This window comes from Ruditapes philippinarum, unplaced genomic scaffold (genome assembly GCF_026571515.1).
Source record: "Ruditapes philippinarum isolate M1 unplaced genomic scaffold, ASM2657151v2 ctg4729_1_1_1_1, whole genome shotgun sequence".
Classification (NCBI taxonomy): Eukaryota; Metazoa; Mollusca; class Bivalvia; order Venerida; family Veneridae; genus Ruditapes; species Ruditapes philippinarum.
The window spans coordinates 1-131,888 of NW_026864036.1; the positions used below are offsets into that span (position 1 = coordinate 1).

General features: G+C 32.6%; 4 protein-coding genes and 1 long non-coding RNA gene across 7 annotated transcripts; 3 read left to right on the plus strand and 2 right to left on the minus strand.

Annotated features, from left to right (window-relative positions):
• Positions 1–18,369: 18,369 nt before the first annotated feature.
• LOC132724220 (toll-like receptor 2) lies at positions 18,370–40,488 on the minus strand. The gene is made up of 2 exons (XM_060709044.1): positions 39,328–40,488; positions 18,370–20,044 (listed from the first exon to the last, which is right to left on the minus strand). Exons 1-2 carry the CDS (start codon positions 40,486–40,488, stop codon positions 18,428–18,430), a joined length of 2,778 nt encoding a protein of 925 aa, XP_060565027.1. The 3' UTR covers positions 18,370–18,427.
• Positions 40,489–47,394: 6,906 nt separating this feature from the next.
• LOC132724225 (uncharacterized) lies at positions 47,395–50,228 on the plus strand. Its single transcript, XM_060709049.1, has 4 exons — positions 47,395–47,478; positions 48,495–48,582; positions 49,016–49,137; positions 49,870–50,228. The coding sequence occupies exons 2-4, from the start codon at positions 48,572–48,574 to the stop codon at positions 50,139–50,141; spliced, it is 405 nt and encodes a 134-aa protein (XP_060565032.1). The 5' UTR covers positions 47,395–47,478; positions 48,495–48,571; the 3' UTR covers positions 50,142–50,228.
• Positions 50,229–51,779: 1,551 nt separating this feature from the next.
• On the minus strand, positions 51,780–63,381 carry LOC132724221 (mucin-2-like). The gene is made up of 15 exons (XM_060709045.1): positions 63,351–63,381; positions 61,497–61,988; positions 60,700–61,055; positions 59,388–59,490; positions 58,831–59,108; positions 58,052–58,559; positions 57,467–57,681; positions 56,471–56,635; positions 56,053–56,200; positions 54,893–55,047; positions 54,314–54,441; positions 53,771–53,895; positions 53,262–53,399; positions 52,687–52,752; positions 51,780–52,184 (listed from the first exon to the last, which is right to left on the minus strand). The coding sequence occupies exons 1-15, from the start codon at positions 63,379–63,381 to the stop codon at positions 51,994–51,996; spliced, it is 3,099 nt and encodes a 1,032-aa protein (XP_060565028.1). The 3' UTR covers positions 51,780–51,993.
• Positions 63,382–70,199: 6,818 nt separating this feature from the next.
• LOC132724224 (uncharacterized) lies at positions 70,200–71,845 on the plus strand. Its single transcript, XR_009624875.1, has 3 exons — positions 70,200–70,324; positions 70,726–70,884; positions 71,802–71,845. It is a non-coding gene; the product is annotated as an uncharacterized LOC132724224 (long non-coding RNA).
• A 12,853-nt stretch (positions 71,846–84,698) lies between these two features.
• On the plus strand, positions 84,699–95,561 carry LOC132724222 (protein gustavus-like). Of its 3 annotated transcripts, none has more exons than XM_060709047.1 (6): positions 84,699–84,885; positions 86,776–86,934; positions 87,358–87,586; positions 88,353–88,516; positions 89,209–89,304; positions 95,422–95,561. In XM_060709047.1, the coding sequence occupies exons 1-6, from the start codon at positions 84,714–84,716 to the stop codon at positions 95,475–95,477; spliced, it is 876 nt and encodes a 291-aa protein (XP_060565030.1). In that variant the 5' UTR covers positions 84,699–84,713; the 3' UTR covers positions 95,478–95,561. The 3 variants fall into 3 exon arrangements, with proteins under 3 accessions (XP_060565030.1, XP_060565029.1, XP_060565031.1); XM_060709046.1 differs by lacking the exon at positions 95,422–95,561 and adding an exon at positions 90,937–91,955; XM_060709048.1 differs by lacking the exons at positions 84,699–84,885; positions 95,422–95,561 and adding exons at positions 85,635–85,783; positions 90,937–91,955.
• Positions 95,562–131,888: the final 36,327 nt, after the last annotated feature.

Consider the following 131,888-nt stretch of genomic DNA (forward strand, 5'->3'; position numbering starts at 1 on the left):
TAAATATCTGAAATGTCAGTAAAATCAAAGAATCTAAATTATGTGATAATGTTTTCATCAGTGATATTTCGTGTAATACAAAATGAATAATTAACTAATTGAAATTTAAATGATAATTTAAAAATAATATTTTGTCAATCTCTTTGATCTTTACCTCAACCCTGAATGGATTAATGGATGATTTTTGACAAATTAACAGAAATTAGAAGTGCAAAACCTCTAAGTCGGTTCGTATTGTTCTCAATATTGAAGAAGCGTGACAATACGTTTACAACAAAAGCAAGGATTTTTGAAAAAGGCAGATATACTCAGCATATTTTCTATATTTATAGCTCACTAATCGAACATATAGAATCATTTAAATTGACCTTGGAATTACTCTCTTTAAAAATAGAAATTGGTTTAGAACGCAGAACAGAATATCTCAACATACCACAATCGCTTTGCATAACATGTTTTAAGTATTTAAAAATGTATAGCTTTTGACTAATCAGAAATGTTAATTGTTTGATTTTCTAGTCGAGCCCATTTTGAATATTAATTTGGAGGTTTTGGAAATGCACGATGCTAAAAATACAAAATTAATACATACTAATCTTTTGTGCAAAGTCTTATGGGCAAAAAGAAATATTAACTTGTCAGCGCTTTATGGTGAGCTTAGTTGTTATTCGTTACATACTACTAAAAAACTTAACATGATACAATATTGGTAAAATATACTTAATCTTAATCATCCTTTATACACCAAGCGTTTATTTTTATTAAGGTACGTTATTTCAGTCATTTCTGACTTATTAGACACCTTTTGCTTGCATACAATGTACCACTCAACTCCTACCACTATGCCAGGCGGATAGAAATCGGTAACAATTCATTTTCACTACTTCGCGGCTCACGAAGCGGCCATTTCGGAACGAGTCCTTTCATTCTTCAATTAACGATACCAGTGGGGCTCTAAAATTCGACTTCCCGATACGAAAGCGCACGCCTTAACCACTATGCTAACGGTACCGGTCTGATAGAATATGAAAAGCCATCCTTAAAACAGAATAACGATACATTTTACTTCTAAGGGAGACAACTCCACAAATCATATCAAAGCTGTTTACTGTTTAATGTACTGAAGATTTGTCCTCCCCAGGTACATACATGTTTTAATATAACCATTTTCGTTCCTTAAACAGTTATTGTTATATTCTAAAAACATAACATCCATATATTCACACTATTTCATGTTTTTCTTGTAAAAGCCTACATTGTTGTAAGAAAAAGGATACAATGAATAAAACAATACTTGAAAGTTTTAAGTAGCTTGCTTCTTTCCAACCGAAATTTGACAACATCTCAGATCTTGATGAATGTTGGTTTGCATACATGTAAATATGTAGAATTTACTTCCGCAATATTATTTTGTAAAAGAAACTGTTGGTATGACGTCAAAGCCCCTCCATTTTTATCGATAAAACGGCCCGTTTTATTTTAATTTTCATGAGATGTTCTAAATCTAAATTTAATAATGTTCAGTAGACGTATGCCTTTACATTGATGTCTTTCTTTTATCTTTGCCGAATATACTGTGATTCTACGGCTAATTTCCCACTTTTTTTGCGTACAAATCCGTTGAAAAATATCGCACATCATCGCAATAACAATTGTGAAATAAAAAAATCAAAACGGTAATTTTTGCTATAATATTTTAACATGTTGTGATGTAGAGATTGAAAGTATTTATGCAATAAAATCATAGGGTCAAATTGTAAGATATTTTGCTATTACTTTTTAAAACACATTTACATTAATTTCTTGTATTTCTTTGAAAATAATACTTTTAAACATTACGATGATATACTTTCTTTTCTCCACTCTATCACAAAGAACACAAATGCAAATAATAATCAAAGCACAGAAGGCGCTGAATTTGTTTGGGTCTCAGAATTGCAGGTTGTGAGATTATATGTTTAGTGCCACCAATGCTTTCCAGCGTTTTAATTGAAGTAAATTGGCTATTAGACTAATTGCAACACTGATATTCAATCCAATGTTTATTTGACTTTAACAATTTAAAAAAATGAGTAACCTTTACTGGGATTTGAACTCCAGACCTCTCGCTTCCTAAGCGAGCCCGAAAACCCTTCAGCCACGGTGAATTTATATGTGAACGGCCTGAAGAAAACCATATTATTCTAAATTAGGGCTTGTAACGACTTTAACTGTTGTTTAACACAGATGTAAATAATCCTGGAGCTTACTATAAGCATGTATATTTATAAAGAATCAAACGGCTGCAAGTTCTGTGGTATTTTCTGATCTTTGCAATCTAAATCGTACTGTATATCTCATAATCTGTATGCATTTTCCTGTATAAGTTTATTTTTATGTATTATAATTCCTTTTGTAAGGCACCAGAGTTTGATACATACGGAATTCTGCATAACTAGAGTTGCATCAAAAATCATTTATGTTCTTTTTTTACGACAGCCACACTTTATCTTTGTATATCATGGCTACTTCCTTAACAAAAACACTTAAAAAAAAGAATTTAACAAAAAATAATTTTCCTCGTCTGGGATTCGAACTCGAGACCTCTCACTCACGAGGCGAGCGCGTTACCACTGTACCACGGAGAAGTTATATACATTGTGTCTGAATAATATCAAGTCATTCTAAATTTCGAACTTCCATTGCAGTTCGGGTTTGTAATCCTTATTAATTTCGTGGTATTTTGTTCAGGGTAAACCTGTTGTTTATAATTGAAGTAAATATTTTAGCAAAAATCCTCTCGCCCAAACGGTCCGGCATGTAGAATCTATATATTCCACTACTCGGTTTGTGTAGTATTCGGGAATCAACATGGCTAAAAATAGTATTTTCATTGATAAAATCATATTCATCCGCGTAATTTGTGATTGTGCATTTATTGACCAATCTATAAGCCAACGCTATTGTTTAACTTTAAATGCGTTGTAATTTGTTGGATACTTGTAACAAAATAAAATATTTCTTTCTTTTAAATCACTAGTTTTTAGCTGTTTTGAGAACTACTTGTTGTTAGGTTTGTAGTAAACTTCTGTGTCAGAGATTGAATGTCCGCTTTGTATTTAGTTATTTTCGATCAGAAAATACAATAAAACAATATTAGAAATTTTGACCATTCGGGAATTACTTTGCTTGAAAATTGATGCGCCTGTCTTTGACCATCTTAACGCAGTGATCTCCCCTGAATTTTTCGGCTTAAGTTTACATACAAAAGGGAAGTAACCGCTCCAAAAAAGTGGACTACTTTCGGCATTTGCAATTAACAACATTAGACTCTGAAATTTCGCTACCATTATTTGTTTGGTCTGACGACCCAAACAAATAAAAATGAATTCGGGATATTATTTGAACTAAAGGTACCTAGTTCTTAAAGATATACTAAGGGCAAATTTGATGTTACTAACAATTAGATAATTGCTACGCAGTCTCTTTGTTTATATAAAATAACATGTTTTGACTTCACACAAAGAAGATATGTTATGTTTTAAACTCTACACACTTAAGGTGGTCACAATATAAATATACATGTAGTGTCAATAGAAATACTGGCATTTTTTAAATTTGAAAGGCAAAATGATTGCATAGCTAAATAAAAGAGTATCAGATTTGTTATCCAGAGTTGTCTGGTATGATCCTTTTCCTCAGTGGTAATTGATCCCAGACAGTGGGTGTAGTGGTCATTTGTCTCTCCCTACTGATTCAGACATAATGATGGATAAGTAGTCTGTAACTTGTGGAAGAAATCGTTAATTTGTTGTTAGTTACCAGGAGAACTTTATATATGGAGCAGAGGACAAAACAATATGAAAAAATCCGGGCAAAATCAGGAAAAACCCAAAAGAAAACAAAAACAAACACACATGTCATGAAAACCAATTGCAAAACTTTTGGAATAAATAATCTTAATATAAGTCAATGCTTAAACATTTTAGAACTTTCTTAACTCCACTATATCACAAAACACACGAATACAAATGATAAATGGATTGAGGTATTATTTGAATTAAAGATACGTAGATATACTTTTCTCAAATTTGAAGTTAGAACATTTTGGGGAATTTTAGGTTTTAATGAACGCAACTTCCAATATACAGTTTATTCATTCTGTTATTCAATTAGGCATATACAGTAAGAATTTTATTGATTTCAATAAATTTACGTGATAAAGATAGCATATCTTTAACTAATTTCTATATATTCGTCGTAATTTATGTAGAATTTGTTTGCAAAAATAAATAATAATGAAAACATCACACGTAAAAATAAATGATAGAAAAATTAAAATTAAAATTAATTTTATATTTCAATTATCAGTGACTTAACCAAAGTAACTTATTCTCAAACTTGAAATATTCAGACACCGCAGGTAGCTATGTTATACGGTTGAAGACACTAGTTTGCAACGCGAACATTGGTCCTCATATCATAAGGTCTAAAACTGATTTACAAACATTTTCCCATGTTGTTTTCATTTTGTATTCACCGTTTTCAAATGTCCACACAATCCTTCTTCCCTTTGGGTTACCTTTTCTCATTGTTGGGGGGCATCATTTTGTTCCACTTGTTTAATAAACCAAAAAATTGGTTTTCCCTTTTATAACCCCTTGCTCAACTCACTCTACAATAAAACTTTTCAAAGTTTTTCCCCATCCAATTAAAAAAAGACCTTTGCAAGCGTCTAACGTTTCATTTTGAAATGAAAAATCGAAATGTCCCTCACCTGTACAAAATAATTCCTTTCAACTCTTCATCAACCCGGGAAAATTTTATTCAAATGAAAAGTAAAAATATGCGTTTCAAATCCCCCATCTTCTTGTAAAGGCAAGAAAAAAAACCCCAAAATTCCCATATTTAAACCATCCCCCTGACGAAAAAAAATTTTAATTAAAATTTGCTCTTTTTTGAAACCCTTTTCCCTATGCTTTTTCGAAAAATAAAATATCAGAAGTGAAATTACAAGAATTAGTGAAACACATCCCGCCAAAATGCTTGTTGCAGTAATAATAACCTGCCTTCGACAAATCAACTTGACTTTCTTGACAGTCTCTTGTGTTATTATTTCTGCTTCATCCTTATCATTGTAACAAATCAGTTGCTGTGAATGAAGATCAACAAGATTCGTTGATGTCAGCCAAACGAGAAATGATAGTTCTTTGCATTCTGAACACGAAATGGGATTTGCTTTTAAAATAACCATGTTTTTACGGATGTCGGAAGCATATCCAAATGAAATGCTATTCAAGTTATTAATAGACAGTTGGTCTAAGACATGAATATTGTTTCCATATAGATTAAGCACAGATAGTCTAGACAATTCAGTCAAAGTAATGTGAACTTGATCTAATATGTTACCCGATAAATCGATAATTTCGATATTCCTGTTATTCTCGAATATTTCATCGGAAGTTTATTTGAACTATTTTTTGACATGTTAATGTTTTTTAAATTTCTGAGACCTGAAAATAACGTTTCAAACAACCCTAAACTCCCTCGGGACATTTTCACCAGCTCATTGCTTGACAAGTCTAATGTCTCCAGATTTGGAAAGCATGACAAAAAGTTTGGATGTAAAAACTGCATACCATTTTCAGATAAATCCATGCGCCTGAATGATGAAAATTTGAAATTCTCGCAAATGACATTTACATCAAGCCACCTTAAATTGTTTTGCCTCATGATCAATTCTTTTGTGAAGGTAGAAGGATTTACGTCTACGGTAAAATTGGCACTTTTGATCCAAATTGACGAAACGTGAGGAAAAATACCGCTCGCATTTAAAATTTCAGGAGTTAAAAATAGTTTGACGCCTTCCTGATTAGAAAGTTTAGAAAAACTAGTATTTGTATTCTCTATCACAAGTCTGCCTGGTGGAATATGAAATACCTTCCTCGGAAGATTTACGAAACTCAAATCAAGAAATTTAATGCGTTTCATGTCGCCTTGCTCTAAATAAGTAGATATGGAGAAAGTAAAAGTACTATATGATGCATCAATGACCTCCAAGAAGGCTAATCGTTTAAAAACGGCAGTCAAATTTATTGTTTTTATATCAGTACTACTCACATCTAAATAATAAATTTTCTTTGACTGAAGTACCTCCATGAGTTGGTCATCAATAGACAACGGTTGTGAATCACGAGAACAGTTTGATAATATCAATTTATTTAATTCCGGCAACTTATCAGATCCATTCAGAGCAGGAATTAAATAATTCAATGTAAATCTAACACTCCTGCTTAAATCCAGAACGCCTACGTCTTTAACGCTAAGAAAAGTGTTCGGATTCATATAGAATGTGCCTTCCATATGCAATCTTAATTCTTTCAATTCGTCCAGACCATTAAAACAGTTATCTTGTAAAACCAATTGACCTACTCTAGATGGTAAGTCAACATTGATCTCTAGAAGTTTTACTTTATTCCAAGAAAAGTCAATGAACGTAGACTTGTTCAGATACATGTTACCCACCAGGCTCAAACTCAAATGCACTGTCGTAACTCCAACTGGGAGAGTCTTCGGTATAAAGTTACAAGTGAATGTTTCATTGTTATCTTCAACACATTTGGTCTTCGTCAAATCTAATTGAGAAAATCCGTTAGTGTATGCCATTAATTCCATTAACACTAAAATGTAGGAAACATATTTAATAGTCATCATTTTTATGCCTTTTGTTGTTTTGTTGTTGTATCTTTTTACTTAGTGTATACCATATCAAAGCTCTCTTTGTAAATACTGCTTGAATTATCCAAGTAAGGTTTTAAATACATTGCGATTTTAACTTCATGAAACCCAATCCACGGAAAAACCCCACATTTTTGCACTTATGGTCACATCTCATCGTCATCTATAGAGCTTCACCTATAGCTATAAATATCATCGTGTACAATCTCTCAGAATTTAAACTAATGGTGGTCAAGTGTTAAAAACAAAATATTACCTCGATCAATATATCATATTATTACCCTTCAGATTTTTTTCCGCCTTTTTGATTGGATATTGATTACCCAAAATAAATTGATATTTCGAGCCAGACGGGTAATATACACACTAAATTTCCCCGTTTGGCACCCCACGTTGTAAACAACATGTGTTGTTGCGATGCGCGTACGGTTCTATTTTACGCAGCGTAAATTCCGATTTACAAGCACTTTTAAATTGTAAAATAATAAATATTAACCAAAATAGAGCAATGATACATATTCTCACCAGTATTGAAAACAAATATGACCTCGTGAAAGCTTGATATTAATTACAAAAAGTGCGTTCAACAGACGACTCCATTTTTCTTGTTTACATTTGTTAGGCACGATCACAGGAAATTGACATTATATAAGCGAATAATAAAATCAAAGCACAGAAGGCGCTGAATTTGTTTGGGTCTCAGAATGTAATAAAGGTACAGGTTGTGAGATTATATGTATAGTGCCACCAATGCTTTCCAGCGTTTTAATTGTAGTAAATTGGCTATAAGACTAATTGCAACACTGATATTCAATCCAATGTTTATTTGACTTAAACAATTTGAAATAGAAATGAGTTGTCTTTACTTGGATTTGAACTCCAGACCTCTCGCTTCCTAAGCGAGCGCGAAAACCCTTCAGCCACGGTGAATTTATATGTGAACGGCCTGAAGTAAACCATATTATTCTAAATTAGGGCATGTAACGACTTTAACTGTTGTTTAACACAGATGTAAATAATTCTGCGTTTAGGATAATCATTTAGTGACGCGGTGGTCAAGTCCACATTAACGGTGTAAAACAGTTATCATATTGTGTTTAATATCTTAAGTCAAGCAGGCTTGCCATATAAATTAAAATATCGACAAATCTACCAACTGTCGGCGTAACGCAGTAGGTAAAGTTGTGTGGTAAATTTTTAGTTACATATCAATGCAAGACAGCCAGGTTCGGTCCCAATTTCTTTTGTATAATTATCAATGGATTAAGAATTTCTTTTTTTCTTGTAAAGATTATTAGCGCTGTGTTATTTTCTATTAACTTCTCATTTCACTTTTGTTTTTAAATGTTACTATATCTAGCAAGTTGGTGCAACCTGATACGGAATACATACATGTACATAAATTGTTTCAACTATAGTTAAGTTGACAATGGTTTGACAACTTGTGCGGCTCAAACTCATGATAAAATTTAATTTGTATGGCATCCTAGTGACTTAACCAACTTTGCCATCGAGACTTTTCAAATTTATTTCTGATTTTGAATCATATTCACTTCTAAATACCCTGTTTTACCTATTCAAACAAAGATTGAAAACTTTTGTGTACACAAAAAATGCAACGTCACTCTCACATTATCATAGCGGCACAGTACTATAAGCATATTTTATAAAGAATCAAAGGGCTGCAAGTTCTGTGGTATTTTCTGATCTTTTCAATCTAAATCGTACTGAAAATCTGTATGTATTTTCCTGTATAAATTTATTTTTATGTATTATAATTCATTTTGCAAGGCACCAAAGTTTGATACATACGGAATTCTGCATAACTATAGTTGCATCAAAATATCATTTATGTTCATTTTTTACGACAGCTACACTTTATCCTTGCATATCATGGCTACTTCCTTAACAAAGTCACTTAAAAAAGAATTAAAAAAAATGTTTCCTCGACTGGGACTTGAACTCCAGACCTCTCACTCACTAAGCGAGCGCGTTACCCATGCACCACGGAGAAGTTATACAAACAATGTCTGAATAACATCAAGTGATTCTAAATTTCATTCCATTGCATTTCGGGTTTGTAATCGTTATTAATTTCGAGATATTTTTTTCAGGATAAACCTGTTGTTTAAAATTGAAGTTAATAATTTAGCGAAAATCTTCTCGCCCAAACAGTCCGACATGTAGAATCTATATATTTCACTACTCGGTTTGGGTAGTATCATAGGAACTCGAGAACGGGACCGCAGATTGCGGCGTATATTTTCAATCGTGTAACGGTTTTGAAAAACGTTTCTGCTACATCTAAATATCTTTATTTAGTATTATCCGAGTGTATGGACTCAAAAAATATATTATCAATTGAACCCAATCCGTCTCTTTTAAAACTGGTCAAATTTTACGGTATATTCAATATACCGTAAATTTGACTGATTTTTAAATTAGAAGATTATAATAAATTGAGATTAGATAATTAAAGACCACCCGCTCGCATAATATGAAAAGATATTCAAAGGTCGGACAAACTTTATGTAAAGCCGGTAAGGATTCGGATTTATGCACCGCAATATGCAGTCCTGTTCCAGAGTTCCTATGGACAGTATTTGGTAATCGACATCGCTAAAAATAGTATTTTCATTGATAAAATCATATTCGTCCGCGTAATTTGTGATTGTGCATTTATTGGCAATTCTATAAGCCAACGCTATTTTCAAACTTTGAATGTGTTGTAATTAGTTGGATACTTGTAACAAAATAAAAATATTTCTTTCTTTTAAATCGCTAGTTTTAAGCTGTTCTGAGAACTACTTGTTGTTAGGTTTGTCGTAAACTTCTGTGTCAGAGATTGAATGTCCGCTTTGTATTTACTTATTTTCGATCAGAAAAAACAATAAAACAATATTTGAAATCTTCGACCATTCGGGAATTATTTTGCTTGAAAATTAATGTGCCTGTCTTTGACCATCTTTACGCAGTGATCTCCCCTGAATTATTCAGCGTTAGTGAACATATAAAGGGAAGTCACCGCTTCAAAAAAGTGGACTACTTTCGGCATTTGCAATTAACAACATTAGACTCTGAAATTTCGCTACCATTACTTGACGACCCAAACAAATAAAAGACAGCAAATAAACCCATCTATACTATAAATAAACACAAGGAATGCAACGCCTTTTGCCAATTATACACGTGGAAAATCAATGTCAACAAACTAGTTTAGCTACTTCGTTACACAGTACAAAATTAATACTTTTACAATCGCTGATATCTTAAATCAAAGCATTGTATAATAATGAATTGGCAATATTTACTCAAATGTCAACAAATAATTTTGTCTGGCACTCCATGCGCTGACGTCAGTGACTATACAGCCACATACTGAAGATAATTATTTATTTTTTTCCCCTAAAAATCTATTTTCTATAGCATAAGATTTTAAATAAATTCTAAATAACTAAGGTGTCAAATGTTTCACATATTTTTGTTGTTTTTATTAAATAGAAACAAAAAGAAACTCCCCAAAACCAATTGGGAAACATAACTCTAGCATAAAATTATAAGGGAAGTAACTTGGGCTTCTCATCAGAAAATTTTCATGATATTTCATAGTGTGCGTAAATTTCTGTTGTATAAACGGTTTCATTTGGTGATTTAAATATAAAGAATGGCCTTTCAACTAAACTCATGCTATGGGAAATAGATTATTAGGAAAAAAATATATAGTTTATATTCAGACCGGATCAGTGTAGTCAATGACGTCAGCGCATGGAGTCCCAGACAAAATTTTTTGTTGACATTTGAGTAAATATTGCCAATTTATTATTATACAATGCTTTGATTTTAAAAAATCAGCGATTGTAAAAGGACTAATTTTGTATTGTGTATCGAAATTTGTTAAACTAGTTTATTGACATTGATTTTCCACGTGTACATGTATAATTAGATAAAATGTGTATCGAGTGTGCAAAAGGGGTTGCATTCCTTGTGTTTATTTATAGTATAGAGGTTATATTTTAATTATTTGCTAATAAAATGTCAATTTCATGTGGTACGATATAAAATAGGTCATGTAATGATGTGACGTCATGTTGCGGTGAAGGGCCAAGATAAAATATCTCCCCAGCCGATAGGCTAGACAGGTAATATATCCTCGTATATCAATTCAAAATCAAAATAACATATACTATTTTTTTTAATATGCATTTATTTTTAAATTTATTTATTTAGTTGCTTGGTTTTGTCGATGGTATGTGGTTATGGTCGAATGTTTTGTCACTAAAAATGATATAACATTAATACATTGGTTGGAGTCGATGTGCTGTATATGCATCAGACTAAAAGAAACAACAACTTTCAGTTGTGTTTTGTAATGGTTGCAGAAGATTCGAATGAAATTTTTACATTTTTATATAAGAATTATCGACGCTACTGTATATCAATATTGATTTAAACAGATAGTTAAAGAAGTAGTGAATTTAAGCTATATAGTATATTAATCGAGGTCATATTCCGTTTAAAACTGACTGATAACCTGTTTTAATTGTTTTGAAAAGTATTTGTTCTTTTGATAATTCAAACTGACTGACTCACAAACTTTTGGCGGAATTGCAAAGATTGCATATAGCCATGAGTATGAATGTGATGGTTCGATGTGCATTTACTTGCCTAAAGTAACAATTATATTTAAATCTAATTTCTATATATCAATCATTATTTACACAGAGGGTTTTGATATAACAAAAATGAAGAATAAAATGAAATGGTATCTATTAAATATGTTTGTTATGTTTATTTGTTAAAGGGACTCCATTTGATGAAGATCGAACCCATAACTTGTGTTCATTCGCCAATTCCGTTTTTTCTGGTCTTTCTTAATTAAAGCAGGGAATAAAATAAACACTGAATAAGTTCAGGTCTTAATGGATCGGACCATTGTAAAAATTGAATTAATTAATATTTTGGATCGTGCAATTGCAAAGGCGTCGGATTCGAGCCGCGTCATGTACACACCAAGAAATTTGCGCTATATTGCTTTACATCACACAGACGTAAATGGGTGTCTAGCTTCAGTGACGCCAGGAAGGTCGATAGATAGATTTTAACAATTTATGACCAAGGGTTATGCTGCTAAGTTAGCATGTAACTTAGAATGTAACTTAGAATATTAAATGCAATAACTTAATAAAAACATCACATCTAATTCCTTAAATATCGGTCAATAAATAAATTCAAGATGAAAAAACAAAACAACAAAAAACATGATCTTTGCTCACATAAATATATTTCAAATGGGGTTTATAGATCTGAATACAATCAAGGATAAAAAACTTTGTCTAAAACAGAAGGTATGCAACACTTAATTTTCAGAACCAAAGTTGGTGATTTTAGACCAAGTTAATCGGCTTATATGCTTTTGTAACGGTAAATCCGATTGGCCACTTGGAACAGCCGATTTTCTTTTCATTTTGGTTTTGGAAAAATTCCGGCAATCGAACTGCGTTATGAAGCCCCCTGTGGTGTTATTTAATTTGTTAGAGTTCAAGTGACACAGCTGTTACTTTAGGTGCGACAAAAGACTATTAAAAGTACATAAAATGGAGTTTCAGGAACCTTTTCATTTTTAAACAATAAACAAATAACAAAAAAAAATATTACTTCTTTTGGCATTTTGTCATCATTTACTTGAAAATTGAAAAAAAAACATATCGTACTTTTAAAGCAGAAAATTGACAAAGACAAGGGTTTCAGTAAATTCAAGTTATACATAAATTCCTACAAAAATATTTTTATTATATCTGTATGAAAGAAAGAAATTCATAGTGGAAAATATATAAAGAAAAAACCAGCTCAGTATGCCAAACACTATACCACATTCTAGTTAAATCTTGACAATAGTTAATCTTCATGTCTTCGCAAATTGGGCTTGAGTTCGAGTCTAACACAAGTCAAGCTTACAACAATATAACAGGGTCTTTCAAGTTCTATTTGAAAGACCTTGAATATAGCAACAATAATACAATATAGTTTATTCAACAACAAACATTTTACAATGTTCTAAGTATACAAGGTGTACAGATGCAAAACATCAGTATCAATACCTGAAGATAATTAAATTTTATTAAAAGAAGAATGATCAATCATTTAAATATGAATTAAATAACCATAAATCAAGCTACATAAGTTTTTTTTTATACATGCCGCACATAAAGTGTGACTCTCATGTCCTTGTTTGTTATATATTATAAACAGATCGAAACAAGAGCTTTCACAGAATGTGACAAATGCCCATGACGGATTCTAGTTATAAACTACCTATTACATGTATAGTGTGGTGGTAAAAAATGACAAAGTTCGAACCCCAGCAGTGACCATTAAGTAAGACAAAAAAACCTGGGTCTTGTTCACAACACATTGTCCATCTATGGTGACTTTATATTTTGAAATGAAAATTGAAACTTTCATGTATATGGAAGTTACAGTGCGGACACAACAATCATCATTTATATGTATATAACATAAATATTGAAAAAAGTTTAAACCCCAGCAGTGACCTTGAACTAAGGCGTAGGAACGCGGGTCTTAAGGGCAACACATGATACATTTATGATTATTTCATATGTGAAATAAAAAATATAATCCTTTCATGCATGTTAGTTTCAGAGCAGGCACGACTACTTCTGTCTATATGTATGTTAACATTAAAATTGAAAAAGTTTGAATTGAATTCCCACAGTGACAAGAAAATGGTACATTGTGAAAGAAAAATTACAATACTTCCATGCATACTGAAGTTTCTGAGCGGACACGACCACCGCCGTCTATATTTATATCACATAAAAATGAGAGTTTGAACCCCAACAGTGACCTTGTCAAATCACGATAAAAAGGACAAAGAAAATGGTGTCCCAATTTGATTCATATTACATAACTACACAACCTCTTTTTTAATATTGTTACATCTTCCTGTTTCAATATTTAAGCTATCTGATTCGATACTTCTTTTCATGAATGATATTATGGTATTTTTCAAGTTAAATTTAGCGCACGAATGAAGTCGATTCGAAATATTTTCTTCCTCATACCAATGTTACACGTATGAGTCATAAGTCATTTTTTAAATTTCATCAAACAAAATACCGATTTCAAATTGGTGTCCACATACATGGCTAAATCCATGGCTATCTAGTATATTCTTGATTTGGTACGCCCAATTATTTCTTTTGTAATGTCTATTAAAAACAGTGTCATGTTTAAATATCTGAAATGTCAGTAAAATCAAAGAATCTAAATTCTGTGATAATGTTTTCATCAGTGATATTTCGTGTAATACAACATGAATAATTAGCTAATTGAAATTTTAATGATAATTTAAAAATAATATTTTCATAATCTCTTTGATCTTTACCTCAACCCTGAATGGATGAATGGATGATTTTTGACAGATTAACATAAATTAGAAGTGCAAACCTACAAGTCGGTTCGTATTGTTCTCAATATTGAAGAAGCATGACAATACGTTTACAACAAAAGCAAGGATTTTTGAAAAATGCAGATATACTCAGCATATTTTTTTATTTATAGCTCACCAATCGAACATATAGAATCATTTAAATACCTTGGAATTACTCTCCTTAAAAAAAAAATCAAAACAGAATAGCTGAACATGCCACATTCGCTTTGCATAACATGTTTTAAGTATTTAAAAATGTATAGCTTTTCATAGCTAATCAGAAATGTAAATTGATTGATTTTCTAGTCGAGCCCATTTTGAATATTAATTTGGAGGTTTTGGAAATGCACGATGCTAAAAATACAAAATTAATGCATACTAATCTTTTGTGCAAAGTCTTATGGGCAAAAAGAAATATTAACTTGTCAGCGCTTTATGGTGAGCTTAGATGTTATTCGTTACATATTACTAAAAAACTTAACATGATACAATATTGGTAAAATATGCTTAAACTTAATCACCCTTTGTAAACCAAGCGTTTATTTTTATTTAAGGTACGTTATTTCAGTCATTTCTGACTTATTAGACACCTTTTGCTTGCATACAATGTACCACTCAACTCCTACCACTATGCCAGGCGGATAGAAATCGGTAACAATTCATTTTCACTACTTCGCGGCTCACGAAGCGGCCATTTCGGAACGAGTCCTTTCATTCTTCAAATAAGGATACCAGTGGGGCTCTAACCTTCGACTTCCCGATACAAAATCGCACGCCTTAACCACTATGCTAACGGTACCGGTTTGATAGAATATGAAAAGCCATCCTTAAAACAGAATTACGATACATTTTACTTCTAAGGGAGACAACTCCACAAACCATATCACAGCTGTTTACTGTTTAATGTACTGAAGATTTGTCTTCCCCAGATACACACATGTTTTAATATAACCATTTTCGTTCGTTATATTCTAAAAACATAACATCCATATATTCACACTATTTCATGTTTTTCTTTTAAAAGTCTATATTGTAGTATAAAATGGGACACAATGAATAAAACAGTACTTGAAAGTTTTAAGTAGCTTGCTTCTTTCCAACCGAAATTTGACAACATCTCAGATCTTGATGAATGTTGGTATGCATACATGTAAATATGTAGAATTTACTTCCGCAGCATTATTTTGTAAAAGAAACTGTTGGTATGACGTCAAAGCCCCTCCATTTTTATCGATAAAACGGCCCGTTTTATTTTAATTTTCATTAGATGTTCTAAATCTAAATTTAATAATGTTCAGTAGACGTATGCCTTTACATTGATGTCTTTCTTTTATCTTTGCCGAATATACTGTGATTCTACGGCTAATTTCCCACTTTTTTTTGCGTACAAATCTGTTGAAAATATCGCACATCATCGCAATAACAATTGTGAAATAAAAAAATCAAAACGGTAATTTTTGCTATAATATTTTAACATGTTGTGATGTAGAGATTGAAAGTATTTATGCAATAAAATCATAGGATCAAATCGTAAGATATTTTGCTATTACTTTTTAAAACACATTTACATTAATTTCTTGTATTTCTTTGAAAATAATACTATTAAACATTACGATGATATACTTTCTTTACTCCACTCTATCACAAAGAACATAAATGCAAATAATAAAAATGAATTCAGGACATTATTTGAATTAAAGGTACCTAGTTCTTAACCCATTACTTCATATACACGCCTTTTAACGCCTTTATCACCCCCCCCCCCCCTTTTTGTTGTCTCAAATGATGAAAAAATGCCTTATTTAGGCCCCAAACACTTGTTTTTGTTTGAGAAATGTTGTTAAAAAAAGTGACCTCTTTTTCGGCGCGGCCCCCCAACCAAAAGATACATCAGGGGGTCGCCAAGAAAATTTTGGACTTGTGAGAGGCTGTAAATGACCCCAGATTGATCATAAGGTAACGTGTAACCAACGCTGAAAAGCATTTGACTCTATCTCAATCCATTGAAAAGTTACAGCACTTTGAAATCAATTTTGATGGAAAAAATCAACGCAAAATAGTGATTTTTGGCAATTTTGAGATGTCCCCTCGTTGCCATGGTAACAGAAAATTTAAGCCTGAGCATGTTGTTGCAAAGGCAATGGTCCAGTCAACATTTGTGCCTAGTTTGATTAGTGTCGAAGCAGTTTTTATAGTATTATAGCAATTTGAACTTGTAACGGGAGACTTTTCAATGAAAACAGCCATTTTTCACAAAATGCTCATGAAGTAATGGGTTAACGAAAAAAAAAAATAAAAAAATCAACAAAACAACAATTTTTCTTCAAATTTATATAACAGGCCTTGTTCAAAAACATGAAAAAACGCGATTTAGGGTAATTTCAAGTATTTTCATCATTTTCTGTTAACCCATTACTTCATATACACGCCTTTTAACGCCTTTATCACCCCCCCCTTTCTTTTTGTTGTCTCAAATGATGAAAAAATGCCTTATTTAGGCCCCAAACACTTGTTTTTGTTTGAGAAATGTTGTTAAAAAAAGTGACCTCTTTTTCGGCGCGGCCCCCCAACCAAAAGATACATCAGGGGGTTGCCAGAAGGGGGATGTGCCCCCTTCTGTTTGGGGGGTTTGAAGGGGGGCGGAGTCCCCCTCATCGCCAAGAAAATTTTGGACTTGTGAGAGGCTGTAAATGACCCCAGATTGATCATAAGGTAACGTGTAACCAACGCTGAAAAGCATTTGACTATCTCAATCCATTGAAAAGTTACAGCACTTTGAAATCAATTTTGATGGAAAAAATCAACGCAAAATAGTGATTTTTGGCAATTTTGAGATGTCCCCTCGTTGCCATGGTAACAGAAAATTTAAGCCTGAGCATGTTGTTGCAAGGGCAATGGTCCAGTCAACATTTGTGCCAAGTTTGATTAGTGTCGAAGCAGTTTTTATAGTATTATAGCAATTTGAACTTGTAACGGGAGACTTTTCAATGAAAACAGCCATTTTTCACAAAATGCTCATGAAGTAATGGGTTAAAGATATACTTAGGGCAAATATGATGCTACTAAAAGTTAGATAATTGCTACGCAGTCTCTTTGTTTATATTAAATAACATGTTTTGACTTCACGCAAAGAAGATATGTTATGTTTTAAACTCTATACGCTTAAGGTGGTCACAATATAAATATACATGTAGTGTCAATAGAAATACTGGCATTTTTTTAAATTTGAAATACAAAATGATTGCTTAGCTAAATAAAAGAGGTATCCAAAGGATTTGTTAAAACCAAAGGTGTCTGGGGAATGACCCTTTTTTTCCCCCGTGGTTTAATTGACCCAGAAAGTAGGGTGTTTGTGGTCATTTGGTTTCTCCCTTTAATGATTCAATAAAGAAGGTAAATTTGGCTGTAACTTGTGGAAAAATCGTTAAATTTTTTTGTTTTTGTTACCACAAAAAAATTTATAAGGGACCCCCGGAAAAAAAACACTTATGAAACCAAAAGCAAAATAGAAGGGGAAAAAACAAAAAGAAAACAAAAAAAACACCATGTAAAAAAAAAAACTAATTGGCAAATTTTGGGAAAACAATCTTTTTAACAAATTTTAAATATTTTTTTAAAAATTTTTGTTTTTTACTTTTTAATCCAAAATTTTATTAACAGAGAACTTTTTAAAATTGATTTTAAAAGGGGAAAGGGGAATTTTTATTTGCATTTTAAAGATACCCTTGTTCTTAAAATATACTTTTCTCAAATTTGAAGTTAGAACATCTTGGGAATTTTAGGTTTTAATGAACGCAAATTTCCAATACACAGGTTTAATCATTCTTTTATTCATTAAGGCATATACAGTATAGATTTTTATAGATTTCATTTAAATTTTACGTGATAAAGATAGTTTACGCAAGGATGAGCATAGCATATCTTTAACATTGTTTGTTTATATTCGTCGTTATTTATGTAGCATTTGTCTGCAAAAAATAAATAATAATATGATAACATCGTACGTAAAAATAAAAAAAGGAAAGTAAAAATCAAAGTTAATTTTCTATTTTCAAGTATCAGTGACTTGACTAAAGTAACTTATTCTCAAACTGGAAAGTATTCGAGGTATCGCAGATAGCCATGTTATACAGCTATTTCAACACGAACAATGGTCTTCATATCATAAGGTCTAAAACTGATTTACAAAACATTTTCCCAGGTTGTTTTCATTTTGTATTCACCGCTTTCAAATGTCCACACAATCCTTACATTCCTTTGTTATACCTCTCTCATAGTTGGTGTCATCAGTTCTTGTTCCACTTGTTCAATAAACATCAAAATGATTGGTTTCCCTTCCATGAATGCTTGCTCAAGCTCACCTCTACAATAAACACTTTGACAAAAGTTTTCCGTAGCTACTACAATTAAAACAGACGCTGTCGCCAAGCGCCTGCACGTTTCATTTTGAACATAGAAACCAGGTCGAAAATGTCGGTCACCTGTACAAACTAGTTCTCTATCAACTCCTGTCATCAACTGAAGATTTTCATTCAACTGATGTAGAATATGCGTATTGACAAAGTCCTCATCTTCATTGCTGAAGGCAAGAAAAACCGCAAATTCATAGTAACCATTGCCCTGGCGTAACAAATTAATAACATTTGCTCTATTTTGTAACCTTTTTCTATGCTTTCTTCGGATATAAAATATCAGAAGTGAAATTATTAGAATAAGTGAAATACATCCCGCCAAAATGCTTGTTGCAGTAATAATAACCTTCCTTCGACAAATCATCTTGACTTTCTTGACAGTCTCTTGCGTTATTATTTCTTCTTCATCCTTATCATTGTAACAAATCAGTTGCTGTGAATCAAGATCAACAAGATTCGTTGATGTCAGCCAAACGAGAAATGATAGTTCTTTGCATTCTGAACACGAAATGGGATTTGCTTTTAAAATAACAATGTTTTTCCCAATGTCAGTAGCAATACCGTTTGAAATGCTATTCAAGTTATGAATAGACATTTGGTCTAAGACATGAATTTTGTTTCCATATAGATTTAACACGGATAGTCTCGACAATTTAGCCAAAGTAATGTGAACTTGATCTAATAAGTTACCCGATAAATCGATAATTTCAATATTCCTATTATTCTCGAATATTTTCATCGGAAGTTTATTTAAACTATTTCTTGACATGTTAATGTTTTTTAAATATCTGAGACCTGAACATAATGATTCAAACAGCCCTATGTTCTCCTGGGACATTTTCACTAACTGATTGCTTGACAAGTCTAATTTCTGCAGATTTGGAAAGCATGACAATAAGTTTGGATGTAAAAACTGCATACCATTTTCAGATAAATCCATGCGACTGAATGATGAAAATTTAAAATTCTTACATATGACATTCATGTCAAGCCACCTTAAATTATTTTGCCTCATTATTAATTCTTTTGTGAATGTCAAAGGATTTAAATCTACGGTAAAATTGACGCTTTTTATCCAAATTGACGAAACATGTGGAATGATTCCGCTCACATTTATAATTTCAGGAGTTAAAAGTAGTTTGAAGTCTTCAACATGAGGAAGACTAGATAAACTAGTATTTATATTCTCCACCTTAAGTCTACCTGGTGGAAGATGAAATACTTTCTTCGGAAGATTCGCGAAGCTCAAATCAACAAATTTTATGCGTTTCAGGTCGCCTTGCTCTAAATACATGTGTTTGAAGAAACCAATATTACAGTACGATGCGTCCACGACCTCCAAGTAGGCTAATCGTTTGAATACGGCAGTCAAATTTATTCCTTTTAGATCAGTTTTACTCACATCCACATACTTAATTTTCTTTGACTGAAGGACCTCCATAAATTTGTCATCAATAGATAACGGCTGTGAATAACGGGAACATTTTGATAATATCAATTTATTCAATTCCGGCAACTTATCAGATCCATTTAGAGCTGAAATGAGATTATTTAATGTAAATTTTACACTCCTGCTAAAATCCAGAACTTCTACTTTTTTAACGCCAATGAAAGTGTTGGGATTCATATAGAATGAGCATTCCATTCTCCATTCTACATTATCCAATACAAGAGAATATGATACTTGCATTCAAGACTTGGATAGGTGTAGACGGGCCTGTCTACACCTATCCAAGTCTTGAATGCAAGTATCATATTCTCTTGTATTGGATAGTGTAGACACCCTACTTGAATGAGTTTTAAAAAGAAATTATGTGACATTCAAGAAGATAATTCCTTGCAAGAAAGTTAGAACACGTTCTATATTTCTACAAGTTTTTGGTTGTCAAGACACTGATAACACCGGTTTGACACAAAACATGTGCCCCGAAGGTGTGATAGTGCTGTTTTTTTTATTATTTTCTGACCTTTTTTGTTACTGATTCAGTGTTCATGATCTTTAAATTTTAGTAAATGTATAAATATCTTGGTCAGAGAAACAGATCAATACACTGATACACAGAAGAGCAAAACAAAAATTTTAGTTTTCAAATACCGGTTTTGTCAAATTTGGGTTTTTAAAGATGAAAAACCATCAAATAAACAATTTTCATCAATTTTTTCAGCTCAAAAAAATTTTTCTCACATGTTCCCCTTTTTTTAAAAGAAAATTTCACATTTTAATTTCATTGACTTTCCAAATTTTTTTTAAAACTAAAATTTTCAAAACATTTTTCCCCCTTTTTTATTCACAATTTTTCAAAAAAAGATAGTATTCGAAGACAAAGGGATAATTCCCGGGGAAACTTAATTAACATTTCCGTAAAAAATGTGCCTGATTAAAAATTGAAAGGGGGTTTATTTAGCTTTCTAAATTGACAAAGTTAGAAACTTTTAAAAGGGGTAAACAAAGGGCCCTTAAATTGTAAAAAAATTCATTTTTTTTCTTCATTTTTTGGTATTTTTTTGTTTTGTTTGTCTGGGGTTTTTTTAGAGGTTGGGGTCGCCCCGGTGTCTTGTTTCGTATAAAAGACGTATACGTGAAAAGATATTTCATATAAGTGGCTGATAAATGATGTGTGTTTGTTTTGGGTGTAAATAATGATCAGAGTTCTTTGTTTTGGGGTGTAAATAATAATCAGAGTTTGTTGTTTACATGTATATATTGATTTGAGATAGAAAAAGATAAAAATACCTTAAAAAAAACAGTGTTAACTAAACAATTACATGCTTGTTTTCCAATTGAGAATATTTCAATTTTATTTCAGGCGGTGCTGCCCAGCCCCCATATCTTGGAAATTGGTTCGAGTATTTATTACTGAATCTTTCCTTAGATTAAATAACATCAAGGCAGACATTTCTCCTGACAATTTGGGGGCTCCTCCGGGATGTTCTATTTAAGTTGGAATCTTTCCTGGCTAAATATTGTTTGTTTAAACTTTGATAAAATTTTTGTTAAACCTTAAATCATTTTCGATCTGTTGGTAAAATGTAGCAGTGTTAAAATGCTGTTAGGCGAAAAATCTATAAATCTGTTGTAGTGTTATACAAGTAAACTTTCTGTGCCAATAGAGTTTAAAACAGAGGTTTATATGTATAGAAGCGGTGACTTTAAACTGTGTTTTAAAAGTTTATGTTATACTGAAGAATTTATTGCGTTTTAGCAGGAGAGCCCCCTTTGTTGAAAAACTGTTTATACGGTGATAGAATAAAGTGGTTTTGGGGAGACATTTGTTTTGATAGTTTGAATCTTGTGTTAATAAGTTTATATCGATGATAAAGATAAAACTTATAATTTGTTGAAGTTATAAACATCAGTAACTGATAGAAGTTTTTATAACGGGTGTCCAGTGGGTGGATTATTCATAAAAGTTATGTAATAATTGAATAGATGTTTTTTTTGCCAAAGCCGGTGCTTTGTTGGTTTTTTTTTCTTAAAGATTTACATAGTTGTTAAAACACTACAGGAAGATTATTATCAGTTTCCCTGTTTTTTTAATTTAATACAAGTTCAATTGGCCGTTCCCGTAGGTGCCATGCTATATAGAGAAGATTTTGGAAAAACAATTGTCGGTGCTTACAGAGGGTACCACCATTTTGTTGAATAATAAGTGTTTACTTTACGGGTTTCGTAAAAGTTTATTATTTCTTTAATAGTAATCCATTATTTAAGCAATTATGGATTATTGATAAATGGGGGGTATCATTGGGAGAGAGGCCTTGGGTTTTGAAGGACGGGGATTTACGTGACTTATGTTCAAAGAAAGAATCAGAATATCTTGATAGAGAAGAAAGAAAATATTAGACGTGAAGAAAATAAACGGCGATTTGAGGCCGAGCGTAAAGCAAAAGAAGCTGAACGTGAGGAAGAGCGACGGCGTTTCGAGGCCGAGTGTCTAGAAAAAGAAGCCGAACGTGAGGAAAAGAAACGTTTATTTCGAGCTGAAGTAGAGATGAAAATGAAAGAGCAAGAAATAGAATTGATGAAGTTAAAAATCGAGGCTGGGGATCGCCCTTGATACCCCACCTAGCACCGGTTTGAAGCCAAGATTGCCTAAATTTGAAGAGTCAAAAGATGACATAGATGCTTATATAGAGCGTTTTGAAAGGTTCTCCATTAGTCAAGGATGGAAAGAAGATACATGGGCAATAAGCTTAAGTTCGTTATTAACTGGGAAAGGACTTGAAGTTTAACTAGTATGCCTCCTGAGCAAGCATCAGACTATCAAGAATTAAAAAACAGCAGTTTTAAAAAGGTACCAATTAACAGAAGACGGTTTCAGAAATAAATTTAGAGAGAGTAAGCCGGAACAAGGGGAGACTGTAAACCAATTTATGGCTCGCTTAGATAGGTACTTTAGCAGATGGACAGAAATGGCTGACGCTGCGGAATACAGTAGATAAATTGAAAGATCTTATTATTAGAGAGCAATTTGTCAAAGTTTGTTCAACGGAGTTAGCTCTTTTTCTTAAGGAACGAAAGCCAAAGGATCGTAGAGATGTCATCTCTTTGGCTGAACAATACTTAGAAGCTCATGGCGGTACAATTACAAAAAGTAAAAGCTCAAAAGTTGCCAATTTTTCAAATAAATCACCAATACGCCTTAATCAAGGTAATCTAATACAGAACTATCATAGGGAAAACAGAAAAGTTTACATGCTTCATATGTAATAGAGAGGGTCATGTGGCAAGAGATTGTCGAGATCAGACTAAGAAAAGATATGGGGCTGCTGCGATGTCATATGGAGAGCAAAATAGAAATTACCTTAAAACAAATCGGGATTCTTCACCAAGGGAACTGGCGTAGTAGGCCTGGAGAATTTAGACGTGAATGGGTAGATCGGATGATAAGAAAGTAATCGGGGTTATGTAATGTTCAATTTCTCCAACAAGTTCTTATGATGGTTGTATGAAGAGGGGAAACTTAAAAATTAGCCAATGGCAATTCTGTGCCTGTTCGTTACAAGCAGCTTACAATTGAATCATTAGAAGGTGAACGTCAATTGGATCTGAAACTAAAAAGGATATGTTGGTAATCAAGAGTGAAAAGTTCTTAGAGACACTGGTTTGCGAGTTAGCAGTAGTTAGAAAGAAGTTAGTGAGAGAAAGAATCAAATGCTGAATAAAAATTGTGTCATGATATCAATAAGATTGTCGGGCCAGGTTGGTACCTCATGGAAAATAGACATTAATAACACCCTTATTATAAGGGGTAAAATAGAAGCTATGGTTTTTAGAGTCAGAATTGTGACTTAGTCCTGGGAATATTCAGGGTGTACTTGATAATATGATAAACAGATCACAAAGGAAGGGGCGTTCAATGAACGCAATGAGCCAAATGAGAAAGTGGGTTAGCCGAGAAGTAACAAACATAGCTGCTGTTGTTACTAGAGCACAAGCAGAAAAAGAGAAAGAAAAGGCAATGAAACCTCTTAAGGTTCCAAAAAAGGTCGAAGATAATGAAATACGGTAGAATGTTCTTAAGAAAGAACAATCAAATGACAATACGTTACAGCGTTTGTGGCAGTATGCTAGGGAAAATAAGATCATGAAAACAAAAAGCGGTAACAAATTTAGATATGAAGTAGAAAAAGATGTGTTGTATAGAATATTTGAGACGGTGAAAGGTGATTTAAAGTCTGAAACAAGACAAATAGTTGTTCCTAGTAAATATCACAAAAGAGTTATGTCATTAGCTCATGAATCTATAGTGGGCGGGCATTTGTCTGTACGCAAGACTTTAGCAGGATACAGTCTAGTTTTCACTGGCCAGGTATTTTCTAGTGATATCACTAGATTTTGTCGTTCCTGTGACATTTGTCAGAAGACGGTGCCCAGGGATAGACTTCAGAAAGCTCCTTTAGGTGAAATGCCTATTATTGACACTACGTTCCAGAGAATTGCGGTTTGATTTGATAGGGCCAATAACGCCTGTATCGGAAAGGGAAATAGGTACATATTAACTGTAGTTGATTATGCTACACGTTACCCAGAAAAGCTATTGCTTTACCAAGAATTGAGACTGAAAATATAGCTGAAGCATTGTTAGATATTTTTGCAAGAGTAGGTTTCCCATCGGAAATACTTAGTGATAGGGGTAGTCCCAGTTCACATCCCAACTTATGGAAGAAGTTTGTAGACTTGTATCACTGAAACAGTTGTTTACTACCCCTTACAATCCAAAATGTAATGGTCTTTGTGAGAGAATGAATGGTATTTTAAAAAGCATGTTGAAGGAAAATGTGCCAAGAAAGACCTAAGGATTGGGACAGATATTTGACTGCGGTTCTCTTTGCATACAGAGAAGTCCTCAGTCAAGTACAGGGTCTCACCATTCGAGCTTTTTAATGGCAAGAACTGTTAGAGGTCCCATGGCAAGCACTAAAAAGAATTATGGACAGAGACAGAAGTACCAGAGACACGTAATACGTATGAGTACGTCCTAGATTTGAGAAATAGATTAGAACAAACATGCAAGATTGCTAGAGAGAATCTCAGCAACTCACAAGAAGAGTACAAACAATCATTATGATAAGAAAACACGACCAAGAAGTCTTAAGAAAGGAGACAAAGTTTTATTGCTCCTGCCTTCAACACACAATAAACTGAGCTACAATGGAAAGGTCCATTTGTTGTATGTGAAGCAGTTAACAAGTTTGACTACAAAGTTAAAGTAGGTGATAGAATTGGGATGTACCACATAAATCTTCTGAAGAAATACTTAAAGAAAGAGAAGATAGAATTTGTGCGAGTGTAGCTGTAATAGAGGCCGAAAATAATAATGAAACTGGGGTAGTTGATGATGAAAATATTTTAACTAGTAGACACACAGGGTGAAGAGACGTACAGAGATGTTAATGCTAATGATCAATCAACACTTGAACAAAAATCAGAAGTAAATGCGTTGCTTCAAAGAATTTGAGGATATTTTTACTGATATTCCCGGAACTACAGATCTTGAATCACACAAGATTGAGTTTGACTGACAAACACCAATTCGTGTTAGACAATATACGATACCATATGCAAAAAGGACAGCGGTAGAGGATGAAATTAAAATCAAAAAATGCTTGAATGTGGTATCATTGAACCAGCAAATTCTGAATTATAATTCTCCCAATTGTTTTGGTGAAGAAAAGGGATAATACAAACCGCTTTTGTATTGACTTAAGACGACTCAACTCTGTAACAAAGTTTGATACAGAACCAATGGTAATGTTGAGGATGTGATGGCAAAGCTAAAAGAAGATAAGTACTTCACAAAAATTGATTTGACCAAAGGTTTTTGGCAAATACCAATTGAAGCAAATCAAGACATCTAACAGCATTTTCTACAACAGAAGGTAGTTACCAATTCAGAAAGATTGCCATTTTTGAAAAGGGGTTTTTGGTTCAACATTTTAATTTAAAAGATGCGGGGAAATTGCTTTTCCCGGAAATGAATGAAAATAATTTAAATATGTTTACGATGGCTTTGGGCATACGGGTTTCAGGAGAACATATTTAAAAAATTTTAAACAGTTTTTTGAAAGAAAAAAACGAAAGCAAAGATTTACAGTTAAACCTTCTAAAGTATTTGGATTTTAAAGTATAACATTTTCCGTCATGTTGTTGGGGAAAAAGGGCAAAAGCCCAAAGGGAAAATGACAAAATTTTTCAAAATTTGAGAACCCAAAGCACCAGAACAAAAAAGCAATAAGGGTCGTTTTTTAGGGCTAAGGATACTAAAACCCAAAATTCATTGTTCCCTTTGCAGAAAATTTCTTTACCATTACAATTTCGAAAAAAAGGACAGCCAAAAAAATATTTAAAACCCGGGAAAAGAAAAACCTTTTTCAAAATTTGGGAAATTTCTGAACCAAAACACCAAAACACGCTTCCCCGACTTTTTAAATTTATTTTTTTTGCAAATTAAAGCTTCAATACCGGAAATTGGGCTGCACTTCTTTTAACAGTTTGATATGTTCTCTTTTCCAAATAGCTTACCGAGTAAGAAATTGCTAAAAGAGAAGAAACCCACTTTTGCTATCGAAAGGGAAAAGTCTTCAATTGGGATTTTGGAAAAAAAAAAAATTTAACAAAATTGTAAAGGGAAAGAATTTTACTGCAACAGACCCTGCCCCCTTTTAAATTATATTAGAAAAGTAAAGTTGAAAGTGGGGGCCCCATAAGAGATGGGGTTTTTTTACAGAACTATAATTTTGAATAGTACCCTTTAAAGGGGAAAAGGGTAAACGTATGTGCAGATTAACTAAGTGAACTTTGAAATTGAATAGAGACATTTTAGATTATTCATTTTGTTTTAAAAACATTTGGGGTTTTTCGGGAGGGGGTGTCAGGGAAAAAAATCAAGTTTCACTGAGATATTTTTTTTCAACGAGTCAGCTAAACAACCCGAAAATTATCAGATTTCAATTACAGACCTGACTGGAGTATAAAAATATACTACAAAGGGTTTTGCATCAGAAACGTTTTAAAACTAGCAAATCGCGTTTTTGAGAAAAATTTTTACACAGTTTTTGGGGAGACACGTGATAGTGTTGTAGCGGGGGGTTTTTTTTTTTGGAAGGAATTTTTTGATGTTTTGGTTTGGGTTTAAGTGTTTAAAATAATTTTTTATCTTAATTGATCGGGGGTTTAATTGGGTTTTATTATTGTTTTGATTTTGATTATATCTGTTTTTGAAATAAATTTTGGTTAATTGGGTTTAATGTTTGGTATTGTCAAAGATTATATTAGTTGCTGCTTTTGTTTTGGAAGTATGTGTAAATATTTTGGGTGCTTTAGTTTAAGTTGTTTTCTAATGCTGATTAGATTGTGCGAAAGTTAATATTGTTGGATGAAAAATGTTTTGTTGGTTTATACTGTATCTTAAGAGTTTGTAAAAAATATTCATTTTGTTTCTTATTTTGTGGTTATTTTTTTTGTTTGTTTTGAATCATAAAAGTTGTTTATGAAGCTTGGGCCCTCGCCAAGGTGTCTTGTTTCGTATAAAAGACGTATACGTGAAAAGATATTTCATAATAAGTGGCTGAAAATGATGTGTGTTTTGTTTTTGGGTGTAAATAATGATCAAGAGTTTCTTTGTTTTGGGTGTAAATAATAATCAGAAGTTTGTTGTTTACAATTATATATTGATTGAGATATGAAAAAAGAATAAAAAATACCTTTAAAAAAACAGTGTTAACTAAACAATTACATGCTTAGCCTAGTTTTCCAACTATGAATATTTCAATTTTATGTCAGGCGGTGCTGCCCAGCCCCCATATCTTGGAAATTGGTTCCAGTATTTATTACTGAATCTTTCCTTAGATTAAATAACATCAATGCAGACATTTCTCCTGACAGTATGAATGTAAGGGTTTGAAATGCATTTACTTGCCTTAAGTAACGATTATATCTAAAACTGATTTGGATATATCAATACGTATTTACACATAGGGTTTTGATATGACAAACATGGAAATGGTATCTATGAAATGTGTTTGTTTCCTATGTTTAGTTGTTAAAGGGACACTGATGTTGCCTGACACGATAGGACTTGATTAATGTCCTATTTTATGAACTTTTGTTCATTCGCCAATTCTGTTTTTTCCAAAATAATTTTTCTTATTGTGAAAAATAAGCGTTGCAACGATTTTCATTCCAATAGGGCTAAAATAGCGCATAAAACATTACTTTCATTTCTTTTTACATTTCCTAATTTTTTGCATATTATGATGTTTAAGTTGCCCCTATTGATTATTGTAAGAAACAAATTTTTCTTCAGTTTTATTTTTACCTTTGTGGAGTTTCTTTAATAGTTTTAATGATATATACTAACGGGTTTTCTCAATATGATTCGACGAAGAACAAAATTTTGAAGACAACAATGAAACATTGACTTGTAACATTATACCGAAGTATTTCCAGTTGGAGTCACGAAAGTACATTTACATTTGAGTCTAGTGGGCGACGCGTATGTTAACAATTTCAGTTTATTGACTAATCTTGGTTCCAGGTAAAACTTCTTGAGACAGTGGCCCAGTTGTTCAAAACTTTTGTTAAATATTTAACAATGACTTCATAGTTAAATTAACAACAAATTGTTAAATTCTGTGTTAAATTTTGTTGTTAAGCAATTCTGTTGTTCAAAAATTGTTAACGTTAAAGTTCTGTTAAATTAACAAAGTGTTGTTAATTTTTTTGTTAAATATCTTTGTTAAAAAAATCAGTTGTTCAGAAAAAAAAATAGCGTTATCTTTTTGTTAAAAAACATCGGCTTTAACAAAAGATTTAACAAGAAAACTAATTCACCACCATAGGTGAATTAAAATTTTAATTGTTAGTGGCACAGAAAGTTGCTTGTTCCCTTATTTTACCCCTGTCAACTCCAAAACAGTCACTTTTTAACATTTTAACCCGCCATTGGGACATCATTCTTAATTATAAAAAGATTCTAAACAATTTACACAGGAATTTTAAGGAAAGTCCCATTTTTACTATCAATAGCCTCAATGTTGGTATAAAAACAAATTAATTTTCATGAAATGTCTGAATCTGTTCAATTATCATACTAATAAAACAAGTTTTAAAGTAATATATTAATCAGTATTAAGATCATCTTTTTAAATTCCAGCATAAACAAACATAAATTTATTCCTGTCTGTGATTTAATTAACAAATGTAGTTACCTCATTCTACCTTATTTTGGATCATTAGAGTAAACAAGCTGACAAAATATTGTACTGCTAGTGTAAAACCATATATATGATTGATTACCAAAATCTGACACCACTGGTTCAATACTGCTTTGTTAAAAAAAACCTCTACTTGGTTGGTTAACTATTGCCAGTTTTTGTTTGTTTTGTCAGTTTAAATCTTCACTTTAAATATCTTTATTAAAATCATTCAATAACAAGAAAAAAGATCAACAAGGCAAGGACCATTGTCTCATATGGTTATTTGTATGTTTTTTTGTCTGATGTCAGTTTCGTGCCAAATAATAAATTGTCAAATGTGGTATTACAGTGTGATAATTTGTAGTTACTATAATTATATAGTTATAAACTGCCACGATCATCTGGAAACCAGAAAATATGTTTGTAATGCAATGGTTTCAATAATTATAACTAACTGGATTTACACTCAAGACCAATGCTCACATTTAAGTTACTTTAAAAAAGATTATTGTATATGTGTACAATACTGTTATCTTATACTGTTGTTTTGGGTATATTTTTATGACAGAACATTATCATATCATTTAGATGGTATATGATATAGTTTCCTAAATTCATATTGGGATTCAATACATTAATATTTTAATAACATAAAAGGACAAGTCTTGAGAACTGAATACCATGAAGTTGTCCTTTCTAAATTTCTATAGAAACAACAACTGATCAATATCAATAATGTTGAAAAGTGTTTTAACGTCCCTATTATTTTTTACAATAGTCTGTCTCATCAAACTTTAATCATTATTTTCATTTTTTTACCAAATGTGAGAGTTGATTAAGTCATCTATATAAATGTTATGTAAGCCATGGATTCAAATATGAAGTAAATATAAAGCTCCATGATTCACCATTTCATTATTTTCAATAAGGCCAAAATGAATAAAAATATGTCTCCCCTTTCCAACTCAAACAAAATAGGGTTGGCATTTTATGTAGGAAACTTCTTCTAATTTTCTTTTTTATATGAGTGCATTAAAAGCAAGTTTTATATTTCAAATTTAAAGACATTGGACTTTAATTATATATTATTCAATGATATTAATGTTGACAGTAACAGTCATCATGTATTATGTGTAAAGAATGGAGTAATTTGATAATTTTGAGATCTTATTTGTACATATCATAATTTTGAGGAATAATATTTTGGAAAGAGGCAAATTTCACTTTGTATTGTAAAGGTGGGAAGAGAAAAACAAAACACATTTTCTAATTTATGCAAGTCAATAGTGATTCTTATAAAATGTTAAAACTATAGTGCTGGTTTGGGTCAAAATCTCTATCATATAAATAAATGTAAATGATGTCCAGATTAAGTTTTTTAAAAAGTTTCATCTACATAATTGTAAAATAACCATGGCAAACCTGTCAAAACAATAAGAACATCTTTAGGAACTCAACAGTTATGATCTCAATACTTGTGTGTGGTAAAAAATTGAGCACTAGGCATTATATAGATAATTAAATTAAAATTGTATAAACTGGCTTAATATTGCTGAAATTTTGAGAGTAAATGTGTGTATTTTGAAACCTAATGCTATGTTATTCTTGCTTTCACTTTTATCAATAGCTGTGCATTAATTATAGTATACTGCAATTTATACTATTTTGTTAAATATACTTCATATCATAATTGTTTGATAAATATACAAAAACACTTAACATTTTCTTCTTCAGACATTTTAAGACATATATCTATTGAAATGAGGAAATAAGATAGCCTATTGATATTTGCATGCACAAACCAGTCAGACTCAAATATACAAATTGTTTGTTAGTACAATGTCAATTTAAATAACTTTATTAATAAGATAAGAAAATGTTTAAGTTGAAGGTGTCTTTTGATTTAAGACAAGATATACCATCACTCATGAGCTTTTGTAATTTTGTGAACAAGCTTTTATTTAATTCTGTTCAAATGGGCATTTTTCAGTTAAAATCCATGTCACGGTTATGGGTCTTTGTAAGGAATTTTAATTTCAAGACATGAAATTAAGTTTTGTTTCATTTAATACACAATTTTTAACCATACATTGTTGTATGTTGAAAATGATCATAAATAAGTCAAAATCCATGCAATGATTGTGGACCTTAATTAGAGAACTTCATGCATAACCATTAAGAAAAAAAAAGTTCACAAACTTTTAAAAAAGGGCCATTATTTAGTAAAATCGATGATAAAATTATAAGCCTAGTCTTTGACAGTGACCTCCAACACATGCTTATAACATAAGCATATGGAAGTAAAAACAATAGGGTAGTCTGACCCGTAATTGACTCATCATTTACCACAATGCACCAGCTAAAAAAATAAAAATGGCTTCTAGTGTAAGTTGTTTACTGTCAACAGCTACAATTATAAGTGTTAAAAAGTGTTTTAAAAATGGAATTGATCATTCAGACTTGGCTAACATGTTTCCTAACACCCAGTTTTGATATTTCACAAATGGATTTAACAAACATTATCACATGATTATAGAATAAACACTGATAAAGATGCAAAAAACGAGGAAAATATACATGTGGGAAAAGTGTAAACGCGGGCACATTTTAAAAAAGATGAATGGCAAGCACTGTTTGTTTTATATGCAGGCTGGCTGGTTAATATTTATCAGACCAGAATGCATATTTAATGTATGGTGCATTGTCAAATGCTTCACAAGATACTTGGAAATAGGATCAAATTAGGATCAAGTCTGGTGGAGTCTGCTCTAGGCCTACATGTAATATGCACAGAAATCACAAAGTAATCAGGATATATACAGTACTGGCATTACACAAAGAATATGATTGAAGGTAAAACAACTTTAAATATGTTTTCCTATGTATAAACTGTACACTGTGAAATAAATCACTCTCAATTCAAGTCAGCTATTCATAGTTTCATGTAGATATGACATACTGGGGTTCTGGTTACAACTTACAGTATGTTTATGACCAAACAGCCAAAAAAAACTTATCATATTATATGAGTTTTTATGTTTTATTAGTCTATGACTCAGCTGTATTTTGCAGACAATGTACATCAGCTGATTTTCTAAGTATTTCTTATTGAAGTGGACAGTTATCGGCCATTTTGTTTTTTTGTGGAGGAATGAAAAATACTGCATTGTGGGATTAATTTTTCTTGTTAATTAGTTAACAAAATGTTAAGCACTTTAACGCCTTGTTAACTAACACAAAATTTAACACAGCTCTGAACAACTCAAATTTTGGCATTTTGTTAGCTAACGAAAATATTAAAATTTAACAACTGTTTAGTTAATTTGTTGTTAAAGTTAACAAAAGTTTTGAACAACTGGGCCAGTATGTTAAATACTTATTTATATAAATCCTAACACTTTCTTAGGCATTAATGACATGGTCTTTCTGAATTAAAGCAGGGAATAAAATTAACACTGAATGATTTAATTATAGGTCTTAATGGATCGGACAATTGTGAGAATTGAATTAATTGATGTTTTGGGATCGCGCAATTGCAAAAGGCATCGGATTCGAGCCGCGTCATGTACACTGCCAATTTCCTCGACCAAGAAATTTACTCTATATTGCTTTACGTCACACAGACGTAAATGGGTTACTAACTTCAGTGACGCCAGGAAGGTCGATAGGTGGAGTTTAACAATTTATGACCAAGGGTTATGCTTCGCTCACTTTAAAATATTCCAATTGGGGGTTTAAAGAGACATACAAGAATTGCTATGAATGCTTTCAAGGATCAGAAAACTTTGTCCGAAACAGAAGGTATACAACGCTAATTTATTAGAACCAAGTGAATCAGTTACGTTAAATCTGATTGACCACTTGGACCAGCCCAGAAAAGTATAACAACACTGAAGTGAAGTACGGGGCAACTTTTTACAGCTGCCACACAGCACTTGACACCTGCTGTTGTGAAGTATAAAAATCTGGAAACAAAGTGATCACTCGGAAGCATTAATCACAAGAGAATTGCAGACTCGGTTTGATTGAGTCTGTACATGAGTCTGTACCTCCCGCGCAAAAATGTGCCTCTCGTGTGCTTGTATGTTAAACATTATAAACAGATCGAAAAACCATAACAACAATATAGTAGAACTTATCAAAAACTGAACACACTCTATCAACTATTAATTACGCATCGATACTTTATTTGCATAGAATATAAATTTAGCTATTTTTAATCCAAAGTAATGATAAAATAACCTTCAAATTTCTTAATATTAGGCAAGTGACAAAGGAAAAGCTGAAAATAATATTTTCCTTAAATCACAATAAAAAGGACAATGGAAATGTTATTCCGATTCGATTTGATTCATATTACATAACTACACAACCTATCTTCCTTTTGAATATTGTTATATCTTCCTGTTTCAATATTTAAGCTATCTGACGAAGTTTTTAATTCGATACTTGTTTCGTAAATGATATTTTTAAAGGGATATTCAGGCAAAAATAATGACAAAAAATATTAAAATGATCTTTTGTACTCAACTCGCCCCTAAAATGACATTTCTAAAAAGTTTCAAGCATGAATTCTTGTTTTAAATTCTATATGTTTTTGGATTTGAAGCATAAATACATCTATATGTGTTTGAACAAAATTTAGACGCCAAAGGAAAAACCGGGAAAAGTTTTTAAAACAAAGGTTTAAAGGGGACGTGAACCCAAAACCTTTTAAATTAAAACTAAAAAGATTTCTGTGGGGTATTGGGAAAGATTTTAAACCCAAATCAAAAAACATTTTATCTTTAAATGCTTTTTTTAACGTTTCCCGAGTTCCCCTTTTTAAAAACTAAATTTTGAAATCCCAGCGCTTTTTAAAACCCGGGCCACCAAAGCGGGGTCAAGGGGTTTGGGGAAAACCCCCATTTTTTTTTCTTTATTTTTGGGGGAAAAAGTTTTGTTTTCCCTTTTTTTTTGTTCCCAATAATATTTTTTTTTTGGGGCAATTTTAAAAGGGGAAAAAGGGGAAAGGAAAAAACCCCAAAAATTTTAAAGGGAATGAAAAAAATTTGGGCCCGGGGGGTCTCCCTTTTTAAAGGTATTACTTTAAAACCAGAATTTTTTTGTTTAAATTTTGCGCCCGAATTTTAAATTTGATTCGGGAAAAAAATTTTTTTCCCCCTACCATGTTTTTAAAAAATAGGGCAATTTTATCATTTTTACTTCATTTTTTAAAAATTTCCCCTCAAATGGAAAAGTCCCTTTTTTAAAAATTGGTTTTTCAAATACATAAGCTAAAAACATGGGCTTTTTGTTGTCCTTTTATTTTGGGATGCCCATTTATTTTTTTTTGTAAGATCTATTTTAAAATTTAAATTTCATGTTTAAACCATCCTTTAAAGCTGTTAAAAAAAAAAAATCTTTAAAATTTTTGGGAAAACAGTTAACATTTTCTTTATACAAAATGAATAATTAAACCTTTTAAATTTTTGGGGGCGTTATTGTTTTTAATATTGAAGGAAACGTGAAAAAATTTAAAGTGAAAGATAAGTTTGTTGGGTATTTGTAAAAGGTTTTTTAAATTTTTTTTTTTTGGGGGGCCCTGGGGGGGGTTTTTACATTTCCCCCTTTTTTTTTGCCTTTATTCTTTTTTTGTTGGGAAATTTTTAATCTTAAGGGGGAAAATTGGGAAAATTATTTTTTAAACATCTGGTTTGAAGGGTACCTCTTATAAAAAACCCAAATATTTTTTAAAAAAAAGGGAGATTTTACTTAAACCTAAATTTTTCCCATATTTATAGCTTTACCAATCGAACATTTTAGAATCATTTTTAAATACCTTGGATTTACCTCCTTTTAAAAAAAGCAATTTTTGGGTTTTGAAATTTAAAAAAAGAAAAACTTTAACATGCCAAAAATTTTGTTTTGCATAAAAATGGGTTTTTTTTGTACATCAAATATATGGTTTAAATTGGTTTTTCCCCTTTTTGGGGAAATTTAATTTGGAAAATTTGGAAAAGCACGGGCTAAAAAATTTCAGAATTTAAAACCCTACAAAATTTTTCGGAATTTTTATGAGTAAAAAAAACTGGTTAAAAAATTTGGGGCAGCAAATTTATGGGGAGTTTTGGGTTTTTTTCCGTTACACCTTTAAAGAAAGAAAATTGATTTAAAAACCCCAAGGGGATTCTGCTTTTTTTAAGTCAGACCAAAAAATCGGTCGAACTTTTAACGGGAAAAATTTTTTGTTTTTTTTATTTTAAATTTTAAAACACGTTATCAAGTCCTTTTTTTTTATATTTGGGGGCAAAAATTAAATTTTAATGGATATGTAATATAATTTTCTGTTAAAACCCAAAATTTACAACCCCTTTTTTCAAAATTTGGGAGGGATCTATTTAAAAATTCAAACAAGATTTTCAGACCCCTTTAAATTTCATAAATTTTAAAATTTTATTTTCTAAATTTCAAACATAAAATATATAAAAAACATTACAAGGGGACGTTAACTTTCCCTTTCTTCTAAAAGGGGAAAAACTCCACAAAAACAAAATCAAACTGGTTTTTCTGTTTAATGTAAGAAGGGTTTTTCCTCCCCCGGTTTCATACATGTTTTAATATTTAAAAATTTTCGTTTCCCTTTAAAAAGTTATTGTTTATTCCCAAAAAAAACAAACCATAATTTTAAAACTATTTCATGGGTTTTTTTTGAAAAAACCTAAAATTTTGTAAGGGAAAAAAAATTTCAATGAATTAAAAAAAATTTTAAATGTTTAAATGCCCTACATCATTTTAAAAGTAAACAGGAAAAAGACTTTTTATATCATTTACAGGGGGAAAGTATGTCATTTGTTTAAAATTTCTTCCTTTAAAATGTTACCAAATCAAAAAATTTAAACAGGGGTTAAAAAACTTTTAATATATTTGGGATAGGGGCATTTTTACTTTATTTACTCAAATATCCCCGACTGTTTACGAAAAAAAGGGGGTTTTTTACCCCTATTTGATATCGTAAATTTAAAATGTAAAAGTTATTTTTGTGAAGAGACCAGTCTTAGTGGGATAATTTAAAAAAAAATTTTTCTTTAAAAACTTCATTCCAGTAAAAAAAAATTTTTTTTTGTTTTTTTTTATAAAAAGGCCAAATTTTTTTTTAAATAAAAACCATAAAAAGGGGGCATTTTTGTATTTTTTTTTTTTTTACAGGAAAAAATTTCCCCTTTTTGTTAAATTTGTTTCCCAAATTTAAAAATTGAATTTTAAGGGGTTTTTTTAGTAGCAAAAATAAAAATATGCAAAAAAAAAACCCCGTGTGTTTATTTTTTTAGAAAGTTTCAAACGGTTTTTGAAGTTTATAAAGCTTTTCTTCATCAAGATAATTTTTATTTTTTAAGTTGGGCATTGATGAACCCGAAAAAGCCCCAGAAAGGGGGTTAACATTTTACGAAAAACCCAAAAAACAACAAAGGAAAAAATTTTTAAAAAATTTTTTTGTATGTAAAATTTCGCCTTTTGTTATGTTTCACCCCTGTTTTTAGGGTCATAGAAAACTGTTAAATTTTTTACATTTCCTGTAAGTGAAAATTTCATGACGTAGAATTAAAGGGAAAAGCTTTTAATTTTAATTTTTTGTAATTTGGGGGGGGGGGGGGGGGGGGAGCAAATTTTTTTCATTCGATTTCACGTATTTGCGTTTTTAAAAAACCCATTCCCCTCTATAGAAAAATAACAAATGAATGTTTAAAAATACCCTATACCAGTTTATTGCCAAAGGAAGGGGGGACTAGAAAGGTGTTTTAAAATTTAAATTTGGGAAAAACCCTTTGGGGTATTATCGGAAAAATTTTAAAAACGAAAAATGGGTGTTTCCTTTGAAATAAAATAATAAACAAAAGGGGTACTTTTTAAAAAAAACATAGTTTGCCCTTTTGGGCGCATTTGAGCAAAAATTTTTGTGCCCCAAAAATGGGCAAATTTAAAGGGTTAAAAAAAATGCCCGCAATCTTACCAGTGTAAGCAATGGGCGGTTGCATTTTAATTTTTCCTACATTTTTTTATTTCCCAAATAAGAAAATTTTTAAAGCGTTCTTTTGGGAAAAAAAGTGCTCTAAATCAACTTTTATTAAACACCCAAAGTTTTGAAATTTATTTTTTTCCCCCAATTTTCAACCCTTTCCGGGTTTTATGTTTTAAAATTTCCCTTTTTACGTTTAAAAAACCCACTTTGAATATTGAAAAAAAATTATAAAATTGACCAAAGATTTTTTAAAAGGGTTTCTTTGCCCTTGGGGGTCAAAATGACAAAAGGAATGTCTTTTTTTATTTTTGAAAATTTGTTTCTTTAATAAGGGGGCCCTTAACCCACGGGGGTTTTGGGTTTTTTAAATGTTTAAAAAATTTTCAGTATAAATTTTTTAACAGTCTTTCTGTGAAATTTTTTGACATCCCCAAAGCCCCTGAAAAAAAAAATAGAGAAATTTTAAAAAGATTCCCGTAAAAAAAACGTTTCCAAAAAAGTCGGAAAATTTAAAAATGGGGGTAAACACGGCAGGGCTTTAAATTTCCGAGGGATCTTTTTTTTCCCAATTTATCTCAAAAATTTGGGCACAGGAAAATGACTGGGATGCCCAAAAAAAAAGGTAAACAGATTTGTTTTTCCAAAGGTGTCTGGTTTTTGATCCTCGGGCCAAGCAAAAATTTTTTCCGTGGTAAATTTATCTTTAGAAAAGTAGGGTTGCAATTTATTTTTCTTCTCACCACTGGGTTTTAACATAATGATAAAAAAAAGGAAAACCTGTAACCCAATTTTTTTTGTTTAGTACCCGTTTAAAAACCCATAGAAAAAAAGTCTCATATACACAAACACAGAAAAAAACTAACAGATCGAAAATAATTTTAAAAACGTTGGAACAAACAACTTAAAAAAAAACTACACTAAAAATGCTTAAACTTTTTTAAATTTTACAAGCTCAAGATAAATTGTTATAACACATTACAGTTTGTTTAAAAAAAACCCCTACATTGATGTACTTTTTCTTACTAAAATCACATAATAAAGCAAATAATAAAAATGAATTGGGGACATTATTTGAATTAAAATAACCTATTCTAAAAATATACTAACCCAGATTTGTGTTACAGTGGGTGTAGTGGTCACAGTGGGTGTAGTGGTAATTTGTCTCTCAACTACTAATTCAGACATAAATGATGGATAGAAGTAGTCTGTAACTTGTGGAAGAAAATCGTTAATTTTGTTGTTAGTTACCAGGAGAACTTTATATATGGAGCGACGGACAAAAACATATGAAAAATTCCAGACAAAAATCAGAAAAACCCGAAAGAAAACAAAAAAACACACATGTCATGAAAACTAATTGCAAAACTTTTGGAATAAACAATCTTTATATAAGTCAATGCTTAAATATTTTAGAACTTTATGTTTATTACTTTCTTAACTACACTATATCACAAACAACATGGATACAAATGATAAAAGAATTTGGGATATTATTTGCATTAAAGATACCTTGTTCTTAAAGATATACTTTTCTCAAATTTGAAGTTAGAACATCTTGGGGAATTTTAGGTTTTAATGAACGCAATTTCCAATACACAGTTTATTCATTCTTTTATTCAAATTAGGCATATACAGTAAGAATATTTATAGATTTCAATAAATTTACGTGATAAAGATAGTTTACGCAAGGATGAGCATAGCATATCTTTAACATTGTTCGTTTATATTCGTCGTTATTTATGTAGCATTTGTCTGCAAAAAATAAATAATAATAATGATAACATCGTACGTAAAAATAAAAAAGGAAAGTAAAAATCAAAGTTAATTTTCTATTTCAAGTTTCAGTGACTTGACTAAAGTAACTTATTCTCAAACTGGAAAGTGTTCGAGGTATCGCAGATAGCCATGTTATACAGCTATTTCAACACGAACATTGGTCTTCATATCATAAGGTCTAAAACTGATTTACAAACATTTTCCCATGTTGTTTTCATTTTGTATTCACCGTTTTCAAATGTCCACACAATCCTTACATTCCTTTGGTATACCTCTCTCATAGTTGGTGGCATCAGTTCTTGTTCCACTTGTTCAATAAACATCAAAATGATTGGTTTCCCTTCCATGAGCGCATGCTCAAGCTCACCTCTACAATAAACACTTTGACAAAAGTTTTCCGAAGCTACTACAATTAAAACAGACGCTGTCGCCAAGAGTCTCCACGTCTCATTTAGAACATAGAAACCAGGTCGAAAATGTCGGTCACCTGTACAAACTAGTTCTCTATCAACTCCTGTCATCAACTGAAGATTTTCATTCAACTGATGTAGAATATGCGTATTGACAAAGTCCTCATCTTCATTGCTGAAGGCAAGAAAAACCGCAAATTCATAGTAACCATTGCCCTGGCGTAACAAATTAATTACATTTGCTCTATTTTGTAACCTTTTTCTATGCTTTCTTCGGATATAAAATATCAGAAGTGCAATTATTAGAATAAGTGAAATACATCCCGCCAAAATGCTTGTTGCAATAATAATAACCTGCATTCGACAAATCAACTTGACTTTCTTGACAGTCTCTTGTGTTATTATTTCTGTTTCATCCTTTTCATTGTAACAAACCAGTTGCTGTGAATCAAAATCAACAAGATTGTTGACGTCAGCCAAACGAGAAATGATAGTTCTTTGCATTCTGAACACGAAATGGGATTTTTTTTTTAAAATAACAATGTTTTTCCCAATGTCAGTAGCATTACCGTGTGAAATGCTATTCAAGTTATGAATAGATATTTGGTCTAAGACATGAATTTTGTTTCCATGCAGATTTAACACGGTTAATCTCGACAATTCAACCAAAGTGATGTAAACTTGATCTAATAAGTTACCCGATAAATCGATAATTTCGATATTCCTATTATTCTCGAATATTTTCTTAGGAAGTTTATTTAAACTATTCTTTGACATGTTAACTTTTTTTAAATATCTGAGACCAGAAAATAAAGTTTCAAACAACCCTATGTTCTCTTTGGACATTTTCACTAACTGATTGCTTGACGCGTCTAATTTTTGCAGATTTGGAGAGCATGACAATAAGTTTGGATGTAAAAACTGCATACCATTCTGAGATAAATCCATGCGACTGAATGATGAAAATTTAAATTTCTTACATATGACATTCATGTCAAGCCACCTTAAATTATTTTGCCTCATTATTAATTCTTTTGTGAATGTCAAAGGATTTAAATCTATTGTAAAATTGACACTTTTTATCCAAATTGACGAAACATGTGGAATGATTCCGCTCACATTTATAATTTCAGGAATAAAAAGCCGTTTGAAGTCTTCAACATGAGGAAGACTAGATAAACTAGTATTTATATTCTCCCAATTTAAGTCTACCTGGTGGAAGATGAAATACTTTCTTCGGAAGATTCGCGAAGCTCAAATCAACAAATTTTAATGCGTTTCAGGTCGCCTTGCTCTAAATAACATGTGTTTGAAGAAACCAATATTACTGTACGATGCGTTCACGACCTCCAAGTAGGCTAATCGTTTGAATACGGCAGTCAAATTTATTCCTTTTAGATCAGTTTTACTCACATCCACATACTTAATTTTCTTTGGCTGAAGTACTTTTATGAATTGGTCATCTATAGACAACGGTTGTATATAACGAGCACATTTTGATAATATTAATTTATTCAATTCCGGCAACTTATTAGATCCATTAAGAGCTGGAATTAAATCATCCAATGTTAATTTTACACTCCTGCTTAAATCCAGAACGTGTAAGTTATTAATGCCAAGGAAAGTGTTAGGATTCATATCGAATGGGCATTCGACATGCAGCCTCAATTCTTTCAATTCTTTCAGACCAATAAAACAGTAATCTTGTAAAATCAAGTGACCTGCTTGTGAGGCATTGATCTCCATAAGTTTTACTTTATTCCAAGAATATTCAATGAACGTAGACTTGTTCAGATACATGTTACCCACCAGGCTCAAATTCAAATGCACTGTCGTGACTCCAACTGGAAGAGACTTCGGTATAAAGTTACAAGTCAATGTTTCATTGTTGTCTTCAACACATTTGGTCTTCGTCGAATCATATTGAGAAAATCCGTTAGTGTATGCCATTAAAACCATTAACAATAAAATGTAGGAAACATATTTAATAGTCATCATTTTTGTATGTTTTTTAGTGTTTGTTTATATTAAAACCCTCTTTGTAAATACTGCTCGATATATCCAAATTATATTTAGATTCAATTGTTATTTCAATTTCACGAAAATTAATCCACGGAAAGCCCTCATATATATGCTCTTATGGTCGCATGTAATCTTTGGAAAGCTACCCTTCGGTTATAAATATCAGATGTACAAAACATATTCTCAAAATAATTTAAACTGATGGCGGTTAAGGTCGTCAGTTTAAAACGAACAATGATCTCGATCAATGTATTAAACTACTATTGAAGTATGTTAGGTCGATTGTATGTGGTTAATGTCGTATAATGACCAGTCACAATAATTAGTGCGTGAAAATCAAATTAAAAAGAAATTTTGGAACACTTCACTTAATATCGTATTTCGGTATACACCGAAGAAAGCGCTTGAATTATTAAATATTAAGTCGAATTGTACGTTTAGACGTTTATTTAATCACTTCAAACCGATTTATAAATAATAATGAATGAAAAATGTCGGCGAGAAAAGCAATAATTTTCTAGTTTGTGATCATTTCTACAAGCGTACTGCTCCAAATCTGGACATGTAGTGAGTTAAATCCTCATAATTAAACAAGATGCTTTCTTGTTGTTCCTCTTTTGTAGAAAAAAATATAACATATTTCTTTATAAAGATGCTTCCACCTGAAATTTGAAGGATCATAAATGCCTTTATTTTAGTATTTGTGACAAGACAAAATGTTATAATTTAAACATTGATCTCAGACTTGTTGTAAATGCATGCTTAATAGAAGTTGTGTTTTTTTTTTTCGTAAATGGTACTCTTTTTTATCTTACATTGATGTTTCTAAATTCCAAATTTTACCATTTTATGTTAAATTTTGAATTCTGTTTAAGCCGGTTCTTGGGAGGGGGGAGCGTGGAAGGTAACTTGCACCTTCAAGCACCGCCCATGAACAGCCTCAATGAACACAGTTATGGCAAAATATCAAGTTAGTTTTAGTTCTTTACCTGTACACTTACTTGTACACTTGGATTGACATCAAAGTACTTTATTATTAGTCTACAACACGTGTATGTATCAAAATGTGTGTGTGTGTGTGTGTTTAAACTGTTAAGTTGTTGTTTGGAATGGGTTTGTTTTAGCATGTTTATCATCAGTTGAACCAAAATTATCTATTATTTTCTGGTTAGAACAAGTATAGCAAAATTTGTTGAATGCTGAGAATGTATATCAAACATGCTTTGTTAACGACAAGATTATTTAAATGATTTGTGGAAGAAATATCAAATATATTTGAGGAGAGCAATATCAGTAACGTGTTTTTGTTTCTATTAAAAATGCGATGCTTCAACTTTTGAATCATTTTGCTTAACTTGAGAACCGCTCAAGTCGATACTAGGGGACTTGAGGAATATTGCATTTTTTCATTATCTCTCATGTACAGACTCAATCAAACCGAATCTTGCAATTTTCATGTAATTTTGCTGTTTTTAATGCTTCCCAGTGATCACCTTTTTCTGGGTATTTGTTTATAATTATTTGCTCTGTATGTCATTTTTGTCACAAACATATTTAAATATTTTTATATTGGTTATACCGATGTGCCTTGCATCAGACTGAGAAAAAATCTGTTCTGTCCTTTTCTGTTCTGCTATTAAGTAGTAGGTACTGAGTTGATATAAATGAGTGTGATAAATAGTGTACTTTTATATAAGAATTATTTACACTATCTATATTAATATTGATTTAAACTGATAATGAAAAGAAAAGCGAATTTAAATAACATATCTTGATTGAGGTCATATTTCGTTGTAAACTGTCTTTCATAACATTTATCCCTTTAAATTGTTTTGAGAAGTAGATTATGTTCTTTTGATATTTGTAACTGAAGCGATTTGTAACTGAAGCATGCGGCCATTATGGCATTAAAGTGAGGGTAACATGTGCATTTAGTAACTATCAAATTTAAACCTTAATTTGATATATCAATCAGTATTTACAAAGAGAGTTTTAAGATGATAAAAGTAAAGTAGTACATAAAAATGGTGACTATTAACGTGTTTCTTACGTTTTGTTGTTAATGGTACACATTAACGGATTTACGTACGATTCGGATTCGACGAAGACAACAAAACATTGACTTGCAACTTTATATACCGAAACCTCTTCCAGTATGAGTCTGGAAGAAGAAACCTATCTTAATTTTCCATTCATCGAATATTCTTAAGACAGAGCAAAACCTCTGTATGTCATTTGATTTTTACAACTGTTCGAATATACTGGAATAATTGAAAAAATTGAGACTGCATGTCAAATGCTCAATTGACAAAAACACTAACACTTTCCTAGGCATAGTCGTTCTAGATTGAAGCAGGAGTGTAACATTTTCATTATATAATTTACAGAGTATGTCACTTGGTTTTACTAGATTACTGTTTAATGGTCTGAAAGAATTGAGGCTGAATGCCCATTCGATATGTATCCTAACACTTTCTCCCTGGCATAAATTACGTACACGTTCTGGATTTAAGCAGGAGTGTAAAATTTACATTAAATAACCAAATTTCAGCTCTTAATGAATCTGATAGGTTGCCAGATTAATAAATTGATATTATCAAAATGTTCCCGTTATACACAGCCGTTGTCTATTGATGACCAATTCATGCAATGGGGGTGCATGGAGATAACACAACGCAATTACTTTATAATACATTTACCATCACATCGACTAATACATTTATATCGGTGATGTATGAAGTTGAAAAAGAAACGTGACTTTCGACACCTTAACTTTAAAAATTGTTGTAATTGGGGTTTATAGAGATGGTCATAGGATAAGAATGCTAGCTTACTTAGTGTAACCACTTTAGATAATGATCTGGTGTTTTGTAAGTCACGAAAACCCAAGTCGATTCAGCATTATGATGCAACTAACCATTGATGATCATATGAGCCATGTCATGACAAAACCAACATAATGGGTTTGCGATCCGCATGGATCCAGACCAGTCTGCACATCCTCGCAGTCTGATCAGGATCCATGCTGTTCGCTATCAGTTTATCTACTTGTAATAGGGTTTGTAAGCGAACAGCATGGATCCTGATCAGACTGCGCCGATGCGCAGGCTGGTCTGGATCCATGCTGGTCGCAAACGCATTATGTTGGTTTTGTCATGACACGGCTCATACCAGTCGACTCAGTTCAGTTATAAATAAAGGAAAAAGTATTTACTTGGAAGCAAAACATCACGTACATCTGTCCAAATGTCATCATTTGTTATATTGGGGTCAATCATCAACAAGATGATCTGGATCAGTAATAACCATAATTGCAGATAACTCGAAAACGAGCTAAAAGAATCGCTAAATTATTTTCGATTTCATTGCAACAATCAAAGATCCTGTAAAGTTTTAAAATCTATTTTGTTGTTTTCATTCCGCTCCATATCTACTGGTATATGTTAATCTAATGTTTACGCCTCCAGTACGACAGCAATAATATTTATTATGATAACAATAGCAATGAAAGTCTATACATTGTCATAAAATTAAAAGATATATTACGATTTAATTGTTATGATAATAATAAGGAATGTGTAGAATCAGTTTGATAATTTTTTTTTTTTGATAATTAGGAACGGAATACGACAACGATAATTGCCATTCAGTTTAAACAACACAATGAGAGGACTTGTCCATTGCCGATAGTATATCAAAATTGAACTTTTTATCATCAATTATTTTGCAATATTCGAATGTTATCTTGGTACTTGATAAAGGTCTAGTTAAGTCTAAGGGATGACCCATGTATTTTTACCCATATATAATATCGGGGGCCCTTTTTTTTTGGGTTTTTGGGGATTAATTAAAATACTTAATTTTTATGTCGAAAAAAGGGAAATTTTAACAAATGATAAGATTGCCCCCCATAAAAATTTGACCGGCCTTTTTGACTTTTAAAACCTGGAGTGTGGCATGCGGCCCAAAATTTTAGGGGCAAAAGAGAATTATAATTTAAAATGATAATTATTTTTAATTTTTTCTTTTGGTTTTAAAAATGAAAAATTTATTTTTTTAAAAAAAGAAGTAAAAAAAACACCTGACAAAAATTTTTTGGGGGCTGCTTTTTAACGATTTTTTATACTTAAAAAATTTATTTTTAAATAAATATCCAAGTTTTTGGCTTGAAAAAAAAGTGATAAGGGTTTTTTAAATGTGTTTTTTTTTAGCTTGTTGTTGTTGTTGTTATAGAGAACTTTATATCACAGTCATGAAATTCTTGATTTATAAAAGGTGATATAGAAACTTCACCACTAGAATCAACATCATAAACTTTGTCACTAAATATTTACTCTTTCTGATTTTTAAGACATTGAACCGCAAAACTGGTACACATTTATTTCTATCGAGAACATATTTTTTTTTTGAAATACAGATTTATTTTCCATACACAACCTGGACGTGAAATTTATCAGACCTCGCTTATCTTAGTAAGATATTTTGTATTCTATTTAATCATAAAAGTGTTTTGTATAAAAAGGTTTTTTCAAAGTAAAATTTTATAAAATAAAGCATGGGGTTTTAAAATATACGGGGAAAAATTTTGAACACCCGGGTTTAAAATTACTCTTATTTCCCCGAATTTAGCTTTTGAAATTGGCGTTCCCCCCGGGGCCCACAAGGGGTTAAAAACACCACAAATTAATCCGCCCAAACCCCAAAAAACTAGCTAAATCATGTACAAATACTCACTTCAAAAAATTCACCTCGAACTGGCCCAAACTGTTTCATTCATTTTGATACTGAAGTCGTGTTAGGGCCTCCTCGTGGCCTCTGGGACATATGATAAGATATCCATGTACATGTATAGTATGCCGACGAAACGAGGGCATCATAATTATTCCGCCTAAGCACATTGAACTGTCGAAAGTGTGGTCAAAATGTTTGTTACTTGTAACAGGTAAGTTTTTAAGTATTTATTTTTATTATTGTTACCTATCAAATATATATATATATATATATATGTATGTTTTAATATATACATGTATATAAACTTTTCTGAACTTTTCTGAAGATGTTATTTTGGTGAATTCAAAAGTACCTAACTGTCGTGAGGGTAAACTACCCAACATCACTTTTCTGAGGAAATTTCTAAGTTTATTTTGAACGCTTTTTAATGTCCTTCAAGTATTAAGACATTTTGATGCTATGGAAAAAAAAAAACTGGACCAGAATGAGTAAATTGAATCTCGAGTCAATACATTCGATCCTATGAGATCTTATTTTCATTTAAAACTTATTAGAACCATTCAGTGCAATCAAAATTAAAAATTAGGGTGAATTTTCGTGAATTCCGCATGTGTAAAAAAAAAGTTAAACATAAAAAAACCTTTACAAATTTTGGAAAAATAATACAAATATGGAAAACCAAAAAATGATAAGGTAAAAGTTTAAAATTTCGAATGTTAATTTGTTGAAAGCGTTCCTTTTGAAAAAGTCCGGAATATTAACCCGGGGTTTAAAAATTTCTTTCCCTTTTCATATCAATTGTAAAATCAGCTTTGAATTTTTTAAATTAAATTTTTCAATGAGGGACACCCAATTTGAGAAAGATTTTTCACTGTTTATCATTCATCGTCGCATAAAAAACAAAAACAAGAAAAACAAACAAACAAAAAAAACAACCAAAAAAAACAACAACTTTAAAACAATTAAAAACAAAGAAAGATAGAAAGTGAAATAAGCATAAGATGACGTAACATGTGAAAGTTAGTGTCAAATCTAAAAAAGTGAGAATTCTAACTTATGGGTATCGTACATTCGACTTTAAATTGTGATCGAGCTTTTTTTGTGCACGGAATAGGACTCGTCAAGTTGGAAAAAAAACACATTTTGCTTTGTTTTGTTTAATCTTTATTTTTTTATCTTATCTAACATGTTATTCGTTTTCAGCTGCCCTTCTTGTGTTCGGCACAGATGCCCTATTGTTCCCACTTAACAACGGAAATGGTAAGTGCATTTAATTCTGAATAACCGATTGTTTCATGAAAGATCACTTTACTAACGTGCAGTATTATAATTTGAGATAAATATAAATATATATAATTTATAAGAGGAGTTTTGAAGAATAAGATCAAGGGGATAAACGTACTCTCTTTAAAACAGCAATATTAGAAGGTTTCGATAAAAATGTCTTATCTTTCACATACTGATATTTAATGGTACCGGAAACTATTACTCCTATTATTTAAGCTTTATCAAAGTTCTAAATATGTAAAGATGCTGTTTAAATAAAAACGTGTGCTCAATTTATGGCCATATATTGCAAGTATTATTCGCCAGTTTGAGATGGTCGAGTTGAAATACGATGACATTGGGTGTACGAATTATCATTATGTTAGACATAAAAGCAAGAGTGATATTAATTTTGTTATGTATTAAAGTTTATGGTTCTTAATTTCAAAATGATTGTAGATGAAACTTTTATAAAGCATAGGTTTTTACTTTTTGCATCAAATTACTGGTAAACCACGTGACAGTTTAAACACCAAAGTAAATAAAATAAACGCATCTTATACCTTTTTGATAGGTCATTTGAAAGTATCAGTCAAAGACAAGCTTTCTATCAAGGAATAACTTTCAATTTTCATTGATAGAATCCTGCTGATTAGATTCTATTTAATTGTTAACAAAAAATAAGAGATGAGGACGCTAACTTGTACATGAAAGAGAACCTTAAGTCTTTCTTTACCAGTCAAGCATGACCTTAAGATAGTGTGACTTAAAACAATTAAAATGCTGCGTTCCCCTTTTTAAAACAGTTTAAAACCCGTAGTAATTGCCCCCTCTTTAAAAAAGGAGCCCTGTCAAAAAGGGGCCCCACTTCAAAAAACCCTTTATTTTTTTATATAAAATAGTTACCCCAAAAAAAAGACGACTTGTCTCTAAAGGTCATACCCGGTCTCACCTTAGTGTAGCCTTTATTCTCGGGTTTAACTGTATATAATTTCCATTTCTATTTTTAGAGCCAGAACCAGAGCTGATCTTCGCATGTCCTCCACCTGTTGTTCCACAGTTCGGCAGTCTCAGATGTGATTATGGCATGTTTGAAATGTAAGTATAGATATTTTATGCTAAAAAGGCTTTCGTGTCAAATTTGCCAGAGACAGATTTGATATGACACTTTGACTGGAAATCATGAAATGAAAGATTCGACTATTTTAATACCATTAAAGAGAAACTGTCGGTGATTGTTTTCAATAGTTTTTCGTTTTCTTTGTTTTATATGTTTTTCATTCTTATAGAGTCATTATCATTTAAAACATGAAACTTCCGTTATTTTAAAGCCTTTCCAAATTCTGTTCACCTTGTCTGAAATAATTATACTTATAATCGTATTTCGAAACATAGTTTTTATCATAGGCAGATGTTTATATGATGTGATATATGTATGTCAATGAAATGTGTATGATGATGATCTGTAACTGGTCAAATCAATTAAAATGTATTGTTGTTTTGCTGATATTACCGTATTTTCACTTATTAGGAACTGTTCGGCCATGTGTAATAATGGTTTCCAGTTTGAGGATGGCTCACACACTGCCACTGTTAAATGTGATTTATTTGAAGGAAAATCTACACCCGACATTCAGAAATGTGTCAGAATAGGTAAATTGTCTTATTTTCTTATTTCCTTAGTAAAGATATGTATTGAAAAAAATCATATAATATCTTATATCAGATATGAGTTTGTAATACCTCAAATGCCAATAAAATTAATTAAAAAGTTGTTTGAAATAATGATAATTATGATATTATATTTAACAATTATCAAGTCAAATTTTTGAAATTTTAAACATGAATTTAAAAAGTATGTCATAAAGATGATAAATTCTGCTTATAAAAGATGTTAAATACAATGTATTATTTCACTCTTTTTTAACATTTTTCGGACTTTTTACATCAGTAACCATAGTGATCAATCTTACAGTCTCTATAAACATAGATGAGTAAATTCCAGATCATATTAGACCCTTATTGACAACACATGATGTAAAAGGCGTGGCCGAGTGGTTAACGCGTCGGACTAGTAATCTAATGATCTCTAGCCGCATGGGTACAAACCTCTTCAGCGGCAGGTCGTTGTTTCCTTGAGCAAGAAACTTTACACTCATTGCTCATTACTGGTTGGTTCCAGGAACGGATTCGAAAGTATGTCTATAAGCGTATAGTTTCCTACACAATCGAACTAAAATAAATTCTGTATAAACCAAAAGGTATGATATTAGTCCATTTAATAAAAAGAAAGAAATTCTATGCCTCAGTAAAACAGAGATTGAAATATTCTTTTTTTTTATTGCTGACCCTTTTTTCAAAATGTTTTATTTTTCTCATTTCTAGGAGGAGTTGTTACCGACGCCCCAGTTGTAACTGATATCCCAATTGGCTCGATCACTGGTGTTCCATCAACTGCCAAAAACTGTGTTCGATCCCTGAATGACTGTTTCAGTGTGCCAGCCGGTGATTATGCTTATTGTGAAAATTGTCGTATGTTTGCCACGTGCGCCGGAAGTGGATTTTACGTTCGTAACTGCCCGGGAATTTCCGTATTTAATGCAGCACTGGACCGATGCCAGGACAATAGCCCAACATCATGTAGACTCATTGTCTAAGATTATTTACATGGTTATTTTCATGTTTAGTCATTTTGATTTAGTAAGACTCTTAAACATTTCATGTGAGACATTCATAAATAAATAGATAAAATGATAAAGTGTCCTCTATTACTCTTTACCTGCCGGATTTAACAGCCATTGAATAAGAAAAGAATAAAGGGGTTCTTTTTGTTAAATTGTATACTCGTGCATTTTTTCTTGGCAATAGTAAGTAAGAAGTGTACTGCTTAAATACATTAATTACATTTATTTTTGGCAAAGTACTTCAGAGTTTATGAATAGCCAAAACTGAAATGGTATACATTTTAATTATAACACTTTTTTCCAACAACCTTTACATATCTACTATGCCATATTTCACCAAAGTTTGTGAAGAAATCGACGATGCCATAAGACTTCAAATTACACTATATTATCTACGATGCCATATTTCAGCACGTAGTTATTTCTGATCTGTTAGATTTTTTATAAAAATTTGAAGTAATAATGAATTCACTGATATTTCTCTTTGCGCACACGCTCTTTACCACACTAAAAAAACTTATGGATGTGTCCTATGTTAAATCTGGAAAATATTTATCATAAATTGATTTTAAAAAAAAAGAAAGGAAAAAGTACTGACTGACTAGCGAACAGAGTAGACCATGATTTTGATATGCTCTAGTTGCATGAGAATGCAATTTAAAGTTAACTACTGCCCAATCACGGGTTAAAGGCCCATTATTCGGCAGAAATGCTTTTTTTAGTTGCATGAGAATGCAATTTAAAGTTAACTACTGCCCAATCACGGGTTAAAGGCCCATTATTCGGCAGAAATGCTTTTTTTATAACTTTGATGTCATGTTAGATCTATTTTTCAAAAAGTTACTCATTGGCCAATTACCTGAACCATCATCAGCTTCTGTTGCTTTTTGGATTTAGTAGTTTGTATGGAAGTCAAAATACTACTTTAATTACATTTAGTTTTTACATATAATCAGCGCCGAGTGTTGATTTTATTACATAAATGACAATATTAGTCTATGATGACCTCAAATATGGCTTTTAAAAATAAAGGAAATGAATATCTACAAGAACATTGTTTTCTATCACAAATGTGATATACGTTATCTATTAATGCCACCGGACACTCAAAAGAGCGTCTCAACTCTCAATCCAGAAGACTGATGGTACTGTCATCTTCATTTCTGGCGGATAGTGACAACTGAAACAAAATTTCTAAAATGTAAAATACCTCTCCTCTAAGTTGACTAAAACTTTAAATTAGGCGTTGGAAAAAAACAAGTCCCATGAAAAAAAGAATACATATAATTGTTTCCAATAATCCAGATGTAAATAACTTGCAGATAATATGTGCAAGTATAATTTGGCTAAGTTTGACCCTCCTTACACAATATGACGATGGTATTTTTGTTTGCGAAGCCATGCTTTTTACATGTACACACATGATGATGTTTGATTCACTCAAAAGTATAATATATAACGCTAAATTTGACTTATCTAATACTGTGAGACAACTAAACTTTTAATCATCTGTCCATCGTTTACGAAGTCAAATTTTTTACATGTACACAGACGATTACTAGTATGTTTGATTAAAATAAAATGTCAAGAAGAAAGAACATATTCTCGGGAAAAAGTTCGGCGCATTTATTTAATATAAATATATCAAATGCACAAACAAACAGTGATAACGAACACAATAATAAGAATGCAAGTGCACGTGTATTTCTGCAGCATATGAAATACTCAAATGTTCATGGAAGAAAAAAACAAAAAAACAATTCTTCTTCGGCGGGTCAATAACAACAAAAACATTTTAAGTCACAGTGCACGTAAATGACTTGATCTAAGGTCCGCTGCACGTGGATGACCGGAACTGACAGCTCTTCACATTGTCGTCCCATTTCAAGTTGAGAGGACAAGGTCTTGGCCACAATCCACTGGCAGCGCACGTGACATAGTGACTACACCCTTTGCAACCTTGGTAGTCGCCTTCTGGTTTATTGAAACAGTCATTTATGTTGCTCACACATCCACCTGGGGAATAAAAAAATTCATAACATAAGAGCGAAAGAAGTTCATAGTTCAAACTATAAACCGATTTACCCATTTAGCTTTATCACGTCTAATTCTAAGTCACTTTTGATATCGCCCTACATAATTGTATGTTACAGAGATGTTAAAGAAAGGGTGATAATGCAAAGCGCACGTGGCATGAAAAGATACCCGTATAAAAAATTATATTGTTACAGCACTTAGATGTTTAAGTATTCTTTACTGCGTTTGATAATCATATGGTAAAACCTCTGTTGAGCAACACCCTTTGGGAGATAAATATTTTGGTAATTAAGAGGTAATTGCTTTACAAAGGGTCACTATGCAGGGGTTATACTGTATTTGAATAGATATTGAATAAGTAATTCCTATATTTTTGTAATTAGAGTTTAAAGTTCAGATAAGTCTGACACTAATCGAGAAATTTCGTTAATTGGAGAGGAGATCTTGTCGTAAAATAAGGAAGAGAATAAATCCAACATACCAACAAATATATTGCCATTTGTGCTCACTACAGGTACACCAGGACGAGTTGGCAGCGCAATATGTACTGAAATAAATGAATTAATATACTAACACTGTCAGTGATTTGTTTTCATGGCTATTTATTTATAAAGCTAAACGTATGTTTTTATCTTCTTATGGAAGTTAAACATATGAGTTTTTCTTATGAAAGTGAAACATAGCCATTTTGACTTATGGAAGCTTAACCTCGAATATTGGCTTATAAAAGGTAAATCTATGATTTTTAACTCATGAAAACAAAACTTAGTAGTAAATTTTGACCTATCAAACTAAATCTAAAAATTTTGATTTATTAACCTATGAATTGTTAGTTATATTTCTAGAATTAAAATACAATTTATTCAATGAATGAATAGTAAAATCCAATTTCATTATTAGGAAGAAGTCCTATTGAAAAAAAACGCTTTCTTGAATCTTAAGATATCATAATAATGCGAAAAAAGTTCCTTCACAATTTTATCATTTATGATACCGCTGTAGAGAAGAATCATCAATTCATTTATGTTAATATATATGTCTTAATAAAAGAAGTACCTGTTGGTGGTGGTTTGGGTGTTGTTGTTGATTGTGACATTGTTGACGTCTGCATTTTGGTCGTAGGAACAAACGCTGCTGTAGGCGGGGTTTTCGGATTGATGACTAATGATGGCGTGTTAACTGGCGGTTTCCAATCTGATACATAAACAAAACAAACATATGAGGCAAAAAACAAGGCACATTTTTATTGTACAATGTACAATATACATTATGTCTAACAAATATAGAGGAGGAATGACATTTAATATATTTTAAATCATATCACCACGAAGAAACATGTGTCATATCTAGGATTCGAACTCACTATTCCGCGGTACCTATGTATGCATACCTATGACTTAAGAATTATATTGCGTCTATCGAGAAAGGGACAAAAACAGATGATGTAAACATTTATGACAGTAGGACATTTTTGAACTTCCAAATCTTCCGGTGAAATTAACAAAAAATAGTTGAAAGTATGAACAATCTACCCCCGGATTCATATGGAACGTATATACACTTACATTTATCTTTCTCACATATGAAATTTCGTTTTAAATCACAGTTGTCATCATTCAGTTCTCTATTCCAGAAATCCCCGCAATGTTCACCATATCCGCCGTTGTCTGGCTGGCCCTTTTTCCATGGTCTGAAAGAAAAAAAGTCCCTCTTAACATGTTAGGTATTCCGTCTATATGTATATACCTTTCACAAAGCAGTCAAACTCGTTCTCATCCCTTTCTCTTAAATATTTTTAACTTACATTGAACTTTATTTCATATGGGTATTTACATTTCAAGCAATAGACAATGTACTTGAATAAGATTGTCAAATATTTTGCATAAAATACGAGTTTCATTTCTCTACTGATAACATAAGAATAGAAGTTTCCAAGGAAACATACGTTTCTTTTACCGTCCTTTATGTCTTCTACCAAGTGTTTGGAGGAGAATGAACGCGTATCATTAACCCAAAACTACGACATTGATGTCTAAATAAGCACCAAATGAGCAAGATTTGTCCGAGAAGGCTAAACCCTAACTTAAAATATTCACGTAATTACTTACAATATTTTCGTATCAAGAGCTTTTCCGTCCGTCCATTTATAATCTTTGGTGTCCTTCCTGGGGACATTACTTAACCCAATCCACCATAAACTAACAGGACTTGCACTGATCTTCTTCAATATAAAGTCCTGCAACATACCAAACTCTCTAGTGTAAGACCTTGTCATTGTATTGACCAGGGGGGAGGGTGCTCACGTGACATTAGTGTAATGCTAATAGTGTAAATTACCATTATATCTTTGATAAGGTCATGATTGATCTTTTAATGTAATGGAGATTTGATATTACAATACATATTGAATGATTTATTTTGGCGACATTTCTCAAATTACATTAAAGACTTTTCAATGCCTAGTTAATATATTTCAAAGTATTCGGCAATCTTTTTCCATTCCAAAATATTCCTGTAAATCACTAGTACATTAAAGATTCCTACAAGACGATCGTAACTTATTTATTAGATGCATGTAATAAATGTCTAGTTTTCGAAGCTGGGTATCGACCTCACGCTCCCCGGATATGACGTCAGGCAGACTATCCCGAAAAGTAGACAATCCAAACATGTGACATAAATCTTACCCGTTCCGGAATAGATTCAATATCTACAAGATGTCCATGGTTCAATAAACATATTCGGTTGGAGTCCTTCCACGAAAGAGTTTTGTTGGAGAAAAGATAGCATGTGTTTGTTCCGGGTAACTCCACCCAGCCCGGGTCACATTTGCCAAGGTCAGCTGATATAGAAATATATTTCATGATTAAGTCAGGATTACAGAATAAATCAGAAGTAGGAACAATAAAAGAAATTTTGTGACGAGATGATTTTTTCCCGCCAAATGTAACATTTGGAACACCTTACCGACTCCAAATACTAAGTAACATGCTTCCGTTGTTTGGTGAAAAGGGCCGAAAAGTTGTGATTGCTTTCGTAAATAATTAGTGATTCACAAGTTAACATACTCATTTCATCAACATTTTTTTTAAAAAAAAGGATGAATCAAAATAGCATGACTCCAGATTCTGGCAATTTTAATTCATTAAAATGTAAACTATTGTCAACCGAACAAAGAAAGTAATTTAGAAATTGCAAATGGCACTTTAGATAAAAAATAACGAAAACTAGGTCATTTGTAAAAATAGCACTTACTCCGTTAGTCACGCAGTAGAAATATGGTCATAACTGCAAAATCAGTCATTAATTGCAAATAACATGTGAAATATTTATTGAATTATGAATGCCTTTACTTTTCTTAAAATAATAGTACATTTTTCTCAAGGTTTATGTTTTAAAAGCATGCCGCTTAAAAGTTTCTGACGCATTTCCTACTTGCAATTTCCTACCACTATAAAAAACCCAACTTTTTCACTAACATTTTCCGTTTTTCAATAATCTGTATAACATTATACAAATAAATTGAAGCCGATGGACAAAGAAATTTGCTACCTTGTCCTTTGAATTAGCTCTTCTATGTCCCTTTGTGCAATAAATATTTAAATTTTGAAATTCTTAGATGAACTTATTTCGATATTTATGCCACTAAATCCTTTTCTTTCATTTACATGTACATGTATATTATTTCGTGCATATCCTATATCGCACATACTGGATAACAAATGCATTAATATTTGAACGGCATTCCGATACTTAGATATACATGTACTTATTTAATTTGAAAAATCGACTTATTTAAAAATCCTTTTTGCAAACTCACGTGCTCAATGTCAAAGGTCAAACTTACTGGTGATGGCCTGGCAGCCGATGGCATCAAACCTCAGAGCAATTTGATTATGCCAAGACTGTGGTTGAATCCTCAAAAATCTTGCTATAAACGGGCAGTCAAACATGTGGGTCACTAAGGAATCTTCATCTATATTTCCCTTGAATAACTGTCAAATAAAATGCCACCTTATGTTTTATTATATGTTATGATGTAAAAAAAGCACAGAGCAGATTGTGAAGGTTAAAATTAGCTGTGTAAGCCCTTCAAAGGAAGCCTGGCATGGTGTCTGTTTTATGCAAGAAAATTAATGAACACGATTACTTTTCTGCATGTTTTTCTTTCAGTTTGTTATTTTATTTCATTTGAAGTAGATCTAAGTTTATTATTAGACATGCATTTAAAAATACTTTATGCCAAAAATAATTTCAAGTTTTACCATATCTTTTCCACTTGCGTCCTTGACAGTGTCCCAGTTTCTCCCGTCGTTGCTATAGGATACCTTGTACTCGGTGACCCTTTGTACACAACACAAGGTCAATGGGTTCAAGTGGCGTCCTTGTGTAACCACGCCGCGAACGAGACTTGGGCGCATAAATTCAACCTGAAATTATTTTTGTGTAAAATAACATTTTAAGGAAGTGGATGGGGACGTTAAAGGGAAAGATAATTAGAAATCTATATTAAGTCAAAACAGAAGACTTTTGATTAAGTCCACAATTATATCTCTAATGTCGACATTCAATGATTTTTTGTTTACACCATTGCTTGTCTGTAGAGGATCTTTCAATGAACGACAATTTGGTAGGTAGTTGGTAGTTGGATATTCGAAAATACAACTACCTACTATAGCTGTTAGTAAGTTATTCGTATTTCCCAACTATTTAACAGCAGGTAACTGGTTATTCAATCCATTATTACCAGCATGAAATGTTTGAACGTATCATACATTATTAAACACAGAATAAAGGAGGGGGACCTAGTTAGTTATTCGCGCGAATCCCCAACTACATACCAGAACGTAGTTGGCAATTCGAACCCTCAAAACAGATAGTAGGTTTATTAGGAGCTTTGAGAGCGAATCAAAGCACCGAAAGCACTAATGTCCGGTAGCTGAAATCGACACGTGTTTCGACTGACACGATTGTGTTGTACACATAGAAATGAAATTAGCTTTTATGGTTTATTGTAGAATTGTATGTATTATTCTGCCTTTAATTTATTCGATCATTTTATTTGAGGCGTATGCTTCCTTAAATTCAGTCAGAATAAATAATAAATCTTATCATCATCTTAATTTGACATCGTACTTTGAAATGTAAGTTGAAACTATATTTATAGTTGAAAGATGTTTAAAAAGTATCGACATCTAGACTTAATAAAGCTGATTCTAGGTTACACTGGATCATAAAGTTTACCCAATGGCAACACCAACCTGGATGTATTGGTTTTTGTCTGGAACGCCTGCTGTCCAAGCACCTCTATAAAAAGTTCCATTCCCGTAATCATAAGCTGTAGTAAACAAACGGGACCTGTCTGGTCCGTTGTTGTCATTTGGAAGATGTGAACTCCACGAACTTGTTGCTGTCAAGTGACTGTCTGGAACGCCGTGCTGTCCGGAAACAAGATACTCGTGACACGCTTGTGCCCCTGCATAAAAAACAATTATGTTTTATGCAACCTGTTGATTAGCCTTCTTTTTTATTTAACCTATTAATTTGCTTTCTTTTTTCTTAAAATCCGTTAATGTGTCTTCCTTTTTTTAAAAAAACCCGTACATTTGCCTTCCTTTTTCATGTAACCTGTTAATCATCCTTATTTTAACTCGAGTATTCATGTTATCTTAACAAAGTTGTTGGCATTTAAGTGCATAAACACATGTGTTTATTTACAATGATAATAGGTAAACAAAAATACTTCTTACAACAATAAATATATAAATGAAAAATGAATAAGCAACTAAATAAATCCCCTAAAATATAAAAAAGGTGTTTGTAAAATATCAAAACTGTTAAATAACCTTGAGGAGCGTTAGCGAGTACGTGGAATGGTATATACGGAGGTAATGTTGTCATCTGAGTCGTTGGGCGTGTAGTGGTCGTAGTCATTGTTGTGGATGTTGTCGTGGGTGTGGTTGTGCTTGTTGATGTTGAAGTTGAAGTGGTCGTGGGCGTGGTCGTAGTTGTTGATGTCGTGGTGGGTGTGGTTGTAGTAGTTGATGTTGTGGTGGGCGTTGTCGTGGTTGTTGTCGGAGTAGTTGATGTTGTAGTAGGTGTGGTAGTTGTCGTAGATGTTGTTGTGGGCGTAGTAGTTGTAGTTGATGTTGTTGTGGGCGTGGTAGTTGTAGTTGATGTAGTGGTGGGTGTGGTCGTTGTAGTTGATGTTGAAGTCGATGTTGACGTTGAAGTTGATGTTGTTGTAGGCGTGGTTGATGTTGTCGATGGTGTTGTAGAACTTGTTGTTTGCGTTGAAGTAGAGGCTGTAGTAGGTGTTGTAGGCGGAGATAAAGGTAAACAATAGTATGTAACCTATGGAATGGATGAAAAAGCGCAATAAAAAACAAATCATAAAATAATCAAATTTAAGAAGAAAAAATGTAAATTTCAAAATATCATTAAGCCTCCAAAATGATAATAATAATAATTATAATGATAAAATTGAATAAAATGACATTTTACCCACAGATAAATATTTTACATACATTGTACTCCATTTTCCCGTCTTAAAAAATAATTAGGTAATCAGATAGTGAACATGTCAAGAAAGACAAAGTATGTTAAACTTGAAAAAAACGAATACCTGTAGATATTTAGCGATCCCCGGACATGGGTCTTTCACCTGGAGCCATGAGGTGGATGAAGTAATTATACAGGAACTCTGGTGATCGCAATAATTGTGAACTGTCTTATTGCTATTTGGACCGCCCACACAATGGAAGCTGCCGGACGGCAGATTGCTTGGATTGCATGACTGTGGATTGGTCCGCCCATAAAATACAGTGTTAATTAAAATTTCAAATCCCGGTGGGCATCGCAGAAAAGCTTTCTTTGGTGGACACACAAGCGAAGATTTTGCTCCTGTTTGAAATTGATAAATGTGGATAAAGTTACAGGAATGAACATTGAGGAACTGTTTTGTGTTTCAATTTAAGACAAATAATTAAATAATAAATTTAATATCATTTAATAATTGTAATACTTTCTTACTTATAATTGACTTTAGATATGTATATACAATAGACTTTAGATATGTATATACAATAATTATTTCCACTAGACAGGAATTAAATAATCGATATAATATAGAAATTGCGCTTAAATGCACCCGGCAAAAATACATTTTATGAGATTCTTTACCAGGTGGAAGTGTTGTTTGTGGCATTGTGGGAGGAGCAGTTGTCATTGTGGGTGTGCTCGTAGCTGTGGAAGGCGTCGTCGTTTTTGTTGTAGGCGTGGTTTTCTGTAAAACAACAAAGACATTAATAATATATATCGAAAGATTTACACAGATATAACTTGTATGTAAAAATGACCGAAATGTATGAATATAATTTCGAATAATGGACAGTAACGTAACACATATAAAGTAGTGCTTTGATGTAAATTATGGAATTATTTTTTAAAAAAGGAACAAGTTTTACGACACGCCAGGGTCTTTCAACTAGAATGGTCTGGATTCGCACCAATTTTACGAAAAAAAGATGTCTTGGCCGAGTCACGTGATTAGGCTGTCCATCGACCGTGATCTGGCACGGTACATCACCGCTCAAAAATTAAATTATAAAATAATGTGTTGTTAAATCGATCAAAAATTACTGAGAACAAATCCTGCCTACAATTCATTAACAGTTTTTACTTTGTATAGATTTGCATTGAAATTAGAATGTTTCGTTCCCGGTGTAAAGGTAAAAATCTACCGCTCATATTTGAAAATAGGTCCTAGTTTTATAAGCTTTTTTAAATTTATGCATTGTTCAATCACAAAATAAAGATTCATTTTACAAAGAAAAAATGTTATTTCATCCTATCATGTAAAGATTTTATAATATTTCACGGTCATATTTAGACCCTGGACACGCCTACACAACGCAACACTTCAAACCATTGGTTCGATTTTCGATATTCCAAGTTAGCGGAGAAAAAATGTTTGTATTCGGGACGTCTCAATCTCAAACCAAAAGTCTTGCATCTTTATCACACGGAACCTCAATAAATCGGCTATTTTTCCCCCCGCACTGTACGTATGTAAATTTGTATGAATCGCACGTAACTTGTTTAAATTGGAATTGTCACACTTAACATGTATAAATTTGAATATGTGCAATTGTTACACTGATACTGTTTAAACACGCATTTGCCATTGTTACTCGGTACTAACACAAATAACGACATTGTACCTCAAAGCATGTACGGAAACATATTTGTTACTCGGAACAAGTGTATTAATTATTAACGCGAAAATGATACACTAAGTAATAAATACGCGATTTACCTACGAAAAAAATACGCCTTATTGACAAGAAACCGTCTTGGCAGTATCAATTTTTATGAATGTTTTATAATAGTTATAAAAAAAAAATCGGCGGGGAAATTATACTCTATATAGAAAACACATAATATTCCAAGTCTACATCAGTTAGACCGACATTATTATTGTGAAGACGAATACCGTTGTTGGAGTAGAAGTTGTTTGGGTTGGAGTTGTCTTCGACAGAGTTGTCGTCGGAATGTCGCATGTGTAGCTAACTTGCAGGTATTTTGGAATTCCGGTACAAGGATCCGGACCTAGTTTTGTCCAATCGTTGGCGACTTTGCAGGATGGCTTACCGTTGCAAAGACCTTCGACGTATTTTGACGCGGCAGGTCCACCTTTGCAGTTTGCCCCGGTTACTACGGTGCCGAAGGGGTTGCACAATGTTGGTGGCGAAGGTGGTAATCGGCCCCATAGCACGTGGGTAATCCAGACAACTTTACCGGCGGGACAGGTGAAGGTGTGGTCTTTGGTCTCACATATAGTAATCTGAGCTGGGAAAATAAAAAGAAATATCACCGTTCACAAGATTTCTACGATAATCTTTACAAAACGTCAGCAAGGTCTAAATTTGACTTGCAAGACGTAACAAATAATCAAATACGTAAAAAGTAGATTCATTCTGATCAAAGTACTGAGTACTGAAATACAGATTAACTGGCTTTCTGTTAGCATTTTGTTTTAAAATAACAGACTAATTATGAAATGCTTATTTTCTATATGTATTTTTTGGTTATTTGAAGAAAAAAGCAACATTTTCATGGTGCTTGCTTACTTTCTTAAAAATCCAAAACGAGAAACAATTTCTGTTCTTTACTCGATATTTAGCAGTTTCATAATTCTGAAATTACTCGTTTCCGTCAAATCACGTGATAACATTTTACTCATTTTCAAATGAAAGTTTTTACATAATTGGTTATAATTACTTCACTCACTCTGTCTTGGCGATAAGGTTGTAGTCTTGTATGTTACTGCATTTGATGGCGTTGTCGTTTTTAGTGTTGTCGTCTGCTGTTTTGGTGACGTCACAACAGGTGTTGTTTTTGTTGTTGTTTGAGGAGAATTAGGGGGAGCAATTGTCGGGACAATACATCGATAGTCTACTTTCAGAAATTTAGGTTCACCAGGGCAGGGATCGCCAAGAAGTAAATACGAGTTTGTTAGGATACACTTTGACTTTGCCGCGCATTGTTTGTTAACGTAGTTATCAGCCTGTGTACCGCCGATACAATTATAGTTGGCGATGTTTTTGTTGTACGGGTTGCATGTTCTGTCCGGTAAAGCTCGAGTCCTTCCGTATAATATCGTAACAATATTGATTTCTTTTCCGAGAGGACATGTGATGGTTCCCGGCCCAAGCGTCTCACAGACGGTTATCGTCTGCAACGTTTGCGCAAGAGATTGTTTGCCACTCACAATCAACAGCACTGAAATATATACAATAATTTACATATTATCATATTGTAAACTTCCACCTTGTTTTAATAGTCACCTTTTAATAATAAAATACCGAAATAGCCGTTAGTACTATCGAGTCTTTTTATGTTTAATTCATTTAGCCAAACAAAATGTTTATTGTTTGAAGAAAGAAAGATACTTCTGAAAAACTTCTTTCTTTTCTGTCTTTCATTAAGAGAAAACAAAACACAAGAAACTAAAGTATGAAATACGAGAAAGATCCATTGGGAATTAAATTTTGTTACTGAAAATTTTTATTTTAATGATAAAAGTAATCCATATTCTTTGCAATAAATATATTGAACATGGTGCTAAAGTGAAGTGGCTTCAAGAAGACGGTGTATAGATACGGCATTGCTTCCTGTAGTTTTCCTCATTCCCTCATCAACGCTGGATGTTTTAATAACGAGCTGATGAGAAGTCATTTTAAAACGCAAGAAATTAAAGGAACTCCACTTGGGTCAAAAAGCCAAAGAAAATCAAATGTAAATTTTCTTTCATAGATCAATCTGGACACTTAAACAGAACAATATGAAAAAGATAATTAAAATATATATATGTAAATCGTGTGTTTGAGCTTTCATAGCCCAATGAATGAAAGCGTTATTTTGGGTCAATTTTGACAAGTAAGATAATTATTTAGAAAAAAAACGGTAAGAGCGAACTATCTCAAATTTTGCACAATAGTTCATTTATGGTAAGTACCCACTTAAAAAAATGTTTCCGACTCCGTCATGTCACAAAAACAAACTCAGTGGAGTCCCTTTTATATTTAGCATTTGAAATATTTTTAAGCTAATTAATGTCATATATTACTTACGGTAAAAATAAAAGGTCGTTGACTTTGAATGAGTTGACCCTTACCGCTGTGAGGTTCGAATCCCGAAAGGGGTATTGGATTCTTTCTTTCTTTCTTCGTTAAGAAAGATAGAAGGTCAGTGGTTTTACTCAGGCCACGTGCCTGAAATAATATATATACGGAGGGCCACTTGAGGTACTTTACCAGTAAGGCTGGAAAATCACCTCTTTACCTTTACAGTTTCAGATGGATTTAGAATTTAGCCAAAAGGTGAATAATATCTATTGATATTTTTACCATGGTTTTTATCAATCAAGGAACAAAATTAGTCACTCTACAGCGTTATGATATTGAGAATTATTATATTTTATTTGAAACGATTTACTCGGTTAAATTTAAAACACAAAAGGCCATCGATAAATGTTTACATAAGGAATAAATAACTGGACATATAAATATTTAGTTTTCAACTCCAATATGTTCATATTCAATTAGAAAAAAAGTAACACTGAAAATCATATAACAATCTTACCATGGAGTATATAGTCCAATACCCTAGCCATATTTGTCCTATTTTATGGGATGATTTCCAATATTTGCTCGTTTTATATGGCCGACATGTATAGGTACATGTATACCCGTATTTGTAGAAACACTCTAGGGGCAAACTTTGGTATCAACAGCTCGTCAGATGGCGCAAACAAGGTCATTGAAAATCCGCCAAATTCCCGGTGTATGGGGCAGTTTAGTTCGAGTCTGAGAATGTACCCAAAAAGTAGGTGTGGACCATGTTGATAAGAGATAAACAATCAATTTATTAACATTTTACAATATGCTGTAACGCACTCCCTACTTTCTTAAGAAATAGAAACATTTAAGTTCAAAATTTGTCATTGTCACTAACTAAAAAAAATGTATAAAAAGTCAATTGTCGTTTGCTGGTTTATAACATGTTACACGCCTGTTTTGTACTATTAAATTAAGCTTATTTAACCGAATTATCGTTATTTCAGTTGTTAACATGCAATTTTCAAGTATGTTGAAATTTAATTTTAAGTTTACATTTTGATAGGGTCCCAGGTCATATCACAAGGGCTTGAGATAATTGGTAACTTAAAAAACTACAGATTTCGAATCAAGTCGTTGAATTATAACAACACAGTTACAGTACAGTTACAGTACAGTACAGTTACAGTACAGTTCAGTACAGTACAGTACAGTACAAAACAGTGCAATACAATAACAATAAGAGTGTGAATGTAACATTTTGCGTGCATTTTGCGTGCATTAACATCTGCAGAAGGACGCATGTGCATGGGATTCTATAGATTCTTTAATATATTCAGGTTTTTATGCAAGATTAATTAATCAATCATGTGAGGTATTTGGCGGCTTCACAATTAGCTCCAATTTGACTTAAAATCATATCATCTTATATTTGAACTGAAGCATAAAGCGTAGTATTATTTATTTTTTATCAGAAAGGTTCCGCTCGCACCTGCAATATTTTTATCGAATACAGCAAATATTATTGTTATTGGACACGCATAGCCCATAGTCCTTTTCCCGAAGTATGGCGGGAAGAGTTGGAAAGGTGCGATTGAGCAACGAGGATCGCGTGCATCAACACCGTCGAAATGGGTTGATAACTTAATACCTAACCAAAAACTAAATATTATCGTTTGAGTAAAAACAGTTGGTGGTAATTTATTTAAACAATTCAACATAAAAATCGATAGTCAATTTACTCGTGTACGTGATATATTTGCCAGCGAATCCATGGTGCAGTGGCAACGCGCTAGATTAGTAAGTGCTCGCAGATTCGTACCAGTAATACTAATGGACGTTTTCGGGAGAGATCTGGACCCACCTCCCCCCCCCCCCTCCCCCCCCCCCAATCACATGTATCGGTGCCATATACGCGACATGTAGAAGAATAATGTCACTTTCCTCTGAAACGGGCAACTACTGTACACACTATACGGATGTAAATAAACAGAACAAAAATAAAACCGATACAGAAATTCATGAACAAATCGCACATAATTTTTAAGTATAGTAATATTGGATCATGCTTTTTTTTAGATATTTGTATATTATGTTTTTTGTATCTAAACAAAAGAGCAGTTTCGAGTGTAATCAGTGTTAACTTTGACAGCAAATGCACAAACTGTACAAAATTTAGGATTTTTTTAAAACATAAGTTATCAAGCTTATACATGTATTATACTTCTTACTAGTTACTTGATAACTATTTTTTAATTTAAATTTCATTCAGTAACGAACTCATGCTTGATCTAAAATGTTGACGCTATGCCGATAAAGAGACGAGATTTCACTCATCTTTGACTAAATTTTTTAATTGCAAGTGATACAAATTTGAAAAAAATACGTAATGATAAAGAAATGACAAATTGAAGTCAGGTCCGGTTCATTAAAATATATATACGAGTATTTATTATACTATTCATGTAAAATATTCTTTTAAATTTAGAAATATTTCAGGAAAGACAGTAACTCAAAATATGAACAGTCTTTAGTACATATAGAAGCCGTTTGACTATGACACCTATAAAAAAGAAGACGGAAGTTAAATTTAAAGATTTCGGAACCCAAAGAGAAGAAATGGGTGAAAAGAACTAGAATACTCTTCTGTAAGGGAGGTCAGAAGGAGAAGTCGTGAGTTATGGAGTGGCTTGTTTGTCTGCGGGAAGCATCCTATTGAAAAGACTTCTGAAATAAACATGCATAAACTCGTTTTTAGAAATGAGGTTTAAATTGAAATAAATTGTCATATAATTCTTATTTGTTTATACCGCAGGATCATCTGGTGCAAAAAATCATGTATGTTTGACGCTTGAAAATGTGGGATTGCAGCGGGGATGATGGTCACAATGGTCCAGAAGCTTGATTGAGTGTGTATTTTTTGTAAACTTTCTACTTTTGACTACTTGCTTGGTGATGTTTGATCCTTTCATAGATAGTGAATCATTCACGAAGTCTTTTGTTGGGAAAATAGTAATTACTGCACTTCACAAAATATATCCTTAATTCTTAAAGTCTCTTATCGACATAACGATTCATTTAAAGTACCGCTGTCATCTTTACGATTAAGAAAAAAAATTTTTTATAATACATTGGTATTATTCGCACGGAGAGATATAGTAATATTCTAAATTCTTGAATTTGCTGAAACAATGTCAAAAAACAATCCGGAATATTATTTCAAATCAAGTCGTTAATGGCCTTTAATAAGACAATTTTATTCTTCTCCTTAAGAGCTTTTAAAGCTTTCAAAATATAACGAACACTTGTGTACAGGAACTAATTTATGCCTTTGTCTTAACCTTAAGAAGCTCTTTTCCCTTTGATATTCCGTGATATATTTTTTGCATTTGATTAACCGCATTTATTACATAAATTAGTATGTAGTTAATTCTTTTATTCTAATCTAAATTGTGACGGTGGGGAAATGCTGAATCATCTATCCTCTACATAACTGCATCATCATCAGCATCATCATCATCATGATCATCATCAGCAGCAGCAGCAGCAACAACAACAGCTTTATCATCATCATCATCATCATCATCATCATCATCATCATCATCATCATCATCATCATCACCATCATCATCATCATTATCATCATCACAAGCATCATCATCATCATCATAATCATCATCATCATCAGCAGCAGCAGCAGCAGCAACAGCAGCAGCAGCAACAACAACAGCCTTATCATAATCATCATCATTATCATCATCATAAGCAGCATTATCATCATTAGCAGCAGCAGCAGCAGCAACATCATCAACAACTGCTTTATCATTGTCATTGTCATTATAAATTTTATCAGCAGAGCCCCATCAGCATCATCATCATTATCAATTTTATTATCATCATCAGCATCAGCATCATCATCATCATCATCAGCAGCAGCAGCAGCAGCAGCAGCAAAGGCAACAACAATAAAAACATAATTATTCTTTGCATATTGCGCAAAAATATTTGCATTGAACAAATTATGTCACTGTTAACTTGGTGTTGCAATATGGCGACTTATTAGCATTCTTCGCTCTGAAACGCTGCTTCAATCTGGACTGATTGAACAACAATAAAACTGATTTAAACAATAATAACATCATTATCATTGTTATTATCATCATCATCAACATCATCATCATCATCGTCAGCGTCGTCATAATCATCACGAATCATTGGAAATTAGCGTCATTATAAACATTATCATCATCATTATCGTCGTCATCGTCATCATCATCATCATTATCATCATATGACTTGAATGGTGTGCCGCTGTTCTTATGAATGTTATGTTTAGAAAACTAGATCTTGTAGAAATCGAATTTGGATAGATAATAAATATAACAGAATGTGTGGCCCTGTGAATATGACCATAAGTTCTAACGGGGTATTTTTATGTAAATAGCGCGTTCTTAACAAATTGCATGTTTTTCACGTGTAAAGGAGTAGGAGGCTTGCACTCTGGAAAATAGATAAAGTAATCTTAAATATCATTATGTATGGGGCTGCCTTTATAGAAATTAATTATTATCTATTAAAACTTAATTTGTTTGAAAAGATTACATGAAGAGTGTAAGCTATTAATCTCAGTTCCTTTATGTAATGCAAAACATGTTAGTGTATATACATGTATAAAAGGGTAATTGCATAACATGTATATATAAAATAAATATCATCATACAGATCAAAGGGACTACATTAAGGCTTTTTGGCACGAAGGAACCGAAAATACTTTTTCAAGATATATATATTTTTGACCTCAGTTAAGTTCCTATAATAATTACAGATCTAAAGATGAAATGTGTATACTGTCAGACATGCGGACAGACGTATGAACGACCATGTACAAGTTCAATTGCAAAATTATTTTTATTTCAATTTTCCTGCACTAATGATTTTCTTTATAATAAATTTCTATTGTGCCTTACCTAAAGAGAAAAATATATAAAACAATACAGCCGTACATTTGAACTTCACGGCTTACTTAATTTCTTTTGTTAATATGAAACTCAAAACTTTTGTTTTATATAAACAGATACTTAACGACAAAGTTTTCACTTCTTTTCTAGTCTTTAATTTGCAGGATAGATATAACATTCGGGATGTTTTGGCGTTCATTCTGTATCCTGTTCTTCTTCGCGGGAGGTATGTGAGTTTAAAATTATTGCTTTGTTACAATATATATTATTCATTTATTTAGTTTTTCATATATCTTTTATTGTATTGCTTATGCATATTTTTAAAGCTCGATTGCGAAACAAGTTCTTACAACTTATATCAACCAAATCAACCAAATTTTCGAGTGTGCTTCCTGGAACCAACCAGTACTGGTGTGATATGAAGAAACATGGTCGTGACCCATGAACCCTGGGTTGACACGCAGACACCTTAACCATTAGGCTACACCACTCCACTTCATTGAATATCGTCTTTTCATGAAATACATAACGTTAGAAAAATGGAATATGAACACGAACAGCGGGTGGCGGGGTGGGCGTGGGGGAGGTCTCATCTCTGCATTAATTCCGGTAGTAGTAAAAAAAAAGATCAGGAAGCTGGCGGCTTAGTAAATCAATAGCATATGTCACACGCTTAAATGCACATTATGCCTCAGAAACAAATAATTTATTTCTTCTTTAGAAAGGGCAAACATGAGAATGTTAGATGCGTGTAACCTGAAAAAGTAGAGATTAATGTGAAATAATTTGTCATAAAAGAAACAAAAGACTTCCATACAAAATACCAATTCACTATAAATGTACTTATTGCAAAAAAAAAGCAACAGATGAAAAAGATGGTTCAGGTAATTGGCCAATGAGTATTATTTTGGATACTATCAAAGTACACCAAAATTTAAAAACGTTTGAGAAATAAAAATTGAAGCATTTCTTAGGCATAATGGGCCTTAAATCGATCAGTTTTGAATTTTTGTCAAGATCAACTTTTACATAAACCGCATGTTTAGATTACAAACTTTAGTGTGTCATGACCCTACTCATGGTATGAATATAGACAGATATTTCAAGCTTAGGAAAAGAGTGGTATGGATTTACATAAAATACTTATAAGGGTCTTGAATGTCAAAAGAAAGGGCAAGCGGTTTAAATGGTAATATATACAACGGTCTTACAAGACGGTCTTTGTAAGGGCTAACAATTCTAATATCTATGCCTATTATCTCAGATAACTGCCTTTTATTTCAGATAACTTCCTATTATCTCAGAGAAGTGAATTTTATCTCGGATACACTTACTATTTCCATTTTATTGTATATTTTTATTTAGGAAAATGATATTTTAAAGTTGAAATATTACAACTGAATGGGAGTATATCTTATGGTTATTAAATTTTAACGCAAATTTTATTATTCATCTTATCTCCTATATTCCAATTTAACACAATATAGATAGTCGTAATCTCAAGCCAATTTCCGTGACTTTTAAATACATTTAGTAAATAAGCCGTTATATGACCATAGTTATTTTTCATACAGAAAAAAAAGTATAAAAATATATAAAGTATCAGTTTATATCACGATGTGGTAAAATTAAGTATAATATAGCAATTACTTTATATGGCCATGTCACGAAATAGTAAAAACTAGTACAAATCAGATAACCTCGTGTTTCGGTGCTCTTTCTATTACTTATTTGTTCTAAGGCATTTGACTACTCTAGACAACTAATTTTCGGTTTTTCTTTTTATTTCCAGCTTGTTCTTGGTGAGTAAGTTTTTATCTTGCATATGACATTTCTGTAATAATGTTGGTTCCCAGATAATTCAACAACTGTTTTTCTTTTGAATTAATTGTTTCAATTATTATAAAAAATATGTGGCCATGATTTCTTTGAATTATAAATATTGTTACTAGTTTATTTCCTAGCGCATGTTGTCAAGACAGAAATTTACGGTTATTTGAGTACAAAGTCTAATACAGTATATATATATATTCATTTATCATGACTATGGATTTGATCGGGAAACTTCCGGCTCTACCGGTGACAAATAGCTAGAACTTCTAAGTTATGTGTCTCTATACTTATTTTCTTTCTTTTTTTCTGCGCATTTCTGAAAATTTTCGTTATATTTATTTATTTAATTCTGAAACCAAATTTCTTGCAAACTTGACTTTTTTTCAAATTATAAATTATCAAATGAGCGAATCATAAAAAGCGCATGCGCAATCAGTAACAACATACATAATATATCTTCCGAACCCTCGAAAAATAAGTAACAAATACGAAAAATGACGAAGATATCCGAATTTCTACGACCCAGTTACAAATTTTATATTTCTGTGGCTTAATTTAAATTGTTTTCATTTTCACAAGTACGGAGGATGACGCGCTAGGTTCGGACAAAACGGCAGACAGCCAGGTGAAATATGATGGTGGGTGGGGGTAATTGCTCTTATTGGCCTTGTTCTCCTGGTCTTGCTATGTTCAGATACCGTGGAACCAGGTATTATTTAACGCATTATTTATAACATTTTTTATTACAATTATGCTTTGTTGTGTAAGATTTAGTTTAAATAATATTTATTTATAAAAAAATAAGGTAACATGAAATAAAATTTACGGATTGAGTAGGAAACTTGAAAAGCTTTTTTTGAAAAATCTCTCCGCGTTTAAGATTTAATATAACATAATTATATGTGAACTGTACTTTTTATGTTTGAATAAAATATTATATGATTTTATGTTACGTTATGTTGTGTTGTGTTGTGTTGTGTTATGTTAAACATTTAGAAATCATGCTAAACATCAACATTTCGGAAGCTAGGTAGATGTGCTTTTATAATTTTTAAGATATTTTTATTCATCTACTTTTCTTATAAGAAATTACTACGCTTATTTTAACAGCTGTACCTCCACCGTCATGGGCAGGGATTGTACATATTGATAATTCTATAAACACTGGATTTAATGGCGTCTCGGACGGTATGAGGATACTCGATCCCAACTCAGTGCTTCGGACCCGTAAGGGTGATTACGAGGCAGACGGTGCACGCTGGGGAGCACGTGAGTTTATTTTTTAGTTTATCTGAGTGAGTGAGTGAGTGAGTGAGTGAGTGAGTGAGTGAGTGATTGTGTGAGTGAGTGATTGTGTGTGTGAGTGAGCGAGCGAGAGTGAGTGAGTGAGTGAGTGAGTGAGTGAGTGAGTGTGTGTGTGTGAGTGAGTGAGTGAGTGAGTGAGTGAGTGAGTGAGCGAGCGAGCGAGCGAGCGAGCGAGCGAGCGTGCGTGCGTGCGTGCGTGCGTGAGTGAGTGAGTGAGTGAGTGAGTGAGTGAGTGAGTGAGTGAGTGAGTGAGTGAGTGAGTGAGTGAGTGAGTGAGTGAGTGAGTGAGTGAGTGAGTGAGTGAGCGAGCGAGTGAGCGAGCTGCGTGCGTGAGTGAGTGAGTGATTGTGTGAGTGAGCGAGCGAGCGAGAGTGAGTGATTGTGTGAGCGAGCGAGAGTGAGTGAGTGAGTGAGTGAGTGAGTGAGTGAGTGAGTGAGTGAGTGAGTGAGTGAGTGAGTGAGTGAATGAATGAATGAATAAAGGAATGAATGAATGAATGCCTTTAGAGTTTGTCTCATATACAGCAAATTATATATTTACAGAAATGGTTTACTTGTAAGGCTCCGATCTTCCCATAGGATGGGGGAATCAATGCGTTTATCGCCTAATAGCACTGTAATGTTGGTCAATGTGTTAAATGCTTTAAGTAAATGCCATCACCTACATATGTATCTTACTTAAATATGTTGGGCTCTTGGGATTACTTTAAAATCAAATAATTTCTGTAAATAAATATTGTAAATTCAGTTTACTAGTATTATGGCGCACGACCTGCACATATATTTTATAATGTAGAAGCTTAAATCTAGCATGTTTATCATTATTATTATTATTATTATTATTATTATTATTATTATTATCATTATTATTATTTACTTAGCGTTGAAAACAGGAAAGCACATGTTCGAGATTCTATTGGCCAAGAAAATACCCGCCGGCTACTGGCAACCGTCGCGTGGGCACTGATATCGCTCCGTTATTTGTGAAACCAAAAGAGTCGTTGGTTTGGTTGCAACAAGCACACGTGGGTTTAGATATCGGGCCCGTTACAAGTGTTTGCACAGGAATGAAATAATAACGAGTCTCCCTAAGAATAAAGTAGTTCCGGACACGTAAGTATTATACATAAATAATAAAAATAAATCAATTCCTAAAAACATGGCCCAAAAAAATCCGTAACGTAAATAGAAAATGTAAGAGATTCGGATATATAGAGAACAGCGGTTGAAATAATAATATTTGCGAGTTGACACGAAGGCCCTATTACTTCCGGTGTATTCACATTTCACGAAAAGAGACCTTATTCCTGAAATAGAAAGGGCTTCTTTAATTTGATTAATAACTATATAAAGTATGTTACGGTAAATGCTGTCAATGAGCTCCCTTTGAAACTTTTCTTAATTCTTTAAAGCTGGCTTGAATATCCTGCTTGTAAAGAGAACATTCCGTTTACGCATGTTTGTCCAGTAGATTTATTTCCGGTTTGTTCACATTTCATAATACCCAAAGTGACTTTTTAGTGACTTCGCGACCTCTAAAGTTTCTATAGTGTAAAACGTTATTGTAAATATTTTGGCATAGTTCTTAATTACTTTCGTTTAATTTGTAGGCGTCGCTGGTATTTCACGGTTTTATGTTGTGACGAATTTTGTACTTAATATTCATGAAGATAGTAGCTTAAGTTGTAAAAATACTGAAGCTCAAAAAAAAATATTATCAAGTGAAACACTTCCAAAAAATATTTACGGTCGATGATTTTTTATCGTCAATTATTGTACTTATATTTCTTCAAACAACGGATGGATTCTCGAATAAAAATCAGATAAAAAGCGGTGCACTTTTCTTACAGATTTCGCATGTACGTAGATTGTGAAAGTGGAACGCTGGATTCGGAAGTGAACATGTTTACTGGGGAGCTCCCATCAACATTCCTCGGTCTGAGTTTCCGGTTTATCCGATGGTTGGAACTACACCAGCACAACGGCCGTGATTACTATGAAGTACAAAGGATCAGGTTAAACATTCTAACATTTAATCGAAAGTAAACGTATATAATGTTAGTCTATCCTGCCAAGAATAGAAGCATCTCGAATGATGACTATCCCTGACTTGATTGTGATCGCTTATATCAAAGCATTTATTGATGGTCGTCCATTTTGTTATCATGTGGTATTAAAAATCCCCATTTTGATTGGTCAGGCGGTGTGCGGGTAGAAATGCAATCGCAAACTAACTCGGCCCTTTCCGTCAAGTCTTCGGATAAGGACTCGAATACACAGAACGGATGAGGTTTTCGATCTAACCTACGCTAAGAAACTAAACATGTAAACAAATAGTAATTTAATGCTGGGAGTTTGTTGACAAGTTTATTTTCAATATATGTAGTAAAAGTTCACCTAAAATAAGTGAATTCATAGGTACAAAAGCAAACAATACATTATCTATATATTAATTATTATGGTTGCAGAAACCGAAAGTACAAAAAAAAAACAACCTGTTGACATTTGTCGGATTTGTTTAAAATTGAACATCAGTGGGCATTGTAACACCGCACTTTGGGGTCAAACGCACTTTGGGGTTCGACCCCAAAGTGCGTTACGTACTTTGGGGTCCGACCCCAGAGTGCGTTACGCACTTTGGGGTCCAATTTTGACCCCAAAGTGCGTTAAACAGGTACATATGCATTTTTTAACATCATACAAGCGACCGCGACTTTTTGGGGTTATTAAAATTCAATCAATAAAATGAATTCTAAAATGATGTTTCAAATAGTATATTGCAGTCAAAGCCAATGGTAAACAAAACACAAGGTATTGAATAGAGGAAAAACTTGTGTCCTGAAATATAGTAGAAACAAGGATTTTAAATGAGTGAAGAACTTTCATCAAGTAAAGAATTTGTATCAATTTATAAGCTCAAAATATATTTTTTCTCACATTTCCCATTTATTTCAAAAGAATGTACACCTTTCATTAACTCCATTGTTTTTAGCTTATTGCATCATTTTCCCGTTTATTTTTATTTATACATTTTTTTAGAAATATAATAGTCTTAGCATAGACAAAGGTATAAATTCTGGGAAATCTGAATAAGACATTTCAGTAAAAATTGTGCCTGGATTATATGTTGAAAATGGCCATTTTGTTTAGCTTATCTAAATGTGACATTTAAGAAACTTGACTAGGTGTAGATCCGGCCTTAAGTAGTTTGTCCGTACAGATATCATAAAAACTATTTAAGTAGTCACACATTCATAATGAAAGGACTGTAAGCTCTGTTGTATTTTCTAATCTTTACAACTAAATCGTAACAGTATATTCTGTATGCATTTTCCTGTATAAGTTTATTTTTATATATACTACAATTAATCTTGCAGGGCACCGAGATGCAGTGACTGCGTTTATAATTTTTTACTGTAACAGTTTGAGTTTGATACATTTACGGAATTTTGCATGACCAGAGTTGCATCAAAAATCATTTATGTTAATCTTTTTATAACAGCCACACTTTATCATTGCATATCGTGGCTTAAAAAAAAGACACTTAAAAAAATAGTTGTCCCGACTGGGATTTGAACGCCAGACCACTCGCACCTTGGACGAGCACGTTACCCCTGCACCAGGGGGAAGTTATACTGAAAACTGAATACATAGAATTTTAGGGTTTGTAATCCTAATTAATTTCGATGTATTTTGTTCACGATAAACCTGTTGTTTAACACTGATGTAAATAATTTAGCAAAAATTCACTCGCCAAAACAGTCTGACATGTATATATTCACTAATCGACAGTCAGATTTATCTGAAGTATTCGGTAATCGACATCGCAAAAAATAGCATTTTCATTGATTAAAATGATATTCATCCGCGTAATTTGTGATTGTGCATTTATTTGACAATGCTATAAAGCCAACGTTGTAATTTGTTGGAAACTTGTAACAAAATAAAAATACTTCTTTCTTTTACATCGCTAATTTTAAGCTGTTTTGAGAACTACTTGTTGTTATGTTTGTCGTGAAGCGCTGTGCCAGAGATTGAATGTCAGCATTGCGATCAGAAAATACAATAATGTAAAGTTCTCATAAGGGGGGTCCAGACGGGATGGTTGGGTCCCGATCCCCCCGATATTATAAAAATAATGTTTGAAAGGCAAATTGTGCTTTTATTTGTATTTCTTAAGCTTTTTTTAATTTTGGTGTACTTCAATAGTATCCAAAAAGTTACTCATTGGCCAATTATCTGAACCATCTTTTTCATCTGTTGCTTTTTTGCAATGAGTACAGTTATAGTGAATTAGTATTTTATATGGGAGTCAAATACTACATTGTTTACATTTTGCTACTTTTATGACATTTTTTTCCACATTTATCGCTACTTTATTCAGGTAACAAGTGTAAATTTCTCTGATGCTATTATTTAAACTTTAAAATATTGATGTTTTGCCATTTCGAAAGAAGTATGTAAGATTTTCCATTAAAAGCATCTGGCGAACGGTTGTTACGGAGCTTACAAAAAACTTAAGTTTGTTGATAAATTTAATAATGTATTAACTAATTAATGCACTAACTATTTATAGTCTGATCTAGAAACTGGATATTTCACCAGAACATTGCAATAGAGTATTTTATAGTTTTTTTTAAAAAAATATTAACTGCATTTTGTTTCATCCCCATCATATTTAAAATTGGGCTTAATATGGCACAAAAAGTTATGATTGACAGAAAATGATATTTTTTCGCAGCATTTTTTAATTTTAGGATACATTAATAATTTATGTACTAAATTAATTTGTTATATGGACAAAATTTTAGATATTTCAAGTGGTAAAATTAATGAAACTTTTATCACTCAAGCATCAAACCGCAATCTTGAACTCCACCTCAAATATTTCAATGTCGCAGATCGAAATCAGTCAGAACTCAGTATTTAAGCAGAACTCAGTTGACACCTTCAGAATTTTTGAACCCAAAGTGCGTTGATATGTAGCATAATAACGCACTTTGGGGTCAATTTCTCGATTTTGACGCCAAAGTGCGTTGGGCCCCAAAGTGCGGTGCGAAGTGTAACGCACTTTGGGGTCGGACCCCAAAGTGCGTTTGACCCCAAAGTGCGATGTTACAGGGCATATTTAAATTACAAATTGTTGTCAGACATATTTTCAATCATAAGAGTACCGGAACAGACATTAGATGTCAAAATTTCTGTTTACATCTGAAACCACGTGGTAGAACTACTTTCAATCCGTATTGTTTCCGAGGTTATTATAGATAATAGCCGAGGCAGTTCCGAATGGGTAGAAATGGTAAAGTCTTGTTAATTATATATGTGGCCGTCCAGGAACGACGACAGTTATGATAATAAATACCTGTTACTTCTGATCATTGTAAAAGTTTTGCAAGTTAATACGTTCAAACTTGCATTTTTAGAGTAACAGGAAGTAGATGTGTTACAACAGAGTGACGTGAAATGTGTACTACTAATATAAACCATAAAAAGAACGCCAAAATAAGGATGAAAATAATATTAAATAAATGATGAAACGTGATCATTAAAACAGTGAACATGTTTGGCCACTGAACAGTATCGTTTGTCCCTTAATTATGTAGATAACGCTGTATTGCCCAAACCCTATTGAGCATTGATAGTGAGCCCCTTTAAAAAACTTTTTTGCAAGATGTTAAATTGTATTTTTAGCGCTCAATACAATGGGAGACACAGGCTACAATCTTCCAATGCCAGTACCAATTCCGGGACCAGTAGTGGGGCCGCTTGTGCCACCAGGACAGGTAGTGGTGCCACCGGCACCAGTTGTGCGGGACCGCAAGGAGCAGGAGAGAAAGTTCAACCGGGACCTTCGGACAGCTCCGAAACGTACATTGCTCCTATGCGCGTTTCTGGTATATAACAGTAATATAACACTGGTACGTATATACGTGTTTACGTTTTTACGTTCACGGCATGTTTATCATTTATATAAAAAAAAGATCATTTTTTGACTGATATAACTTGATTGTAATTATTTTTCTAGGAGCGGCATTATGTAGAGCCAAGTTCCCTTATATATGTATATAATAAATGCACATAAAGTCATGAAATTTATACAATATAATATGCATAGTGAAGTATGTTACGGAATTGAGTGTGTTAATAAAAAATGAAGTTTTGTACATAACGACAAAGAAAAATGCATGTATAATAATGAAATAATCAGTTAACATAATACAATTATTTTTTACATATAACCAGTTTAATACAGATGCTTACAAGGCAGGAATGGCGTTCCATATAAAACCATAGTGTTAGTGTACTTTAATTGTATAAAATATGTTTGTGTGATGAATGCAAGCAATAACCATTGTGGTGTTGTTTTTTTCTTTATTTTTAGATATGAATCTCTTCCAAGATGGCTAAAAAAAGATGCTAAAACCTTTACTGGATTAAAGACTTTTAAAGCAAAACTCTACGTTCATATTAACGTTCAATATAAAGTTCAAATACCACAGCGGATATGACAAAAAAATAAAATGTTCACATGGACAAAATCAACAAACATAATTATTCAAGTTTGTAAAATTTGACATTTTTAATATTAATATGAATTTAAACTTTTACATGTATATCTTTTTCTGTTTGTTTTTTGTTTGATCTTTAGGCTTTGTTTTGCTTCTTTCTTAAGATACAGAATGCTTATTTGTTTTTGAAATAATACCAATTTTAATGAACCGAAGAGTTTGTTCTAGATTCACCATCATGATTTTGCTGGCTTCAAAGCCACGACTGAATTTATTAGTTCACGACACGAATTGTATGCATCTGGTATCTTTGGATCTACGATCACAACACTAAAGGTATTATTCGGGAATCTTTAAATCCACAAAACAACGACGCTACAGGTATTTGGGTCCATGATAACGACACGAAAGGTATGAGTCTACTAGCTGTACACCCACGATCACGACGCTAAAGTTATAATTCTGCTGGCAAGAGATTAACGATAACGACACTGAAAGGATGATTCTATTAAATCGCGATAATAAAGTTGTGATTCTATCAATTCACGTATTGAAGCCACTTTTCAGGGAATTCGACATAACATCATCATATCATCAAGACTAATTTAGCAAAATGCTGTATGAATGGTATACTTTGTTAAAATTACTTGACCGCTTAGTCACGTGATTTCCAGCCGTTAGAATAACCGCAAATATTATTTAACAATAGAAACAAATACTATAAATGATTAGCCAAGTACCCAATAAATTTGTCTGTCCTTAATTATTTATTAACATAAGTATATTTATTTTAGTGGATCTATGTATTGACTTTGGAATAAATTAAATCTTATTATATTATAAAAGTAAATCCAGATTATAACCTCTACCTTTGAATATGAATTATGATACATCATGAAGTTTGTTAATAAGAGGTTAATACACGGCAGGAGAGGGCCGGAAGGTGATAATCGGCCCGCAAAATGAATAATGGACCCGAGGGCTTTAGCCCGAGGGCCATTATTCATTCAGGGCCGATTATCACCTCCCGGCCCTACTCTGACGTGTATTAATGTCTTTAATACACTTTGTTGATCTAATAGATTCTAGTAGCATTTTTTTTTTTAAATACAACAACAAAGTTCTTTCGTTGAAATTCTTGTCTACTCTTCTACTGTTCTGTACAGAGATGTTTACTGTTTGTGTGTTGAAAGCAGTAGAATCTAGAAGCAAGTTTTATTTTCATTTTTTTTCGGAATGAATTTGTCATATTATTTCTTCAAATTTCAATAGTAACAAAATGTGTTTGTACTAAATACGCTTAAGCTCTCATAATAAAAATAAAGCAATTAGTGCTGACAACCTACTTTCACTTTTACAGTTAACTGTTTGATGACGTAAAATATGACGTCATTGTTTCAGTTTGTGCACGTGCACATGTTCTGCGGGCTGATAACTAAGTTGAAATCATAGGCAATTTTGTTACTATATATAGTAACAAGTGTATTAAAGTGCATTTAAGTGACTTTATAATCAGAAATAGATATCAAATAAAACAGATGGGATATTCGGAATCGCAGTTTAAAACATACTTGTGTGATGTCATTGTAGATGTTTTGTTTTTTTTGTTTTGTTTTATTGTTGTTTGTTTTTGTTGCTTTTGATGGTGGAGGTGGAGTGAGGATGGTGTAACGGATGCTAAAATAAATTTATTGCAAGTTTATCATTACGCACAACCTCGGTTTCTTAGGTAGTCACCAGAAAGACTTGTTAATAATTCTAGTTGGATCAGGGAGGGTTCAAACCTGCAACCATTGTAATAAATGAATGAATGAATGAATGAATGAATGAATGAATGAATGAATGAATGAATGAATGAATGAATGAATGAATGAATGAATGAATGAATGAATGAATGAATGAATGAATGTTATTTCAAGCATTCGGCATAAATATGCTTTTTTTCAACTTACCTGTTCTCTCTAGAACTTTCAATGAGTGTTAAAAACAACAACAACAAAAAAAAGAAAACTGTACGTGTATATCAATGTATGTACATGTATATGAAAAATCGTGTTTATAACAAATATTCCAATATACCATGCAAATTATTGTATATTTGTATTATATCATATACGAGTATTTATATTGGTTTGATACGTGTTTTTCACACGTCTTTTTTCTAAAGTATTAATCTTAACCTGTATTTTTATAAATACATGTTTTCAGCCACATTTGACAATTTTACAATTTATATTAAATGTCCTTTTACATACTGTGATATTTGACCACTTTTAAATGCCATATTCTACGAATATCTCCGATAAAAACAGCGAATTAAGTTTCGACACAGTAATATTTGAAAACTTCAATCTCAAATATAAATAAATGTGCATTTATACGACAAACTCTATTTTCCTTCAAATCTTTTAACGTGTATCCAAAGATCTTTAAAAGACACGTAAAGCATAATACATAAAACAAAATTAAAACCTCTGGACAGTTGCAGACTCAGTATCATTTTTAATGCCAATAAATAGCTCGCCCAACATGCTCATCCTAGTCTTTAAATTGTCGTCTGCTTGATTTAAGAATTAAAAAAAAACTTATTCGTTATATTATAATAATGGACAATTTCATTAATCTCAAAGTTTGGCAATTTCGTTACTAAGGTTAAGAACGGTAGTGATTTAGCGTATTCAAACAAGCGGATGGATAAATACTTTTGTACTTTAATTGATATAATCGCGGATCAATCAGGTCATTTGAATACAGCGGTATTTCATGTCCTATATTCTACCCCATACTTTTGTACAGATAATCGATACTCTATCGGGTATTCTACTGTCGGCCATTATTGTTGCATCGTGGTTATGGCAATAACATGTAAACAAACACACGTTTATTAAAGTTCACGATTTTTTATACGCATCGGACTTTTATCAGTGTTAAATTTTTATTGCCTGGTGGAGAAAAGGCGAAAGTATGGTTGGGAAGTTGTTAGTAGTGCTACTTGTAGCATGTACTTTAGCTGGTAAGTTTTTTTAACTGTAAAATGTAATGCATATCTTAAACAAATATATTATAACAATACAGTTTGTTAGCTGTTTTAATCATGATAATTACGAAGCACTTCTTTTTTCATTTTAAGAAGTTTTATATTTTTCATATTCCTTTCTGAACATAGATTTAAGATCCGAGTTTATTTAAACGATTAGTGGAAATGCTTGCAAAGCTGTGGAACGAAGTGAATTTATAACTGATAAGAAAGTTCATTGCGTTATCAAACATAATACGGTCCCGCTGACGGAAAAATAAAACTTCGGTAAACTTCGTAAAACTTTTCATTAATTTTTTTCCATTAATGTCAATTGATATAGATCTAATACTAAATTATTGTTACACATCATATACATGTATATTTTGTATATTGAAAAACTACAGTAAACAAACAAATAAGCATCTACTGACCCTTTTACATGTATTCATATACATGTATGTATTATACACATATATATGAACCACTCTAAACCAATATCTTATTCGTTTGAACAAAGTTATACTTTTTTATATTATGGGTTTTTAGTACCAAACTTTCAGTTTCTTAAATGATCAAATATACCATTTTCTGTGGCGTCCCTGGCTGAGTGGTTAAGGTCGCTGACATTAAATTACTTGCCCCTCACCGCTTTGCGTTCGCATCCCACCGATTGCCTTTAATTCTTTCAAGTGAGGGGGAAGTTATCCCGTTAGCTTACGGAATGTCAGTGGTTCTGCTCAGGTGCCTTAAATAGTGCATGAATGGGTAACTGAGGTTTTCCTCTACCAGTAAATCTGGAACCTGTACTGTGTTGGTACGACGTATAAAGAAAATCATTTGAGCCGCGCCATGACAAAGCCAACATAGTGCGTTTGCGACCAGCATGAATCCACACCAGCCTGTGCATCCGCGCAGTCTGATCAGGATCCATGCTGTTCGCTATCAGTTTCTCTTCTTGTATAATATTCTGTAAGCGGACAACATGGTTCTGATCAGACTGCGCGGATGCGCAGGCTTGTCTGGATTCACGCTGGTCGCAAACGCACTATGTTGGTTTTGTCATGACGCGGCTCAATTTTTCTGTAATATGAGAAAGAAAAGACATTTAAGCGCATCATTTTTTTTGGCGGTAAAACAATAGCAAGATGGTTTATTAGCTGAAATATTGTGTTCGTTAAGTGCGAGGTAACTTCATAGTCATTTCAAAGTAGCAATATACCAGTACCTGCAAGTAAATACGTCAATACATCATTAAAAATTCATATGCAAAATAATGGATGTGCATATGTATTAGTAATGAATATGGCCGCATATCAGTTAACTGGTCAATACATAACTGTGTTTTAGAGAAATAAGCACGATAATAGCAAACTATTCATCGCTGTTCTGAAATTTGTGTTTTAAACTATTTTAAAGCAACATGCCTCAAGATTCATGTTAATTTTCATGAATTTCTTTAAAATGTATTAAAGAGTGCTAAATTATCAAGTGAACAATTTACATTAGCCATATAACCATATAACAAGATCTCTGCTATTACCCAATATCAACAAAATAATAAAGTGAATTTAAATATTACCAGTTATCAAACAAACTTTCAAAATAAACCATAATGACGTAAGAATACATAGAAACATACTGTATGAAGTAACCAACAAACCTATATTTGTCTAAAATAAAAGAGCTCTAACCCTTGACCTCCTGGGACCGAAAGTGAATAGCCATGACCACCAGTAATAAACCAGGCTTGCCTGCACATCCGCACAGTCTGACAATGCTGTTTAGTGTTGTCCGACTCACTTTTAATATTCATCAAGATATCCCTGAAATAGATAATGGACAGTTCCAAAAATAGAAATTGAACAAGTTCATTGAAGAAATTCAGTAAATTAAGTATAAACCCAGCTATCTCGTGCAGTGACACATTAAAGGCACACAATGCCTCAGAAATTCATATTTTGTGTACTATATAAATGTCGACCATGTGTTAAATATTGTTTACAGAAGTCAGATGTTTAAAAAAAACTGAAGAAAGTAACACTGAACGTGCAGTAATGTGTTGTAAAGGTAGCAAAATGTAACAAAGTACATGTAGTATGTTGACTTCCATATAAAGTACTAAATCACCATAATTACCATAATTATGCCATTGCCAAAAGAGTTAAAGAAATGAAAAAAAAATCTTCATCGATTTGGCAAACAAGTTTATTTTTTAAACTGTAACAAGATAACAAAAATAAAAAAAAAAAATTTGAGGAATAAAAATGATAGAGTCATAATGGGCCTTTAAAGTTCAACTTGAACCCTGGTCAAATCTCTAAAATTCCGCCATCATTAGAGTATATAGAGTGGATATCGAATTACGGTCGATAAGAAATTTTGCAATACGTATATTTTAACGATGTCCTTGTTTTTAGCATGAATAGGTCTAATTCATACAATATCGTGAATCGATTTAAATATAAACATATCTTCAAATCTTTTGTACATATTTGCGCAAAATTCTATACAATTAACGACTCGTCGGTTTGAAAGCATTATAGACATTGGAAATTTAAATCAGAATTTGGCGTATTTACTATACATATTTGATGCCATGACGTAGTACCTGTTGTTAATAAACAATTACTTGTATTGTACACGTACAATAAATTATCAAAGCGCTATAAGCACTGATGAAAATTCAGAATTTGATAAATGTATAAATTAATTTGAATCAAAGTGATGAAAAATGTATCTTAATAATACAAAAATATATCTTAATAATACAAAAATATATCTTAATAATAGTCATCATACAGGTACATGTACAATAAAAGCTATCAAAGTGCTTAAAGAAACAATTTGCCTCAGAAATGAATATAATTCCGTTCCTTTAGAAAAATTAATTCACAATAACTGTACTTTTTGCCATAATGCAAAAGAAGCAAAAAAAATGGCTAAGCTAGATGGTCAATATGTACCTTTTTGGAAACAGATTCAAGGCAAAAATTAAACAAAAAGCATGTTTGAGACTTAATGGACCTTTATTAGTTTATAAGGTGTTGCAGAATTTGATAAATACATGAATTTGTATCAAAGTGTTGAAAAAGTATCTAAATACTGAAAGAACTAACTTAAATATCATTAAAGTTAGAGAATTACATGCTTATTAAAACAAAACTGTAAGCTGCCCATCATATATGTATTTGATCTGTGAACCTCCCCCAATTATTTTGCAATTTATTTGTCAATAGAATCAGTTACAGCAGACGCTACTATTCCTTGAGTACATTCATGTGAAATTGAATTTTGTAAGGTGAAACTAAATAGGAATTGTTCGCAAGACATCAAAAAATAAAATTAAACTTTATCAGATTTTGAAAACTCAACTGATTTCTAGCTCATTATAGAAATTCTTCATTCACAAATGTCTGAAAATAAGGTAAAATATATTAAACTGAGTTAATGAGAACGATCAAGTTTATGTGGCAGTAAGTACCTTTAAAAAGCACAAATATGACTAAAGTTTTTAAGCTATTCCAATGAGCCACCCAAAAGAAATACTTCGTACCATGGCGTAACAGGAAATCGGATTGAAGATATCTGCGTATTTACTTAAACGACTATATTTAAACAAGAATTTATATCTACATAAGTTTTGAATAAAATTGAATGTTAACAGTGTTATAATTAACTTATTTACTGTGAATCTCATTAATCGAAATATTTCATCTTTTTTCAGGATGTGATGGGTAAGTTTATACACCTACTTTGTTCTGTTTTGTCTAAACAAAGTAATAATGGGATTGACGAAAAGAGCTAGAAAGAACGAAAAGTGCAACCTCTACAGAGCTTTCCTCTGTAACGAGACAACCTCTTTATCACAACAGTATCAATTCTTCCTATAGATAAATTTTCACAATGAATTTTATCACTCTAGAGCAACAACCAAAATCTTGGTATCCCAGAGGGCAATGCTCTACAGAGGTTGTGCAGTATGCCACCATTCCTTGCTTTAAGGTTGCATTAAGGTTGCTTATATCGCTGCAATATAGTTATATAAAAGTACGTCTGGTCTCGGGGTTATAAAACTTCTTTCTGCGTTCTTTCTCAAATCTCAGCATTTTCATTGGTCAGTGTCAGTCTGTGACAGTTTCTGACCAATCAAATTCTTGAGATTTGGGAATTTCTTTATAACCTTGAGGCCTGGTTTTTCTTTATCTCATCTTGGTGTTGATGTTTACGAATACCTAGGTATTGAATAATTGTATGAACGAGAAATGGCGGGAAGCATACGTAATTATATTTTGTCGTCTGCTGACAGGAGTGACACAAACGACCATAATATCGATACACTCACATCGAACTATGAAACAATTGGTGGTGTACTCCTTTTGTTATCTTTGGTTGTTCTGTTGGCATTGTGTGTGGACACACCCGTCCAGCCCCAAGGTATACGTGTGGTGGCTGATGAAAACTGGCGTCAAATGCTAGAATTTCAGGCACAGAGGCTTATACTCCCTACCCTCAGCAATTTTGTTACTTGTTAAGCAAGAAAAAGAAAAGGAAAACAAAATCTTGTCTAAAACACTTGTTAAATTGAATATACCACTGAGCAATAGAAATGTTCATGATTTTTTTCCCACTCTTTCACTAAAATTTGAGTTAATCACTTGATCTTAATTACGATTTAGTTATTGTACCGTCAATTTCCTGCATTTGAGGCCAGTTTTTATTTTAATGTTTGATTTTTATGTTTGAGGAAACTCATGCTTCTTTCGTTCTGTCTAACATAATTTTTATAGAGCATTATGTACACTGCATATAGATTAACAGAATAATAAAGTGGCTGCAAATGAATTTTATGAGACACTCGATGATTACTAAAAAACCTTCATATACATATATAGTACCGGTATGCATTGTTTAATCATATATATGAATGTAATATAATTTGAAAGCCTATTTCAACATGCTTGAGGAAAAATAACATGACGTTGTTTGCATCAACGGAAAACAAATGTTTGAAATGTACCCGATTTGATTAGAAAGTATTGGAAAAATGTCTGTGGTGAAAATCTTAGGCGTTAAAAATGTGACATTTGAAACTATAAACTTTTGTAACTAAAATGTATTATTCCCCAACAAAACTAAAAATTTGCATCCTCTTTCTAGACATTTGTATACCACACTGTTGTCACAAAATAGTGTCGTCTGTATTTTAGCGCCGCAATAGAAGATGGCGCCACCGAAAGCTCGTCTACCAATTACCAGACGATAGGAAGTGTTCTCCTGGTTTTAAGTTTGATTGCACTTTTGGCGCTTTGTGCAGATGGCGGTGTAGCTCCTGGTATAACTTAATTTTCTGTCGTCTGCTTTTTTTGAAACAAGTCTTAAATGTGTAAATAACAGTGTATCAATTGTGCTCTGCGCATGTATATTTCATAAAAGAATACAGTGAAACTTGTGTTTCAAATCACATTCGAATAAAGAAACACTTTCAGAAATCTTGTCAAAGAGTGAAACATTTTTTTGTTTCCCTATTTGAACAATTACATGTAAAGTAATATATGGCATGCTGACCAATCAACATCTGCAACAGACCACAAACAAAACTTTTTATTAAATTTTCGATGTATGTGCGTCTTTATATACACAAGTTTTACTGTATATCTATATAGCATTGTTAAAGCTTTGAATGTATCCAAAACGGAAACTCTGATATTCACAGTGCCTTTTACAGCTCGCATTTTGGGGCTTGAAAAAAAGTTTTTGGGACAGTAAATAAGCAATACTTTGGGCATATTCTAGATAATTACTTGACTAAAAACGAAAAAACGGAAAACCATATGCGTTCTCCGCCAGTAAGAATTTTCGTCCGTTAAGGATAATTATGAAGGGTTGTGAATATCTATAGCGCTTTTGTATTTTGTTGCTTTTGTATTGCAGTGCTGAAGAAACATTTTTAACACTAATATTGCTTGTATATGCGGACACATTTCTTATACCGTATGAAATTATTAGTGCTCTTTTACGACAATCACTTTTTAATTCGTTTGATATGAATGTAGTTATCTATTTTATTCCTGTTTAGCTCTGTCGATGCCAATTTTATTATTTCAATCACAACGTATCTTGACAGTAACATCATTTGTGTGACAATCAATATTTAATGTTATTTCAAAGAAATTTAGTTAGTACTTTTCGTCTAATAAGCTATAAACTAGTATTTCTACCACACCATTTGCCGTATTATTTTAGAATATTTAATTTGTTTAATGTTATGTATTCTCATATTTTTTCATTACTTATCAATTGTTTATTCTCTTCTTTTTTATTTAGGGAATCCTATCCCTAACTGGGTAATGTCTATTGTCCCGGATCCGGCTTTAGATGTCGGATTTACCGGAACCTCGGACGGAATTAACGCAATTAACCACAATTGTGTCCACAGACACAGGAGAGGCGCATTTGAAACTGACGGAGCTAAATGGGGTGCACGTAAGTGTCACGTGGTATACAATGTGATATTTATTGACATTTCGTCTATTTATTAAATGCAGTTATTTTTATATTTGTCTTATTATAAAAAATATGATTTCAACCAGACCCTTTTCTAAATATATTTAGTAAAATCTTATCGCAAGGATAAGGTTTTCGCTCAAATTATGAGTTGTTGTGTGTTCACGATGATCTTAATCATTGGTATCTGAAACTAAGACTATCAACAAACTCTATCTAGGTCAACACTATGTATGTACGTAGCAAAACTACAGCACTAAAGGGGCTCTTTTGGTCTCAATCGGTAAAAAATGAAGCGGAAAAAAGCAGAGGAAACTTGCAAAAGCTGTAGTCGTATTTTAAGTTTAATTTCACTGCAACTCTTGATATATCATTATTTCAAATCCCTTATCTCCTTTTCAGCACTATCAAAGGGTAAACACGTGTTCGAAATATATTGGCCTAGTCGCCTCCGAGGAACAAGTGCTACCGTCGGCGTCGGTAGCGATGATGCTCCATTGTTTGTCAAACCAAAAGACTCCCTGGTCGGCTGCAATAGTTTCTCGTGGGGTTTAGACATTGCCAGGAAACGCCTATTGCACAAGGGTGAAATGCTTGGCACCATGCCAAGAGGCGGAGTTGTTCCAGATAAGTATGTTTGCTTAGTATAATAATAATAATAAATTAATAATAATAATAATAATAATAATAGTAGTAGTAGTAATAATAATAAATACTTAGTGACAAGAAGGTATCGTTTAAATGTAAAAGTTTAAATAAATGCTAAAATACATCTTATTTTCATATGCCTTTCGAAAGAAAAATAGTAATTATCTATAACAATTATTACAAAAAAAGTTATTGAGGAAAAAAAAGCAACAGCTAATAAGATACTAAAACCTCTATTTATCAATTTATTGGTTTTATAAATAAATTCTTTGTTATACAAAAATTCTACGAAAGACACCGATGATGATAAATAAACATCTTAGCTAATAGATTTTTATATAAAAGATAGTTATGTGATGCTGTTACGTCCGGAAAAATTTTTTCGATCAAAACTTCAAAAACAGGTACAAAGTTAATACAACACATTGTAATATTTCAATCAAGAGGTCACTCGTGATAGACAAAATTTATTACAAAAAGATCGAATTATACAATGGAGCAATAAATGCACAATTTACTATGCAAGTACTAAAGTCCCCCATACATAATACAGTTTGTTAGTTGTGCTTTAAGTTCTTTTTCACACCTTGTGAAATTTCATGTTAATTTGTAAACACAGCAAATGCGTTAAAAGCAAAAGACATTTTCCATTATACTAACCGCATTGTAACTACATGGTATTGCAAGAATCAATGGATACTACAAAGCTATTGATAATTTATTAAACTATTAACTGATCATTATTACAGATTCTACATGTACGTTGATTGTGACGGTGGCACTTTAGGATTTGGCACAGATCACGCCTACTGGGGCGCACCTATAAATATTCCTCGAAATAAATTCCCAGTATATGCGATGATTGGTTCCGTGTGTGAAAACGCTCAGATAACCATGATCTATCGAGGCTCAGGTAAATGAACATTATTTCCTTTACTATCGAAAATGTATTCTGCTATGGGAATCGATGGCCTAGTGGTAAAGGTGTCGGCCTCTAAGCCCAGGAAAAATGCGTTCGAGACCTACTTAGGTCACGATCATTATTATTAATCAAATCCTGGTTAGTTCCATGAAGCGGACTCGAAAGCGATTAATATAAGTTGCAAGAACTTGTTTGGCAATCGAGCTCAAATAAATGTGTTTAAACTAAACTATGATTAATTAATACTAGAATTTTAGTTTTTTGTATTTTAGGAGAAATCACACTCTATTGAAAGTAATTTGACAAGTAAAGCACACACAAGTTCTATTTAATGTAATTCTAATACGAGTTCAAATGTACCATTGAATGTTATTTAAGCATTCGATGAGTACAAACGTGAAATATTTCTAGTATGTTAAGCGTAAATGTATATTGAATATCATTTATCATAAAAGAACAAATGTACAAATTCAGATATGTACTAATCCTGGAGCATACACGTTGCAGTTAATGTCAACTCAATGTTTCAAGGGTTCCTTATTTGTGTATTTTAGATATAGAAATGTACTATGTTATATTATTTTAATATTTAAAGAGCATACTTTAAAATTTTTACCGATGATATTGTCTAAAGCTTATTTGCGTTGCATCTTTGTATTGTAACAAAAATTTCCATTTTGCAGAATGTAAAACCATGCAGCCTGGGCAAATCACTGCTGTTACCGTCCCCTCTATGGCCCCGGGGGGTCAGGTTCACGTAGCTGTTGTGAATCCCGGAAGTAAGTACATTTATTATGTTATGAAATTTTTTCACATGTTACTGTTTCGCTTACGCTTGAATACTTTGGGGTTTTTTTGTGAAGTAATTTAGCATGATGTGTAATTTAATTTCTTATACTTGCTTGATTTAAAATTAACCCTCTCTTTGTGTCATAGATAATTCACTACATCATTTAAAACATCAAATAAGTTATTCTCAATTAAAGTTTTCTTGTTATTTTAGTGTTTGAAAAAACAATGTCTAATTGGATTGTTATTTCAAATGAATCACAACACATTTACTTTGCTAAATCGGCTAACTATTAATTCAACTTCCTATAAAAAATAATTCCAAACACTAAATCGTCATCTTAGTGCAGTAATAGTTTAACTCCCTTTACAATTTAATAGGAGTTAACCGGTTACTGCACTAAGGTGACAAAATGGTATTTGATCGAACTAATCATATGACTATCCGAATAAACCATAAACTCATTTCTTATAAGAACTTGATGATAAGAATACATCTCCCGGGCATATTTTGTACATTTTAAAATTAAGAATGTATTCATTCATTTTGGGTATAAGTTACTGAATTTAATTATTTTCTTAGTAACAGATTTTCGGATATAGTTTGCTAACCTTATGTGTCAGTTCTGTTTCATAAAATGCTTGATAACTAATATGTTTGTATAATATAATTCTTGAACAGTGCAAGTTATCTTTTCTTTGGACATAATTTCAGTTGATTGGCTATTCGAATATTGTTATAATCATCAAAGAACATTTTCGATTAATAAAAAAACATCTTGTTATACTCTTCGAAAATGTCTGTTATGAAAAAAGTGACTCAATTCAAACCATATTTTCACAAATCCAACTAGTTCTGCGAGTATATTATACTTCTGAGATAAAAACTAAAGTCGGTTAGGACAGCCATTTGTATATCAAGAGCGCATGCGCATTACCTTCTCTCCATCAAATTGATTTGTTTTCAAAAAAGGAGAAATTAAGCATTGTCAAATATGAAATTGATCAAATCAAAGGAACACGCCTCCAGATTCATGTTATTCATGTTAATTTTCATGAAAATTTTAGAAATATATTTGAAAGTAAAATATTGTCAGGAGAACAAAAATAGTAATTTACATATTGCAATCGGCACTTACAATCCAAAACGATTACCAAAAAGTGGTCAACATATGCAAAAACAGCTTTTATTGCGTTAGTAATGCAGTCGAAATATGGTAATAAAATACGACAAAATCAGTCTTAAACCGCATAACTTGTTAAATATAACTTGGATAACTTTTGAATGTTTTTACCTTTTTTAAAATTTTAATACATTTTTCTCAATATTGATTTTCTTGAAATATTTTGGCTCATCTGGAGGCGTGCAGCTTCAAGCATTTTTTGGCGCAAAACATCAACGAAATAACTGAAGTTTAAATGAAAAAGTTTTGCATCGTTGCTTTTTTGTATATTTACCTATCATTTATCTCAAACATTGGATAAGAGGGATTATGGCTCGTGATGAGGAAAAACAAACTGAAAATGTTCGCATGTAAAAAATACCTTATTTTGCAATGTAACAAATAAATGTTTAAAGATACTTGCAGTGTTTAATTAAAACTGTTTGCGTGCGCTTTCAGCTATGCAGATTGCCGGAGCGTCGGGATACGGGCAGCCAATGCCCCCACCTTATACCCCAGGGCAACAAGCACCGCCTTATCAGCCTAATGAGAAAGCTGGACCCCCTGCTGACGCCGTAGAACCAGCCAAAGAACCCGCACCAGAGGAGGACAAATCAGAAACATACGTGGCCCCAATTCAAGTGTCGGGCACTTAATCCAGTTGAAATGGAGAGACTTTAGACCAATAAAACATCTTACACGAGATATACGTTCTAAAACAGAGATTATAAGCTTTTATAATTGCATGTGTTTGACATCTAATTCAAATGGTTTCTTTTTTGTCTACTGAATGTGTACAATAACATTTTTAACCTATCTATAATTAATTAGTTTATCAGAAATACTTGAAATTTACAAAATGTCGGTGATCTGCAGAACACTTTAGATAATGTTTAGTGAAATTTTTAACTGATAATATATAGACATAGCTTCCAAAATGTTTTTGTAAGTTAAAGTTGATTACAGTCACTGAATTGCTGTTTTAACACTCGCACATGTTGAAACCGAAGACGATTTTCGTTAAATATAGCCCGTTTCATTAGTTCAAAAACTGACAATTTTCTCGGTGATACAGACTATACTTGGTCTAAGTCTCCAAAAATAACTTTTTTTAAACTTGACAATCGCTCAGGTGATACAGATGAGATTTCTATTTTTAGAAGCTCTATGTGACGCTGAAGCTTATAAAATTCGACATTTACGAATTTTCGATTTTTTTCTGATTTTTTTTTAACTTTTTTTGTAAATTATCACTCTTTAATCTGTTGTCGCACAAAGCCAACTGTGATTCGAAATGTTGTACAGTGTATTGCATTTATTTTTTTTTATTTATTGTCGAGATGTTGTGTTATTTTTATTACCAAATGCATTTTTTCTTTATCTTTTATATGACATTACATAACTATACAATGTGAAGCATAATTGTTAAAGAAGTAAATAAATGTGTCAGAAAACAGAAATTAGCTCTAATCAGAGAATTGTTGTATTTATTGTTTTTTTTTTCTATAGGTAAATTATTTAGAAATTTAGATATATACTATGTATATGGTTAATTCATATATCAAATTTAACAATTTATTAAAATACAAGCTCTACGAATGTAAAGGTTATCTTCTTATTTTATACCGACCTTGATTGCGTCTGGAATATGAAGGCCTATGTGTTTCGGAAACAATGTTCTCTTGACATGACCATGACATTTGACCTTTGCACTACTTAATATCAAAATAAGAATGGATTTTCTACAGATCCCATTTGCTATTACAGTTTGTATGATTAACATACTGAACTTTGACCTAACGAGCCCATAAACAACATATTATTTCACTTTTGATAATAAAGTTTTATACCATTGAATATAAAAATGGATAATACTACGAAGAAGAATGAACCATGATCACCGGAAAAGCAGAAATAACAAGGTGCGCGTGGAGGAACCTCGTAGAAGAGTTATTGAGGTCAATCAATGCGACCAACCCACGTGACTTTTTGGGTGTCGTAGTCACACACATTACAGGAATTTTATCCGATTCAAGTGTTTTTTTTTTTATTTTTTGCTGAATACTTTGGAAATATAGCGCAAGGTACCCAGAATTTTTAGCTTTATCAGATGATGTTACCGTCATAATTTCAAATGCTTTTGAAGATTTTTTTCAAATTTTCGGAAGTTTCAAGACCCGTTATGGTGTCGATGCCAAAAATCTCACAGTTCCAAATAATAAGAGCAAATTTTCTGGACATAATGTATGTATAAAACAATGTTTAAGGTCCCATTAGAAACTTCTTTTGGAAATTGATGATTTAATATAAAAGTTGAAGTTATTCGAAAGAAAATGGTATTATAAGCATTACAGACTAGACCAATGCGCCAAAAGAACTTAATGTGACAGGCTTATCTAAAGTATTATGATCGCAAATTATACCATAACAGGTGACACAATTTTCTTAAATTTAAAATGATTAAACAGAAACATTATTGAAACAAATTTATGGAAAGAAAATTGGGGGGAACCACAAATGCAGGAGACAAAAAGCAAATATACCGGTCTCTTATTCTATCTCAAGTCTCACTTTCAGTCATTATATCATGGTTTTATCTAGCGGTTTAATGAGCACTTTCAGTCATTATATCATTGTTTTATCTAGCGGTTTAATGAGCACTTTCAGTCATTATATCATTGTTTTATCTAGCGGTTTAATGAGCACTTTCAGTCATTATATCATTGTTTTATCTAGCGGTTTAATGAGCACTTTCAGTCATTATATCATTGTTTTATCTAGCGGTTTAATAAGCACTTTCAGTCATTATATCATTGTTTTATCTAGCAGTTTAATGAGCACTTTCAGTCATTATATCATTGTTTTATCTAGCGGTTTAATAAGCACTTTCAGTCATTATATCATTGTTTTATCTAGCGGTTTAATGAGCACTTTCAGTCATTATATCATTGTTTTATCTAGCGGTTTAATGAGCACTTTCAGTCATTATATCATTGTTTTATCTAGCGGTTTAATAAGCACTTTCAGTCATTATATCATTGTTTTATCTAGCGGTTTAATGAGCACTTTCAGTCATTATATCATTGTTTTATCTAGCGGTTTAATGAGCACTTTCAGTCATTATATCATTGTTTTATCTAGCGGTTTAATGAGCACTTTCAGTCATTATATCATTGTTTTATCTAGCGGTTTAATGAGCACTTTCAGTCATTATATCATTGTTTTATCTAGCGGTTTAATGAGCACTTTCAGTCATTATATCATTGTTTTATCTAGCGGTTTAATGAGCACTTTCAGTCATTATATCATTGTTTTATCTAGCGGTTTAATGAGCACTTTCAGTCATTATATCATTGTTTTATCTAGCGGTTTAATAGGTAGGGATACTGGAAGAAAGCATAAGCAATTAAAGAATAAAAATTGTCGCAAAAAAATCAATTATTTTGCAACATGACAGGAAATTAAGTAACAAATGACGTAGCCATTGTTCCTTCTAAATTGTGAGGACAAAAGCGTTTTACGCCTTGTAACTCGTTAAATAAACGATTTAATTTTATGATTGCAGAGATAGAGGTTCAAGACACAAATTATATATGGCGGCTTTTACAAGTTACTTTATTTACCTACAAAATTTGCTTCCTTTAGGCTTAATTTAAGACGTGCCTTCAGCGCTTTGATATAATTAATAGGGTTTACTTTAAAAACATAAAAACATTGAATTCCAAATAAATTAAATTACATGCCTTATGACCGGAGTTACCTTTTGATTTGCACTAAATGACTGAAAATGTAAGATTTTGGTAACGTGTGTTTACTTGAAATTACCCGAACTAAATCTCGTTTTCAGAAAAGAAATCTACATAAGCATTAAATAAGGCTATAACCTAACATCATCTGATAAAGCTTAAAATTCCGAATATCGTGCGCTTTATCTCCAAAATATTCATCAAGTTACAGGGAAAAAAATAAGGTTTCATGCTATTTTTTCTTCTGTACAATAGATATATGTAGGTCGAGAGTATCCTACCAGAACTATGTATATAATATTATGCATTACATATGAATGAATTATATTAACAAAAACAGAAGAAGAAAGAGTATTTAAACAAAAGTTAAAAAGGTTTTCAATACAAACTGTTTTTTTTTTTTTTTTTTTTTTTTTTATTTATACTTCTGGCTATCGTTTAATGCTTTCGTACATAAGAAAGTATTACTGACAAAAAATACTGGTCTTAAAGGGACACAACTGAGATTTTTTAACACGACGAAACTGGAAATAATTTTCCGATGTTATTGTTTCATTTGATGAAGGACACTCTGTTTTTTTCTAGGATAATTATTCTTATTGTGAAAAAATGACTTAAAATCGGACTGAAAATAGCACAAAAATACAATTTGCAATGTATTTTTGAGTATAGTTCATATTTATCTTTTGCATATCTTTCTGTTTTAAGTGCCCATGCTGATCTATGTAAGATTTAAAAAAATGATTTTAGACCTAAACCGACTTCCTTTAAGGAAAATGTCTAAATCATCCTTTATATAAATTTGTGTTATAATAAATTTGTTATAATGTACATGCATGCTTTAGGAGAGAATATAAGGCCTATAAACCCAACATGCAGAGAAACGAAAGCGTTTAAAAAATTCAACGCAACAGACGCCCGTAGTGTCAAGGGAAGTAACCTGTCCCAAATATTGTTGACAACACATGGCTGGTTATAACTCCTTTACAATATAAAGACTTGAAACCAGTGGATAAATGTCAAATTCATATCTCATTCTTAAATTACAATTATGGGGCTATTATAAATATCCTTATGGTATGAAATAAAACTATGAAATATGTACAAATTAAAATCATTTCTTATATAAAATGATTTATATTTTTTATTATTTTGTTTATTCACTTTTTCATAGTTCTGTCTTCTCTTATACTTACAGATTTGCCGCCTGGTTACAGCCAATCAGACGACGGCGGAGCTGGTATCAAATCTTAGATTTCTGTTACCCGGCTTAATAAAAATGTCATTAAATCACAACACTGTGAAAAACTTTATATGTTTTGAATTTCACGAGCAACTAAATCTAAATGTCTGATGACCCGATTTTCTCGGTGAATTTAATTTCTTTGTGGAGAGTTTTGAAACCGTGGGACTTTTTCTTTTGGAGTTGAGCTTATCACGTTAACTTCATTGTATACTCTCATAATACTGTAAATCTAGGAACTTTAAAGGGACTCCACTGAAGTTTTTTGACATGAAGGAACTGTATTTTTTTTTCGAGATTAATGGTCCATTTGATGCAAGACTAGACAAATAACTTGTGTACTAATGTTCAAATCATTAGCGTACTCCGTTGTTCCAGAATGAATATACTAATTGTGTGAATGACCCAAAATTGAAAAAGCATTGCAACGCCTTTTTATTTAAATTTGGCTTAAATAGCACAAAAATACGATTTTCAATTTGTTTTTTAAATATATTTTTCAATACTTTTTACGTATCTTCCTGTGTGTAATGCCTCAACCGATCTATGTAAGAAATTCAAATTGTATTTCTTAGTTTTTTTAACCTCAGTGGAGTTCCTTTAACTCTGAAGTGGGACTCGCACAATACAATGATAAATGTGCCGGATGAACGTCTGAATTACTTATTGCTTCCATATAAAGAAGAGTTATATTGTTTACTACATAATTGCAAAACATATCGTCTTTACGATGTACAGTTTATTTTGTTTTGTTGTTGTATCTATTGATATACAGTAAAACCCGTGTTTAACACCACTCTGTATAAAAAGGCAATTCATCAACAACCTTTCATTGATAAAATATTGAACAGATTAACCTGAAAATAAAGACCACTTGTTTGTAACGGCCGTAACTGGTGTCTCCTTCGGATGAACTTTGATCACAGGTTTGACTGTTACTTATGCCAATTCCCTTTGCCTGGGTATCCATGTAGTAAGCTCTTGTATGATAATACTTACTGTATAAAGAATACAGGTATTTCTTGTCTTTTCTCGAAAACGTTTTGTCAATTTCTTTGAATCCGTAAAAAAGGAAACTTTTTTTTCCTTTTTCTTGCTTAATGGTATGGATGTTTACTAGTTTTATTCACTACAGCTTACCATTTTTATTCAAACTTTCAAATGTAAATGGTCTGATATAATATTCACTCATTCTATTATTGTTACATTTGTGTTTATCTTATTCTCGTTTTAACAATTCATCTTTTCTTTTTCAAAAACGATAAGATTGTAGTCTCATACATGTTCTGTATAATTACAGCTTCTATTCTGTTCTGTTCTGTTCTATATAACAAGACCGGTCCGGAAGTTATTATATCGAAGGTTAATGTGTTTTAAATGTTATACTGAGTATGATATTATTTTTCTTTATTCAGTAAAGTCGCACGTTTTTTAGAATTATCTTCCATCATGAAAGTAATTTCACCTTCTAAATAAGTTACAAAATCATTATTCCTCAAAAACGAATAATTGTGCAAATTCCTAAAGAATTAGGTCCCCTAAGAATATTAATTGTAATTAAAGAAGGAATTACCCCCGAACTTCGTGGGTAAACCTAATTAGGACTAATAACCTCGTGATTATGAGTACTTCGTTATTTTAAGCAATTAACAAATTCCTAATCATGAGTTACTTTTCTAACTTCTAATGAGAAGTAATAATTTGGACTTTGTTACTCTTAATTAGGGGAAAAAAATACCTTATCAGAACTTTGTTGCTCTCAATAGGCGTATTGTTAGAAATAGAGGACTAATTAATTTTTCTACCTTCTGATTAAAGGAAGAAAAACCTAATTTAAACATAGAAGATCTAGAAAAAAACGTGTATAATAAACTATTTACCAGATATTAGGAGTTAAAAAGTTGAAAGTAGGCTTAATTTAAAGTACCAAACTCATTATTAGTTGAAACAACTAATCGTGAGTTAGTTTTTTTACCCAAGAATTTAGCACTAGTATCTTTTTAAAACGTTGTTATTTATATACAGATTTTCGACCGTGCGACCACATACACGCATCGAGGACAAGTTGGATAGAATGTGACCGTGCGACCACATACACGCATCACAGAATTCCCCTTCTCAAAAGAAAAGGGGACAAAAGGCTGTCCGCCCCTCAAAATAGGGGCAGACATTAAATATACGCCATTTCCTCATTGTCATTAATAAGGTGGCTAATTTTTCAAATATGTATATGGTATATATACAACAATAGTAATGCAAATCAAACGGGAGATCAGATTTCGTCCTTTTTAGTTCGCTTTAAAAATTTAAAAAGATCTTATTTAATTTCCTTGGAAATCTTGAGTTTACAGTATTTTCTTTTTTTCATTTTCTATATTTTATAGAATTATTCGATTTCTGCAAAACATGGACGTATCAAAAACGTTTTATTTGCATTCATTGTGGCATATATATATTTTCACACTTTTCATATATTACCCTAGGGGCGTTTTTGCCAAAATACACATCCATGTTCATATTTGACATTGTATACTTGACTTATCCTTCCTGTTATAGAAAATGTAATGTGATTGGCTGCAAAAAATTGAGCAGCCGACAGTGTTGGCACTGGTAAGACTGTACAAATTTGCAAGCCTAATCTCTTAAACCTCCTAAATTTGTGGAATGGACTTTTCAAGCTTCCATTATTGGAACTGTTCATTATCAAGATAGAAATTGAAACAAGTTAGTCAGCCCACAATACAAAGTCTCATCAGACGGATTCTTGGCTCTATACTGGTAAAGTCATTCGGTTTCTGTAGGGTAAAGATGCAGCGTTGTTTATAGTTGTCATTATTTACAAAATTATATTTGATCAAACGCGTCGGACAGGTAATGTTAGTATTGCTGACTGTGAGGGTTCAAGTCCCGTCAAGGACAAGTCGTGGTTTATCAAGGATATAAGATATCTTTAAATTTGTATTTAAAAGTTATCTAAGTAATGCTGGCTGTGCTGGTTCAAGTCCCGTCAGGGACAAGTCGTGGTTTCCTTGAGCAAGAAAGTGTATGCTTATTGCTTAGTACCCACACCGTATCACCAAGGGTTTGCTTAAAATGTTTTTGTTATCGTATTTTAGCTTATTCAAAGTTGTAACAAATTCTATAATATAATTGTCAGTCTGCCTATATTTCTATTTAGCTGTAACAGAAGCCTTTAAACTTTCATTCGTAATATTTTATGCGATAAGTGCATCGAAGAAACACTTTTAATGACATACAGTAAACGTTATTTAAAATCAAACGAAGTGCATCAATTCAATGCAAAAAATATTTTAAAAAATTCCCAATGCATCTATAAACTCAACAGTGAGTGAAATAGTAGGTTAGACTTACCTCCTTGCAAGAATATTAAATGTTTTCATATTACTTGCTCTATTTATAGCGCAATTTTGTCGTATTGTATTGAAATATCTTTTCTGACGTAAGAAAAGTATTACAAAATGATAGTTTAAAGTCTAAATTGTGGTTAAAGGTACCATACGAATTAAGAAATTGATAAAATAGTGATCTTGATTTTCTGTTAGAATGTTTGTCACTTTCAGAGCGTTTCTGTATTCACTGGCAGCCTCGAAAATACATTTCTGTCTCCAACGGCAGCATTTTCACGTTGATCGGTTGAGATTGCACGCCTGTAACATTCTCAAGAAAAAAAACTTCGGGTTGATAGTTTGCCGCATTTTGTTATTATTTACCAGTTACTCAAATTATATTCTGGAAACAACTCTAGTATTTCTGCCTTTGATAGATAGACAGGGGACTACTGTGATTTCATCACAATTTAATGTTCATTAAAGCAACAGACATTCACTCCTAGGATGATTCTATATATTATTGTATTATGTTAGAATAAATAAATTTCCCAATTTACATCCATATCCTATCCCAATTTGATATGATTTATCCAATAGATACATTCTTGTTTTTCAATTTATCACATTTCTCAAGGGAAATATAGTTGTTATATATTAACTTAAAGCCCCATGCAGTTTTCACCAGGCGTTTATGGATTTCTATTAAGATAATTCCATTATCATTCTATTATGAATAAGAATAATCACAAAAATGCAAAATACGCAATATTCAACTGTTATATTTAATTATCATCGTGATTAATGCACCTCTTGCATGGACACACATACACTCAACAACTTTATAACGAACCAGTCGTTTGTTTGATGATTTTGCACCGTCCGGTTAGACCAATGGAAGAGCGTTGGACTGTGAATCGGGTGATCCAGGCTCGATTCCCAGACCATGCAGGTCACTTTTGTTGTGATTGATCATGAATTCTTTTCTACGATCATTTGCACTGTACCTCTGCTCTGGCATGTATAGAAGTTGTCAGTTCCTTGTGAAAGTGAAAGCAACTAGTACAGATGAACTGCTTGACAGCCTGCCCAGGAACGATGCGGTGGCTGAACTGTGCTCTGGTAAATTAAATGTGGCTAAATACTGCCGTGTCCCGTAGTGAAAATTACCAACACCATAAACTTGATGATTTTAACATTGAATACGTTAAAATATTTTCATGAAACTTTAATAATAGTCAATGTCATAAACATTATCTGTAGAAATTTCATTTAGATAGAAAAACAGTGACGTAAATTATGATCATAATCTGATTCAAATTTAATGTAAATATTTCATCATAGAAGAACATATTCACACTAAACAAATATTTAAATACTTGTTGCCTTTTTTATTAATTTAGGAGAGTATGTTTACATGTTATTTTCAAAATAACTTCTCTTGTTTTACGGCCAGCCCGCATAGCTCAAATCAGTAAGAGCGAGAGACTTGTAATCTCGACATTGTGGGTTCGATTCCCGAGCTGGGCAACTTAAATTACTAATCAGTCTTTCGGATGAGACTTTAGATCGAGTTTCCTTGTATGGGTGCTCAAACACTTGGCACGCTAGAGAACCAGGAGCAGCTTCTGGACCTGGGTCATCTTTCTGTATCTGTATCGTATCTTGCACTATCCTCCTTATCTAAAATGACTAATACTCTTCTTTAGGACTGGCCCATATGAGCAACCGGTGGCAAGTATAATTTAACGCAAATACACACACTCTTGTTATACGGTCTATGACAATCCTTTTTAATTTCTGTGGATTCAAATGTGTGAAAATAGAGTAAACTTATCAATCACGTAGGCGTGCATTTCCTAAAGTCCTTTCATCAATATTTTGAAAATATTTCAACATTACAAAAAGATAATCATCTGGAAACATAGTCATATCATACTTTCAAAATAAGTCAGTTTAATGATTTAATATTATCTGTTCAAAGTGACGATACATTTTATAATAACAGCGGTAATTATTATATCGTTAGCTTAGGTATGATGTTTTAATGTTAGGAGTATTTGATGTATTTGTTTTATCTAGATTTCAAAAGTCAAAACTTAATAGAAAATAATCTCATTACGATAATCATTACCTTTGTTGTGTCCGTTCTACTGAAGGCATTAAATGTCATCGCTATCATTACAACGTATATCGAAAGTAATTATCGTTAATTTAGGATATTATATTGATAGCGAAGTTTAATCTTTGACGTATAATTATTGGCAATAATACTTTATATCTGTTTGTGAGAGAATTATGATTAATGAGTTGTTATCTTCAAAGCAACCCACATTGTCAAATGGCTCTACTTTGTCGATTGGCTCCAAGTACCATGCTGCTTATTGGCTTCATGCTGAACATCCATACATTCAAAAGTCAAAATAATTTGGTACTATAGATCGGAAACTATGGATTCTTTCCCATTTTTTAGATCTTAAAAGGGTTAGCTCTCGGATGAGGAAACAATTCGATCGGTCCTATTAGTTTGAACCAAAAACCTTTATTTTAATATTCTATATTCAAAGTAAATTGTAAAACGCTTTTATTCTCAAGAACAATTGATTTGCTTTATTCCATACATACTCTTTTAATATGTAAAAGCAAACATTTTATTCTATTATACACTTTCAGGAAATTAATGTTTATTTATTCTAAAGTGATTGTTGTGCTGTCAACTGATAGTTTAAAGTCTGAATTGTAGACAAAGTACCTTACGAATAAAGAAATAAATAGATAAGTGATCTTGACTTTCTGTTAGAATGTTAACTACTTCCAGACCGTTTCTGTCTTCGAAAATACATTTCTGCCTACAACGACAGCTTTTTTACATTGATCAGGCCAGATTGCAAAAAAAAACCCCTTCGGGTTGATAGTTTGCCGCATTTTGTTATTATTTACCAGTTACTCAAATTATATTCGGGAAACAACTCTAGTATTTCTGCCTTTGATAGACAGGCGACTACTGTGATTTCATCACAATTTAATGTTCATTAAAGCAACAGACATTCACTCCTAGGATGATTCTATATATTATTGTATTATGTTAGAATAAAAAAAAATTCCCAATTTACATGCATATCCTTTCCCATTCTAATAAGATTATTCCAATAGATACATCCTTGTTTTTCAATTTATCACATTTCTCAAGGGAAATATGGTTGTCATATATTAACTCATAACGCCATGCATTTTTCATCCGGTGTTTATGGATTTCTATTAAGATAATTCCATAATCATTCTAACATGAATAAGAATAATCACAAAAATTGCGAAATACGCAATATTCAATTGTTATATTTAATAATTATTGTGATTACTGCACACACACATACACTCAATAACTTTAATAACGCACCAGTCGTTTCTTCGTCCAGTTAGCTCAATAGGTAGAGCGTTGGACTGTGAATCGGGTGATCCAGGTTCGATTCCCATCCCATGCAGGTCTCTTTCGCTTTGACTGATCATAAAATAATTTCTAAGATCATTCGCGTGCCTCTTCTTTGGCATCTACAGAAGTAGTTGTCGGATCCTTGAGAAAGTTATGGCAACTAGTACTGATGAACTGCTTGACAGCCTGTGGAAAATTCAATGTGGCTTAATATTGCCGTAATCCGGGGGTAAACTATCAACACCTTGATGACTTTAACATTGAATACGATAAAATATTTTCATGAATCTTAAATAATAGTCAATGTCGTGAACATAATCTGTAGACATTTTATTTAATTAGATAAAAATTGACGTAATTTATGATCATTATCAGATTCAAATTTAATGCAAATATTTCATCATAGAAGAAGAAGAAGAACATATTCATAGTAAACAAAGATTTAAAAAAAAATTTTTGCCTTTTTATTAATTTATGAGGGTATGTTTACACGTTATTTTCAAAGTAACTTGCTCTTGTTTTAAGGTCTCTAACAATCCTTTTTTATTTCTGTGGATTCAAAAGCGTGAAAATAGAGGAATAATTATTGTAAGACCTATTTACTATGAAAGAATATTTTCAATTTTACATGGCCATTATTCCATGTAGATATCGCTTTTATTTTCACCAATTCCTAGACACCATAATTTTTCATCAGGACTAAATAAAAAAAAAAACATTTACTTTCAAACGCCTTTTTACCCCCGTTTTCCTCCCTATGTCTTAATTTAAGTTTCCTTGATCTTTGACTTATAATAGTATTACTGTTTCGTTTCTAAATAGCTGAATATTCAAGAAAACATAAAAAAAAATGTTATTTAATTGAAAAAGGCCTAGCCATTTGTATATATGAAAACATGTTTCGCTTTCATTAATTTTTTTTAAAGTCGTCAAATAATACTGTAGTGAATTAATTAAACATTAATTGAACATGTTTTGTTTTAAGTCGTCAAAGAAAATGTTTATGCTATTGGACGTTATATTACAAACTAACCATTCACGTGGGTGTGCATTTCTAACATCCTTTCAACAACAAAAATCAATCTAAAAAATAAATCATATCATATTTTCAAAGTAAGCCGGTTTAATGATTTAAAATTATCTGTTCTAATTAACAATAATCGATACATTTAAAAATAACAGCGGTAATTATTATATCGTTAGCTTAGATATGATATTTTAATGTTAGGAGTTTTTGATGTATTTGTTTTATCTAGTATTCAAAAGTTACAACTTTATAGAAAATAATCTCAGTACGATAATCATTACCTTTGTTGTTTCCGTTCTACTCAAGGCATTTATTGTCATCGCTATTATGTATATCGATAATAATCATCGTTAATTCAGGATGTAATATCGATAGCGAAGTTTAATCTGTGACGTATAATTATTGGCATCAATATTGTTAGTCGTTTGTGAGAGAGTTATGATTGATGAGTTGTTTTCTTCAAAGCAACCCACATTGTAAAATGGAGCTATTATGTCCATTGGCTCCATGAACCATGCTATCCGTTGGCTTTATGTGGCTCCATGCTGCCAATTGGCTCCATGGTTTACAAACACTATGTATTTTGAAGCTCACAAGCAACTAAATGTACATTTCTGATTGAGCTTAATATGTTAACTACATTGCATACGTTAATCCAGGTACCTTAAAGATCCTGCAACACAATATTTTTTATGGTTTTATATCATAAATATGATGCTAAAATTAATATTTTTCAATTTTGTAAGTTCCAAAAAGCATTATTTATAAAGATATTACCGAATTTAACATTTCATGTAAATAAAGGGAGGTAATAAAATTTTTTCTATAAAGTCTAAGTTAAATTTTTCAATAAGAAATGAATGCATACACATATAATATGTACAAACATTTGCAGTACATATTTTACATATTATTTGATGTTTTAAAATTGCTTTATAAGCATAATTATATACATATATATAATTTCACTTAATTCTTTAACTTTTTATTGTTTCGATCTATAATTTTTTATAATTGCAAAGCTCATCGTCTTTACAAAGTACAGCTTATTTTGTTTTGTTGTTGTATCTATTGATATACAGTAAAACATGTGTTAAAGACCACCGCGAATAAAGATCACTCTATATATAAAGGCAACTCGTGAACAACCTTTGATTGATAAAATATAAAACAGACTTACCTGAAAATAAAGACCACTTGTTTGCAACGGCCGTAACTGGTCTCTCCTTCGGATGAACTTTGACCACAGGTTTGGCTGTTCCTTATGCCAATGCCCTGTGCCTGCGTCTCCATGTGGTAAGCTCTTATATGATTATACTTACTGTATAATGAATGCAGGTATTTCTTGTCTTTTCTCGAAAGTGTTTTGTCAATTTGAATCCGTAAAAAAAGAAACTTTCTTTTTCTTTTTCCTTGCATAATATTATGGATGTTTCCTAGTTTTATTTGTCTTTTGCCCATTCCCTACAGCTCACCATTTTTATCAAACTTTCAAATGTAAATGATCTGATATAATATACATTCAACTATTGTTACATTGATGTATATGTAATAGAAAGAGCACCGAAACACGAGGTTATCTGATTTGTACGAGGGGGCGTAGCCCCCCGAGTATTAATCAGATTACCGAGTGTTTTGGTGTTCTTTCTCTTTTGTATCATAGTCAAACATAAAAACACGTTCCCTGTTGTTACAATATGAAACCCCGGCAAAAATGAACCAATGAACGAGCATCTAAATATGACATTTCTGTCGATTTCACTTTCACTGCCGTCACAATATGTAAACCCCATCAAAAATGAGCCAATCAATGGGCATGCTCTGGAGTGCGGGTAACTAATACCCGCACTCCAGTTAACGCACTGTGCATGTATATGTATACAATTTAACCATGACACATTTTCAACAGAAATGTCTCCAATCTATGATACAACTTATTCTTGTTTTAACAATTCATCTATTCTATTTCAAAAATGATAAGCTTGTTATGATTAAGTCACATACAAGTTCTGTATAATTATAGCTTCTGTTCTGTTCTATTCTATTCTATAGTTTTAAATGTTATACCGGGTATGATATTATTTTGCTTTATTCAGTAAAGTCGGACGTTTATAGAATTCTCTTCCATCATGAAAATAATTTCCCCTTCTAAATACGTTATTACATTATTCCTCAGAAACGAATAATTGTACAAATTCCTAAAGAGTTAGGTCCCCTAATTAGGTCGTTGAAAACAAAATTCTTATCAAGAATATTAATTGTAATTAAAGAAGGAATTATCCCCCGAACTTCGACTTAAAATTTGAGTCGGTAAACCTAATTAGGACTTTTATCCCCCTGATTATGAGTTTCTTTGTCATATTAAGCACTTAACAAATTCCTAATCATGAGTTACTTTCTAACTCCTATTTAGAAGTAATACAGATTTTCGACCGTGCGACCACATACACGCATCGAGGACAAGTTGGATAGAATGTGACCGTGCGACCACATACACGCATCACAGAATTCCCTTTCTCATACGAGAAAGGGACAAAAGGCTGTCCGCCCCTCAAAAAAGGGGCAGACATGATAAATACGCCATTTCCTCATTGTTATTAATAAGGAGGCTAATTTCTTAGATATGTATATGGTATATATACAACTATAGTAATGCAAACCAAGCGGGAGATCAGCTTTCGTCCTTTTAAGTTCGCTATACAAATTGAAAAGGTTCTTATTTAATTTCCTTGGAAATCTTGAGTTTACAGTATTTTCTTTTTTTCATTTTCTGTATATTATAGAATTATTTGATTTCTGCAAAACATGTACGTATCAAAAACGTTTTATTTGCAGTCAGTGTGGCATGTATATATATATATTTCACACTTTGCATATATTATCCTGGGGGCATTTTTGCCAATTTACACATTTATTTTTCATATTTGACTTTGTATACTCGACTTATCCTACTTGCAATAGAAATGGTAATGTGATGGGCTGCAAGAAGAAATGGAAATTAATTTGAGCAGCCGACAGTGCTGGCAATTAAGACTGTGCAAATTTGCAAGCCTGATCTTTGTGAAGCTTCCGTTTTTGGAACTGTCCCTTATCAAGATAGAAATTTAAAAAAGGTAGCCAGCCAACAATACAAAGTCTGATCAGACGGATGGTTGACTCTATACTGGTAAATTCATTTAGTTCCAGCAGTGTTCTTTACAGTTATCATATGAACGCGCCATGACAAAACCAACGTAATGCATTTGCGACCAGCATTGATCCAGACCAGCCTGCGCAACCGCGCAGTCTGATCAGGATCCTTGCTGTTCGCTATCAATTTCTCTATTTGTTATAGGGTTTGTAAGCGAACAGCATGGATCCTGATCAGACTGCGTCATGGCGCGACTCAATTGTATTTGATCAAACGCGTCGGACAGGTAATCTACGTATTGCTGACTGTGTGAGTTCAAGTCCCATCTGGAGCAAATCGTGATTTATTAAGGATTAAAGATATATTTTATCTTTAAAAAGTTATCTAAGCAATGTTGACTGCGTGGATTCAAGTCTTGGCAGGGAAAATTGTGGTTTCCGTAAGCAAGAATGTGTGTGCTCTGTAACACCGCAAAACGTCCATACCGCAAAACGTACGTATATGAACGTTTTGCGGCGCATATCGTCCACATTTTTCTGACGTACTTTTTGCGGCAAAAAGGCATGGTCCTGCCGCATAACGTCCATATTTTAAAGTTTATATAATTTTCGTTAATTTTGACCAGTTATTATCAGGTGTTATTGAGTGTTAATTTTAGTTCACCTGAGTATGCGCCTGTCTGTCTGTTCGTCCAAATTTAGCTTGTAACACCACTAGCATCCACATACCCTTAGCAATATGTCCAGAGTTATCTGTCCTTGAATTACAATATCTGTTATATTTCACATTGTTACCACTCTAACGCTTTCATTTCTTCTTCAATCTTGACAATTTTCAACTGAATATCTATGACCATAAAAATCTCATCAAAGTTAGATTATAGGCTAATTCTAACCAAAAAAAAACAACAACAAAAAACGCACTTTATTTTACCTTGTTAGTGCTTTCGTTTCTTCTCCATTCTTATTTTTTTTATACAGAATATGTATAACAATAAGTTTCGATCAATTTTATTTATGAGCTAAAACGACTGAATATGTCAAGAGTTATTTTGCCTTTGAATAATAAAACTAAAGACATATTTAAAGTCAAATTATTGAATTGTGATAAAACTGCCATCAAAACTGTTATCAATGATCAGATGTCATTCATACATTTATGACCGGACAGACATCTTGAATAGTTCAACTATAATATTGACCTTGAAATGACCTTGACCTCAAGGTCACTATTGAATTTTGCTTAAATTACCACATCTTTGTCATTTACAGATATTTGGATATTGGTGACCATTTCAGACGTAGAATTGAATACTGATATCAGTTACCCAGATTCTGACCAAGTACATGAAATGTACTTGCTTTTAATTTGTAAAATTCGATGTTATCTACCCTTGTCATGTGGAGCCTTTATAGGCAGCTGGGCGATATTAAGCCACCATGACCTTTTGCTTTGTTCAAATATAAAATTACATTGTTCAGTTATAAAATTACATTATGGCATTCAAACAAAACAATTTGCACTCTTGCTCAAATATGACTAGGCGGCTAAAGCCCCTCCCAATCACAACAATAGATCGCTCACTCAGATATGACAAGGCGGCTAAAATCTCCCTCCCTCGACAAAAGCTCTCTCTCTCTCAAATATGACTAGGCGGCTAAAAGCAACCTCATCACCACCTCCGCCCCCCCCCCCCCCCGCGACAAAAGCTCTCTTGCTCAATTATGACTAGGCGACTTAAAGGTCCCATCTCCATGACAATATAGCTCTCTCGCTCAAATATGACTACACTGTCAAAAGCGCTCATTCATCGCCCGTAAAAATGAACGATAGAACCAAACCTCCATAGTCAACAAGAACACAACAAATCATTCCCACTTCTTGATGCAATTATATGAAAAGCTTTTGTCCAAAGCAAAGCTTAATTTTAATATTTTTGTCATTCACTTAGTCAAATCTCCGCTTCGTCCGTCCGTATAGCCGTCCTTTTCTGTATGTCTATAAGATAACATTTATTTCAATATCATCGTTTTTATATCTCAGCTGCTGCTGCTTGGTTTCATTTTAAAAAAAAATCTATACGAAAAACATCTTCGGTTAAAGCATTTTTCTTTTTTTTTTAAATAAAAAAAAGTCAGAATTATATAGGATCACAAAAATATGGCACTTTAATGTTTATTTCTTCATATCTTTACCTGAAACAATATGAAAGTGACAGAACCAATAAAAGTAACGTTTATAATGAATAAATTTTAATACAGAAAAAAATGGACGATATGCGGCGCAAAGGCACACTCTCGCCGCAAAACGAACCAAGTACGATATGCACCGCAAAACGTCCACATGTGTACGATATGCGCCGCAAAACGTCCACACACGTACGTTTTGCGGTACGGACGTTTTGCGGTGTTACAGTGCTCATTGCTTAGTACATAAACATTAGGATGGAAAAGTTACCGGAAAAAACATTTTTAAATGACAAACAGTTAACGAAGTGCATCAATTCAATGCAATTTCACATTGCACTAGAATATAAAGAATAACCGAATGCTTCTATGAACTAAACAGTGAGTGACATAACAGGTCACATTAAATGTTTTCATGTTAAATGCTCTATTTGTAGCGCAATTTTGTCGTATTGTATTGAAATATCTTTTCTGTCGCAAGAACGTTAGCTACTGTCAGAGCGTTTCTGCCTCGAAAATATATTAATTTTCTGCCTACAACGGCAGCATTTTCATGTTGATCGGGCGAGATTGCACGCCTGTAACATTCTCAAGAAAAAAACCTTCTGGGTTGATATTTTGCAGTTATTTTGCCTTGTGTCCTTTATTTACCAGTTACTCCAAATAAAGGCTGGAAACAACTCTTGTATTCCTGCTTTTGTTAGACAGGCGACTACAGTGATTTCATCACAACATAATGTTCATTAAAGCAACAGGCATTCACTTGTATGATGATTCTATTGTTGTTAATGTATTATTGCTTTATTATGTTAGAATAAATAAATTTCCCAATTTACATGCAAATCCTATCCAAATCTGATATGATTTTTTCCAATAGATACAGTCTTGTTTTTCAATTTATCACATTTCCCATTGGAAATATGGTTGTAATATATCATCTTAAAGCCCCATGCATTTTTCACTAGGCGTTTATTGATTTCTATTAAGATAATTCCATTATCATTCTATCGTGAATAAGAATAATCAGAAAATGCAAAATATGCAATATTTAATTAACAAATCGTGATTATTGCACCTCTTGTTGGGAAACACACATACACTCCTGCGCCTCTTGTTGGGAAACACACATACACTCAACAACTTTAAAAACGCACCACTCGACTGTTGACGCTTTTGCACCGTCCGGTTAGCTCAATAGGTAGAAGGTTGGACTGTAAATCGGGCTATCCGGGTTCAATTCCCGGACGTTACAGGTCACTTTCATTAATTCCTTTCTACGATCATTCGCACTGTACAACTGCTCTGGCATGTACAGAAGGTGTCAGTTCCTTGTGAAAGCGAAGGCAACAAGTACTGATGAACTGCTTGACAGCCTGCCCAGGAACGATGCGGTAGCTGAACTGTGCATTGGTTAATTCAATGTGGCTAAATACTGCCGCGATCCGGAGTGAAAACATTACCACCTTGATGATTTTAACATTGAATACGATAAATTAATTTTATGAAACTTTAATAATAATCAATGTCATAAACATCATCTGTATAAATTTCATTTAGATAGATAAACATTGATGTAATAAATGATCAATATCTGATTCAAATTTAATGCAAATATTTCATCATATTCACAGAACAAATTATTAAAATTTAAATTGCGTCCTTTTTTGTTAATTTCTGAGAGTATGTTTACATGTTATTTTCAAAATATCTTCCTCTTTCTCTGACAATCCTATTTTTTTATTTCTGTGGACTCAAATTCGTGAAAATAGAGGAATGGATTATTGTGAAAAGCCATGTTACTATGAAAGAATATTTGCAATTTTACAAGGCAAGTTATATCTTGTAGATATCGCTTTTTTAGTCAATTCCTAGACACACCATAATGTTTCATTAAGACTTAATCTAATAAAATACATTTAGTTACAAACATCTTGTTATCCCCGTTTTCCTCCCTATGTTATAATTTAAGGTTCCTTGAAATCTATGAAATCTATAACTTATAATAGTTGTAGTAGTTGTAGTAGTTATGAACTTATAAGGTAACATGAAAACTTCTGTTTGTATATATGAATTTCTGTTGCGGTTTCATGTCGACAAATAATTAGAAATTAATTAACCATCTTTTGTTTTCAATCTTTTGTTCTTATAACAAAATGTTTTAAATCGAGAAAATGCTTATACATGTACTACAAAAAGATAATCAATCTAGAACATAAATCATGTCATACTTTTAAAGTAAGCCGGTTAATGATTAAATATTATCTGTTCTAATTGACAATAATCGATACACTCTATAATAACAACGGTAATTATTATATCGTTAACTATGAAATTTTACTGTGTATTTGATGTATTTGTTTTACTTAGTTTTTAAAAGTCACAACTTTATAGAAAATAATCTCATTACGATAATCATTATGTTTGTTATTTCCGTTCTACTCAATGCATTAAATGTCATCGCTATTATTACATGATATATCGATAAGAATCATCGGTAATTCAGGATATTATATCGATAGTGAAGTTTAATCTTTGACGTATAATTATTGGTATTAATATTGTCAATCGTTTGTAAAGAGGTATGATTGATGAGTTGTTTTCTTCAAAGCAGTCCATATTGTCAAAAATGGCTCTTCGCTGTCCATTGACTTCACGCACCATGCTATCCGGTGACTTAATGTGTATCATAAATTATGCTGGCTCCATGCTTAACATAGGTGTAAAATACTTGGTTTTTTGAAGCTCACAAGGAACTAAATCTGCATTTCTGATGACCCGATTTTCTCAGCGAAGTTAACTTCTTTGTGGAGAGCTTTGAAATCGTGAGGCTTTTTTGGAGTTCAAAGTGAACTTAATATATTAACTACATTGCATACTCCAATAATATTTAGTAAATCTAGGTACCTTAACTCTTAAGTACAATGATGTGTCGGTTGAACGTCTGATCAGTACGAACACAGATCTTGTATTTTAATTACTAGTACTTTTTATTGTTTCAATATAATAAAGATCTATATTTTTTTATAATTGCAAAGCTTATCGTCTTTACAAAGTACATCTTATTTTTGTTGTATCTATTGATATACAGTAAACCCTGTATTACAGACCACCTGCGAAACAGACCACTCTGTATATAAAGGCAAGTCCTCAACAACCTTTCATTGATCAAACATTGAACAGACTTACCTGAAAATAAAGACCATTTGTCGTAACGGCCATAGCTGGCCTCTCCTTCGGATGAACTTTGATCACAGGTTTGGCTGTTACTTATGCCAATGCCTTGTGCTTGCTTCTCCATGTAGTATGCTCTTATATGATTATACTTACTGTATAATGACTATAGGTATTTCTTGCCTTTTCTCGAAAGCGTTTCTTTGAATCCGTAAACACACCGTACAATCAAATGGGCAGACAGCAGTTCAAGCGTCGACAGATGTACCGGTATATACATGTCGACGCACGAAACACAATTAGGAAGAGTAGATCTCGATGGATTTCGTAAGCATGACGTCTATTACAAAGTATCATGAATAAAGTAATATTTTAAATGAACAAAAACGTTTTACTCTTTCCTAGTTACTGTAGCCCAAAAGCGCTGAAAATTGTTTCCTTGAGCGGCTTTCAGCGTTATTCATTCTTGCTGATAAATGGCTGTTGATGTTATCATTAAAAAGAGGCGAACGGCTGATGACGTTACTAAAATTTTGATGACACTCAAACTTAAATACCCTATAACAGAAAAGCATATTTGAAGGTATGGTTTGGAATATTTAATGAAGAAATGTTGACGTTTACGAATCGTATGATAAAAGGATTTATTATCATGAGAAAATATAAGTTTTTGTGAAATGCCGCATCTCATCGGATAGTGAGGTTATTTTCAGTCAAAATTCACGTTAAGTAAAGCTTGCACAGGGCCAGAAATTAGCATGCTCCTTGGGATGTTGACTATGAATCCATAACATTGATTTACTCGAACACATATGGGATATGTTAAAAATAGATGAATACTTACCGTCCGTCAATTAAGTTTCCTGCGCCGACATGTAAATAGCGGTACAGCTGTCAACGCTTGAACTGTTGTCTGCCCATTTGATTGTACGGTGTGGTAAAAAAGGAAACTTTTTCCTTTTCCTTGCACAATGGTATGGATGTTTACTAGTTTAATTTGTTTTGCCCATTCACAACAGCTCACCATTTTTATTAAAATTTTCAAATGTAAATGATCTGATATAATATACACACTCTCTCTATTATTGTTACATTTGTGTATATCTTATTCTTGTTTTAACATTCAAAACGATAAGCTTGTTATGATTAAGTCACATACATTTTCTGTATAATTACTTGTTCTGTTCTGTTCTATTCTATATAACAACAACAGTCCGGTAGTTATTATATCGAAGGTCAATGTGTTTTAAATGTTATACTGAGTATGATATTATTTTTCTTTATTCAGTAAAGTCACACGTTTATAGAATTATCTTCCATCATGAAAGTAATTTCCCCTTCTAATCATTATTCCTCAGAAACGAATAATTGTACAAATTCCTAAAGAGTTAGGTCCCCTAGTTAAGTCATTCTAAACGAAATTATGATCAAGAATATTAATTGTAATTTAAGAAGGATTTACCCCCGTACTTCGGCTTTAAATTTGAGCCGGTAAACCTAAATGGGGCAACCTCGTGATTATGAGTTTCTACGTCATCTTAAGCACTTAACAAATTCCTAATCATGAGTTATTCTAACTGTTAATTAGAATTAATAATTTTGGACTTTGTAACATTTAATTAGGAGAAAAAAAACACCCTATCGGAACCTTGTTGCTCTCAATAGGCGTATTGTTAGAAAAAGAGGACTAATAAATTGTTCTACCTTCTAATTAAAGGAAGAAAAGCCTATTTAATCTTGTTCTAAAATAAGAACCGTGTATAATTAACTCTTTTCTAGATATTAGGAGTTAATAAGTTGAAATTAAGCTTAATTTAAAGTACCAAATTCATTATTAGGCTTTTGAAACAACTAATCGTGAGTAAGTTTTTTTTAACCTTTGAATTTAGCACTAAGACTCAAACATTATTTTTATAAAGATTTTCGACCGTGCGACCACATACACGCATCGAGGACAAGTTGGATAGAATGTGACCGTGCGACCACATACACGCATCACAGAATTCCCCTTCTCATAAGAAAAGGGGACAAAAGGCTGTCCGCCCCTCAAAAAAAGGGGCAGACATTTAAAATACACCATTTTCTTATTGTTATTAATAAGGAGGCTAATTTCTCAAATATGTATACGATATATATATACAACTATAGTAATGCAAACGAAGCGGGAGATCAGTTTTCGTCCTTTTAAGTTCGCTATGAAAATTTAAAAAGAATGTGACCGTGCGACCACATACACGCATCACAGAATTCCCCTTCTTATACGAGAAAGGGACAAAAGGCTGTCCGCCCCTCAAAAAAGGGGCAGACATTATAAATACGCCATTTCCTTATTGTTATCAATAAGGTGGCTAATGTCTTAAATATGTATATGGTATATATACAACAATAGTAATGCAAATAAAGCGGAAGGTCAGTTTTCGTCCTTTTAAGTTCGCTATGAAAATTTAAAAAGATCTTATTTAAAATACACCATTTTCTTATTGTTATTAATAAGGAGGCTACTTTCTCAAATATGTATACGATATATATACAACTATAGTAATGCAAACGAAGCGGGAGATCAGTTTTCGTCCTTTTAAGTTCGCTATGAAAATTTAAAAAGAATGTGACCGTGCGACCACATACACGCATCACAGAATTCCCCTTCTTATACGAAAATTTAAAAAGGTCTTATTTAATTTCTTGGGGTATCTTGAGTTTGCAGTTTTTTCTACTTTTCATTTTGATGCATATTATAGAATTATTCAATTTCTGCAAAACATGTACGTATCAAAAACGTTTTATTTGCATTCAGTGTGGCATATATATATTTCACACTTTGCATATATTACCCTGGGGGCGTTTTTGCCAAAATACACATCCATGTTGATATTTGACATTGTATACTTGACTTATCATTCTTGCAATAGAAATGGTAATGTAATGAGCTGCAAGAAAAATAGAAATTAATTGAGCAGCCGACAGTGCTGCCGACACTAACAGACTGTACAAATTTGCAAGCATAATCTTTAACCTACTAAATTTGTGGACTGGACTTTTCAAACTTCCATTTTTTGGAACTGTCCATTATCAAGATAAAAATTTAAAAAAGTATGTCAGCCAACAATACAGAGTCTGATCGGAATGCACGGATGTTCAGCCTGGCTTGGCCCTATACTGGTTAATTTATTTCGGTTCCTGCCAGGGTAAAGATACAATGTTGTTAACAGATGTCATATCTACATAAACACATCGGACAAGTAATCTAAGTATTGCTGGATGTATGAGGTCAAGTCCCGTCAGGGGCAAGTCATGGTTTCACGTATTCATTATCCCTCATGTACAGACACAATCAAACCGAGTCTGCAATTCTCTTGTGATTAATGCTTCCGAGTACGGAATTCCATAAACGACAGCCTTCTGTTTACTGTCTTACCTGTTCAACCTGCTTACTGTCAACCTGCCTACTTGTCAAAACTGCCTTTACTTTCAACGCTTAATGCTTAACCAAGCGGAATGTTTAATTGCCTCACCTGTTCAATTCATATAATAGTGCCCAACACTGTACAACCTGCCAAAGGAATACCCCGGGAGTTAAATGCTGACCCTGACAAGCCTAGAAGATCTCGTTATGCATACTCTATCCAAGCAACTGTCTTTCCCAATGGTAGTTAAAATTGATACACTGTAACTGTAAAATAGGTAATCGACGCCGTCTAAAGGGCGAGCCGTCCAAAAACCGGCAAAATAAAACATGGAACCAGTATACGTGAGGTCTCAGAGCCGATGAAGGCGTTGACTGTGTAACAGTTCAACAGCCTAGACTTGTGCCCCCTCCCACGCAGACAGTTCTTACCGGTATGCGATCCCGTAACAGGCAACTTAACTCTGATAAAACACTGGATTATGAGCCGCTAGCTCAAACATAGCAGGCTGACTTAACGAGAGGTCCAGCTACCAAAATACCGAGAATAAGATGATACGTCCGTCAAATGGTGCCTGACATCGCGTTCGTACTTGAAAATGCCACGAAGTGCAATCCTGTCTCGCGTCTTCATACAGCCAGTCAAGCCTGTCTGTGAACGTCGCGATGTGACCTGCACTGTGTCGATGCTACGTTTAAAACCCAAAAAACAAAAACAAACAAACAAACAAAATGAAGGCCCGTTTGAACCGCATATCATGATTACAGGTAATTACTCCATCCAGTGTATCCAATACAGGACCTATATACAAGCATCTTGAAGTTGATAAGACTTGTCGAACGGTCTAGTACATATCAATATCATTATCACTACATACATGCAAAAACGCCCCTACTAAGATTCTCGTATATATAAGGCATAATGGCAGATAATAAATAAATGTGCCAAACAACAAAGGCAAATCTATATATAACCCATAATGAGACCATAAGTAAACTTTATTTGTATCATAGTTCCCGTGGCACATCTGTGTTAAAATATTAATGCACATAGCTAAAAATTGCAAATCCCTACAATATAGCAATGCACCAATAGAGCGGATACATAAGCTGATAGCACTGCGCGGTAAATCAAATACGTGCAAGATACCCCGCACATAACAATAAAAAACCTAGTCAAACAGTGCTCATTAAATTGAGAATCATTTTTTGCATGCCAGCATGTGGGTTTCTAATTATGTGCCTGGCGCGAGAAAGGGAACATGACTGAAACATGATCATCATGTAATGAAATCATCCCATTAGCTGGATCATCTGGTATATTCTTATATCCACGGGTAATACAAAATAATCCCCTCTGCAACTTAAGTTTTTATGGGTTTCCTATACAGATAATAGAAGACCACCAAGTGACCGTCGCGTAGGAAAACAAAAAAAATCGGATAACGTTATAAAAAACAAATCATGTTTATTATGCTGAACAAAAGATTCGTATAAGAACTACAACTGAGCCGCATCAAGATACCATCAAGACCAACCTCGATGACATACTCTGAATTACTACACTCGATGCCAGCGTGCGCAATTCTTCGACGTCTCTTGAAACTTCTCACTAAAGGATGTAAGTGTGCATAGTTTGGGGCGCCTTTCCTGTTTGAGAAAATGCTGGCTCCCAGAGTTAAACGCAGACAGATGATCACATGCACAGTGCAGCCAAATTTTCGAGCTGCACTGCGTGAATATAGATATACCCGCACTACCAGAGCATGTGCCTGTAGTGTGGTCATATTGCTGGGGTGCGCTCTACTCCTTATTTGTCCAAAATGAGAGAGATATACTGCAAAGAACATAAATACAATTCAAGAGGGATGACTGTCATTATAGGTTACATCGTTATATCTTTCCCCGCTCTGGTATTCATGTGTTGTTGACCAACAGAGTGAGATGTGTTTTTGATACTTGATTTACAAAAAACAAAGAGAAAGCAAGTGCAGTGCAAGAAAAACGCACTCGGACAATCTGATTAATCCTCGCGGCGTGAAAAGACACAGCCACAGTGCGATATAGCAAAGTCGGAGATACTGTTAGATGTGCGTGGTTCTATAAACCCAACCCATTTCGACTCTACAATCTTCTTGTTCCCGTTGATGATATGGTTGATCTACCGAGAGATACATGAACTGCTTGCGGGCCCCGCAACGGATGAGAGGTGTGTCCAAGTGAGTACCTATTCGCGTATGCAAGCTGGCGCTGTAAAAGAACAGCTGCACAACTAGATATCACTCATCACCATTATAAAACCATTTTGCCGTTCCTCTCCAAGCTGTGAATGGTCTCCATTAATCTCCTCTGTCATAAATCATATGGTATTGAAGCCAACAATAACCTGAGTCATAAACTAGGACATATAACTATGATATTTTTTAAGACGGATGACTAAAAACTACTACACGAGTAATGTCAGAAACGACAAGGTTTTAGACACCTTTCCTTACCAATATAATGTAGATAAGTTATTTAACATATCAATATAGACGAAATGGTCATATGACCCACTACCCAACTTATCATAACAAAAAGGCCATATAATGGGAAAGATAAGTTATTACTTTACAAACGGAGCCTAATAGTAATTCATGAGATCGCTTCTCTCGTTGTTTTTACATTTTAAATGTCCAACGGGTCAGAACAAGATGATTAAGTACCGCTGCCTGTAAAGATGATCGGCACCCACTCTCTAATGAAATATGCTAAATGTATGTCTCCGTGCTGCGAAGCGAAATCATATACGCCAGCGAGATGAGGATGAGTCAAACCACTCACAAGACATAGGAGTATATAAGCATTGTGCTAGAACAAAATCCCTAATTAATAAATATCGACAAGTGTACTTATCGGAAGGTCCAAAATGAGAAGGCGGAATACAGGTGATTACATTGAGAGATATAATAACTTCAGAGAGAAGATACTGTGATAGAATATGTGAGTATTCACCAGTATACATACTCCTAAATGAATATCCTACACGGAACCGTTTAGCAGAATCACGACCCCAACTCTATCTAAAATAAACCGCCGAGAAAAATCACGATATATCTGGTGATTGTAGACCGTACATTTATCCTAAATTCTACAAGGCCTTAGTGAATCTTGAGCTCCGAAACGACAAACTGTAACATATAGTGAATAAGAACAAAGACAATTATTAATCCCGACAGAAGCATGAGAAGACTATATCGTGTAACTAAACACCTATGCGCTCAAAGGTTATATAGCTGATACCATTCAGAGTAATTAGGAAAAAAGTCGTGCTATAGAAAAAAACCATATGAAAGAGTATACTTTTGGAGATTAGCAGTGGAATACTGAGTTACAATCAATTATAAATACGAAAAAGGAATAAATGCGATTAGACTTCACAAGTGTATTTGTTTAACGATACAATGAATCGCTAGAGAACATTATTCATAACACTCTTAGAAGTCACTGTTCGTAAGAGAAAATAATACATCCCGCCACTGGGGAAGAAGTACATTTGTTTTTTGCAGTGGAGGGTTGCACTGTGCATGTACTATTCTGACTTAGTATCTATAACTTAGTATAATATAGAGACCAGGAACATACAGAAGATAGAAAATAATACATCAAATTAATCATTATATCTATTATCACGTGTACGGCGTCTTATAGAAAAATCTCTTTAAAGGTATGTTATTATAAGTAAAACGCGAAGGGTGTCGATAGACGAAATAGTCTATTGTAAAAGCTGTGTGAATAGAAGAAAAAAACATATTCATTATAACAACTGCCAAGAATATAGAAAAAGCTTTCAAAGCGTGTATTTCTATGGAACTAATAATACTAACGTAAATCTCATCTTCCTAATACATCGCGATCCTATGCATTTAAAATTGATGACTAAGACAACTTTTAACATGTGGACAATGTTGAATATTGTTTTTTTCCAACTTTGGTCATGTTACAAACATTTCAACAAACAGACTTTGCTTTTACTGTTTAACAATATATAACCATTTTCAATTTATTTGTCATAATTTTGTTTTCCGGGCGAGCTAAACATAAACAAAATACAATAAAATTATGATATCTTTTTTTTTAAAGAACTTTTTTATTTTACAATTAAAACGAAAACAAGAATTACTCTTATTGATTATAACACCCACATAAAAAAGTATGTTTTGTTCGAAATAATGAGACCAGTTAAGCTAATCATTTTCTTGAATTACACCGGTTATTTAAAAATAATAAGTTATGACACGCCTGTAAAAAATCAAAACATCTATTTTAAATACTCTGTTAAAGTTTCGGGGACAAGTGATTAATCATAAAGTAGCAGAATTATAATTAAAAGTTCTGCTTTATGCAATTATTATAATTGTTATGAGATTATATTAATCTTGAATATACTCTGCAATATAAAGTGATATACCACGTTGTTAAGAAAGGTAACTTAAAAATGCTTCATATCTTACCATAGAAGCTCTACACTATCAACGATGTCTTAGAACTGTTTACCTTACGTTTGTCAAACTCTAGACACCCTGATACAAATAGTTAATGACTTTCATTGGATGATTCTGGCGAAGATACGACAAGGCACAAGATTTGCTCATACATGGTAATTCTACCATTGCCGATTAATGCAACGAAAACAGAAAAAATACGACAAAAATCACAACACCCCCTGAAAATACAAGGTTCTACACTTTTAAGTGTGTTTGATGTTCAAACCACGAATACATGACGATGTATAAAACTATGAACAAGCAGGTCGGATTTTAACCAAACACGTCAAAAAAGTGATATGTCTCCGCAATTACTCATGCTAGCTTTGTCTACTCGACATTTAAGGGTAAAACTAATAAAATAGTAACGGAGACACTCTGTTATTAGGTTTGTCCAAATAAGCACACAGAAAACATCCTATATACAACCGAGAAATAACGGACGGCCTTTTCATAAAGTATTAAAAGGTGATCCAAACTGCTAATTTATTTACTTTCACTGTTTGCGCTTTTATGTCATTAAATAATTGAAGTTTTTGACAGCCAAGTTTTTCTGTGTTTATGCTTTCCAGAGTAAGTCTCCTTTTCCTCTTCCATTGTACTTTCAATAATTTAATTCATACAGCTTGTATTGGTTCTGTTAATTGTCTGTTGAAGTCATGAAGTATAGCTGTTCCTCCATTGAATGTCCTTCTGTACTAGATAAATTGAGATCTATTAATTAACCTTCAAAGCATATATTTAATCAAGAGTGCAATCACACTTAACCAAAAAATGCCACCCATAACATAAACAATCTGATAAAGAATTACAATTTATAAGCTATAACAGCCAATGAAAACTTGAACAAATGTATCTCGTAAATCACTTCATTACATTTTTGATTATGAGAGAATGTTAGCCTAAATTTCACCAGTGATTGATCAGTATATTACATATATTCTCTAGAAATGTATTACATTGTTCAAATGAAATTTAATGAACTATTGAAATTCTAAATTGTAAAATAAGGGAGTTGGAATAAATGCCCAGATCTCGCCCTCTCAACGAGATAGTGGCTCAAGCCCGTCCATTGTTGATTTGTTCGAACAGATATTCTTTGTGAATAATTTTATTATTAAGTTGATCTACCCTAAAATGAGTCTTTATATTTGACAATTTATCAATCACTTGTGCAAGAGGAACGGGGAACCATTTCATAACATAATCAAAGCAGTGTGCAATAGTGGGACGTACACAAGTCATTGCAATGAATTCGAAATTACAAATTATTAGGCTTAATTATAAAATAATTCTTTATAATTTACTTACCAGTAACCATTGTTTTCCACAAAGTTAACCTCAGCAGATTTTTTCAACAAAATGGCGGGCGCACATGTGTGTACATTCGGAATACTTCTATTTGATCCATACATATATTTAGACTGTCAATAAGCAGTTAGCAGTAGGCAGTGAGCAGCAGGCTGTCCAGTAAGCAGTAGGCAGTGAGCAGTAGGCTGTCGTTTATGGAATTCCGTATCCGAGGGATCACTTTGTTTCAAGATTTTTATCAAGTCTTGGCAGGGATAAGAAGTGGTTTCCGTCAGCAAGAATTTGTGTGCTCATTGTACATACACCTTACCATCCAGTTATCGCTAAAATTTGCTAATTCAAAGTTTAAACAAATTCTATTCTATACAGTCGTCAGTCTTCCTATATTTCTATTAAGCTGTAACAGAAGCCTTTAAACTTTCATTTGTAATGTTTATTTAAGATGGAAAAGTTACCAATGCGATAAGTGCACTGAAGAAACACTTTTTAATGACAAACAGTTAACGAAGTGCACCAATTCAATGCAATTTCACATTACACGGAAATATAAAGAATAACTCAATGTTTCTATGAACTCAATAGTGAGTGACATAACAGGTTAGACTTACTTCCATGCAAGTACATGAAATGTTTTCATGTTAATTGCTCTTTTTATAGAGCAATTTGTCGTATTTTACTTTTGTGACGTATATAAGAAAAGTATAACATCTGATAGTTTAAAGTCTGAATTGTAGACAAAGTACCATACGAATAAAGAAATAAATAGAATAATGATCTTGATTTTCTGTTAGAATGTTAGCCACTTTTACAGCGTATCTGTCTTCGAACAATACATTTCTGCCTTCAACGACAGCTTTTTTACATTGATCAGGCTGGATTGCACGCCTGTATCATTCTCAAGAAAAAAAACAACCTTCGGGTTGATATTTTGCAGCTCTTTGTTATTATTTACCAGTTACTTCAAATATATTCTGAAAACAACTCTAGTATTTCTGCTTTTGATAGACAGGGGACTACTGTGATTTCATCACAACATAATGTTCATTAAAGCATCAGGTATTCATTCGTAGGATGATTCTGTATATTACTGTATTATATTCCCGATTTACATGCATATCCTTTCCCATTCTGATAAGATTATTCCAATAGATACATCCTTGTTTTTCAATTTATCACATTTCCCAAGGGAAAATATGGTTGTCATATATTAACTTATAGCCCCATGCATTTTTAATAGGGTGTTTATGGATTTCTATAAAGATAATTCCATTATCATTCTATCATAAATAAGAATAATCACAAAATTGCAAAATACGAATTATTCATTTATCACCGCGATTAACAGCACCTCTTGTTATGAAACAAACATACACTCAACAACTTTAAAAACGCACCGGTCGTATTTTGATGATTTTGCTTCTCCCGGTTAGCTCAATGAGTAAAGTATTGGACTGTGAATTGTGTGATCCAGGCTCGATTCCCAGACCATGCAGGTCTCTTTCGTTGTGATTGATCATGAAATCATTTCTACGATCATTTGCACTGTACCTCGGCTCTGGCATGTACAGAAGGTGTCAGTCCCTTGCGAAAATGAAGGCAACTAGTACTGGTGAACTGCTTGACAGCCTGCCCAGCAACGATTACTGCCGTGATCCGCAGTGAAAACTATCAACATCACCACCTTGATGATTTTAACATTGATACGATAAAATATTTTCATGAAACTTTAATAATAGTAAATGTCGTTAACATCATCTGTAGAAGTTTCATTTAATTAGATAAACATTGGCGTAATTTATGATCATTATCTGATTCAAATTTAAAGCAAATATTTCAGAATATTCACAGTACAAATTATAAAAATTTATCTTGCTATCTTTTTCATTAATTTATGAGAGTATGTTTACACGTTATTTTCGAAATATTTTCCTCTTTTTTACGGTCTCTGACAATCCTTTATGATTTCTGTGGATTCAGATGCAAGAAAATAGAGGTATATTCATTGTGAGAAAGTCGTTGCACTAAAAATAAATGTAATTTTACAAAGCCAGTTATGCCTTGTAGATATAGTTTTTTTCACCAATGCCTAGACACCATATGTTTTCATTAAGACTAAATCTAATAAAAAACATTTACTTTCAAAAGTCTTGTTACCCCATTACCTTTCTTTGTGGCTTCTCGTCCGTGAAAGGCGTGCTTGAACGTGAAAAATCACTACATGTAGCGATCGGTTTCACGGTCGCGTTTAACGGTCACATGTCATAAATTCGCGTTTCACGCTCACGCCGCTCACGCCGATAAGGAATACATACACTAGAAAATCGTTTGTTTGATTTTTCACGTTCTCGCTTCACGTTCACGCTACACGTTCCCGTATAGAATGGAATATCGGCCTAACTGTTTCATTTCTAAGTTAAACGTGAAAAAAACCGTTATCTAATTGAATACCGGCGTGTCGCTTTTTGTATATTTAAAATGTTTCGTTTTTGTTCATCCTTCTTAAAGTTGTCAAATAACTATAAATTAATTGAACTTCTTTTGTTTTCAGTCTATTGTTCTTACACTGGTCAAGAACAAATGTTAAAGCTATTTCTAGTATATTACAAATATATATGTATTCCTTATCGGCGTGAGCGCGACGTGAGCGTGAAACGCGAATTTATGGCATGTGACCGTTTAACGCGACCGTGCAACCGACTTAGTAAACTAATCCATTACGTGGATGTGCATTTCTAACGCCCTTTTATCAATATTTTGGAAAACTATTTCAATGCTACAAAAATAAATCAATCTGAAAACATAAATCATATCATATTTTCAAAGTAAGCCGGTTTAATGATTTAATATTTATTATCTGTTCTAATTGACAATAATCGATACATTTAAAAATAACAGCGGTAATTATTATATCGTTAACTTTGATATTTTAATGTTAGGAGTATTTGATGTATTTCTTTTATCTAGTTTTCAAAAGTCACAACTTTATAGAAAATAATCTCAGAACGATAATCATTGCATTTGTTGTTTCCGTTCTACTCAAGGCATTATATGTCATCACTATTTTTACATGGTATATTGATAAGAATCATCGGTAATTCAGGATACTATATCGATAGCGAAGTTTAATCTTTGACGTATAATTTTTGGCATCAATGATTGATGAGTTGTTTTCTTCAAAGCAACCCACATTGTCAAATTGATCTACGCTGTCAATTGGCTCCACGTGCCATGCTGCTAATTGGCTTCATGCTGAAAATCCAATTACATTACATTATTCCATGCTGTCCGTTGGGTCAATGCTGAACATAGATGCTGTTGGTTGGCCCACTGCTAAGCACAGGCTCCATGTTGCCCGTTGACTCAATGCTAAACATAGGCTCCATGCTGCCAGTTGGCTCTATGCTTTGGTAAACTCCATGTTGTCTGTTGGCTCAAGGCTGACCATTGGCTCCATGCTGTTAGATGGCTAAATGCTGCCAATTGCCCAACGATGTCCATTGGTTTAATACTGATCATTAGCTTCAAGCTGTACATTGCGCCTATGCTCTCTATTGGGTTCATGCCCTCCATTGGCCTCACGTTGTCCAATGGTTTAAATCAGTCCATTGGCCTCACGCAATCCAATAGCTTCACGCAGTCCAATGACCTACACTAGGAGCAAAAATGATAACATTGGAGAAAAACTTATCTAATCGAATATCCAAAATGATATGTGATAACTATGCCCCGCGAAAAATTTGAAATTAATAAAAGTACTGTTGCGTTTTTGCTTCGCTAAGACTTTGAAATGGATTTGTTTTAAATTTGGAACTGTCAATTGCTTTGGTTAAAATACGAAATTGGAGCATTTTTAGTATTTTTGATATGATATCCTGAATTACCGATAACACAACTGAGCAAACTGGTCTGGCAGCTTGGTGCAACATTGTTGTAAGCATCATAAAAGTTATTTTTTAAAAAGGGACTTTCTATTTCTATTTTTCTGTAGGGAACAAAAGATCTAATCGCTTATTTAAACAAAGATCCCATTGTATGATCTCACTGTCTAATTAATACATATGTAGGAAAAGTCAAAATAATTTGGTGCTATGGATTCTTTCCCATTTAGATCTTAAAAGTGTTAGCTCTCGGATGAGGAAACAATTCGATCGGTCCTATTGATTTGAATCAAAAACCTTTATTTTAATATTCTATATTCAAAGCGCATCGTAAAATGCTTTTATTCTCAAGAACAAATGATTTGCTTTATTCCACACATACTCTTTTAATATGTAAAAGCAAACATTTTATTCTATTATACACTTTCAGGATATTAATGATTATTTATTCTAAAGTTATTGTTGTGCTGTCATCGAATGAATAAATTACATGCGTCAACGAACGTTGTCACATGTTTAATTTACGGGAAATATCAAACTTTTGTGTCGGCTTAATTGTAATTTATCCGAAAACATCACTTGCTTTGAACTAGCGTAATTTTCCATATTATAAATTGGTATCAATATTTAATCAACTTTTCCTTGTTTCGGTGGACTTGACTAGAAATTACATTAATCGTTTGTATGATTGACACTGTGACTATGTTCCCCGTGTTAAAACGTTTCCGATTTCCATTGACAAAGGTTTGTAGAATATCGAGTTACTTGTTCAGGACATCGCCTACAGGGTGTGTGAAAAGACTTACTATGATCATCTTATGTGATTCACGGGCATAAAATGCGGTATAGTGTATCTGTAAAGAATAAGGTACAAAGGTGCTAATTTGTTTGTTTTGACATTCACCGATTACAATTTGACAGACGTAAATAAGTTGTATTTTCTTAATTCCTCACATGTTTAATGTACTTCTATGACGTTGTGTAACGTCAGAGGAAATAATTCGTTGGTTTTGTCATGGCGCGGCACATGGTAACATCGCGTTTTGACTCAACAGCCCTCATGCGCGAACCGGGTGCCGGGATTTTTGTATTATTTCGTTAGGTATTGGTTACCTCAATTGCTAAAAAGTTAAAGGAGTTTATAAAATATGTTTGTGGATTGATATCAGTTGTTGTTTTTTGTTGTTGTTGTTGTTTTTTTTTGTAAAAAAAAAAACAAAACAAAAAAACGTTAAAGTTTGAAATAAATCGATATGTTTTAGATGTCTAGATTGACTTTCGATGTGTTCGGTATCATACAACAAGTTCCATATCCCAATGAAGGTGATAGAACGGAATAGTCATACTTGACAAGCTACGGTTCAGCTGAAAAGACTTGCCTGCCCAATTACATTTGATTTTTATTATGAATTGATATACCCTTATATTGTTTGATTTTATTAACCTGTCAATTCCATACTGATTATACGGTCAATGCACAGAATATATTAATATCCGATAAATGTTCGGTAAATTCCGTGAAAGGTACGCAGTAAGATATGATTAAATTCATCTTGTTTCCATGAATTATTTACTCTGACCGTTATAGTGCAATAGGGTAAACCACTGGTATATATTATCTAAATGTCCAGCGTGTTGTAAGATCGAGGCAGAGTTTGTCCATATTTTTTTTTATTCATAACTATTTTCATGGAGCTAAATATATCTGTGCTATTTTTCAACATTTGTTCTTTCTATTTGTAATAATTATGTTATGCACTTTTTTTGTACATACTATACTTTTGTATGTAACATTGTTTTACAAATAATATTGAAAACTCATCCGAAGCCGTAAAATACAATACAAAACATGACAATTCAGTCTTTCTTAGTTGTTTCATATGCGTGTAGACAATTTTGCAAGCGCGTGACCATTTTCATTTAAAATATACTTAAAAATAAAGAAAGAATAAGGCTAAAAAGAATGTCAAAAGAACGGGTCGAACATGGGGCCTCTTATGCATTACATAAGCACTTAACCGACTGTGCTATTGCGGATGTTACGACAACCTACATTTAGCTAGTGGGAGTTTCCAAACGTAATTGATATCACTCCATATTAATTCTCGTAAAATAAACGAACAAAACCGAAGTGGGATCGAATATTTAAATGAGTGCTATAATGTATTCATAATTGACAGGTCAATAAAATCAGACTATACTTGAAGGGATATGGATAAATATTTACCAAATAAAGTCATAAATATTGACACACGTTTCGTTTGAAGTCATTGAACAATGAGAAAATATGCGAAAGAACAATAGTTTTGCGTTTGAAAATAACATCTCGACATTTAGCACAAAAAATAAGTGAAATAAATGAGACTCAGCAACTAAATCAATGAATAATATATTTAGTATTATTGGTAATTATGTTAGAAACATTTAGACACCCCCTGTACAAGTGATTAAGAATTGATAGCCAATCACGGTCTGTGCAGACGTCCACTATACGTATCATATATCACTTATGTTATATCAAAATATTTTTCTTCTGCAAATATAGATGAGTTATCTAACTCTATGGTGGATACCATAGTGAATTATGTGAAATAGTTTACTGAGAAGTACATACTCATTTTCAGAGGTAAGGTATTTTAAAATATATTTCAAATTTTATCTTAATTTTATTTTGGCGTATCAATAAATAGTTTAATCACAAGCGATGGATTTATAAAAATTAATGTTTTTGGTGTTGTTTTTGTTGTTTTTCGTGTTTTTTTTTGTCATTGTTTTGTTTTTGTTATATTTTTTTAATTGTTTTTCTTTGTTTCTTTCATAAACATATTCATTTAAACAATTTTATTATTATTATTTTTAATGATAACCAAATTTCTTTTTAAAAAATGTAATTAAATTTTCAATTCATTTGACAAATAATTATCGCTAATATTCTGTGTAAAAAGGTTTGATTCCATAATGAAGGGTGTAAATTGTTAATAGTTATATAATTTTAAATGAATTATGCAGTTTATATGAACGTATTCGATATAATTCTTTAGATAAATCAGTTTAATATGCAATGACAAAAACATTTCAAAAATCTTGTTTCAAACATCTGGTCAAAAAAAAAACGAGCAAGGCGCTTATTGTGAAGTAATTCTAAAATAGAAACATTCCATTCTATAGAAATATGGCTTAATTGAAAACAAAATCACATCTTATTTATTGCACTGTATATCATTTAGTATTGCAACACAATAATATAAAATGCAATAATTTACAGATATAAAATATTTGTGAAAGAACTATTTAGGGACTACAATCTGAAAGGGAGAGGACACTCATAAGCCTTATGGCTTTTTGTCCAATCCCAAAATGTATTTTGTAAATATTGATTGCATGTAAAATGTAATGTTGACTAAATGTGTTTGAACAAATCTGAAAAGAAATTTCTTTCCTCGAATTTCGATTCATTTAATATTCAAATCAAGAGCTCTTTTGAGCCATGTACTAAGATTGTGCTCCCGTACGTTTCGTGCATGGTAACATGACTTCATATGCATAGTAAAAAATTGATATACAATTGTTTAAATCTAGTGAAACACAAATTTTATGAATTTACTGTATATTTAGAATATAAGGCTCTAATTATTAGGGTTTTGTTTTTCATTCAATGAATGGTCAAACCCTGTTAATAACATGCAAAACTATATTTCGGAATAGATAAAAACGTGCACATGATGGCACAATTCTTGATACATGCTCGCAATGTCTGGAATTCACGGAATCTTTTCCTGCTATTTGAAACACATTTGAACCCGTCCGTTGACCACCCGCCTCGTGGAATGCTGCGGAAACCACATGCAAAGAAAAGCTCGAAATTCCCATGCATTTATTGACCAATCGGCGTTCGCTGAAGTTTCTTTAAGAGCTATTAAGGTACTCAGTTTTCAGTGTAAGCCGACCTGAAGTAGTGGAATATCCGTCTTTATAGACTTTCAAGAGCGGTGTAGGAGTAATTTGTTATAATGATGTTTAAGTCGCTCTGTAGTAAATGTTACGATACGTTATTCTCATGGTCTGAGAATTTGAATTTGTCATAGAAGTTATTTTTTTCCGAGATTGATATCGTTGATTAAGATTGTGACAGGCGCCAGCTGTAATCTATAATCTTATGTGTTATTTGCTAGGAATCTTTATGCCATACAAGGTATTTAAGTAAAATGTTATCATATATTTATATGTATGCTATCTGATGGGATTTAACATAACAGACAATTCAGTGGTTAAATATGTGTTGATGAATAAGGTAAATAATATTTAAGATAAACGTTCATACAAAAAAAAAACTGTCTGATATTTGATGGAAAAAAAACCCTTCAATCATTGAATAGTGAAACAATTAACTCGTGAATTTTGACATTTACCGCGCTAAATATGTAAAATTGGAATGTCAGGACGAAACCTTTTCTCATATTTTTGGAAAATTTCAAAATATGTACCGACTAAATAGCGAACAGTGCAGACCATGATCGGACGTAAGTGCCGTCTGCAATGGTCGCATGGGTAGAATCAGTCCCCGCCAGCAGACTAAGAGTTTATATCCGATAACTTAAATATCACGGAAAAAATTGTTTGACTTAAACTGTTATTGCGTAGCTAAGATTTCTGTTGCATCATGTATGACAATTTGACATAATCCAGATGAAATAATGCGCCAGGAAGGTTTGTATAGAGGTTACAGCTGTTACATCTTCTGTAGGCAATTCACAAGAATGGAATTGCACATTTAGTTTTATCCATGGCGCATTAATTTCTCAGTCGACTGAGTTTTGTTGTTGATATTGTTGTTATTGTTGTGTTTTCCTCTTTTTCTTCTTTTTTTATAATAATAATTGTCATTCAAATAAAATATAAAACTTTGCATACTTAGCATACAATTTTAACTAGGAACCGATACTTTTTAACCTGCCAATTCAAAATATGCAGTTGGTTTTTAGTAAACATTTTTCAAAACCAGAAGTCATTTCCAGTACCTTCAGTGCTTTTATTCATCATTCTTTTATTGTTAGATTACTATGTTATGGTGAAAATAGAGGCGAAATTCGATTACGACAGAATTGAATGGACCCATTAATCTCCAAGGACCCAAAATAATGAAAAAGCTTAGTAACCTTCACACAATGCCAGTAAATTCGGTTTATCAATAACTTTGCATGGAGTTTATGAAGCAGCGCCCGGTTAGTGAAATGTTATAATGATGTTCCTGTGGTTAATAGCCATTATGTTTTGGGGTTATTAGGTGCTATAAATTATATTGAAACTTTTATATTTACCGGATACTAGAAGTTGTATATAAGTCCACTTTATAAAAGGGAATAGGATTACTTTATGATGGTAATAATATGCATCAATTGTTAATCCATAATATAGTTATGTTTGTGTACAGTCCACACTTGAATGCCTTTACCCACAGTAAACTAGTTTATTATAAATAAGTTACAACCTTAATAATCTGATTATTGTTGAAAATATGTTAAAACAAGTATCAATTATAACTCATGTCTTAAAATGTCAAAACTGCAACATTTTTAGCCAATAAGAAACATAAGTTCCTTCTTCGCATGAAAACTTTTTGTAACCAACAATTTCATCCGTTCATTTGCTAAAAATGTAGGCCAAACCTGGCTTTGATACAGCTCGTTCAAAAACAATCATTGTCCAGCGAAACTTCTGGAATATATTTCATAAAATTTTGAAAAAGAATAATTTTTGAACGATTATTATTATAAATTGTACGTTTGTTGTTGTTGTTGTTTTGTTGTGTTTTTGTGTGTGTAACATTTCATGAATTCTTTGAAATTAACGGGGAATAAAATGATAAATCAAAGCACTGAGAATACTGGAAAGCAGTGAAGCGTGAGAGTCAACAGTTGTAAAAAACTGATTTTTCCCGTGCATATCTTACTTGTTAAAATATTGGGATTCAACACTTTATCCGGTTAAAATAATGAAATATTGAAAAAAAATACGGAAGAAAATAAAATCTTGATTGTCTATTGTATTGGTTGTTTGCTCAGTGCAAATAATAAAATGTCACGTGCTTTAGGCACCGTGATTTCTTTCTTTCTTTCTTTTTTCACTTTTTCTTTCTTTCCTTCCTTTCTTTCTTTCTTTCATTTGAAAAAAAGAAAAGAAACGGAAAAAATGTGATCACTTAAAAGTTGATGTTATTTTTTTGTCTTTTCCAGAAATAAAAATGACCACAAATCTGTCGTCGCCGCTTCAAAATGACACTGATCTTGGATTAGTGTCTATTTCACCTCTCAATTCAACTGACGTTTACGTCAATGCCTCAACAAACACGTCATGGAATGGAACCTCAACACCAGGGGGCGGGCAAGGTCAACTTTTCACGAGCTTCACGGAATACAAAGTTGCGGAATTTATAAACGAATATTATTTGTACTTAGTGTGTGGTATTGGAGTTCCGGGAAATATCGCGTGCATTGCAACGCTGATTTCTATGAAACAAAAATTGTCGTCTGCTTTATTCATGATGACTCTTGCAGTTGCGGATTTAGTCGCCATTGCTTTCAAACTTTCATATCTTCTGCTCACTAAAAATGACGTGCAAATGGGAAATCATGGGTGCCAGTTAGTTTTCATGCTAGGAACCGCGTCTCAGATGTATTCAAACTGGATTCTTGTTGCCATGACAACTGAACGCTTTGTCGCGATCTGGTTCCCGTTTCAAGTTAAAAAGTTTTGCACAAGAAAGAACGCTGTTACAATTTTAATATTCCTTCTCATATTCTTTATCCTCGCAAATTTACAATTCGTTTTCACTTTTGAAGAAGTAAATGACCCTTTTATGTCTTGGGATTGTCGACCGAAAGAAAAATACCAAGAGTTCATTCAGTTCGTTTGGTACTGGATAGATGGCGCTCTATATGCAATAATTCCAATTATAATAATACTAATACTGAATAGCTTAATAATCTACGCTGTAAGAAAGTCAAGCAATGCTC

Coding starts and splice junctions, on each gene's coding strand:
- LOC132724220 (XM_060709044.1), bottom strand. CDS start 40,488: ATGAGGCAAAATAATTTAAGGTGGCTTGACATGAATGTCATATGTAAG. Junction 20,045..39,327: donor TGCCACCAACTATGAGAGAG/GTATACCAAAGG, acceptor CGTTATTCACAG/CCGTTATCTATTGATGACAA.
- LOC132724225 (XM_060709049.1), top strand. Junction 49,138..49,869: donor TCAGAAATGTGTCAGAATAG/GTAAATTGTCTT, acceptor TCTCATTTCTAG/GAGGAGTTGTTACCGACGCC.
- LOC132724222 (XM_060709046.1), top strand. CDS start 84,714: ATGGCGGGAAGCATACGTAATTATATTTTGTCGTCTGCTGACAGGAGT. Junction 84,886..86,775: donor CACACCCGTCCAGCCCCAAG/GTATACGTGTGG, acceptor TTTTTTATTTAG/GGAATCCTATCCCTAACTGG. Junction 87,587..88,352: donor GGCGGAGTTGTTCCAGATAA/GTATGTTTGCTT, acceptor TCATTATTACAG/ATTCTACATGTACGTTGATT.
- LOC132724221 (XM_060709045.1), bottom strand. CDS start 63,381: ATGGCTAGGGTATTGGACTATATACTCCATG. Junction 54,442..54,892: donor TTGAATCTATTCCGGAACGG/GTAAGATTTATG, acceptor GGTATGTTGCAG/GACTTTATATTGAAGAAGAT. Junction 52,753..53,261: donor ACCCAAACCACCACCAACAG/GTACTTCTTTTA, acceptor CATTTATTTCAG/TACATATTGCGCTGCCAACT.